The 103,280-nt window shown below is 32.6% G+C and overlaps 1 protein-coding gene and 1 long non-coding RNA gene across 2 annotated transcripts; both read right to left on the bottom strand.

Moving 5' to 3' along the window:
* Window positions 1-10,087: 10,087 nt before the first annotated feature.
* Window positions 10,088-12,774, bottom strand: LOC143074288 (uncharacterized). The gene is made up of 4 exons (XR_012977772.1): window positions 12,648-12,774; window positions 12,007-12,078; window positions 11,079-11,239; window positions 10,088-10,170 (listed from the first exon to the last, which is right to left on the bottom strand). It is a non-coding gene; the product is annotated as an uncharacterized LOC143074288 (long non-coding RNA).
* A 15,206-nt stretch (window positions 12,775-27,980) lies between these two features.
* On the bottom strand, window positions 27,981-98,149 carry LOC143075039 (uncharacterized). The gene is made up of 48 exons (XM_076250276.1): window positions 97,966-98,149; window positions 96,631-96,724; window positions 95,997-96,033; window positions 95,510-95,630; window positions 94,987-95,038; window positions 94,532-94,632; window positions 94,075-94,172; window positions 91,995-92,041; window positions 90,152-90,206; window positions 89,272-89,335; window positions 87,874-87,958; window positions 87,163-87,446; window positions 86,192-86,246; window positions 85,658-85,801; window positions 85,010-85,236; window positions 82,585-82,715; window positions 81,936-82,114; window positions 81,493-81,638; window positions 78,881-79,213; window positions 78,030-78,169; window positions 77,351-77,421; window positions 76,643-76,803; window positions 74,878-75,041; window positions 74,233-74,398; window positions 72,396-73,000; window positions 71,912-72,165; window positions 71,074-71,277; window positions 70,315-70,521; window positions 69,726-69,865; window positions 54,911-55,106; window positions 54,475-54,545; window positions 53,952-54,109; window positions 51,951-53,171; window positions 51,555-51,649; window positions 50,381-50,920; window positions 49,874-50,051; window positions 49,378-49,568; window positions 47,871-48,562; window positions 45,947-47,412; window positions 41,323-44,537; window positions 39,584-39,886; window positions 36,664-36,960; window positions 33,328-33,453; window positions 32,883-33,027; window positions 32,274-32,419; window positions 30,763-30,848; window positions 29,247-30,397; window positions 27,981-28,691 (listed from the first exon to the last, which is right to left on the bottom strand). Exons 1-48 carry the CDS (start codon window positions 98,095-98,097, stop codon window positions 28,097-28,099), a joined length of 15,369 nt encoding a protein of 5,122 aa, XP_076106391.1. The 5' UTR covers window positions 98,098-98,149; the 3' UTR covers window positions 27,981-28,096.
* Window positions 98,150-103,280: the final 5,131 nt, after the last annotated feature.

A 103,280-nucleotide genomic window follows, 5' to 3' on the forward strand; every position in this document is an offset into this window, starting at 1 on the left:
ATCCCGAATTCAGCTAGAGGCGTGCAATTACGTATACTTTGCTTTAGACAATTAACAGTTTCTATACGCAAAATAATTACCTTTCACTGTTACTTTTTCCAGCAGAACATCTGCATCTGTTATTCCAAAAAGTTCACGAGAAACGAAACTTGGTCGAAATAATGTACTGTCGATATTTACAACGAACTGGCAATTTAAATCCATAATAAATTGCCGTACTTGAAACCTGCCATACATATCGGTCTGTTCTGAACACTTGGAACTACCCATATTAGTTAAAGCTTGCGTTCCATCAGCAGCAATAGCTCTGGAAAGACAACTCTCTATTGATGGCTGTATAATTGCTGTAAAAAAGGCTTTTGTACTTTACTAGTTATTATGTGTATACCGTGTGCTGCATTAAGCACTTCCCTTGCAGAGTTTAGTAATTTGTCTACATATTTTACGAAGTAACAGCACATTCCTAATATAACAATAATATTTGATAAAAGCTTTAACTGAATAAAAATAAAATTGACGCACTTATTTACAAAAGTAAGAAGAGGGCTTCTGTTTGTTCATTTAGTTTTTTCGTGTTTTTATTTATTTAGTACTGACGTCAAAACAAAAACTTAAAGGTGTACATTAAATGAATGCAATAAACGAGTATTCAATAAATGTATGAAACAAATCCAAAGGAATGTGCAGTATTATAACGGCATAAAGATATGTATATTTCCACTAAAATATGACGATTACCAAATATATTTATTGAAAATATATATGAAGGTATATTGTTTAATAATTACAACTGTATATTACTACATTTGTTTATAATCTCATTCAACAAATTTCGATTTTCATGATTATAGAATTGAGAAAGGAAATGGGCAATGTGTTAAAGCGACAGCTACCCGACCATAAAGCAGACAACAGCGTTATGGTCACATAATGAAGGACTTGTAACAACTTGTAAACGACACATTATCAATGCAATCGAATGAAAATATAAGACAAATCTGCGTGTCTTGTGCTGAGTGTCGTCCATCCTCTATTCAAAGTGAGACAAATAAAAAAAGAAATAAAAACTATGCTCGATTACATGAATACCAATGGACCACATCGGAGAGTTTCAGCCTTAGTAGAAAATGTTAAAATGTCAAAACGTTACTTAATACATAAAAACTGCAGCACCTGCATTCCTACGAAGAACAATTATGTTTTCCACATTCGAACAACAAGCATTATGGTGTTTAAAAACTGACTAGTATATTGATCTTTGAAATCCGCATAAAGTTGTTAATCATGATTTACTGGAAATATATTACTTTTCAGTACAACTTCCCTAATTAAATGTATACTTACGCTGGCATGTTGTTTTTAGATTATTGTGAATTTGTGTAAATCCTCTCTGGCAACGACAATTTGATGTAAGCTTGTTTAAATCATTATCTGAACTACTGCAAGTACCTGGCCAACACCAGCGATTTTCCCATGAACACATCTCTTAAATGTAATTGAAATGGAATGCGATGAGGTGAAATTGACTTAACTTTATTTCATACAGTAGGGTTAATTGTTAAATATTTTTTGTGTAGATGTTTTCTTAATTACATACAAATATTAGAACAATTGAAACATCACCTGTTTTGATTCTGCAGCCAAAACCTCACAACCAATTATATAATATTGATGAAAATGATTTATATTTATCTAAGTTATTTGTTTGCTGATACAAAGATTACATATGTCTGAATAATTACCTTTGCATTGCTGACGAACAAGTCTGTAGAGGAGATCTTCATCTTTGCATTTAACGCACCAATAATTAGTCTCTGATGAGCAATCAACTTTGTTACAGTGTAATGGTCTGGGTAAGGTGTTGCAATTCAGAACTGATAAATGAATCCGTGAAAGTAAGAAAGAGAACATAAATTTCATTGACATCATCAATTATCAACTGTGCCTCATCAATTCTGACGACCCAAAAGACTAAAATTATATTATCTATTAGCGTTATGGCCTACACACATCATGTATCATAAACGATAAACAACATACATGCCAGGCAGCCAGTGACTGTTAGATATGATAAAGGTGATGCTGCACTTCTTAGGAGTTAATTGCTATGTTAACCTTATAACGAGGATCATATGCATTTGTATAAGTATGTAATAGGTTATCTTTGACCAATTGTGTTTCATGTTTGCAGACAGTCATTTCTCTGCAACTCAATTAAGATGCAAGTAGCAAAACATGGTAATCAAATGTGACATCCAGTTATCACCCGTATATAATGTTTTGAAGTAAGAATTACATTATGATCATGTCACTGAAATTAGCGCTGAAATGATAGTTCATGAGGTAAACCGACAACAGTAATAGGGAAAAATTACAAATATTATAGAATTAAAAGACACTTGAAATAAATGAATATAGCATTAACAACACAAGCGAGAAACCTACATTTACATTAGACACTTGTACTTCTTGATAATAAAGTCTAAACATATTGATGTTATTACTCAGATATAACTGTTTCGTACATTAATGTTTTGATAAACATACACTACTAAAATTGCAAGGTCCAACCTGTAACCTAGCATAACGTTGAAACGACGAATCAACGAATTCAACTTATTATATAACTAATATAGGACAATGGTGTAGGTTAACGTTTACAAGCCATTAATGATAAGTATATGATAGCTAACCATGCTAACATGGTTAAAGCTAATGCATGCGCAATTTTGATATACTCCACCTTGTACTTGTAAACATGATAAACCACAGAAGATGAAAATGTCTCGTATTTTGATTTAAAATGTTGATATTTTTATTTGAAGTCCTTCAGTTTTCGTTCGATACCATCATTTTTCAAAAAGTAATATATGCAATTTACAGCTATGTGTAGGAACAGTTTGTTTGATATGTACTTTACTGACTGATTGTATGTATGTTTTTTTCCGCCTTGATTAGTGGTTTTATGCAATCTAGAATTCACATTTGATATATAAAGAAAATGTCAGATAATAACGATTCCATTTGAAGCAAACATCGCTTTTTGTTAGACTATTTATATCATTTTTTGAGAAAGTATTTTTGTTCTTTCTAGTAGTTCAGTCCTTTTATTTTCTCTTAAATTGACGGAGTATATCGTAGTTTAGGTTTATGATCCGGATTTGTTTTATTAGTTACTATCGTATCAGTTCAAAGAAAACAAGAATGTGTTTATAGTACACGGATGCCCCACTCCCATTATCATTTTTCTATGTTCAGTGGACCGTGAAATTGGGATAAAAAAATATAATTTGGCATTGAAATTAGAAAAATCATAACATAAGGAACATGTGTACACAGTTTCAAGCTGATTGGATTTCAACTACAGCAAAAACTACCTTGACCAAAAACTTAAACCTGAAACTTGCACTATCATTTTCTATGTTCAGTATACCGTGAAATTGGGGTCAAAAGTCTAATTTGGCAATTACATTAGAGAGATCATATCATAGGGAACATGTGTACTAAGTTTGAAGTTGATTGGACTTCAACTTCATCAAAAACTACCCTGACCAAAAACTTTAACCTGAACGAACAGACGGACGGAAGGACGGACGGACGCACAGGCCAGAAAACATAATGCCCCTCTACTATCGTAGGTTGGGCATAAAAAGGTACTTATAAAAGCAGAGAAAAACTTAACCTAGACTACAGCGACACAGAACTCAGAGAACGCTACAGAATTAGGAAGGAGGGAATTTTGTTCTTATTTAACCTGGTTAGGGACAACTTAACATATAAGACAAACCGGAATCACGCTCTAAGTGTAAAACAACACATAACGGTGACATTGAGAGTTCTTGCAAGTAAAAGTTTCCATCAAGTAAAAGTTTCCATCAAGTAAAAGTTTCCATCAAGTCATAGGTGACACATTAGGTAAGACTATTTACTTTAAAATGCCTTAACTATTTACATATATTTTGTCATGTTTCCTTTCAATTTCAGCAGAATATAAGTGCCTATTCATATTGTACATGCATTGAATGTGTTGCATTGTTTCTTTCATACTCATTTAAAAAACCTAATGTTTTAATAAGGAATGTATCTTACTCCCTAATATTGAAAAGGATTGTAATATTTCAATACTAAAATAAAAAGCAGATTTATAGCCAAGTATCATCACATCAATTTTCATGATATCAATTGAGTTATTATTAACTTGAAATACACTGTCTCGTTAAATACAATTTTGTATATGCAAAGCAAAAACGCTGAATTAGCAGATTAGTATTATGTAATCGATGAAGAACTTCTTACCATAAGGGGTAGTTGGTGCATCTGCAAAATAAAATATCGGAATCTGACAGTTATACGTGATCGATAAAGTTAGAAATCATTATAACATAGTTAAGGCAAACTGTTGAGTTAACAAACGTATACAAACTGTTAAGAATAAAAGAAAAAGAATGGCCAACGTAGATACAAGCTTAAGTACTCATATGGTCATTATTATAAATGTCCTGTTACAAAACTTACAAAACTCGAAAAACTAAGGTTGTTCTTATCCCAGGAAGAGATTACCTTAACCGTATTATGCACAACGTTTTGGAACTTTTGGTCCTCAATGCTCTTCAACTTTTTACCTTTTTGGCTCTATAAATATTTGATCTGAGCGTCACTGATGAATCTTATGTAGACGAAACACGCGTCTGGCGTAATAAATTATAATCCTGGTACTTATAGAGAGATTATTCCTACTTGGTAAAAAATCACTCTGATTAAAAACTGACATTATCAAGATGATTGATTACTTGGTTGACAACATATTCGTTACGCTGTCTGTATGTGTGTGTGTGTGTGGGGGGGGGGGGGCTTTTTCAACAAGCTGTCGGCATTCCCATGTGAACCAATTGTGTTCCTCTACGTGCCGACATGTTCTTTTTTTCTAACGAGGCTTGCTACATATGAAGAAACAAAAAATTACGACAAAAGCAATAGCAACATTCCAACAACACCTGCATACAGAGTATATATATCCGAATTGTTACGATATTCCCGGTTTTGTATTTCTTATCATTATTTCATTTTTAGAGGGTTGTTGCTTTAGGCTATTAAACAAAGAGTTTCAAATAGTGAATTTGAAATCTTTCTTCGCGAGGTTTACGGACGCAATCACGAGTTGGTTGACCGTTATGAAATAACCGATTCACAGATAATATCGGATATATCCATTAAGACGTGACTACATCCCCGTTCCCTTTTCACGAATGTGATCCAGCAAGTTAGACGGGGTTGTAATAAAAGAGCAACACGACAGATGTCATATATGTGGAGAAGGATCTCCGAACCCTTCCGGAGCACTTGAGGTCACCTCCCGTTTTCGTTGTGTTCGTGTTGCTCAGTCTTTAGTTTTCTATGTTATGTTTTGATTATTTGTCTGTTTATTCTTTTTCTTTTTAAGTCATGGTGTTGTCAGTTTATTTTCGGTTGATGAGTGTGAATGTCCCCCTGGTATCGTTCGCACCATTAACCAATGACAAACAAAAAATTTCAAAGCAAAAGGTCAAGCAGTTTTACTCTATGCAGAAAACAAATTAACTTTCGCCTGGTTGTTCAAAAGGCTGGATAAAGTTATCTACTGGATAAATTCTGTATCCAATGGAAAACTTTTGTCCACTGGACAAATTCGGTTGTTCAAATATTGTCCAGTGAAAAAAATAGCTTAACCATGGACAACATTTGTCCTGTGTCTGGGGGTTCGGATTAGTTCTTATCCATATGATTAATATTGCTATCCATTTGTTGTATGATGTGTAGCAGACATATAAACAACGCATAAATAGTGAATTTCACAGTGAACCATATATAAGATGTCTGAATTTAAGGCTAGGTAAAGATTGTCTGAAGCTATCATAGAACTGTTAATAATTTTGCTTTATGATGATTTGAAAGGACCTACTTACAGAAGCTATGCTATTCAAGTTGCCACACCAATTGAAATTTGCCTTATATGTGTTTTGCAGTTGCATTGTTTGTTATTGCGTAACATTGAAGTGAAACAAATCAGTTCGGACAAATTTTATGAACGTCTTTTACTTTATCGTATAAATTTTCCAACTGCGATTTGGAAAGCACAATAAAAATGTTCAGAAATACTGGTTAGTTATCTTTCTAATCAAATTTGTTAGAAATGCATAGATAAAAGTGTTAAAAAAAACAGTAATATTAGCAAATGGTTAAAAACATTTTAATTTGGATAGTCCATATCTTTCTCTCATCAACAAATGGAGACCTAATGTAAGTAATAGTATGATAATATTTTGAAAATAATCACCACATTTTTCTTATGGTAAGTTCTGCACAAAAACATTTTACAACCGTAAACAAAAACTTTTAAATGAACACTTTTTCCGTGATTTAGAATAGTCAGTCGCAACCCTTTCGACGCAAAGCATATGTCTTACACACAGAAAAAAATCCAAATATTCTTAAAGAATGATAAAATAATATTTCAAATTGTATAAATTGTTATTTTCTGTGAGCTGCAACCATTCTGGCTTCAACAATTTCTAATAAACGCAAATTCATTTTTACCGTTTGAAAAAAATGCGTGATTTGCAATTTACAGACAATATTCGTTTGTTTTTGACGAGTGAATATCTGATTAAATGAATGAACTATTTTATTTATTTGAATATGTCAACAAGTCTTTATAATACTGAAATTTAAGAGAAGGTATTATTGATTGAATGTTGTCCAGTAGCACACACTTCATGAATATTTTTGACTAAAGCTGATATAGAGAATAATTTCAGACAAGAAATACGAAGTTTCCATTTAAAAAGAGCGGATTGAAGGCGAGAGACAATTGCAAATAATAATTAAAATATCACTATGACCATGACATACAATAAGTCTCACCGGGATATTTTTTAGCCCCATTTTTTTTTTTTTCATATCTTTATTCCTGTTTCACTTTCAAATTAGATAATTAAGAGAAGGTATTATTGATTTTAATTTGAACATTGTGTCTTAATTCTTAATTTTTTTGAACTAAGATGTAGGTAGTTATTATTATACAGTTTTGTAATCATGTTCGCCATCAATTATAATAATTGCCTTGAATGTTAACTAGGCACGCCATACTTGTTAGAAATGCGGACGTGATAGAAAGCACTTTTCTTAAAAGCGTCAATGGAGACGAATATCCTAGTTATATACAGGACGACGACTTCGTCATTTATAAAACAAAATACATGTTTCTGAGGGTAAAGATGTACTAAAATTTAATGTATTCCTGTTAGGAAACTACCATTCTGCGGAGATAACATGCTTAAAAAATGTTTGCAGTTATTACGCTACAAAAGACATGTTTATGCTTAGTCCAAATAATTATGACGTCTTGAAAGGCTATTGTATATGTTTTCGTTGACGCCTGAAATCGACGTAAGGCTTCAAATAAAAAAAAATATAATAGCCTCTCAAGATGTCATCATTATTTGGACTAGATCATGCTTTGACATGATTAACGTCTGTGTCACAGGGTTCTTAATATTGAAATTTAGTATAAAAAAAAATTTAAAAACTGTTTTAGTATGAACATCTTACCAAATAACTATATTTACATTCCCAAATTTCTTTGAAGTTTGTCACAGTTCTTTCTGATTTTTTGTCAACTTTCGACGGTCTGCTAAAATCTCATTTTTAATCTATGAATATTGAATTAAGATTATCGAATAAGTCTGTCGTCGGATCCCAGTAAAAACTGGAAATAATCTTCGGTCAACAGTTTGTTTAAAATTTCGATGATTCAATCAAAACGACGAGTAGATCCGAGTAGAACGATTTATTTTCATCTGTCTTTTTTTTTTATTTTTAACTATAAAACAGAGCATGAATAATATTATTAATGTTATCTGGTTACGGGCGTTGTCAGTGGATACCTGGACAACCTTTGACCAGGTTTTGTCTAATAATTAGTCCGTTTGTGTGTGTTACATTTTAATGTTGTGTCGTTGTTCTTCCCTTATATTTAATGCGCTGCTCTCAGTTTTAGTTTGTTACCCCGATTTTGTTTTTGTCCATAGATTTACGAGTATTGAACATGTTGAACAGCGGTATACTACTGCTGCCTTTATTTGAACAACACAATTTAACCACTGGATAGCAATCCACTGGATAAACATTTATCCAGTGGAGAGCTTATTCAGTGGATAACTTTATCAGAGTACATACAATCTAACTCTCTTTCATCTTGTAACAGTATTAAAACATTTGACTTTTCTACCCTGTACACAAGTATTCCACATTCCAAACTAAAAGACAAATTGAAAGAGTTGATATTACTTTGCTTCATAAAAAAGAATGGCCAACGTAGATACAAGTATCTTGTCTTAGGGAGGGATAAATCCTACTTTGTAAAGAATCACTCTGATTCAAACAAAAAATTCTCTGAAACTGATATTATCAAGATGCTTGATTTCTTGATTGACAACATATTTGTTACGTTCGGAGGACGTGTTTTTCAACAGACTGTCGGCATTCCAATGGGAACAAACTGTGCCCCTCTACTCGCCGACTTGTTTCTTTATTATTATGAGGCTGACTTCATGCAGGAACTTCTTAGGAAGAAAGATAAGAAGTTAGCAATATCCTTTAACTCTACTTTCCGCTATATAGATGATGTTCTTTCACTAAACAATTCAAAATTTGGTGACTATGTGGAACGCATCTATCCAATCGAACTAGAGATAAAGGATACTACAGATACAGTTAAGTCGGCTTCATATCTTGACTTACATCTAGAAATTGACAATGAGGGTCGGTTGAAAACAAAACTTTACGACAAAAGAGATGATTTCAGCTTTCCAATTGTGAACTTTCCATTTCTAAGTAGCAACATTCCAGCAGCACCTGCATACGGGGTATATATCTCCCAATTGATACGATATTCCCGTGCTTGCATTTCCTATCATGATTTTCTTGATAGAGGTTTGCTGCTCACAAGGAAGCTATTAAACCAAGAGTTCCAAATGGTGAAGTTGAAATCATCCCTTCGTAAATTTTACGGACGCCATCACGAGTTGGTTGACCGTTATGGAATAACCGTTTCACAAATGATATCGGATATGTTCCTTACGTCGTAACTACAACCCCCTTCCCTTTCATGAATATGACCTACCGAATTAGACTATTTACCGGATTTGTAATCACTTAAGCAACACGACGGGTGCCACATGTGGAGCAGGATCTGCTTACCCTTCCGGAGCACCTGAGATCACCCCTAGTTTTTGGTGGGGTTCGTGTTGTTTATTCTTTAGTTTTCTATGTTGTGTCGTGTGTACTATTGTTTTTCTGTTTGTCTTTTTTTATTTTTAGCCATGGCGTTGTCAGTTTGTTTTAGATTTATGAGTTTGACTGTCCCTTTGGTATCTTTCGTCCCTCTTTTATCCAGCCTGTTGAACAACCAGGCCATACATCACAATTTATAGACACATAATTAAATGATTGAACTATCAACCGGACATCTAGACAAAATTGTGCTGATCAAAACAGCTTAACTGTTGTTATAATACCAATCGGGATACTTATGCTAATTTATCTGATGTTCTGAATCATCCTTCTTTCTTCGATTGTGACCAGTTACCTGATTTGTACTTGCCTCACAAGTTTCGAAGGTGTCAATATTTGATTTGGCACCTCCTTTAATTTAGAACTATATGAACACATGATGAATTCACATCCCATCTTTTGATAGGATTTGTATTTTAATTAAGGTCTTGATTTTTAGTTCGTGTTTCTTCTCTCTTAAATTTCGTTAATGGATTATGTAAATATATCGATGAGTATGATTACAGAGTTTATGACTTGCAAGTATTGACAGGAAAATCAATAAAAAAACAAAACGAAATAAAATAGTATGAACACGTTCATCTAAAAATAAATTCACTGATAACATCCTTATAGAAATTGATCAAAAAACCAATTTATTTTTCAGCATGGTTAAGTGACAAGTTTAGTTCTTTGCCTTAATCAATAGTCCTTTTCTTTTATCAAATTTGTATATAAAAGGCACTCACCTTTACATGCAACGTTTAGCCGGTTGATATGACTAAAATCGTAGTTAGTATTATGACATCCGTGTGGACAAAACCAACGATGCTGACATTTGTATCGTGTCATGTATTCATTCTATATTTCAAACAAACATGTAAATTTATTATTCATCATTTGCATTACATCGTTTCAGTAATGACAACACTATTTCATATGAATTTCGAAAATGTTCCGATTGTGCGTCTAGCCGTTTGACCTGTTCATAAAACCGAGATGCCATGTGCTGTATTGATCAAGTTATTGTGTTTTCATGTTTAAAGTGTTTTTTGCAATGATAATGGTTGACATGACAAGTACGTCACCCACAACAAGACCATGATGTAAAACACTATATGTAACTATATAGCACTTAAGATTGAGATCATAAAATCAACATATGTATGCACTAATTGAATTTTGCTGCACTGAGGCCTAACAATTACCATTTAAATTCTAAACGATCACAACTTCCACTTTTTATAATATGTATAACGTGTTGAACAGACTTAATTGTATATGTAGTATTTTTCAAATTAAATGTGATAGATACGGTTAAAATTGAATTATATTTTGTGATACAACTTCATTCTTATTGCGAACGGTGTCGTTCATGTTAATAAGATAATATAATAGTGTGAAGGCTTTTTGGATCTCTTGGCTAACTTATATATGGATATGCAATAACATTGAAATATTATCTCATTTTTTAATTTTTTTTAGGTTCAAAATGAAAAATAAACACTTAAAAAACGTATTGCCAAAAAAGTCCTCAAAAGTAATTATGATATGAGTGATTTGTAAATAATTTATTTCATTATCAAGCAGTTTCCTAAAAGAATTATATTGACAAAGAATCCGCCGTCGATGATGAAGGCATACATTGTGGTAGACAACATTTTAACAAGAAACGAGTGTTAAATCATTATTTGTAACAGTTATATCATAACAAAAAGGATGGGGATGAATGTATCGGTACATCTGTATAAATGTATTTATAAACTTACGCCTCGTTCGCGGTTTCCAAATGTTTCGCGGGTTTCCTCTGAGTCGCATCCTTCCCTACATTCTTCAGACATACTCCTTTTGTGACGTCTTAAAAGACTAACAGCTTCTTTTTTGGCAAGTGTAAACGCCTTGAATGCATTTGCTGTGTGATCCTTTCCATCTTTACAAACATAAAACATGATTGAAGTGAAAACATTTACTGAATATTTATAACAAAACATCATTAACTTTAAATTTGTCGTCGAAATAACAAAAAAATATCTTTTTATTCAGCTCCTTGCAATTTACAAATATATAAAAACATAATAGCTGAGCTAATTGAGAAGTCATATAGTCAGTGGTTTTCGTTGTGCTTGTTTGTCGTACTTTTAGTATTTGTTTTTCGTTTATTGTTTCAATAGCCGTTGATTTTTCATTTATAATTTAATTATATTATTGCATAGCAATATAATATTTCCCACAGAATGTAACCAAAAGTTAGCGTGCAATAAATTCCAATGTTACACTAGTGCAATAAATCTTCAAAATTCATGACGTCATCAACGACAAAATCTTAGCTTAAACCAATTTTTACTTTCGAATATTATATTGCTATACAATAAAAGGGTTATTGCATGAATATTGGGGAATATTGTCCCTCGTAGAACATATATTGCACTCGCAAGCTCGTGCAATATAAAATTCTACTCGGGACAATAATCCCCAATATTCATGCAATAACCCTATATCATTATATATATCGCTGTCTTTATTAGCTTAATATTTCTCTGTACACAGTTTTATGCACTGTTACGAGTTTGTTTGGTTCATATCTATTCTGTAAATGTTTGGTGGTTCTTGACCCCATGCGTTGCGTTTAAATTTTAAGTTCTGTGACAAATCTTTATATACAATTGTCATTTATTAATAAAAAAAATTACATTCTACCTGAATTAATGGTGGAACTGGTAGTTAGACTTCGCCATGTACCATCCCCGTCTATGCTGTTCAAAACATTTGCTGAAAAGGAAGAAAGAAGTACACAAGAAATCAAATAAGGAAAACAACCTAATAACTATGCGATTTTCCACTTTCTACATTGACCTTCTAATTACAAGATATACTGATATTTAAACCGGTAGGCAGTATATTTTAAATATAGTTTTACTTGTGATAAAAACCAACCAGGCTTGTAATCAGTGACTTCGAGCATTATATGGTGTATTATAGCTCTTCTTATTTCTTTTTTGATTTAACCTGTGTCTGTGAGAACCTCATTATTGTTTTTTTTTATGACAGTTATTATTCACTTTTGTTGTTACCTTGAATATTCTAATGAGACAGTCAATGGTTTCCTAATCTTTAATGCCAATTTTTACCTTAAATTTGGTAAGCACAAAATGCCTAAATTTTAATGTACCAATCGTGGACAATTACATCATAACGCCTTTGATTAAAGACAAAAGTACTCGTTTGTATATTTCACGATACTTATTTCGTTTTATACTGCACGTTCGTAGAAACCCATATATTAATACACAAATAATCTTAGAATTACTTAACAACATAGAAACAAGTTCAAAACTTACCGAAAAGCAAAACGAAAAATGCACCATTCAAGAAATAAACCATAATGATGTCCAAAACCTAAACAGTTTTCAACATGTTCTAATTCTGCACAGGTATATCATTTGAAGCATTGAACAAACAGTTGTTTGATATATTACCTACAATAAATGTGAATTAACATTAAACTCGGCACAATCCATGCATACTTTATTCATAGGACTAAATTTACCAGGATTCTAGACTACTGATATCATTTTGTAGCCAAGTAAGAATGTCTGTTTTTACAACAATGTAATCTTTGACAAGGTCTGAATTGTATGTTTTTCAAAAAAGAAAATATTCATCATATAGACGAAAGGTGATAAACCGGGCTGTACCAACGTGAAGAATGTTTTTATGCTATTTTTATATTTTATCAGGTCTTTGAATAGATACATATACAATGTTTGATCTAAACCTCCATTGTGTGTGTGTTATATACAAAACATGGAAATATAATATGATTGTCAATGATACATGTATCCATCATAGTATAAATGAAATGAATGTTAACGATGATTATTTCTAGTTAAAGACGTTTTCATCATACAATCAATATTCCTATGGGAATAGACGTTGTTCTATACATGCAAATTCATATTTTTGATGTGCTAACAAGTTCTTTTGATTGACGTCCTTTCGTCGAAATATTTAAAAAAAATGTATGAAGTAATGGCTCCAGTTATGAGTCTTGTATTGTTGATCATGATGATTGAAGAAAACAAATCATGCATCTTTTCTGTCTTTAAGATTTACTATTTTGAAGAAGGAAAAACCTCAACAATAATATACATATATACTGAACAAAATACTCTATGACAAATCGGGGTATTACAGTTTAACTGCAACTTTACTTTACAGCAGTTTGTTCGTTTGTAGTAGTTGACCATGTTTGATATTAAAAGGTCAGCAGAACTGCTATTCTATGGTAGCTATTTAGTTTTGAGTTCTAATTTAAGTACATATCGAAAGGATACTCGAAGTTTGGTTTTTCGACATCAATATATCTGAAAATTTCATGGATGTTCCATTATGAAAAGGGGAAAGTTTTGTTCCCTTTCAGTTTTAAAGATATAATTTTAATTAAGCTTTGCTACAATATATGCTATATCTATTTTTATATCTTCGTTTGATAATCGCTATTGATGGGTTGCATCTTCAATTTGAAACTACTAGACTGAGGTGTTATAATAATAACTGGTTACGTTTTTTAATTGATAGCTAACTGTCCTCACGATATTACTATATGTCCTTTGTTAAACAAATAGCAAACAAAAACCAAACATGCGCAGTCTTTAATCATTAAACGGTTGACAAAACAATGCGTTACATATACATGTAATCAGTAATGATAAAATATCGATTGAGTATGTTTACGACATTATCCAATATAGCATTACCATGCCTAATCTTATCAGCTATTTTGATTTTAGTTTGGAAGGTAATTAATCTTTTACATTTACAGTTAACATCAATTTATTCTTATCAAACCGACTTCCTGGTTGTAATTTCATAACTGATCATTTACAAAACATTTAAAGTTCACATTGACAACTTTGGATTTTATTTATCTACAAAAATGTTACATTTTAAGGACACCATAACATCGGATTTAGCAATCAAATTTGAAAGTTGATTATCTGCCTTGAAGTTTTCCTTTCCATTCGACAATCCAACAGCAAATCATGTTTAAGGGAAAACTCGTTAACATCGATTCGACAGCAAAATATGTTGTCGACATTTCGTCTCAAAGTTTCAACAAATGATTTTGCATGTCTCTGTGGGTTGTTCAATGTTTTTATTATTTTTTATAATTTATTATGCAGAATAATTCATATTTTAATTGACCATCTTTAGGGAAACAAATGTAGTTTTTCATGTGCCAAAATATAAAAAAAATTGTGAATCAACAAAATGCGACCCATGTTCGCGGGCCTTAGACAATTTATACAAATATTCAAAGTCAATGAAACATGACTGAGTTATATGGCTAAACCATATCCATGTGAATGAAATATACCAATGCTAATACAACTGCATACCAAATACCATTGACGTATTATAAGTTGTTCCCAAATCTATATACAAACATTAACTTGTAAACTATGTAAAAGTTTCAAAGTCAATGAACCATGAAGAGGCTATATAATCTCTATAGAAACCATACTTGCAAATGCCAATAAATTTGCATACCAAATATCATTGTCTTAACATAAGCAGTTCATCTTTAACTGATCTCACCACAAACTAAAACATGTAAACTAAGATAAGTTTCAAAGTCATTAGACTGTGACTGTTGGACAAGGCCAAATATTCTCCATGGAAATTATATGTGCCAAAGCTTATACCACTGATTACCAATTAACGTGGGCCTACCACTAATGGTTTCCCTTGAACTGACCTAATCACAAACTAATACATGATAACTTAGAAAAGACCATGACTGAGGGGGCGGAGCCAAATCATCTCCATGGAAACGAGATATGCCAATGCATATAAAACTGCATACCAAATATCATTTACCTATCACTTGCGGTTTCCCATAAACTTACCTAATCACAAACTAATTCATGTGAAATAAGCAAAAGTTTGGAGTCAATAGACCATGACTGAGAGGCAGGCCAAAATAATCTCCATGAAAACTAGATGTGTCAATGCTTATACAATTGCATACCAAATATGATTGACCTACCACTTCACCATAAAGTAGACCTAATCACAAACTAATACGCCGTCGCCGCCGCCGGAAACAGCATACCTATGTCTCGCTTTTTTACTCCGTCAAGGCGAGACAATAAATCATCTCTAAACAAACACTGAATTAAAACTACTGTCAACCAAAGTTCTAATGGTAATCACTGGTACATTTTTATCTGATGTGAATACTTTTTTTTATAAAATCGTTAAATTCAACAATCATAAAACTTGTTAAAACCTTTCAGATAGAACTGCAACCTCCATCTGTTGTATACCTTACCTAAACAAAATGTGACGACGTTTAAATGTTGGTGTTTAATGCACTTCCAAATTCCTGTTTAATAAGCGTTGCTATCGGGTTTTATTTTTGTTCCATGGATAATAATGTGTGAAGACTTATCTAAAATACTGGTTAAAATTAAAGCACTATATATATAATGATAATATGCAAATGATTGGTTCATAGAATTATTAATTCAAGATGGTATTGCCACAAATTATGTTGAAGAGGAGGATCCTTTATCTTTATTTGTCTCAAATTTATTGTAAAAGCTTATCAAAGATATTTTGGAAAGCCTGTTTGAATTAAGAATTATTGTTTAATCAAATCATACGCTGGAAACGGAAAATATCAACCTTAAGGGTTGAATGATATGAAATATAATATTGAGAATGAAAATGGGGAATAACAACCTGACCAAAAAAAGAAAGTATTAATTAGTAAATGAATTCAAAATAAAAATTATAGAAAAAAAACCACCAAAAGCACCTAATTGTGGTCTCCAATCAAACTATTTGGATATTTCTTTTGTAGATTAAGTGTAAGGATTTATCTCAAATGAAATGTGTGAGACCTGAATTTTTATGATTCAACGTTGAATTTTGCTTAGTAGAAACTTATAGTAAATGATATGTAGGTATGAATTTAAAACATAAAAATTAATCAATAGAAAGCAAATTGAAGTAAGAACTTTAAACTTTTGGAAATAGAATAAACATCAAATTTTAATAAGACATCAAAAACACATTCAGCCAAAATAAATCGGATAAGAACAAAAAATACACATACACAAAGTAACCTTATGTTAAAAGAATTATTCCCTTGCCAACGTGTGATACAATATATGTTGAAAGTAAATAACATGTACTAGTCTTTTACAGTTACTAATGTCCCCTTAAACAGCAGTCAACTGATATATCATCTACCAATTACGTCCACGTAATGTTTTCATACCTTAAAGTGCTCTGCATAATTCAAGGGTACAGTTATTTTCTGCGTGAATGTAATTCGTGAAAATATTAAAGTTTGTATAATTTTATTTCATTTTCAATAAAACTTGAGAAGAACACGTACAATATATATTAATTAAATTTATTTTGGGCTATCCATTTTTCTGAAAAGTCGGCAATATTGTTTCATTATTGTCATGAATTATTGTATGTTCTTAATATCAATGGACATGAAAGTAGGCCACAAAATAAATCGACATCGTCATCAAAACTTATTCAAGCTTTTATATATCAAATCGTTGTAGAAGATGACTTTCAACATTTAATTCTTACATTTTTAACAGTATATTATGTGATAATTTGCGATAAAATTAATATGATTTCAAACGACAATTTATCATTATAGATTTAGAAAATATAAGATACTGATATGCTATTTACAGAAGTTTAATTTGCTCACCTTACTTATTATCTGTTTGTCTATACCCTTCGTAGGTAGTTGACATTTTATCATATCTTATTTTTCGATGTGGGTTTTCATTCAGCCAATGAATAACTTTTTTTCTCAAACAGGCGCAGATCATATAGACAAAACTTCCCGGGTTAACTATCGGGGTCCTTTACATATGAATTTTGACTATGATTTCGGAAATCGTTATGAGACAATTTTATTCTACGCGTAGTTTATTTCATACTGCAACTAGAACACACCCTGTTGGATATTTTCCAAAAATAAGTTACAAGAATATATATATATATATATATATATATATATATATATATATATATATATATATATATATATATATATATATATATATATATATATATATATATATATATTTGTATATATATATATATATATGAACAAGTCTAAATTGAAAACTACGTTCAAACCTATGATTGCGTTGGATAAAAACCGCAATTTTTATACGTGTGCATCGTTGTAGAAGGGTCTAAAAACAGCACAAACAACATTTTCCAAAAGACCAAAAAAGTGAGAGAGTATATTTAAACAAAACGCATTTGACTAACAGGTCTAACAACTGATGTTCTTTAACCCTGCTGACTGCCATTGGCGAATGCCAAATAAAATTGATCACAAGATGGAACAAAATGGATCTTAATATAAATTTAAAACTAAACAGAAAAAAATTAACTTGTAGCCACGATGTTATGCCACAAACATACGGTGTCAATATTTTTTTAGTACACCAGATCCGGATTTCGACAATAAATGTCTCTTCAGTGATGTTAGGGATCGAAACGGTATTTGGAAGGCCATATAAAAAGTACCCTCATTTTTAGAAAAAGTATCCCTTATTTAAGATAGACTCTTGAATTTTAAGAGTCAATATAGGATGAACGGATCATATAAACCGGAGGGAAAATATGATACAAGCCCAAACGAAAAAATATAAACGAGTCTAAATTGAAAACTACGTTCAAACCTATGATTGCGTTGGATAAAAACTACAATATAATCAAATAGTGTCATTTTTTATTTCATTTTTTTATTGTGGAAATATGTTGCAAATTTAGGCATGCAGGAGAAGTTTTACTTTAAAGTCACAAATTTCCCCTTTGATATGAAATCCCCTATACATAGATGCATATATTAATGTTATAAAGTATCAATGTGTTTGTATTCGCCATAAATCATGATTTAAAACCTCGTGCATTTTGACATTTCTTTACCACACAGATTTGATAATGTTAATAAAATTGAGAATGGAAATGGGGAATGTGTCAAAGAGACAACAACCCGACCAAATAAAAAACAACAGCAGAGGGTCACCAACAGGTCTTCAATGTAGCGAGAAATTCCCGCACCCGGAGGCGTCCTTCAGCTGGCCCCTAAACAAATATATACTAGTCCAGTGATAATGAACGCCATACTAATTTCCAAATTGTACACAAGAAACTAAAATTAAAATAATACAAGACTAACAAAGGCCAGAGGCTCCTGACTTGGGACAGGTGCAAAAATGCGGCGGGGTTAAACATGTTTGTGAGATCTCAACCCTCCCCTATACCTCTAACCAATGTAGAAAAGTAAACGCATAACAATACGCATATTAAAATTGCATTTTTGGTCCACTATTTTTATAGTTTTAATTAAGTTTGTATTACTCAGTCTTTATATATCTGTACGGTAAATTGTGAAGGTGTTTGCCTTTTTATAACTGTTTTCCATTTAGCATTGAATCATCAGTTTGTCAACGACGTGTGAGTTTCCAATGTCACTATGCTATCTTCCGTCTATCTTTTCTTATTGGTAGAAATAGATCTGTCTGCTGATGCATTTACTAATCTATGCTTTTTACATGTTTTAATAGAAATTATAAAAAGACCACTTTTTTATACTCCAGAATAGACTACCTTACATTGGTAGATATATTTGCTAATATTATAGGATTTTTTTGTCCTGAATGCTCTTCAACTTCGTACGTTATTTGGCGTTTTTTTTTATCTTTTTTATTCAAGCTTTGCTGATTTGTCTTTTGTAGACGAATCGCGCGTCTGGCGCTAATTCAAATTTTCAATCCTGGTTTCTATGATGAGTTTATTTTACTAGAAAGTCTTAAAAATAACACTTATTACTACTAAGGAATAGTTCCGTAGTTTGTTTTGCAAACAATTCGGGAATGTTTGGTCCTCAATACTCTTCACCTTTGTACTTTATTTGGCTTTTTTACCTTTTTTCGAGCGTCACTAATGTGTCTTTTGTAGTCTCGTGCAAATACAAAATTTCAATCCTGATATCTATGACGAGTTTATTTAATAGAAATCTGATGAATTTTCTGAACCTTTCCAACTAAGAATTCTTAATTAAGAAGAAAAAGTCATCGTTTGGACATTTGACAGTCGCGATATAATTTTGATTGTTACAAACTATGTCTAGATATTTTGAAATGTTGGTGGAAAATAAGAATTGGCAATTTTTACCTCGCATGATTCCAGTTTCATTGACAAAGGATGATATGGACTCGTTCAATGTTCAGTAAAAGCAACAGTAGTATACCGGTATTCGAAAGTCATAAATACGTCTATTTTAGGGTCATTTGAAATACTGATCACTTTAGTGCACGTTCTGATTTCATCACTAAACATGTATAACAAATTTACAGTTTGAAGGTAAACTAATAATTTCTTAATTTAATTAATTTGCCCAAGATTCATTAACAATAGCAGGTCCACATCATAATAAGTAATAACGGTAAACTGGGTATGGAGAAAATGACAGATATTTCATGTTTATTCTTTTTTTCATTAATGAATATTAATTTGCAAACCACATTTGCTATAATTTCAAAAACATGTCATTATGTACTAGTAATGTGTTCGGATCTTTTATTCGTGTTTTTCCGGCAATAGAATGTTTAAGCTTCAAAATTCCATATTATAATGGACGTTATATACAGACGTCTATTGTTTCAAAAATAATCATTTTTTTTTTTAAACATTTCAAAAACAATCATTTGATTTGTACATTGGTATTTTGATAAAGTGGGTTCACATAATTCGTACGCGTGGTATAGCAAACATCGCATTCCTTCACAAAATGATGTCACACTCTATAGCATCATTTATAATCCAGAGGTTTGATAAGATTCGTTTTAAGAATTGTACGCACACGAATGTACTGGATTGAACAACTCAAATCAGACAGAACTTTCGCCTCTCATCTATAAGTTAATATTTGTAAATGATAGCAAGCAAGAATAAAACTCTTAATGCTTACATTTGTTGATATAAACTAAAGAACGTATAGTTTTGTATACACCAAAAAACAACAACTTAAGCTTACGTTACATGAGGTATGACAGCTAGAAAAGTGTGTCAAATTATAAAGCATGTTTATGACAAAAAATGTTTGAATAAGATTAGGTAAACAATTTGATAGCAATAATACTTTAATCTTCTCGTCTTTAAATCACAAATACTTGACCTGAAAATGCACTAGATCAAACGAATCATTCTGAATTTTGATTGCACAAATACCAAACGATAAATAAATTATTGATAGGAACACAATGTACTTATTGTTAACGGTATCTTTCTTTTCAAATGAAAATGCTTTTCAATGTTGTTTTTATTAATCTATTAATGAGCTTTGAACATCGTTAAGTTACTGTCACTTTAATTTAAATCGTTTACATCACAAGTTTGAACGCGATTTTGGTAAACGTAAAAAGGAAAAATTCGTAAGGGTTCCACGGAACCCGGTGTCTCGCCTACTTTTTCTGTTAATCGCAGACTCAACAAAAATGAGGAAAAACATCAATAAAAATTTCCCTAACGATACTGTCTTTTGATTGAAAGAAGCTTCCAAGTTTGGTAAAAAAATCCAGGATAGTTTATGAATCTAATAAATGTTTTATAAACTTTAACTGCAGACTGTATGTAATGTTAACTGGAAGAAAAATTAAGTCCATTTATAAGTAAAATACGGAAAAAGTGAATTTTTTTTTTACAAAATTTACTTCTGAATAATATCTTATGATCAAAAATAAGCTTTTGTCGAAGTTTGGTAGAAATCCAGGATAGTTTAAGAACATTATAAAAATTTTAAAAACTTAAACCACAGAGTGAATGTTTTGTTTCTGGCAAAAAAACTAAGTCCATTTATAAGTAAAATACGGAAAAGTGGAAATTTATTTTTACAAAATTTTCTTCTTGATACTATCTTATGATCATAAACAAGCTTCTGTCCAAGTTTGGTACAAATCAAGGATAGTTTATGAAAGTTATTAAAATTTTAAAAACTTTAACCACAGAGTGAATGTAATGTTTCCTCGCAGAAAAACTAAGTCCATTTATAAGTAAAATACGGAAAAAATGGAATTTTATTTTTACAAAATTTACTTCTGGATACTTTCTTATGATCATAAACAAGCTTCTGTCCAAGTTTGGTAGAAATTCAGTATAGTTTAAGAAAGTTATTAAAATTTCAAAAACTTTAACCACAGAGTGAATATTTGTGGACGCCGCCGCCGACGACGACGCCGACGACGACGGAATGTAGGATCGCTTAGTCTCGCTTTTTCGACTAAAGTCGAAGGCTCGACAAAAACGACGCCAATATTTCTTGATTAGTTAATTGTAATACTGAAACCTTTTCAAGCATTTATGTCAACAGCAGAGACCATACGATGATTAAAATATTTTTTTAACAGTCTGTTTGTATTCTATACCTCTATCAACCTTTGCTTCTTTTCACCTTGTTTGCTACTTATGAATAAACTAAACCAAAGATATGAACCCCATAGTCGTGCACACGACACAGTTGTTTGGAATAATATAACGGATTGATTGGTGTTCAACGACACGTTGTATTGATGGAGACAGTCGGAGTGCCCAGAGAGATCCAGCGACTCCCGGTAGTAAAACTTAGAATCCCTGTCACTTAAAATTGGAGTCGAGTTCATCTGCCTCCCGCGAGCTACAAGGTCTACAGATTTAGCGATTAAATTCTTTTATAAACTTTTACACAATTTAATAGCTAGGGATCTATACATACAGAGAAATGTAAGAAGATATATGACGAATAGGGATCTTAAATGAAGACTTAATTTCATCTGAGGTCAATTTTGCTCTAGTTTTTCTCCTAGACAGTGAATTTCAGAAAATATGTTAAAAATTATTATTAAACTATTGACGGCTTAACTATCGATTGAACTGCTTGATAATTTCTAATCTCGGTCTGTTTCTGTAATTAATTCTAACACAACTTTTGATTTGATAACCCAGCATACCAACAGTATCCATGTGAAATTATAATTGTTTTGAATAGAAATTGAACGACAAAATTTCTTTTTTGTGACGCTTGCATATTCTGGTGCCCAACACGCGAAACAAGAAATGTGGTTTTTTTTTTAATTTGATAGATGCTTTTAGTGTTGTTTTTTTTTTGTGTGTATATGTTTGTTTGGCTTGAGATTGTTACACAGTGATGACTGTTGTAATCATATTTTGAATATTTTACCGATTATGTCTGTTTTGTTCACGCATCGTTGTAAAAATAACTGAATTTGATGCGACTGTCATCAAAGTGAGAGGTTTAGCGCTATAAAACCAGGTTCAATCCACCATTTTCTACATTTGAAAATGCATGTACCAAGTCAGGAATATGAGTTGTTGTCCATTCGTTCGATGTGTTTTATCCTTTGATTTTGCCATTTGATTAGGGAATTTTCTGTTTTGAATTTTCCTCGGAGTTCAGTATTTTTGTGATTTTACTTTTTGTCTCGGGGACTAACAGTTAACAATCAGTTTCATCGAGCCAATGATAGAAAATGAAAATAACACTGTGTTCGTAAATAATGAAATATTCTATGAATCAATCTTTATCAGAAACGAAAAAGCAAGAACACTTGAAGGCGGCTGGTTTAAAAACATATACAGACGATTGGGGCTTTATGTGGACCGGGGAACAGCCGAATTCACCTAAGGTCAGATTTGACTGATAGAGTTGTAACCTGAGTTTTTCGTCATTATGTCTTATTTCGACACAAATAGCTTATTTAGCTATGAGTGTATGAGTGTATCAACATTTCAGCAGCGCTTGCATACGAGTCTAAATTGAAAACTACGTTCAAAACTATGATTGCGTTGGATAAAATCCGCAATTTTTATCGACTCTTGAATTTTAAGAGTCAATATAGGATGAACGGATCATATAAACCGGAGGGAAAATATGATACTAGCCCAAACGAAATAATATAAACGAGTCTAAATTGAAAACTACGTTCAAACCTATGATTGCGTTGGATAAAAACCGCAATTTTTATACGTGTGCATGTAAAACAAATTTCGTTGTAGAAGGGTATAAAAACAGCACAAACAACATTTTCCAAAAGACCAAAAAAGTGAAAAAGTATATTTAAACAAAACGCATTTGACTAACAGGTCGAACAACTGATGTTCTTAAACCCTGCTGACTGCCATTGGCGATTGCCAAATAAAATTGAGCACGAGATGTAACAAAATGGATCTTAATATAAATTCAATACTAAACAGAAAACGATAAACTTGTGACCAAGATGTCATGCCACAAACACAAGGTGTCATTTTTTTTTTTATATATATATATTCGAGTTGATACGATATTCCAGGGCCTGTATTTCCTGGTTTCCTTGATTTAGATTTGGTGCTCACGGAAGCTTTTAAATCGTGAGTTTCAAGTGGTAAAGTTGAAATTATCCCGTCGTAAAAGAGGGACGAAAGATACCAAAGGGACAGTCAAACTCATAAATCTAAAACAAACTGACAACGCCATGGCTAAAAATGAAAAAGACAAACAGAAAAACTATAGTAAACATGACACAACATAGAAAACTAAAGAATAAACAACACGAACCCCAACAGGTTAAATGTTATTGACGCCATCATGATTTGGAAGACCGTTATGGAATATCCTTTCAGATCATAGCGGATAGGTTCCAAATGTCATAACTACACCCCACCATTTTGACTAAAAATAAGACCTACCGATTTAGACTTATTTCCGGATTTGTACTATCACAAACAACACGACAGGTGTCACATAAGGAGCAGGAGATGTCCTCCCAGAGCATCTGAGATCACCCCTAGCTATTGGTAGTACAAACGCTACATTTATTTATAGAACTCCAACCTTTGATACTTTAAAATCAATCGGGTCCAGGACCAATCCAGTATATCTTATTATAATCCTTCGTAATTCGTCCAATTTTTATGTGTATATACTTATAGTAATTTTGAGCTGGTATAACTCTGAATGATTCATATTTTTCTTGTGGAATACATTTTTAATAGTTCATACTTACATGCTTGTAGTATTATACTTATGTTTGTATTTTAAGAATAGAAATTCATATCTGGTATGTGTTTTTAATACTAACTAGAGGCTCTCAAGAGCCTGTGTCGCTCACCTTGGTCTATGTGCATATTAAACAAGGGACACAGATAAATTCATGACATAATTGTGTTTTGGTGATGGTGATGTGTTTGTAGATCTTACTTTACTGAACATTCTTGTTGGTACAATTATCTCAATCTATAATGAACTTGGCCCAGTAATTACAGTGGAAAATATTTTCTAAAAATTTACAAAAATTTATGAAAAATGCTAAAAATTAACTATAAAGGGCAATAACTCCTTAAGGGGTCAATTGACTATTTTGGTCATGAAAACTTATTTGTAGATCTTGTTTTGCTGAACATTATTGCTATTTACAGTTTATCTCTATCTATAATAATATTCAAGATAATAACAAAAAACGGCAAAATTTCCTTAAAATTACCAACTCAGGGCAGTAACCTAACAACAGGTTATCTGATCCATGTGAAAATATCAGGGCAAATAGATCTTGACCTGATAGACAATTTAACACGTCAGATTTTCTCTAAATGCTTCGGCTTTTGAGTTATAAGCCAAAAACTGCATTTTACCCCTATGTTCTATTTTTAGCCGTGGCAGCCATTTTGGTTGGATGGCCGGGTCACCGGACACATTTTTTTCAATTAAATACCCCAAAGATGATTGTGGCCAAGTTTGGTTTAATTTGGCCCAGTAGTTTCAGAGGAGAAGATTTTTGTAAAAGATTTCTAAGATTTACGAAAAATGGTTAAAAATTGACTATAAAGGTCAATAACTCCTATAGGGGTCAACTGACCAGTTTGGTCATGTTGACTTATTTGTAAATCTAACTTTGCTGAACATTATTGCTGTTTACAGTTTATCTCTATCTATAATAATATTCAAGATAATAACCAAAAACAGCAAAAATTCCCTTAAATTACCAATTCAGGGGCAGCAACCCTACAACGGGTTGTCGGATTCATCTGAAAATTTGAAGGCAGAAAGATCTTGACCTGATAAACAATTTTACCCCATGTCAGATTTGCTCTAAATGCTTTGGTTTTTGAGTTATAAGCCAAAAACTGCATTTTACCCCTATGTTCTATTTTTAGCCATGGCGGCCACCTTGGTTGGTTGGGCTGGTCACGCCACACATTTTTTAAACTAGATACCCCAATGATGATTGTGGCCAAGTTTGGTTTAATTTGGCCCAATAGTTTCAGAGGAGAAGATTTTTGTAAAAGATTACTAAGATTTACGAAAAAATGGTTAAAATTTGACTATAAAGGGCAATAACTCCTAAAGGGGTCAACTGACCATTTCATTCGTGTTGACATATTTGTAAATCTTACTTTGCTGAACATTATTGCTGTATACAGTTTATCTTTATCTATAATAATATTCAAGATAATAACCAAAAACAGCAAAATTTCCTTAAAAATACCAATTCAGGGGCAGCAACCCAACAACGGGTTGTCGGATTCATCTGAAAATTTCAGGACAGATAGATCTTGACCTGATTAACACTTTTACCCCTGTCAGATTTGCTCTAAATGCTTTGGTTTTTGAGTTATAAGCCAAAAACTGCATTTTACCCCTATGTTCTATTTTTAGCCATGGCGGCCATCTTGGTTGGTTGGCCGGGTCACGCCACACATTTTTTAAACTAGATACCTCAATGATGATTGTGGCCAAGTTTGGTTTGATTTGGCCCAGTAGTTTCAGAGGAGAAGATTTTTGTAAAAGTTAACGACGACGGACGACGACGACGACGACGACGACGGACGACGGACGCCAAGTGATGGGAAAAGCTCACTTGGCCCTTCGGGCCAGGTGAGCTAAAAAGAGGTGTTTCGGTTATGGTCATGTAGACTTAGGCCTATCCTCATCAGGTATCCCCTACTATATTTAACCTTTTTTGTAATATTTTAGAATGGTTCGAATTTTATTTCACTTATGGGGATAGATCTGTTCACCAACAACATGTACATGCATTATTGAGTTGAAAAGAGGGTCAGTAAACACAGATTAAACGATGCATTTGATTCATCTTTTGAAGTGTTTAGCAAACGCCACATAACGTTTACAAAATTTTGGTTAGAAAGAAATGAACTCTTAAGACTTTCAAATATTCGGCTTAAAGCGTTCCTGTTGAAGGTAAATCCAGAAAAGCACTTCGTACGCATGAAATTTACGTGTTGGCTTTTTTTTTAATTTTGGAAAAAACGGGTTTGCTCAAAATCTTGTCAGTTTTAACATGTCCAAATCCCCGACAACTGAGCTTATGATACTCTCGGGAACTAACAGTCTTCAAGTACTAATATGCGTTGAGAACACTTTTCAAAATGTACCTATATCAGAAACATAAATAGTTTTATGACCAAATAGGACCGAAAAAAACCTAGTTTATTCAAGGTAAACTTTGTGGTTATATTTTGTGAACAGTGACCAAAAAAGTAAAATATTCTTCACAGAAGAACAATTAAATGATCAGTATGCTGAAGTTTCTCATTGACAATATATTTTGTTGATTTTGTAAGGAGACATTTTTAACAAATTGTCGGCATTCCAATGGGAATAAACTGTGCCACTCCTTGTCCAAATCGGAGTTCCTTCAGACATTTGTCAAAAAGAAGATAAATTAAGCCAGATCCTTTAATTTACATTTTGATGTATTGGTGATATTCTTTCCATAAACAATCCAAACTCTTCTGATTGGGTTCCATTAATATATCCTCCAGAACTTGAAATTAAAAAAACCAGACACGGCTTCTTCTGTCTCATTTTTATACTTATACCTCATATTTGAAAAAAGCGGACATCTCAGTACCAAAATCTATGACGATCAAGACTATGTAAATTTTGAAATTATCAATTTGCCCCACCTAAGCACAATATACCAACTTCACCTGCATACATTTCCCCAACTCATTCTTTGTTCGTTAGACAGCTTCTAATAAGACTTTGTAAAACGTCACCAAGAGTCTGAGCAGAAAGATAATGAACCAGGGGTATTTTCACAAAAGATTTTATCAGAAGATACCAAGACCTTGTTGATAAATATTCCGTATCAAGTTCACATATAATACACAATGGTCATTCAGTATAGATTCTAGGTACATACATTGTTTATTATCTGAATAACGTGATATAGCATTATTTAATTTTCTTGGTAAATAATTACTTTAACTGTTTAGTCTATTTTTGGTAATATCCATTTGACCTGGCCCTGTCATTGTGTTATTGTGCTATGGTAAAAAAAAAATTCTGGTCTTTTGCTTTTGTTAATGTGTTTTGTCTGCAAGCCTTTTTGTTTTTCTTTGTTGACATATTTGGTTTTTTTTTATAGCGATTAAGATTATCACACAAAGTTTATTTTTGTTTACACATCATTGTCAATATAATGGAACTTTATGCAACTGTTATACAAGTGAGAGGTTTAGCTAGCTCTAAAACCAGGTTTAACACACCATTTTCTGCATAAAAAAGCCTATTTAAGTCAGGAATAAATGAATTAATGTCTCAATAAATGATATCTATGTAATGCATCTAAATCTACTTTATTTCTCTATGAAAATAATAAGTCAGACAAACATTACAAGTTTCTGTATCTTTCCTATTTGAAAAATCTTTAAGCTTTATGTCAGTTTTCAGTGATTAGATACCATCTGACGGTTTGTTGTCTCCCTTCCTGAAACTAGTTTCTGTAACTTGGTCACCTTTGGTTGGCATATTTGAAGGAACTTTAAGAGGCGGAAGCATCTCCATTTGCCCATTTTTCTCATGACTGCTGTCAACAAGATATCTTGAGAATCCATAGTTTGGTTGTGTGTCCCTATCATTTTCACCATTCTTCATCATTAACGGTTTGTGGTGTGGAGCCTTTTCACCAATTTTTGAAGTCAAGGCAGAGACAGGTTCCAGTGTTTTAGTAAATCTGTCCATGGTTTTCTCAGACATCAACATAATTCTGTCTGCAGTTTCAGGGCTGTTATTTGTCTGGCCGTCTGCTTTCTCATGAATTGATTCACCAATGCCAACATTAATTTCTCGAGCAGCACTTTGTGGGATATGATCTCTACCAATGCAAACATTAATCTCTCGAGCGGTACATGGAGGAATAAGATCTTTTCCAAAGCCACCATTAATATCTTTGACAGTTTGTGAGGGGACCAGGTCTTCAGTTGAACTTGCAGATGATGGTCTTATAAATCTCCCTTTCTTTTGACCAAGGACCTCACTACCAAAACTCCTGAAAATAAATTAGAATCATGAATAAACTGCGAAGTGATGTATCCCTTAGAAATTAAAAATACTCTGGTATAGAAACTAGAGGCTCTCAAGAGCCTGTATCGCTCACCTGACTCTACTTGGGTTTTTGAAATCATATAAAAACGGATAAAATTTGGCTACAAAGTAAAACACTTGGTCAGCACCTCATAAGGAACATTCATGCCATGTTTGGTTTCATTCCATTCAGTGGTTCTCTAGAAGAAGTTCAAAATGTAAAAAGTTAACGATGACGACGACGACGACATACGACGGACGCCAAGTGATGAGAAAAGCTCACTTGGCCCTTCAGGCCAGGTGAGCTAAAAAAGAGATGGCTGTGTGGTGGTTCATGATTATAATTTTAGGGATGATTAGAAATTTCCTCTCACAGCCACATTATTTTTGTCTCATGAAAATTACAATTATTATAACAGTTCTAACTCATGTGATGCCACAGTGATGGCACCTCATTTACCTGTCCCTTGGAACCTCCAGACCTAAACTCAATACCTCTTACCTACAGACTAAAACATACCATGTATTAGATCCAGGATCTATTTTGTTGGGTCGTTTCTTCTTGTAGTACCGTCTGATTAACATGAAACACATCACCAGAGTCAGTAAAACTGCAAAGGTCAACAAGATTGTCTTGACAACATTCAAGTTACATTTCTGGTACCCAATCAAATCCTCACAATCATAGAACACAGAACAGGGATTAGGATTACACTCATTTATATCTGTCTGACACCACTCATCAGTATAACCACGGTCACATTTACAGGAATATTTCTCAAAACTGGAAGCTCTTTCAACGTCATTACATTCAGTCGTGGTTCTGTTCAGGCAGTTGCCATGGACACAGGGTGCAATTAAGATGTAAACCTTGACCTCTAGGTTTTTGGTTGTGAATCTGGCTTGATCATATCCTCTGGCTGTAAAAACTGTTCTCCCATAAAATGTTTTGTCAACTGAAAGACTCAGTTTTAATTTCTTTTTAAGTATGCCATGAAACTGAACAGGTTCAAAGGTAAAGTTACTGAGCAAAGTATTGTTTATTCTCATTGTGTAGTTTATTTCATTAATTGAAGGGTCAACAAAGTCAACATCTAAGAAAGTCACATGTCCCAATTCATACTTCTTTGTAACATTTCCATCCAATAAAATTTGAACTGATTTCAAACCTTTGCCAGGAATTTCTATTTCTTCAAATTTTAAAGCTGATTCAAACGGCAAAAGCACTGGAGCATCATTTATAGGAGCAATGTTAATTGTTATATTTCTGGTAGCAGACAGTGGATGGAATGGGGGCAATAGTCCTGTTTCTACTACTTTAACAATGATAAAGTCAACTCCATTATAATTACTATCTGGAAGATAATAAATTGTCCCATCTGTTGTGATATTGGCTTGTCCATGGATTGGTTGCTGAAGAATCGTGAATTCTACATCATCTGATTCACTGTCTGCATACTGTATAACCCTCTGTCCATTGTTGTCCTGGAGGTCATCCATGTCTTCACTCACAAATAGTTCTGATGTAGTGATACGAGGTGGTGTGTTGGGTGCTTTCCTCGACATCACCATTAATGACCACATTCTGGGTAATGGTATACTGGTGTGGGAAGATCTTTTCTTTCTCATTGAAGGTTCAGTTGTTGTCTTTGAGAATACTTCTTTACATGCCTATATTAACAAAAAGAAAAAAAAAACAGGTTGTAATGAGAAGGCTATTCTTTCAATTCATTGCACTAAGGATTTTGAGATAACTGATGGATTTCATATATAAAGCATATATAGATATAAGAAGATGTGGCATGAGTGCCAATGAGACAACTCTCCATCCTAGTCATACTTTGTAAAAGTAAACCATTATAGGTCTTCAACACAGAGCCCTAAAATATGACCAGTGTAAAACCATTCAAACAGGAAAACCAATGGTCTATTAAATATATAATTTTTTTTTTAGGCCAATGCATTGGTATGTGAAATATAATGTGTGAGGAAATTAGTTTTCAAGATAGACAAAATAAAAAAGCACATCTTCTAACCTGTGTAGTGAAAACTTTGTTGACGAAGTCTGTTTTATCTTCTACATCATTACAAGTGTCAGTAGGGTGCTTCCATAATTGATCATCTATCAAATATACATACATGTAATATAAAGTCTTAAAAATGCTAATAATATTGTATTCTCCCAAATCATATGAAACATCTTTTAAGTACATCAAAAGATCTTAAAAATGGTTTGATATCCTAACTTTCATAAACGTATGTACCAGGGTTTCCCCTGGGTCAATTATTGTTTTCGCCACCTCTTTCGCCAAAACAATATATTTTTCGCCACTTTATTTTTTTTTCACCAGGTAACATAAATATATTTTTCGTTTAAAATGTACCTTTTTTCGACCCCCCCCCTTCCTTTACCTTAAATAAGGTAATTTTGCCCCATTGTGTTTATGATTATTCTCTCAAACTTATTTTAGAGTCTACATTGTACTGAGAAGTGGTTTTTCTATTTAAAAGCTTTTTATCACATACAATTGATCCCTCATTTCATATGTAGTCAATTACATGGAAGGGTTACTCTCATTCAAGGGGCTGTCCCCAACCTTTTGGATAGATTTCTTCATAACGACTTGAATATCAATAATGAAAAAGTTGAGACCAGTGGCGGATCCAAGGGGGGGGTTCCCGGGTTCAAACCCCCTTTTTTGGACGATCAATGCTTTGAATGGGATCATATAGTTGAAACCCCCCCTTTTACTCTGGGTTGGGACCCCCCTTTTTAAATGACTGGATCCGCCACTGGAGACGTATGCTTGAAACACGTGTTTCCCTCAACCGACTTAAAAGTAGTCTCCCTAATCAATTACCTATATTGAAGTCAAAGGATAATTAAAGTTTAAATCGGAGATTTTTCATGCTTTTGAACATTTTTGGTCACAACAGCTTTCTTTTATAAACTATCTTTAAAAGGAGAGGAGACGTCAAAAGTTTGCTTCAAACACATATGTTGCAAAGTCGTAAATAAATTCTTTATGTGACATTAAGCGGAGGCCATTTAACCATATCATTTTGTCAAACAATTCAATCAACACCTTTATTAATTAGTCCTTTGTTGTCGATAGGTATAAAATCCAATCAGCTGATTATTGTTTTTCTGTCCAAATCTTAATGAGGTCAAGGTGAATTCCGAGTATTGTCTGATTGGTTAAAGTCCGAGAAACTTGAAAAAAAGTAAATACCGGTAAGCAAGATGGAGGAAAATGAATTGTTATATATATTTCTTTCGCCAAATTCTTTCGCAAATGACGAATTTTTATCGCCACAATTATTATTTTTTCGCAAATTGCGAAAATGGCGACCGCCAGCGGAAACCCTGGTATGTACCAAGGAACAAATTTTCTATATTGAAAAAATGTACACAAGTGTTACTTGTTGTTGTTGTCAGTCATTTGATTACTTTATTGTTGTTTGCTTAAAGTCTAGTGGAAAGTATTTCATTAAGATCAAAACTCAAAACCATTAATTATATATACATGATATAATTGTGACTTACAGTTATCCCAATAAACAAGGACAGGAATCTCTGTATTTGTATCAAATAAACTGCTGTCAAACTTTACATTGATACTGATTTCTGTCAAGCTTTCGACTGAAGTTGATGGTGATAAGTAAAACATCAATCCAGCATACTGCTTCAGTCTGGAATTAAAAAAAGCCAGCTTTTATGTTAGTCTGTTTTTTATTCTGATAATACTAACCGACATTCTAATGCAAAATCGCTTCTAACATTTATTTTGAATGTATAATGTCACCTATTCTCATGGCATCAATTCACAGTTGATGTCATGAAAATTTTCAAGCAAGTGCAGACAAAGTATGACAGATTTTAAATATATTTGACATTGTTTTCTGTTAGTTTCATTAGACTTGAGATAACAATATTGGATTTTAAGCTACGACTCCATCAATTGGTTATTTGATGTTCGCAAATACCAGTTATTTGTACCAAGTCAGGAATATCAAAGCAATGTTTGCCTTCATTTTATTTGTTTGAACTCTGCATTCCATAAGGGATTTTCTGTTTTGAATTTTCCTTAGAGTTTGGTATTTTGGTCTTTTACTTTTTCAATAGTTTTTAGAAATAAACAAACACATAACTAACCTATTTCTAAGAAATCTAGATGTATCATTCTGTCTAGTAAGAGGGTCTATAAGATATCTAGTATATTTAGCTGAGGCTGCAGTTCCATAATCAGCTGTTACATCTGTCTGATTTAATATTCCTGCCAATATGGTCACATTTATACCTAAAACAATATACAATATATATTTTTTAATTCAATACTTCAAACATCATAAAGAATTGACTACAACACAATTATATTTAAATAGAGTCACATCCTACTTTCTTCTTGTTAAGAGAAGTGGTGGTATATGTGTTAACAAGTAAGACTTTGAAGGTCTTCATTAGTGTGATAGTTTAAGAATAAATGACAGAATCTGCCAAATTATAGTCAAATTATAAGGAGAATGTATGTTAGTCACTTTTTTTTGCCATGTTGAAAAGGTGTTAAACTAATATAATTCAATCAATATTTCTACCATACCTTTGATAATAATATCAGCAGATACCCTGGTTGTAGTATCTTGTAATTTTATTTCTCCATGAAGCTTGCTACTTTTACGTTTTCTTTTGTCAGGAGTTCCCAATTCCAGATCAGAATCTCCAGCACCTAAAAACAGCCAACGAAATCAGATTTAATTATAGATTAACCAATGTTAATCTAAAATTTCCTCGAAAAGACTTTCTCTTTTTACAAAGTTTTTCAAAATAATAGACAAAACTTGCATTTTAACCCATTGTTCTATTTTTAGCCATGTCAGCCATCTTGGTTGGCAGGAGGAGTCAGCCCGTACGAAAAACATGACACGTACTCCAGCTGGACAGCAGCCGTACTGAGAACCGTACTTATAATAATCATTTGGACTTTTCTTTGAATGTCTTTAAATGGATAACCCGGCTGGACTTTCAGCGAAATTAGCCGTAAACCGGCTCGAAATATTTAAATAAGCAGGAGTCCGGTTCAAAAAGTCCAGCTGAACTTTCATAAAAGTACGTCTGAAAAAATCCAACCGGCATTTCTGGCAAAAAATATGGCCTCTATAAAGTTCAGCTGGACATTACAAAGTCCGGCTGAACTTTAAGAAGTCCAGCTGAACTAATAAAAGTTCAGCTGGACTTTAAAAAGTTCAGTTTGACCTTTAAAGATGACCTCAGCAGGGGTTGATCCACAAAAAATGTGGGGGGGGGTCCACCCCTGCAGAACCCTCCCTCTCGATTACTACTGCTTAGTTTTTCTTCAGATGGTGGATTCTTCTGATTTGATATGCATCCCTTGTTATAATCTGAAAATTAAAAAAAAAACAGATGGCATTATGCATATACTGCTTATTTCTTTTTCTTTTTTCTACTGTCTTACTTTCAAAATCAAGAAAAGGGGAATTGTGAAGCTAAATGATTACTCCTAAAAATGTGTGGTTATAATTATCATGATTTATATATATTAAGACTAAATAAATCTAAAGTGCATAAAATAAAAGTAAAGCTTTGAAAATCACTCAAACTGAAATATTTTGCATACTTAAGTATTTAATGTAGTTTTTTTAATTCTTTTTACTCTTCAAAAATAAAAATTAAGCTATTTTTAATGCTGTAATCATTTCATCAATACGTTGAAGAAAAAAGAGCATAATTATCAGATTGTACTTACCAGAATATGCAATCCAAAAAACATGCAAACAGCAATCTTTGATACCAGTCAGAAGGATCCATCTTCTCTAATAGAATGTGAAAAGAACTACTTCCAAACATTTGCTTTAATCCAATGTAAATTTCTCATTTTGTTTAAGAAAGAAGACACATCTTCCTGTTTATTCCAAATTCAAATTTTGTTGTATTGCAATACATGAGGTTGATTGAGGAGCTGTGAAAATTTTTCTTCTTATGACTTCTTGCATATGTCTTAATTTTGAATATGTGATATATTAAAAAAAAAAAGAAAATCAATTATTAATTTGTTTAATTATGAAATGTTTAATAAAAGTGATAGTGATTGCAGATATATGTATTTAGAAATGTGTTATCCTTCAAATGGCCTCATGATCAACCTCTGTGTAGATGCTACTTCCTGTGACCTGTCCAGACTGAGGTTAATTGAAAACAGATGGCACTCTCTACAAGACTACTGTTATTAAATCACTGTTATCGCTCAAGTTTCTAACTGATATTAAAGAATGATGATAATTATTTATTTTATGCATTCATCTTATTAAATATAAATATACTAGAAAATGTATAAATTTATGGCAACACTCCTTTTGCGCCAACTACTGTTTTTCAGGGGTATCATTTGCGCCAATTTTTTTCCTTTCAAATGTATCAATTGCGCCAGTTTTCGGAACTCATTTGCGCCAATTTACCTGAACACATATTGATCGTACATATTAAAGATTAATATATATTTATTATCATTTTGTCTGCGTGGAAATCTTGCACATATACATGAGACAGACCCACAAAAGTTAGAGCGTCAAATACTACGAACAGCATGCAAAAGAAAAGCTACAGAAAATATATCCGAAAGACCAGCTAAGATCAATCTACAGAAAAATGACTTGAAGTGCATAAGACCATCTATGTACAGAGAGAGAAGATAACTGTACCCTGCCCAACCAAAATGTTCAGTAGAATTTCAAAAATTTTAAGTCACTGATGGAACATTTTTAAGTGTTGTCCGAAGTATTTCCAGCAATTGTATACAATACATGGATTCAGGAATGGACATTTAATTTATATTCCACTTTTAGATTGCCTTTTGCCTTCCAAATCAGGAAACTGTAATAGAAAAATGTTTTCTTTGTTTAAGGGATGTTCTTCTTTAAATTGGCGCAATCGTATATTTTATTTCTGGCGCAAATGATACCATGTGATTTTTAAACAGGTGGCGCAAACGTAGCATTAGAGAAAAAAAGTTGTGGCGCAAAAGGACGCATTTTTGGCGCAAACGGATCTCTCCCAAATTTAACCAATTAATAGATGTAATTTTGCTAGGGGTTTTATTTCATGAAAAAGTAAAAATGTTAAATAATATTAACTGGTATATAATTCAATCAAAATTATATCACCTATATTAAATTTCAACTTTCCATTTACAGTTTATTTTAAATATTTTATAATGGAATTGAAAATATTAAGGGAAAAGATCACATCTTATAGTTTGATCTTAAAGTATATTGTAAAAAAATATGATATCATTATTATAACTTGCAAATTTTCATTTATAACTCTTTTCCATTTTGAAAGAAATTGTTCCTTTCATAGAACAGAATCCTAGTGACAAACTTTTTATTTCTGTAAGGGCAGATTTGGCTGATGAAAATTTTCTAAGTCTTAATTCCTGCTCATAAAAGACTGTAAAATTTTCTAAGACAAAAATCCTGCTGATCATTCTACAGAAAGAATAATTTCCCTCAAAAGTCCAGTCGTGTTTATTTTCTTGTCAGAATTACAAAAAGTGCGGTTGGACTTTTAAGAAAATACCGGCTGGCAAATAACCAAAGTATAAGAAAAAGTACGTGTACGGCTCATGTCAGACTGGACTTTTCAAAGTCTGACTGGAATACGTCTCAAGTCCAGCTGAAGTCCAGTTGAACTCCTGTTGAAATTTTCGTACGGGAGTGGACACATTTCAAAACTAGATACACCAATGATGATTGTGGCCAAGTTTTGTTTAATTTGGCCTAGATTTTTCAGATGGGTAGATTTTTGTAAAAGTTACCAAACCATGATGACCCCGGACCCAAAGTGATGAGAAAAGCTCACTTGACCAGGTCAGATCCAAAAGCCAAGAAAAGTACATTTACACATGATATTCAATACTTACGTTTCACACATAATGGGTTAGAGTAAACAGTCGATGACAGATGAGATCTCCCTACAGCATACAATGTCACATAGACACATTTACCAGGTTCCAGGTTGAAGAAGGTGTTCATTTTAGCCGCCTTCATAGTCTCATTATTCCAGGTTGTGTTTGCAAATTCTCCAACTGAAGCATTGAGTGGCGTCTCATCAATCCAAAGTTTACCATCTCTGATGTAGGCTTTCTTAGATTCTGTGATACCAACCATAATTCTGGGGAAGACATCATCTGTACCTGGGGAAGATCCTATCTCCCATTCTGTAAAATAAAGCTTGTAGTTAATAGGAATCTAAATAATTCTGGGGAAGACATCATCTGTACCTGGGGAAGATCCTATCTCCCATTCTGTAAAATAAAGCTTGTAGTTAATAGGAATCTAAATAATTCTGGGGAAGACATCATCTGTACCTGGGGAAGATCCTATCTCCCATTCTGTAAAATAAAGCTTGTAGTTAATAGAAATCTAAATAATTCTGGGGAAAACATCATCTGTACCTGGGGAAGATCCTATCTCCCATTCTGTAAAATAAAGCTTGTAGTTAATAGGAATCTAAATAATTCTGGGGAAGACATCATCTGTACCTGGGGAAGATCCTATCTCCCATTCTAGAAAATAAAGCTTGTAGTTAATAGGAATCTAAATAATTCTGGGGAAGACATCATCTGTACCTGGGGAAGATCCTATCTCCCATTCTGTAAAATAAAGTTTGTAGTTAATAGGAATCTAAATAATTCTGGGGGAAGACATCATCTGTACCTGGGGAAGATCCTATCTCCCATTCTGTAAAATAAAGTTTGTAGTTAATAGGAATCTAAATAATTCTGGGGAAGACATCATCTGTACCTGGGGAAGATCCTATCTCCCATTCTGTAAAATAAAGCTTGTAGTTAATAGGAATCTAAATAATTCTGGGGAAGACATCATCTGTACCTGGGGAAGATCCTATCTCCCATTCTGTAAAATAAAGTTTGTAGTTAATAGGAATCTAAATAATTCTGGGGAAGACATCATCTGTACCTGGAGAAGATCTTATCTCCCATTCTGTAAAATAAAGCTGGTAGTTAATAGGTATCTTAATAATTCTGGGGAAAACATCATCTGTACCTGGGGAAGATCCTATCTCCCATTCTGAAAAATAAAGTTTGTAGTTAATAGGAATCTAAATAATTCTGGGGAAAACATCATCTGTACCTGGGGAAGATCCTATCTCCCATTCTGAAAAATAAAGTAAAAATAAGTTTGAATTGTTCCTCATTTTGCCATGATGGGCTTTTATATCCTTTCAGTATACCATATTTGACCATGGTCGTCAGTTTAAAATTATGTATAATACGCATTCTCTATTAGGCTTAAATTAAAATATTGTTTGTTTGCCCTTTACTGACCCACCCTATAAATTCGTTCCGCCTGAAAATCTTTTAAATTGTATTTACCAGCATGATTTGATTTTATTTTTTCGCTCCTACCAAAAATCTTATAGTTGCATTTCCCGCTCAAAACTTTTTTACCGGAATCCTTGGGTTTTATCTTTAGCGTATAAGGTCAAGTCCGTTTGGTATCACGTGAGCGTTTGACATGAACATTTGCATTTAGAGTTTCAAAGCATTTGTTTGAAATCGATGTTGGAACACTTTGAAATCATGATCTGACGTACGTTAACTCTGTATCTTTATACTTGAAGAGCAGGGTTCATTTACAAAAAAGTTCGTTAATACAAAATTATCAACGTGTCTACAAACTATTTGTGTAAAACGGACGTTGTATTCTATGATGGCCTTTTGTGATCCGTAGATCAGGATGATTATGTTAACGATGCCTTCGACCATTGCTATATTATTCATATCTGACATGAACCAAAGGTGACAAAAGCCTGTAAAGTGGAGAATATTTGGCAGTCAAATCGCCCAAGTTTTCCATTCAGATCATTTATAAATGCGATGTAAAATACGTGACAAGTCTTGTAGCATTTTTATTGGAAACATAGGTACACATGGAAATTTAAACACTCTAGGGACTTTTTCTTCTTTTTGTTATTTGATTTTGCCATGTGATTATGGACTTTCCGAATTGATTTTCCTCTAAGTTCAGTATTTTTGTGATTTTACTTTTTCTAGTAATGTATGTCTGCCCAGACATATTTTACCAGGACAAAGTTATCTTTTACAGAAAACCTTTAGGTAGAGGTAAACATACAAGGTACGTAGTACAGAATATTAGTGCAAGTTAAAACTCTTCAAAGTTCCAGCCAGGCATATATAGGCGTTGAAAATATGCGGCACAGCTCTATATTTTGATATTTGAAAACAAAATAGTAGTGCATATGAATTAAATTCACATTCTACATGATATTTTTTTTCAAAACGTAGTCCTAGGAACTTATTAGCAAAAGCAAAACAGACAAAAATGACATTATGCAGATTTTGTATCTATAAAATAAAATTTTATACCTACCTGCCTACCCATGAAAAAAAATATACTGAGCCAAGTTATTTTTTTTTGGGAAAAAAATAAAATATTTTACCTACCTACCTACCCTGTTTCAAAACATAGGGTCGGAAAAGGGCAAACAAACAATATTTTAATTTAGGCCTTACCATCTATATATCTTAGGTATAACGGTGTGCAGTATATGCAGCCAATGACGGTAATGTGAAATTTATAATCAATCAAATTGAGTAATGAATTTATGAAATTTTATTCATTTACCTGTCTTGTCGCAGCATGCTAACCTTAAGGATAAATTATCCTTCCATAGCAAACTTTGATGATAATTTTCCTGGTACAATGTGTAGTTAAATGTAGACAATTATACTTTTATCTACACAGTATTCATAAATAAGTTTTAATTCAGCACTCATAATAAAGTGATTTAATACTTACCATAAAAAGCAACATCCTCTTTGCCTCCCTCCCATTCCAAACCAATATCATGTTCTTCTGCTGTAAATATGGTATCATCTACAACATCATCACTGTACATGTATGACAAGGTGACATTACTGACATCTGGTGGCATGATCTCCACGGTAATGTTACAGGAATCCTGGGACGTCAGACCGGCTGAGTTAACAGCTGTCACAGTGAGGTAATAGATATGGTCATGCAGGAGTTTACCCTTTAGTCCATCTACCTTAATCTTCTTACTAAATCCAACAGAAACAGGTGGCTTGATGTCAGATTTACCTGATAAATAAGTGTAACATATTTTGTATCAATTTCAGACAAAATATAAGTTATTGACTCTATTATTTTTTTTGTATGGAGCGTGGTTGTCACTGCTTTTTCCTTAATTATCAACATAAAATACCTGACAGATCTTTATTGGAAATTCCATTTGTATAAAACAGATCAAATTTATTTGTTGAATGGCAAAGAATTAATGGAAACTGTATGCATATGCAGTGCTTTAACACTTGGTTCAGTAATTATTTAAGTCTTGATCTGAGTGCAGACAACAGGTTGACAGTCAGAATTGTGTAATTGCCAGTGCCCTGAAACTTTTCCAAGGGGAGATAACGTTAACATCCTACTTGCTTCTGTTTCAATTTGTATAATATAATCTATAATGTTTCAGGGGGAGATAACTTAAACATTTTACCTGATTCTGTTCTAATTTGTATGATATAATTCATAAAATTTAAGGGGAGGTAACTTAAACATTTTACCTGCTTCTGTTCCAATTTGTATGATATAGTCCACAATGTTTCAGGGGGAGATAACTTAAACATCCTACCTGCTTCTATTCCAATTTGTATGAGATAATCCACAATGGTTTAGGGAAGATACCTTAAACATCCTACCTGGTTCTGTTCCAATTTGTAAGATATAATCTACAATGTTTCAAGGGGAGATAACTTAAACATTTTACCTGCTTCTGTTCCAATTTGTATGATATAGTTCACAATGTTTCAGGGGGAGATAACTTAAACAACCTACCTGGTTCTGTTCCAATTTGTATGATATAATCCACACTATTTAAGGGGAGATAACTTAAACATCCTACCTGCTTCTGTTTCAATTTGTATGATATAATCCACAATTAATATTTTAGGGGGAGATAACTTAAACATCCTAGCTGGTTCTGTTTCAATTTGTATGATATAATCTACAATGTTTCAAGGGGAGATAACTTTAACATTTTACCTGCTTCTGTTCCAATTTGTATGATATAGTCCACAATGTTTCAGGGGGAGATAACTTAAACATCCTACCTGCTTCTATTCCAATTTGTATGAGATAATCCACAATGGTTTAGGGAAGATATCTTAAACATCCTACCTGGTTCTTTTTCAATTTGTATGATATAATCTACAATGTTTCAAGGGGAGATAACTTTAACATTTTACCTGCTTCTGTTGTAATTTGTATGATATAATCCACAATGTTTCAGGGGGAGATAACTAAAACATCCTACCTGCCTGTGTTCCAATTTGTATAATATAATCCACAATGTTTCAGGGGGAGATAACTTAAACATCATACCTGCTTCTGTTCCAATTTGTATGATATAATCCACAATTTTTAAGGGGCAGATAACTTAAACATCTTGCCTGCTTCTGTTCATATTTGTATGATATAATCCATAAATGTTTCAGGGGGAGATAACTTAAACATCTTACCTGCTTCTGTTCCAATTTGTATGATATAATCCACAATGTCTCCTACATCTTCACTACATTCCCAGTAAGCTCCCATACTACTGTTAGTACCCTGGTATGTAGTCGGTTCCTCCATGGAGTTGGAGGGATCCACACATCTCACATACTGTAAGTCTGGAGGAGTTGTATCTACCATAATTCCCTTTGATTGAACCACAGTTTTCTGTCCAGCAATGTTAACAGTTTTAACATTGTAATAGTATGTGGTGGCATTGAATTGATTACCGTCGGTAGAACTGTAGTTTGACTTTTCCACTGTAGCCGCTATAAGTGACAGGTTTCTAACAACAATATCGATTATCTGGAAATCTTCTGTGTGTTTTTCTGTACATATCTTTTCACATCCTATATTACAACCTGAGGAACACTGAATACAAAATGTACTATACAGAGTCATTGGAGAGATGGAATCAGTGCTGTTTGTAGAATCTGATATTCCTACCCATAATTCCTTCATTTGACTTTCTCCGTCATAAAAAGCTGTGCCATACACACATTTCATACTATCAACTTTAGGCAATGGTATTTTCAGACTTGTTATAATAGCTTCTCCAACGAAAGGATCCATAATATTTCCAATTGGTGGAAAATAATTATCTTTATTCCAAGTATAAAGTCCAGAGACAGCAAAGTCCTTAAACTGTATCCCATTAAACTGGACAATAGTTTCTCCATTGAGAAATACCTGTATACTCCAAGTTGTAGTAGTAGGAGTCTTGACCTTTTCAAGATTGACAATAAAGTTGTTATAAGTCACAGTCGGGTCAAATTTAAGTTCAATTTGTCGAGTGATTGTCTTATACTTGTCTCTTATCCATATAAAGCCATACCATTTCCCCTCAAACTGGTACCCAGGGATGTGGAAGCCAACACCATAATGATCTAGAAGTTCAGTACCAGGATCGTTTGAGCCATTCAGGTTTATATTAATACCATGACCTTTTGTTGTTTTTATTTGGTTAGCCATTACTGGATTCAATGTTGTAGTATAGAAACCTGTGACATTTTGAGAGTTTGCAGTTGTGCCACTTAATCCATCGTGAGTTGTACTCTCTGCCATCTGATCTTCAGCAATCAAACCTGTGGAGTCAGATGTCACTTCTGTAAACATCTTGCTTCTAGTTGTACTGGTCATTATTGGGACAGCTATGGAGTTTCCAATACCTTCCATTAACACATTGCTGTCATTATCTGGAGGACTGAAAACAAAATCTGAGAACACACTATCAAAATTAGAAGCCAGGAACCAGCTAGTTACCATCTGGTTCCCAGATGCAGCTTTCAGTGTGGTACTATAGTTACCCTCTAGGATATTCTGAGAGGATAATTTTACACCTCCTTTTATAATGTGCTGTAACTGATCATCATGGCGAATAAACAAGGATAATGTGTCGTCATTATGCACTACACATTCTGAATCAAAGTCTAATCCGATTGGTTCTATCTGTATTGGTGAATGGAATTTTGGGAAGACTTGAACTTGTCTTGGACATTCTGATGCCTTCTCTGTATGAGCTATCCCAATCATTCCCTCCATCTTGTCTGTAGAGGACTGGAAGGTTATGTCAGATTTCCAGTCAGTTCCCATTTTGACAGCCCCAGGAATAGGTGGTGTTATATCTAACCGTACTGGAGGTGACCTGACTGTCGTCTTCAGTCCAGCTCCATTTATAGCTGTAATAGTAATTACATAGGTAAACGCTTGGTTCAGTCTTAAATCGTAGAATTCAGTTTGAAGGTCACTAGTTACCTCAGTTGATCTTATAACAGAATAACTACTACCAACGCCATCTTCTGGGAGTTTTCCTTTATCATAACATGTAGTTCCAGAATACATTTTTACTTCATACTTGTGTACAGAACTTTCAGGGTCCCTAAATTCAGTCCAGGATATTTCCAGTCTCTTTGGATCAAAAACATATGCAACATTTGGACCAACTCCACCAGGCAGATATAATTCTCCAGCTGAAGGGGGCGTGGCATCTATCATTAAGGAGGGTCCATAAGATCCAATACATCTTTGTGTAGAATCAGTGGCTATTACTGCAACATAATACTGATGACCATGAATTAAGGTCAAATTCTTTATTTCAGTAAAAGTATCAACCCCAACATCATGTAGAGGAACCACATCAAAGTCAGGAATATATTGTTCATACTGTTTACAGTTAAGTGTTATATTTGGCAGTTGTATAGGTTTAAAGGTAGAAACACCGACTCTGAATTGATCAATGCCCATATCAGCTTGGAAGCCACTCCAGGAAACATATAGTTTATCAGTGTAAGATTGAACTGTATCATACTCTACTAATCCAGGGAATATCTCATCATGGTAGCCTACTTTGATTCCGTTAGAGCTTTCTTCCTGGTAACTGCCAGCATTACTGTAGCCTCTTACTGTCATATAATAGGTTACAGTTTTGGCGGTTAAGTTCATGTTTTGAAATGAATATGAGGTGTTCAGTCCAACATCAACAAAGTAGTGTACATTGCTCCTGGTTTTAGCATATCTTCTGTCAGTACCTATAGCTACTTCATACTTTCTGATTTTCTGTGTTGGATCACGAGACTTGGCATCTCCAAAAGGATCCCAGTTAACAAATAATTCATGTATAGATTCCTGATAAGTTAAATCATCTCTCTCCCCATCCCTAACTGTCCCTGGAACAGGTGGTTCTATCTTTACAGCTATCCCATCAGACCTAGCAATTCTTGTCCTATTTAGAGCATCAACTGTTCGGATGATATTAATATAAGTAAAGCCATTGGTCAGATTCATGACATCAGAGTAGAAATGAGAATTAGCTGCTGACAAGGGGAGGTAATCCTGTAATACATTTCCTTCAATGTCCGCGACAGACCATTCGGCAGATTTAATCTTACATCTGTCTGAATACTTCCAATAACCTTGAATGACATTCAATGACGTCTGGTAGTCCTCATCTTTAAGACTGGTTCCATCAATTACAGTAAGCTGAGGTACCAGACTTACAATAACAGGGTCAGAGGTCACCTGGTTATATAATCCAGCTTTGTTAAATGCCCTCACTGTAACTGTTACATCACTACCATCATCCATATTTAAGTAAGGGATCAAAACCTTGTCTTTAACATCTATTGACGAGAAATCTTGGATATTTGTTGTCCTTCCATATGCTCCAATGGCGGCTTCATACCTGAAATCAGACAATACAAGAGAGCACTATTTAGGCCAACATTAAAAATATCTTTGTTTACCCTCTCCCAACTGAGGTTGTTAGGGTATGGGTAGGTAGGTAGGCAAATTATTTTATTTTATTTCTTGATATGGTTTTCTATATTAAATTTGTACAAAATTCAACAGGTAAGGCTCAAGTCAAGAAAAGTGGGGTATTCCCTGTATTCTAATTCAGTGTACACCCCAGTTTTCTGGTTAAAAAAAAACAGTATACAGGGACCTCCTTTCTTTCCTATTCATTTAATGTAATGAAATCTGCAAAAGCACACATTCTACTGTTTTTTAGTTAAAAAATCAAGCTTATTTCAAGTCTAATTTGATGCATAACTCACAACAAAACAATTCCTTTGTTCACCAATTCATACCTTGATCACCAATTATGAGAGGAAAAAAAGATACATGTATGTTAATCCCTTGGGAATTAAAATTCAATGAATAAAAATTTTCAATAGAAGTGAACATAATTCAGTTATCAGGTTATGTTCAGTTATTCCTAGATCATGCAGCTTGGTCAATTGATTCCAAAACAAAGATTTGTATGTTTTTTCCAGTTCTAGAAGAAACAAGGCTGCACTTTATATTCATGTTTTGTATTTCCTAAAATACTTTTAATAAGTATTTACGAATTCTACCGATGCAGTTATAACGCGCCCTTTTGTAATTTTCATGCCATAAATTAAAAAAGGAAACCCCATTTAAACTGGGTTTGTTTTACACCAGAAAACAGGGACGTTCCCTGTAAGCAGAGAATACATGTATCCCACACTTCCTGACTTGTGCCCAACCCGTTCAAAGACAAAGTAGATAGATTTTAAAGCACGAGTCTGACCATTTTTAATCAAATTCTTTAAGATTTTATCCTTTAAACAGGAACAGAGGTTAGACACAAAGCAAATCAAGATGCACTCAGCGGGTTGAAAGATGCTTCAGTTTTTTTTTTATTTTCAAAAAAGATCACCCTTGTACACAAACAAATCGTGTGGCAAAGCATTTTGTTTGTTTTCCTTGATTCCGAATCATGTAGACGCTTCAATGCAAAAATACCTTGACTACAGCATCGGAAAGATATCACCAATAACCCACATATTAAAAAAAATTAATTGTGGACAAGAATGGCCAATAAAATTTTTAGGGTCGCGGTGATTTTACCGGGTCGGTCGGGTGAGGGGAAACAAACAATATTTTATTTTTGGCCTTATTTAAAAATAATTACTGTATGCTCAAGTCCTTGCAAACAGTTTTGATAACAAGTAATCATTTAAAATTTTGACAGATGAACATGACAAAATCAATCTGTAATCTACAGTCAGGACTGACTCTTATATAAACATATATTCTTTCAATTCTACAGTTGATAGTATAAATTACCTCTCAATGCCTGATTCCTCATCCTGCCATCCTTTCACTGTGAACTCAATAAAGCTAAGAGGGATCTGACAATACTGCTTCATGATTGGTTCATCCAAGTCAATACTGGTCACAATGTCAACTTTTCCATCAATGGGTATACTTCTATCCACTATGACCTTATATGGTAATGTTTTAGCCATTCCAAGTACATTTTCTAACTTGAAGATGATGTATATTTCCGTTAGATTATTGTTTTTAATTCTTGTCAATAAATCTCTGGTCCATGAACGTTTATTTGTATCCTGCTTGTGGAAGAGGGATATGTCTGTCTTTGTTTCTTCAGATCCAACTCCAACAGTAAAATTCCTTATGGTACTTTCAAATTCTCTGATCATGTCCCATTTACAGTCTACAAGAGACTGGAGAACTGATATATGTCGTGTACATCTCAAATCTAAGATCTCTGGTATGGTGGTATCTACAGTAATAGAGGGAGAGGAGACAACTCTCTGGTTCCCTGCTTTATCTACAGCACCAGTATTCAGGAAGAATGTCTGTCCATGTTTAAATGATACTGATCCTGCTGGTATATAAGTATCCTTAGTTACGGTTACTGGGTGAATGTCATGCTTCCCTGGTAGAGAACCAATAGACCACCAGTTTTCATTAATGCCGAAAGCATCCTTAGACTCCCATCTGAAATCAAGTGAATCTGTTCTATTTTGATACAAACTTGTTGTGATGGTTTCCGGATTGATCTTCTCTTTTCCAAAACTGATCATTTTTATCTCAGGAGGAGTAGTATCTAATGAGAAACCATCGGAGCATGACAGGATATATTCCTCTTTACAGCGATGTCCAGTCTGTGCCCTAACTGTTATATAATACGTTGATCCCTCATAAAGTTCTGTATGGATCTGACCTCGGCCATGGGTATCATTAACTAGAACTATTCCATATCTAGTGAACGGAAGGATATCATAATAGAATGGCTGGCTGCCAATGGCCCATTCATATTCAACAATGCTACATTGCTCACTTTCAAAACCAACAAAGGACATGCCCACTGAAGTTCTGTCAATGGTAAAGTCAGCATCTTCAAGGTCACTCCTGCCATCAAAAACTTTACCGGGAATGTTATCCTTCAGAACTATGATTGGTAATGATAAATTCTTTATTTCAGAGAACATTCCAGCACCATTTTCAACTTTGACCTGGACATAGTAATATACAGAATCATTTCCAGAAGCTGGTTTAAGATTGAGATCATTCAGGATAACCTTTGGTTCGGCTCCAAATTCCAGGAAACCATTGGTTACGGATGTGTCACCGTAATAGGAACCAATGGCTACATAACTTTTAATAATGCTACTTTGGAAATCATGTGACTTCCAGGTCAAGGTTATACTATGTTGATCATCATGTTCAATGAAGCGTTTATCATCACTAATTTCCTGAGGAGCTGTCTGAAGTCCAAGATGAATCTGGAAAGTAAGAAGAAAATGTTATAAAATTTAAAGCTTGTTAACTTGGCAGAAAATATTTTGAATGAACAAGAATATGTTTCTATATGTAGGATCTATCTAGTTTTATCCAATTTACAAGTTTTGGTAAACAGCAAAATAGATGGATTGAAACCCTAAATAGCTTTTATTTTCTAAAATGTTCCCTTCAGTCTAAAGAACATATATGTACTAAGTTTCAAGTCATTTTGATGCAACATGAAAACGTTTAATTTGGAAATTTGAGTTAACATTTTTGAAAATTTGTCTAAATTTCAACTTTATTATCCCATTGGGGTTAGTTCATATTCACTGCAGTATATGATTAATCTTGCAAGGAAAAATATTTGCCTCCACAAAAGATACTCATTTTCATTGGGAGTACAAATTTATCGCCATTTCTAATGGTTTTAATTGATTTTAATTTAAAATTGTATTACCTTATCCAGAACAGGAGGTGTAGTATCTATCATAACACCAGTTGATTCCTGAGAGGTCGGCATATCTGCATGGTTAATGGCCACTACCTTCACTGAATACTTGTGTCCACTTAGAAGATTTAAGTTAGAGAGAGTTACATTGGCTGTAACATTTTTCTTAATTATTGGAAGTGTGATGTAATCTTGACCTTTTGGATAAAACTTTTGTCCTTGACCTTGGTGAAAGTCTTCAATATAGTAACGATACTCCTTCATTCCAGATTCAGGATCGTCAAACTCCCATTTTAGATTGAGGCTTGTGCCATCACTTTGATAGTGTTTTCCATCTTCTGTGTCAGACAGGTATTTAACAATGGGTGGAGTTTGGTCAATAATGAAACCATCTGATCTGATGATGGTGGAAATGGCAGCTTCGTTTTTAGCTGTCAGTTTTACATAAATATGGTCACCATGTTTCATACTCAGTGAGTAATCCACAAATTCTGATTTTAGTCCATTGTGGAATGTTTGTGAGAGTTTATTGTTTATATAAACGTCTAGGTTGTAGGAGATAATTCCACTTTCTGGGTCACTAAATCCACCCCACATTGAGGAGACCTCAGCTGTCTCGGAAGAAAAGTTCATGTCATGTTCCTTTCCAATATTCCCATCCACAATCCATCCTTTTACAGGTGCTGTTGTGTCAATAAGTACTAAAATAAATAAACATGTTTGTTAGCTTAAGTTTAATGTTTGCAAATAAACTTATTAACTTTAATCTTATTTTGAAATTCATTTAGATAAAGGTTTTACTACAAACAGAACAAGAACACCTTTCAGTAATTCTATATACTGTAGAAACATTAATTTATGTTGGGTTGAATTTCGTGATTTTGTCTTCCTATAAGATTTCATGGGGATTTAATGTCGTGGTTTCCTTAAATGTAAGTGGTATTATATAGAGGTTAAACTTTCTTGGGGTTTTTTAATTTCGTGGATAAATTCTTTCCTTGAAATAAACGAAATTAAATCCTCCACGAACATTTCTGCTTTTACAGTACAACAAAATTGGTTAACTTTTTGCTTATAGACCAGACCTAACCACGAAAGGCAACATTGACCAATTCAATCACTAAATGATGTCAAGAATATATGATTGATCAATGAACCATTAAAATGAGGTCAAGGTGAGATACCAGACAGACATATACACTTAGCAATCATTTCATTCACCAAATATAGTTGCACCAACCTGCAAGGGCTGCTAGCCAGTCAAGGTCGTTTAAAACTCGAATCATCGACCTGAGAAATGGACCTAATCACAGGACTTTAACATTAATCACTGATTTATGAAATGAGGTCAAGGTCAGGTACACCCAAAATGTCAGTAAATAATTAACAGAACTAAGAGTTTGGCGTGAAAAAGATGGGAACAACTAAAAGTTCACAAACTGAGCAAACACCCAGATAACTAGTATAACATTTTCTTTCTATTTCTATATCATTCCCAAACAATTATATAAATTACCTCCATTAGAATATCCCTCCACAGTTTTAGGATTCAGTGCACTATTTTTAGCTATAACAGTGGAGTAATATGTCTTGTTGTGTTGTAGTTGTACGTCAGCACAGGAATCCTTCACATCACGGGAAAATGTTTTATTTTTAAATGGCACAATATCATCTCTTCCAACTTTTGTTCCTACACCCCATCTGTATCTACAATAAAAGAGAATTATCAAACTACAGATTCTGTTTAAGTTCTGACACCAAATTTATAAATACATTCTATTCAAAAATAAAACAAAAAACACTGAACATGCTGAAGAGGGAACCGTGATTCAGGGCTTGCATTGAGCATTGTGCAAATCTAAAAAAAATAGTATCTTCATTAAAGGGTATGATAAATGTCACTGAAAATAAAAGGAAATAGCAAATAAATGATTGTTTGCCAAAAAACAAATAAATTGATTTTGAATTATCCATGTTAACATAGAACTTCACTTATACTGCTAATTCCTTACTCGCTTAACCCTGATTCAGGATCATAGAATCCATTCCACTGAGAACACACTTTACTGCTATCAGACTGATACTTCATGTCTACATCCATAACTTCTCCATCTAAAACATGACCAGCTACTGGTTTCGTTCTGTCTATCAAGATAGGGTTGTCACTGTGTGCTGTTTTAAACAGGTCCACTGAAAATTTAAAAAACAGACATAAAACGTGAACAACTACTGCAAGGTCCAATAACACAGTGATATAAGATATAGGACAACTTTAACATGCTTTTGATTACATATGAAATAGGATTGCTGTCTCATAAACATAAAAGTTTCCACATCTCCATTTTTCATCAGCAATTGTGTTTGTGATTACCATGGATTGCTCAAGTTTCAAACAGACCTACAGAAATTACATCATACTTTATTGAACTTTTGTGTGATAATTTATACAATCAGCTAATTTCAGATAAAGTCACTGTATATTAATTTTATAAAAAAATGTATACCAAACATAAATTTACCATTGTTAACTGATCTTAGTCTTATCCAGACAGGTTCTCCTGAAGCAAGGTTTAAATCATCAATTACAATAAAAGTTTGGTTCTCTTTGTAATCAAACGTAGAGTACCCTCTCACATCTACATCATGTTTCGTTAGTCCTAAACCAAAATCTATGTTCTTTATCTTAGATCCTGTATCAAAAGTATCAAAATACATAGCCATCAAATTAAAATCCTCGTCAAAAACAATATCATCATCTGTCACGCCTCTGGAAAAGAAGGGCGGAGTTGTATCAACCGTGATGGGTGTGGAGTGACATACAGTTGTTACCATGGCACCACCATGGACCACATTGTTGATAGCTTGGACTGTGACATAGTATGGACCATCAGGTAGATGTAGGTTCCTGGCATATCCTGTGTTGGTCCAGAATTTAGGACTAGACAAGTGAGCATGTGGATCAGAGAATGAGGCAATATCTGTGCCACAAACTGTTGTACCAACGGACCAAGTATATCCAAAGATACCTGTTTCATTGTCATTGAAGCCATCCCAGTTAGCTGTAATATATAATGATAATAAAGGTATTAAACCATTTATTCAAAGATTTGAACTACATCCTTGAAAGAGCCTTTAAATCCATTTTATATAAAAAATATTTTTTTAACCTGCTCTGATAAAATGAAGTTATAGATGAAAGGACAGGTATTTTCTCATCCTGCTTCCTTTTAATATCACAATCATAATTTTATAAGAGTGGTTTTTTTTTAAATGATGACCATCTTTAATAGTGGATAGTGGAGAATCGAAAAACCAAAGTTTAAGTATATCATCTTACTGGCAAAAAGGATTCAGTAGTAACCATTTTTTAAAGCATTTTTTTTTTATTCACCTTCTAACTTATATTTTAAACTGTTAATTAAAACCAGAACTGTGAGTGAATTAAAAACAAAACTGACTTACCAGAGAATATAAGAACATATATATTATAGAAATATTCAAGAAAGTTTGGTTATCTCCCCTTTAACATATTTGAATGGGAAAATATTTTGTCAAACACATCCTCCATTAGTGTTTTTCTTCCGTGTACAGTTTCATCAAATTTTGTCTAACAAATATAAATTTAACACTGATTTTTCATCCACATGTATAACCTCTTTTTGTCAACTTTATCATGCTTATAACAATAATTACCCGACATAAAATGGTTGGCTAGAGTGTATAGAGTTTCTACTCCACCTTCATGTCCATTGAATACAGTGGAACCTTCAGATCCATCTATTATCTTTCTATAAAATAAATTTATGTTTAACTTACATACAATTGACATTAGTACATTGTGTATCATTTATAAAATTATTTCTGAAATGCGCCCACTATGAAAATTACACAAGTTCACATATGTGCTACATTATGTGCCAGAGCCGTTTTAGCTTTTTGCCATGGCATGGTCAGTTTGTTTTCGACTTATCTGTTTGGATATCCCTTTGGTATCTTTTGCCTATTTCTCATGGAAACTTTTTTAACATACAATTATTAAATTTTATAAAATAAGGACTTAATTCATTGACTATATTATTCATATGTTACCTGTGATTTTGTAGAGATGTTTGGTCAATACACCGTTGTGTGATTGCAGCCTTACATCCATCAAACTTTGTCTGATCAAAAGTAGCCTTGCCCACAGGTCCTGGCTCTGGAGGGGTGTGGTCTACCATGGTCCCACCTGACGACACATAACCCTTGTATCCCAGTTTATTAGTTATCCCAGCATTTAGTATGTATACCATACCATGTTGTAAATCTAAATTATGATGTATAAAAGAGCTATAGCCCACTCCGAGTCGTTCATAGTTTTTGTATGTGCCACTGATATGTAACTCTGCATTAGGCCCTTCAACAGTGGCATGGAGGTCACAGGTTTCTGAATGATGTTCGTAGTCAAAGGCAACACATTTTCTGCCAAAATTAACACATTTTTGGGCACATTCCTCAACATGATCTGTTTTACTACTTGAAATCTTCTCTGCAGTTAATTTCCCTTCTTTACCAATAGTGAAGAACTTGAGCGGGGAATTAGCCTTGGATACATTACGTTCTGTAGTTGATTTCAAAATAAGTGGTTGCCATGGAATGACCTCTGACCCTGATCCACCTTGACTTTTGGTAAATCCAAGGGCCTCTAAATGAGTGTCCACTAACTCAGAATCATCAAAAACCACCACATTACCACTAATCTTGTTGGTATGACTAGTGTAGGGATAGGATTCATCTATTCTACCATCAGGGAAGGTGTTATCAAATGTTTGTAGATTACACTCAGTTATACTGGTATCACCTTGGCTATTTTTAGCTTTGACTGTCCAGTAAAGGGGTATTCCATAATGTTCTTTATGTAGTTGGACAGGAGCAGTCAGGGAGTTTCCAGTCATCCCTGTCCAGTCTTGGACATTTCTGCCAGATCTGTGTGTTCCAATAGCATAAGATAATGTTATGTCACTGACATCAGACTTAGCTGATACTTCTAAAAGAAAGGCTGTATCTGTTATGTCACGACCTTCAAGTTGTTTGACCTCACAACCTCCAGGGCTTGACCTTCTCTGACGAGGATTGGTGGCTGCAGATGATATCCTTGGTTTGTTTGGATCTCTTTTCTCAAATGGTTTGTCAAAGATGTTTTTTTTAAAAGTTGGCAGCTTGAACTTCCAGATACAAGCATCAAACACAGTTGGATTAAAAAACAATAATCGTAACTTTGCAAATGCTTTTAGCCTCAGCTCAAGTGGTATAATTTCTAAATCAAGACGAAACCTAAAATAGAGTAATCTCTTGATTACCAGATCACGATAAACTTCTAGATTAAAATAGAGCCTTTAACACAGCTTGTAGATTAGAATGGAAACAAGTATAAGCACAATTTCCTCTCCAGTTATAAAGTTTTATATATGTTTTATTACAGCAATTAAATTCCTCTTATCTATAAAACTTAACAATAATAATAAAAAAAAAATAATCAAATTATCCTTTTTTTACTAAATTTTCAATGGTATTTTACTTTTCTAATGCTAAACATTGAGTGACTATTTTTTTAGCTGGTTTGATATGCATGTATTTGCAGTAAAGTCTTGTACTGAACTCCAAGCAAAATGGTAATTTTTGAAATCTCAAGAAGAGATTTTATATGAATTTTTAATCACCTAGTTAATCCGATGAGAACATGCTGTGAAAGCAAACATATTCTATATAATATAAATGTAATTTCATGGTAAGCATATTTAACCAAATTCATATAAAATTCAAAAGTTCAAAACACATCAAATGAATGGAAAACAAACTGTATTTGAGGAAAATACCAATCTTGGGACCAAATTCTCTACCCTTGCGGCCTCGGAAGTTACACAGTCACTTGACTGGTATTTTTTTACAAATACCCCTCCATAACATGATATATCTGTTCAATATTGTAAAGTTTAACCCAAGAAATAAAAGCTTTAAGCAGTATATACTCTCACAGAACATATGATAGCTTTTACAGTTAGTATGTAATACATTATGACTGAATTTCAAATATACTATTCTCTCCCAACATACCCTATTTTGATTGGAAATTTGTTAAATTTAAACTCTGCAGTAATTGGAAATCTAGTTTCTAACAGGTGTCCCTCAAGTCTGATTCCACCATAGGCTATACCAATATCTACAGCGAGTTCTCCCCATACACCAGCACCTATATAAGGTGTTACAACAGCCTAAAAAGTACAATCATTCTTAAATCTTTTATCATAGAAACTCTCGATTGCCTGCAACTTTTAATATAAACACCAATTACTGTAAATATAAGAAACACATATTGCAGTGCATTTCCTATTCCCATACAAAGTGGTCAGAATATTTCCTGCTCTCAAAATAGGTTTAATCCAGTTATTAAATAACATGTAATATGTAACATGACTTGTACAAAACAATTACTGTACCTTCAGAATTTTTTACAAGCCTTTCTCTAATTCTTACTCGATTTATCCCTTTCCAGACAAAGGGGGACAGACTGACAGAAAGCCAAGGAGATTCCTATATATCCCTCCAAACTTTCTTTGCAGGGGGTATAATAACTTACTTTAGCTTTCATACTCATGATACACATCTCTAGTTTTATATCAATTCCCATTCTAGCTGTCGCTCCAAAGGCTGAAAAATAGTTAACTAATGGTTTAAATTTAAATATTTTGATTTTTGTGTTATTTGTGGTGCTGTCTTATTACTGTTTCTTCTCTACAACTATTATATATATATATATGGTATTACTCCATATGTTTTGCCTTCTAATTCTCTAAGTGTGAGCATCAAAGCAATTTTAGATTTGCAATTTGTTTCTGGCCTTTCGACTGTTAATATTGGTTGTGTTTATATACCATTGAACAATGGATTTTAAAGTCAAAGTTCCATGTAAATTATAAAGTCAAACTTTTATGCAATAGTCATATTCTCTTGCCAGTTAGCTTCAATATTTCCCAATAACTCTTTTTTTATCCAATTTTTTTCCCATTTCTTACCTAAATGTAATGGTATTGGTCCAACCATGAAGAAGAATGTGATACCAGGAGGTGGACTAGGATATGTTGGTTTAGCTACAGGGTTAATAATCTGCATATCTAAGTCAGCCAATGGGAAACTTCCCTCAAAACAAAAATCTTCTTTCTCAGGAAATTCTCCTTCCCCATGGTCACCTTTTTCTCTCAATTCCATCAACTAAAATACAATATAGATTTGTTTTCTTTAAATATATCATAAATGCATGCTTTGGTAAGGATAATCCCAAAATGTATTCTGATAAAAAAAACAAAATAGTACACAAAAACATCTAACGTTAAGAAATTTTCAATAATATAATTTATATGGTTCTCTACTGACCCCTACAGATCAATAAATGGTTAGTAAAATCCATAGGGGGTGAGGCCGAAGGCCAAATCTCCTATGTATTTTACCCACCCTGCATGGTCTGTAGGGGGTCAATAGGGAACTTTATAACCAATTTATTTCACACAGGACTATTCCTGTCGCATTTTGTAGAAAAAGAAACAATGAAATACAAGAAAATCAATAGATGACGTCACCATTACTAGTAGACGTGATGTCATGAACCCCCTATGTAATTTACTAACCCCCTACAGATCCATAGAGGTCGGCATTAAACCAATCACAATGTGATAATTTACCTGTGGTGCGATAAATTGTAATAATGGGTAAGGGAGAACTTCCATAGTGAACAGGTATGACTAAGTTTATGATTATTAAGATTATTAAGATGGCCGCCAAATTTTTAAGCTGGATTGTGATGAAGAATTCTATTGAAAGTTATACCATTATAATCAGAATTGTTTGGACTTTATAGAAATCAAGTTATTTTGAAATTTCCTTGTTGGATGGACTTGTATTAGTGAAAACAACATTTTGGATTCAGTGGAATTTACTAATATTGTATTTTGAACTGTTGTTTAAAATATCGAAAGTATGCCTGGGGATAGTAATCAGAAAGGTGTTAAAACTGTACAAACAATGTTGGCAGCTAAAAAGCCTGGAGCTAAAGAATCTTCACAAGAAAAACCACCAAAGCAGAACAAACGAACTCATTCAGATGTAGCAGATGAAAGTTTGGAATGTACTGATAGTATTACTAGTATTCAAACTACTCTTAGTGAAATCAAAAAGGCCCTTCAGGTAACAGTTACTAAAGATGATTTAAGTAGTGCAATTAATTGTTTGGTTCAACAAAAAGACTTAAAAGATATTGTTATCAACATTGTTAAACAGTTATTATTAACTTTTGAAAAGAATTTGTCAGAGAAAATTGAAGCAAAAGTAAGGGAGACAACTGGAAAGTTACAAGATCAGATGGATTCTTTGATGATAGACAATGAAAACCTGAGAGAACGTGTGAGGGCAAAAGATAAATCTATAGAGAAATTAGAGGAACAAGTAAGTGATAACAACAATAGAGCAATTGATGCCATATAGCTTGGAAACTATAATGAACAGTATAGTAGAAAGCATAACATCAGAATGCTTAACTACCCAGAAAGGCCCCATGAGGTATTGAGAGATGAGTTTGTTAATATGGTGAACAAAGAGTTGAAGGTAGATATTAAACCTGATGATGTACAAGCAATACACAGAATTCCAGGGAAAGAGGGACACATAAAACCTATCATTGTTAAAGTGCGAAATACTGAACTGAAAATTAAAATTATGAGACAGAAGAGAGGACTAAAAAATGACATCAAGTTCCATGATGATATTACACAGCGTAACCTAGGACTTATGACAAGATTAAAAAATGGTGAACATTTTGAAAACGTCTGGTTTTATAATTGCAATGTCTATGCCAACCAACTTTATAATTGCAATGTCTATGCCAAGCAACAGGATGGAAGTAGAATTAGATTTGACTTATTTGACAATATTGAACAAAAACTGAAAAACAAAAATAAAAAAGGTCATTAGACATTCATTTCTTTATTTGATACATTGCTTAATGTTTCATCACTGTAAAAAATTTGAAAGATAGTAATATGATTAAAACAATCTGGGCTGTGCATTATTATCAATTTATTTACTTATAATGACTCTCTCGAGCTCTGAATTTGATTTAAATAATTTTGATTCATATTTGATTCAAAGTACTTTCTTTTATATAATTCGATTTATTTTGTTTGTGTGAATAGAACCCTCTTTAATTTGAAGATAAATGTATATTTATTAAAGGGAGATAACTCAAAATATTTTACAAATCAAAGGGAGATAACAAAAATCTTTTATTCTTTTTACTTGTCATGAACCTCTCAACTAAATATAATAATTAATACATTGTCTTTAGAATACAACTATCTTTATATCGTAAATGATTAAAATGCCATACTGTAAATGAATTTTTTTTTACAAAAATGACTTTACAGGTACCTATGCCAAAGTGTCATCTTATTGTTGAATGTGTGTATGATTGTATAAACTATGATTGTGTATTTGTTTTTAAGTTACAATGTATCTGCTCAATTTTGAAATGTTGTTTTGTTTTATATGATAATGGATAATATTGTAACAGTGTTGTCTATGAATGTAAGGGGTCTTTTTTCTAATTCAAAAAAGAGAACAGATGTTTTTGATTGGGCGAAGGGCAAAAATGCTTCAGTTATTTGCTTTCAAGAAACCCATAGTAATAAAGATATTGAAAAAAAATGGGAAGAGGAATGGGGAAATACATGTCTTTTCAGTCATCATAGTAACAAAAGTGCAGGTGTCAGTATTATGTTCAAATTAGGTATTGATTTTGAAGTGCATAATTCTATTATTGATATAGATGGTCGTTATATTATTTTAGATTTAACGATAGAAAATATACATGGTGTCAATGCTCACCCATAAAACAAAGTCGGCTTGATTTTTTTCTAGTCACAGAGGATCTGTTTTCACTCATGAAAAATACTAGCATTATTCCTGGGTATAAATCAGATCATTCTGCTATTACTTTCACCTTTTCTGCCAGTTTAGCAAAGCGGGGAAAGGGATATTGGAAATTTAACTCCCAATTGTTACGAGATTTAGGCTATATCAAAAAAAGTTAAAACATGTATAAATGAGAGTATTTTAGAATATTATGAATCAGGCAACATAGATGATCCTTTAAATGTTAAACTCTAATGCAATGATCAAGTATTTTTTGAGTTGATAAAAATGAAAATTAGATCTTTGACTATTGGTTACAGTATTCAAAAAGCGAGAGAGGAAAAAGCTGCAACCCTTTTACTTGAAAATGACATTCAAAATTTGGAAAATTGTATGAACATATCTCCTGATGGTCAAATTCATGCAGCTTTAAGAGTTGGCAACATAGAAAATTAACCCTAATGGGAAAGATTACTGTTATTAAGACTTTGGCACTTCCAAAAGTAATTCACCTGTTGACTGCACTACCCAACTTGCCAGAGTCAAAATTAAATGAATTGAATACTTTATTCTTTTAATTCATATGGAATGGAAAACCTGATCGAATTAGACGAAGTACTTTAATTGGAGGTATTCCACAAGGAGGTTTAAATATGATTAATATCCATTATTTTAATATATACCTTAAGATTGGCTGGATAAAGAGGTTTTCATCCTATTTATATGGTAGTTGGCAATCATTGTTATTAAAAAGCCTTGAACAGTATGGTGGAGAAAGAGTATTGCATTTTCAAAAGGAGAAACTCAGAGAAATCTCTGATAGTCTTAGTAATCCTTTTTGGAAGGATGTATTTTTTAGCTTTCATGTAGCAAGGCCTGCTACCAATATCTCTGTTCAAGATATTTTGTCTTTAGATATTTTAAATTTCGCACCTCTAGTAGATTTTCCGTACTTTATTCAGTGGCAGAGAAGGGGAGTGCAGTCTTTGTTTTTAAATGGAACAGTAACAAAGCTCAGTTGTGCAAAGATCTAATAGTCAATCCGACTTCCTTAGCAGGTTTAAATGATATTTTAGAATTAATAGACAGCAATACAAATGACGCTGCCAAGGCATTAATATCTCACTTGCAAAATATTTGTACAGAAGCAGGGCTATTATCATGTCATAATAAAAACAGTGAACGTGCTATTAACAATCAGGAATGGTTTGACTCAGAATGTGTGTCTATGAAAAGAAAAAAGTGTAAATTATTAAATGATTTTCGAGCAACTAGCAATGCTGACATACTACAAGAATATGTTAAAACGAAACAAAATTTTAACAAGTTGTGTGAAACTAAACAAAAACAACACAAAGAGAATAAGAAAACTGAATTATGTAATATTGCCAAAACTGGAGATTCTTGTAAATTTTGGAAATTGATCAAATCAGTTATTAGTAAATCTAATATACCTAGGTCAAATATTTCTAGCAAAGAATGGAAAACTTATTTTTCTGATCTTTTGAACCCTGAAATAATAGATAAAGATGTAAATTTTTCTGAATTTGTTGATAATTTTGTACAGGCTCATAATACTGAATGTGATTTATGTACTGATGAAAATTTTTCATATTTAGACAGTGATATTACTAGTGAAGAAATTTTAAGTGAATTAAAAAAGCTTAAAAATAATAAATCACCAGGTGAAGATGGTTTATCAGGGGAATTTTATATATGTTTATCTTCAACACTTCTGCCAGTGTTATTAAAATTATTTAATAAAATATTTCACACTGGAGATTTTCCAGAATGTTGGTCTACTGCTATTATTATTACATTGTTCAAAAAAGGCGATAGAAATGATTGTGGTAACTATCGTGGTATATCACTTTTATGTGTTATAAGTGAGTGTGTTATGAATGAGCATTTAATAGAAGAACAAGCTGGTTTTCGCAGTGGCTATTCCACAATAGATAATATTTTCATACTGTGTAGTATTATTATGAAATATTTATCAAGGAAAAAGGGTGTTCTGTACTGTGCATTCATTGATTTTAGCAAAGCCTTTGATGGCATAAATCGTTCAAAACTTTTTTATATATTGTTAAGTAAAAATTTACATGGTAGAATGATAAAGCTATTGCAAAATATTTATGGCAATGTCAAAGCAAAAGTTAAAACAACTGATGGATTATCAGAAACTTTTACATGTAATTCTGGTGGGAGACAAGGTTGTACTTTAAGTCCTTGGTTATTTGCAATGTATATAAATGAACTTGCAACTGAAATTGAGAACAGTGGTGGAAATGGCATCTTTATACATGAGAACTTTCATAACGTTATGCTACTACTCTTCGCAGACGATCTTGCACTTATAGCTGATACACCAATTGATCTACAGAGAAGATTAAACAATTTAGAAAAGTATTGCGAAAAGTGGAATATGACTATAAACATGGACAAATCAAATATTGTTGTATTTAAAAATGGAGGTAAATTATCTAAAAACGAGAAGTGGTACTTCAATAATGAACCTTTAAAAGTTGTCAGTTATTATAAGTATTTAGGAATATATTTTTCCAATAGACTGAAATGGACTTACTGTTGCAAAACATTACGAATGCAGTGTGAAAAGGCTCTGAACATGATAAAACATTGTATGTGTAAACTTGGAACTAGAGATATAAATCTTGGATTTAAGTTATTTGACTCTATGGTTGCTCCAATTCTTTATTATGGTGCAGAATTATGGGGAACAGAGAAAGTGAAAGACATTGAAACTGTTCAAAATAAATTTTGTAAATGGCTACTAGGAATGGGCCAAAAGACTAATAATCACATAGGAAGAGGTGAATGTGGCCGTCATGAACTATATATAAATTATGCGTGTAAACCTATTAAGTATTTTCTACACTTACAATGCATGGATGATAACAGACTTCCAAAACTATGCTATCGTATGATGTTTAAAATGAATGAACATGGACGTTTAAATTGGTGTTCTAAAGTGCAAAGACTATTATTTTCAAATGGATTTGGTGTTGTATGGGAAAGTCAAAGTGTTGGAGATGCAAAATTGTTTTTACATTTATTTAAACAGAGACTTACAGATATAAACTTACAATCATGGTCAGATTATATTGGCAACTCATCAAAGTGTGCTTTTTATTCAAAGGTTAAGGATTATATTTGTATAAATGAAAATATACAGAAACTGTCATATAATCTTAGATATGAAATTTTTTCAATTTTATGTTCAAACCATAAGCTAGCTATTGAACAAGGTAGACATGAAAACCAACCAAGGGAAAATAGGTTGTGTAAAATTTGTAATACAAATGAAATAGAAGATGAATTCCATTTTGTACTAGTTTGTCCAATTTTGGCTGATATAAGGAGAAATTTTTTACCATTATGGTGTCAAAGTAATTGTAACAGAGACACTTTAACTAGTCTTTTTAGAACAGAAAATTTAATTACTTTGAAAAATCTGGCTGTATTTTTGAAAAAAGCTAAATGCTGTAGAGAAGAAGTCTTGTCACTATGACTTGATCAAATGAATATACTTAATAAATAAATAAATAAATTTATTACAAATACAAGTTTATAAAACTTTTTGAAAATTAATAGATATATATATATATATATATATATATATATATATATATATATATATATATATATATATGTTGGTAATATGTGTGTATTGTATTGTTTAATATATGTTATTATTGAACTGTAGTTGATATTAAAATGTGAATTTATAAATGTACCGTGGGCTGGAGACCTGTTTTTGTACAATAAACTTGATTTGATTTGATTTGATTGCAGTCTTTGTTTGACCTTATTAACTTAGAGACTAAGGACTTTTGTAATTTTGATCAGATAGGACCAAGACTTCAAACAAATAATTTTTTAAAGTATTATGGTCTCATTGCAAAGATTCCAAAGTATATGAGAGAACATATTAAAGAAAACATTGCTCATGTAAATTTTGAAACTTTTAACTGTATTGATAATTTTTTGGAAAGATTATTGTGTAACAAAAAGGCAAAGTTTGTATACAAAGATCTTGTTGACAGAAATGTGCAACTGCCAACAGAAAATTTCTTACAATGGGAGGAATTACTAGGTTTTGAAATTACAGATTGGTCAGAATATTATATTATTTTAAGAAAATCATGTAAAGACACTTATTTAGGGACTTTTCAATACAAATTTTTACACAGAATAATTGCAACAAATACTTTCTTGTATAAAGTTAAACTTAAAGATTCAAAGCTTTGTACTTTTTGTAAGATTTCTGATGAAACCATGGAGCATTTATTCTATGAATGTCCAATAACACATTTTATATGGCAATCTTTTTCACAAAAATTGAAAAGATATTTTGTGAACTTTACATTATCTAAGAAGCACATTTTTCTTGGTTTTCAAAATGAGAGTTTACTGTTGAATTTGATTATTATTATTGCAAAGAACTATATATACAGATGTAGGTTGTATGAAAAGAAACCAAGTATTATAGGACTATTAGCAAAAATAAGAAAATATCAGGAAAATGAACAATATATAGCAAAGAAAAATGGTATCACACCTTATTTTCAAAAATTCTGGGCCCCAGTAGATTACATTTTTACTGATTAGTAATAATTACTTTTGATTCAAATCATATAAAATAATCAAAGCGCTGTAAGCGCTGAAGGCAGTTAACCAAAAACCAAGACAACCGTAATTATGAAAGCTGTGGCAAAGTTGACTCAACATTAAACATTCATATATAGTACATTTATGTTTATCTCATGATTTATTTATTAAGGCAAATAATTTATATGTTATCAAGGTTTCAAAAGCAATGCATATAGCAATGTATATTTTTTATGGTGAGTCTGCAGTGGTATAAGTTCCCAATGAGTGCAGTTGTTCTACTTGGTAGTTAACCTTGGTTTTATTTGAATGCTAGAATGCTAAAACAGGTAGGGGTAGGCAGAGGATTTAGGGGGGGGGGGGTGCCCCCCCCCCCCTTTTTGGGAAAAGAATTGGTTGCTTATATAGGGAATCACTGTTCAAAGTGTATCTGGGAGCGGGCCCATCTTAGGTCAGTCAGTGGGTCCCCACTTATGAAAATTTCTGGATCCCCCACTGGGGGGGGGGGGGGGGGGGGTAGGGTGATCCTAGGGACTTCCCCTAAATTTCATTTTATTTGTTATATTGTCCCATACATAAATATATATGGTTTAGGTGTGGGGATCTCATTGGTTTCTAAGTTCTCAAACAGGAGGGGAAGGGTGACCCCAGGGACTCCCCCTATATTTCATTTGATTTGTTATATTGTTCCATACATGAGTATATATGGTTTAGGGGTGAGGATCTTGATCTTCGGTCAGTCAGTGGGCTCCCACTTATGAAAATTTCTGGATCCCCCACTGGGGGTAGGGTTACCCTATGGACTTCCCCTACATTTCATTTAATTAGTTATATTGGCCAATATATGAATATATATTGTTTTGGTGTGGGGATCTCGACCGTTTCCAAGTTCTCAAACAGGAGGGTTGGGGTGACCACAGGGACTTCCCCTATATTTCATTTGATTTGTTATATTGTCCCATACATGAGTATATATGGTTTAGGGGTGAGGATCTTGATCTTCGGTCAGTCAGAGGGCTCCCACTTATGAAAATTTCTGGATCCCCCACTGGGGGTAGGGTGACCCTATGGACTTCCCCTACATTTCATTTAATTAGTTATATTGGCCAATATATGAATATATATTGTTTTGGTGTGGGGATCTCGACCGTTTCCAAGTTCTCAAACAGAAGGGTTGGGGTGACCACAGGGACTTCCCCTATATTTCATTTGATTTGTTATATTGTCCCATACATGAGTATATATGGTTTAGGGGTGGGGATCTTGACCATTTCTAAGTTCTCAAACAGGAGGGTGTACAGTGACCCAAGGGACTCCCCTATCTTTCATTTGAATTGTTATATTGTCCCGTACATGAATATATATGGTTAAGGGGTGGGATGTTATATTGTCCCATACATGAATATATATGGTTTAGGGTTTGGGATCTCAACCATTTTTAAATTCTAAAGCAGGAGGGTTGGGTGACCCCAAGCGACTCTTCCTATATTTCATTGATTTTTCATATTGTCACAAACATGAATATATATGGTTAAGTGGTGTGGATCTCCACCGTTTCCAAGTTCTCAAACAGGAGGGGGTGGGGTAACTCCAGGGACTCCCCCTATATTTCATTTTATTTATTATATTGTCCTATACTTGAATATATACAGGGGCGGATTCAGTCGAAGGGGGGCGGGCGTGCACCGCCCTTAAATTTGCAAAGCATGGGTTGTTCTCAGCTTAATAAAGAATATTCCGATAATTTTACCTCAAATTTTTTTAGCCTCGCTCAGCTCAGAAACAATTTATGTTTGCGCCCCTCCTAACCTAAAATCCTGGATCTGCCCCTCATATGGTTTAGGGGTGGGGAGCTTGACCGTTTCCAAGTTATTAAACAGGAGGGGGTAGAGTGGCCAAAGGATGCCACCTATATATCTTATGATTTACTTACATTCAGGTATATATAATATAGTTGCATTATTTGTGAAAATAAAGAAAGAAACTTTCAGCTACTTTAATTGACCCTTCAAAATTGAGATAAAAAAAAATAACCCTTCGAAATTGCAGTAATATGTTTACACTTTAAAAGCATCTCACATGCATTATCATCATTTATGACTGATTTAGACTGTGAACATGAACATGTAAACTATATTCTTAGATATACTATTCCCAGCTGTCACGTTGTACTGGATTTTTAAATTAAAATTTGTCAAAAAGAATTTTGAGTTTCTGTATAAAATATTTTTCTGCTTTTTCTTTCTTTTACATATATCTTTTGGTTTACAATTCTAGTGTTTATATTCATTTACCATGCATATATGTATTTATTCACCTGTTTGGATTTATTTTGTAATTGATCGCCAAACCAGGAATTACCCTTATCCGCTTCCGGAATCGGATCCGATATTGTAAAATTTTGTCTTCACGGCCGCCATTGTTATGTATTTACAATGTTGTTTTTGTCAATCAGATACGATTTTACTAGAATTTATACAATATTTGTCGGCGATTTTCTGTATAAAGCTAGCGGTTGAACAAAATGGACATCGCTGTCATGAATAATAATGATAAAAATAAGTTTTTAGCTCGTTCAATTGGAGACTTTGGTGAACATGGTGAAAAGGTTTGCAAAGTTAATTCTTATTTTCATTCAAGTGGAAGGTGACTACGTCGGGCGTAGCTAGAAAGCAACTATCCTAGTCGAAATTCCGCTTGCAAAAGTGGAAGGTCGCGGACCTCGGACCACCGCTAATTTGCACACCTGCCTTCAAATTGAAAAGATACGAAAATTTCTTTTTTTAATTTGAAATTGCCGCCAACAGCATGAACAGTTGAACTTATTATAATAATAGACTACTGACCTAGTTGTACTAGGTATTGATGACAAACAATATTCCTACGACTTTTGCCATTTGGGAAATCTAAACTGCTTGTCTTAAGAGATTTTCGGCGATTAAATATTTCATACAATTGTTCTTTGACATCTTGGCCAAAAGCACAAGTCATAATGAACTACACAAGGATTCTTAATAAGCACTATGTTCCTATGTGTAACTTCAAAACTTTTGGATAAATCGACGATCATTTAAGGTTTTTCTGGTCATATTTTTTGTAATCCAGAATAAAAAGTATTAAAAAAGTGTTCAATTAATTATATATAACATAGTAGCAAGCTAGATAATGACAATGGTAAGTATTTCAGCATTTATTGGGAGAACTCAAATCTAGGGTGCTCGCATAATGCAGCTTAACTGCATAAAAAAAAAATGAAACTTAATTTATAAAGAGCAGATCTTTACAAAGATAACATTTTTCTTTGCAATACACAAGTTGATATATATGTTTTGTTAATGCAATTGCGAGAGTGTGTGTGCGTATGTGTGTGTGTTTCTTTTCCCCTTTTTATTTTAATGTTAATATTCAAATAATATATATTCACAGTAGAAGAAAAAAAATGTAGTCAATTTTTTGTTGTATATATCAAACCCCTTAACACCATAGTCAAAGGGATTGTAAAAGCCTGACTACTGAAAAACAAATAAAAAAAAAAAAAAAAGTTTATGATATTGCATTTAAAATAAAAACCATTTACATCAATTCCATGCAGAAATGAAGTATAAAGTGCAAAAGTAACTTCGTATGATTACAAATCTGTGAGACACCATTCTGTTATGTGTTTTAAGAGGAGCAGTTGTGAATACGAGTGGGACATTCAGATAACCAGGAGAAAAGACAATCATATGGACAGCTGGCTTCCAAATCACTACATACTGCTGCTTGAGCATAATAAGATACTGTAAACCAACTTATTTTCGCGACTAGAAAAATAATGCAAATGAAAATTGTCATGTATTTGTAAAACTTGGCTCTTTCCCTTTTAAACAACACCATGTCAATTAATCAAAGAGCAGAATGCTCTGAGGGATACGATTGCCATAGTTTTCATTGACACATGTATAGCAGTTCTGCCAAATTTTCATTGAACAAATGCATGAGATTTGGCCAAAATTGAAAAGATCAAAGAGGAAAAAAATAGATCCAAGAATACTGCCGCAAAATAATATGAACATGCGGGAGTCTCAAGCATTTTTGGCCAGTAACCCTGGTACAGCTGGATAGTATTAATCTCTAAACTAATTCAACTGCACATGCAAAATGTAACAATCTGAACAGTCACTCAACTTAAAGAATAGCCAATCCCCGTTACAAGTGTATGAGCCATGTACTTATTGTGCTTTATCGAATTATAGTTATCCTGTACCATTGTAAACTCGTACCACTAAAAAAACTTGTACCAATGCAAACTCGTACCATTGCTAACTCGTACCAACTTATTTAAATGCATTCAAATGGTGTTAAATGATGAATATACATAATATACGTTACTTTCACCAAATACCTCTTAAGTCTGTAAAATGTATATAATTTGAAAGTACAACGACCAATTTGTAGCTAATGTTCCTTGTTTATTGGATAGAAAATACTGTGGCAGATGTAGATAATTAAAGTATTAACAGTTTCACCCGAAGAAAATTTTTCATGAATAATTAAATCTTAGCAGTTAGTCAAAATGATTGCCAAAATTATTTTTACTGTCTATAAATAACAATGAAATGTAACTGATTCCTGTTAAGGGGGTCCGCATTTTCCCCGCAAAAAAAGCACATGGCTTTCAACAATTGTAAACATAGCATTCAATTTGTGATCATGGATTACAGCTTTAATTAACTTAAATTGGATATATATATATTCAACATGTTCAATTTTAATAAAGTACAGTTAAAGCAATGTTTTAACTTTCCTCTGGATTAAGTTCTACAGTGGCGGATCCAGAACTTTTCCTAAGGGGGAGCCCGCTGACTGACCTAAGAGGGGGCTCGCTCCAGTCATGCTTCAATGATTCCCTTTATAATCAACCAATTTAAACCCATAAAACATATTTTTTAATATATTTTTCTGAATGGTACGACTTCCCAGTAGTACAAGTTAACTTTTTTGGTTCCAATGCCGCGGTACGAGTTAACCTGCTTCCGTATCTTATCACCGTAATTCTAGGAGGAACCCTAAACTGGACCCCTGTTGTGTTCACTTATCGTTACACTGACCTTCGGTGCGAAGCTATATATAGAACGGCGGACCAGTTTAGGAGGAACCCCATTTCTTACTCTTTAGTTATTGAAGTTCCTTTGGGTCAGATGGCATGACTCCTTTCCGTACACACTCCTCTGTTTACATTGAGATCGTTCTTAATATAATACGACGTTTATCGGCATTAACGAGTTAATTCTTCTTGACCAATACTTCGAAAAGGGAGACAACTCGAAACGATAATATGGAAGATTCCATTTCTGCTGAAGGGGTGTTATAGGAAATTTTTACGATGAAACATTTATTTTAATTTAAATTATGCATATGATTTAAAATTGTGCAACAACAATAGCCCTCCATATGCAGACAGACATAGAAAGAATCCCATGAGTTTCAAATTAATCAATGAAGCGGGGAATCACTCAATCTGATACCCCTTGAAATCAGGAAAACTACACGCATGTGGGGTCTCACTAATTAGCGACAAAAATCGTCAAGAAGCGACAAGAAGAAAAAAAAATAGTGACAAAAAGCAACAAGAAGCTATTTAGCGACAAGAATACATTTTGTTATCACATACATCAAAATATTTTTTTAGGATTATATTGAAAGATGAAGAAATAAAAAAAATTCGAAGAAGAGATTGTGTACTTTTTATATGAAGAAATTAAACATGTGTAAGAGCAAAGGAAATGTAAACGCTATAAAATGAAAATAAAAACAAAGATTTGTCACCTTCCTTTTGAAGGATTTAATAAAAAAAAAACATGAAATATTATTTCCTTCCTAACTGTACAATTAATTTTTCCTGATAGGACCAACATTAGCTGTGGCTTCACTCTAAGGTAATACACAATTCAGAGCATCAAATGAGATTAACTAGGTGCGTGTCCTTTGTTTAATTGCTACAATAACATCCATTAACACCTTCATCTATTACATGCACCAGAATATACAATTATTGTACCGAATAGTGAACACCTGACTGTTTAAAACTCAAGATTGTCATCAGTTTCCTTTAATCTTCAATCTATATGCATAAACATGATAAATATCGTTAAATGAGACAATACACTAAATAAAATGATGAAAAATATTCACGTTTTAGTTAAGTTTTCCTCTTGTTTGATTTCAGTTCTTAATTTGTATTTCACAATTTGTGTATGTATTTTCTGGACAATTATGCACAAATAATGCATTTTGCAAGTTAATTATATATTGTACAAAAATAGTTTTAAAAACAAATAAAAATCAAAATATATTATTGTTCTAAAACACAAGTAAAAGTAATACCTAAAACGACAGGGTAAAGGTAATACTTCCTGTGATACCTTATATAAAATATCATGTAAATAAATGTAGCAACTGAATTAGATTTACAAGTTTAATTTTTTTCCCTATCAAAATTAATTTTCCTGTCGTTGAAATTGTTTTCTTTTGCATATCTTTTTAATATTTATTTCGAATAAGTATAAATATAAATAAAAAAAAAATTTCTTGTCGCTAAATAGTTTCTTGTTGCTAATATTATTCTTCTTGTCGCTTCTTGACGCTTTTTGTCTCTACAATTCTTTTTGTCTCTAATTAGTGAGACCACGCATGGGCATTAATACATAAACAAACCGCGACTTGCGATTTGGAACAAGAACGTTTATTAAATGATATGATGAATGGCTCTCCATTTCTTTATGAGAGTACAGTATCAAATATCAGTTTCATAACGGTAAAATATAGAAATACTCCACTTCAGTTCTTGTGACAGAAATAGAATTATCGATCTGCTTTCAGAGAACTCTCGCAAGTTATCAAAATTTGGGAATTCCCTCTGACGTGTTTCTAAATTTATAAAAACACTAAATATAAATACTGTTTAATTCTGATTTTCCGTATTGTTAAAAACACGCATTTAAGTCAAGGAAAATATCACACATGAAGATTATGAGTAAAACATTACAGGAAAGTTGTTTATGTTCAATTGTTTTGCTTGTTTTTACCTTTTAAAGCAAGACAATCATAAGAATCTGAGATGTTGCTGAATGTTTAGAATAAAACGAATGACGTGAGGGAGTGTATCATAGGGTCAATGGTAAAAGTCTACAGATTGCTTGACAGCAATCGTATCCCAAAAAATCATGAAAGTAAATAGCAGAGAATCGATCTTGAAAGATGAAACGCGAAATAAAGTATCCACAAAATAATTTGGTATACAGCATGTAAATTACTCACTGCATACAAAGTGGCATTTCTAATCTCATTAATCAAAACTAGACACTTTGTCATATCCAAACCAAACTCAGATACTTCTTCTAGAAGGTCAGGTAAGGTCAAGGAATAAACTCGGTCTTCAAATGGATCTTGTGCTTGTTCTGAGGTTAAAAAAAAGTAAATAATTTTAAAAATAATTCGTTTACAGTAAGAAAATCATGTTGGTTTTTTTTTTTAAATATCTTCCAATCTTGAATATAATGGAGCCTGTAATTCTGACAGTGATTTTTGATATATATCATATTTGTTTTTCATTCATTATTTTGTAAATAAATCAGGCCGTTAGTTTTCTCTTTTGAATTGTTTTGCATTTTTCTTTGGAGCCTTTTATAGCTGACTAAGAATTATGGGTCTTACTCATTGTTGAAAGCCGTACATGGCACTATATTGTCATTTGGTCTGATAGAGTGTTATCTCATTTGCAATCATACCACTTATTTACTTAGATGTTTTAGTGGCTCCTACCAATCTTTTGAGTGAAATTGGTTACAACTGATATTTTCTTTTCAGGCAGATTGTATCAATTAATATTTCTTTCTCAATTACGTACTGTTGTAACACACTTTGTTGTCAGTATCAATGGGTAAATCTCTGAGGAGTTCTACATCTTCAAAGCAGGAGTAATGAGTTGTAGAACATACTGCTCCAGATAATGTAACATTTACTCTGCTGTCATTTGACGAGTCAATTCTAATATCAAATACTAACTCTCTGTCCTCTGTCTTAGGTAAATTAACCACCATGATATGTTTCTGAGCTGAAAATTAAGAAGACAAACATTGTATTGTGGATTCATTATTATTCATTGGATACCAATTTTCGTGTGATTCCTGGGTACAGGGGAACTCAAGTTTTCCTCAATGCATGAAAATCAATACCTATGAAAATAAATAAATCCACAGTATTAAAGAAAATGTTACGCCTTCGTATTTGATGGAACTACATAATACTATGCTAGGCCTTAGACAGTAGTTTAATTGTTTTCTAACTCTCTTAACTAAGGAACCTGATGTTTAGTTGTTTTTGTTTGTAAAGATGTGGTTCACAAATGTTTTTTTTTTTTTTTTATATAGATTGGATTGTTGGTTTTTTTATTTAAATTGTTTAACATTTGTCATCTTTGGGTCCTTAATAGCTTGCTGTTGGGTATAAGTCAAAGCCAAGGCTCCATGTCAAAGGACAAACAATTGATTGCTTTTCACACATAGTGACTTGGATGTAGAGTTGTCTCATTGGCACTCATATCACATCTTCTTATTTCTATAAAAAGATTTTTTCAAAAGACATCTAATAATTGTTTTCCACTTACAAGTGAGTGTAAAGTTTTTCATTTGATCCTTTATTGTGATGTGAAGCTGATTAGAACAGCTGTCAAGTCTAACGTCAACCTTGACCAAAGCCCTCTCAAATCCATCCCTGAACACCATTCCACATGTAATACCATGGCAATCTTCATGGGCTTCACAGTAATGGCCATACCCTCCTATTATGGACTTTTCAAAACTTCCACATTCTGAAAAAAATAAAGATATGTTTTGTTTTATTAATATGTACTTCCAAAAACTGCTTAATAGCAAATTTCAGATAACATTTTGAAACAGTCAAATTTGCAAATTTTCAAGTAGATTTATTTGTCTCCCCTGTTTTGGGGCTAGAGTTGTATCCCTTTAGTATGAAATAATTAACATTCATTTTGTTTTGGGCTAATATACTTTTTTTAGGTGGAACATAACACAACATGGAGATATCTCTGTAAAAAGCAGCTATATTTTTAAATCATGTTTTATTGTAAAGCCACTAAAGGTAACATTAAGCTTCTCAATGATTAAAAGTAGTATGTGTCAGACTGCTATATATCTAGTATATATTAATAAAATGAAATTTTTTCAATAAAGTGTGTGGTTCAATTTTTTTTTAAATTGTTAACATTTCTGCCAAAGGGTCTAAATAAACATTTTGTCAGAATTTCATGAAGATTAAAAGAGCCAAAAACTGTAAAATTGAGAAAGAAATATGCATATCCACAATTATTTTCAAATGTTCAGAATAAGGATGTGGTAGGACCGCCAATGAGACAACTATCCGCAAGTGACCACATGACATAGATGTTATCAAGCCTTCCACTATCCCATTGTAAAATTACAAACCCTCCACAGCCATTTCCAGTAACTTGTCAATCATAGAAAGTCTGTCTCCTGTCACTGTAGTATGAGCTTTCTTCAGTTTACGTCTGATCTGATGTAATGGCATTCCATCAGGGTACATTAATGGTTCTGTTCGTAGTTTGTCTGCCACTTCTTTAACTATGACATCTAATTGCTGTATCAATGGAGAGCCAGCTAACAGATTGCTGAGTTCTGTTAGGGGCTTGCCATTAATATCAAACTTAGGCAGAAATGACCTGAAAATAAAATACTAGGTTATCTAAGTTCCACTTAGTTTATTATCTATACCATTTCATGCCAGTACACAAGTACAGAAATTAACCGTATTGAAAAGCGAAAAATCTATCTTACATCTTAAATTTTATTTATAACTGGAAAGCTAAGAATTTGAGTAATTTTCATTTCAAAGATAAAAATTGAAAAAAATATTTATTGCTTTCAAACATTATATGTGTTTCAAACTTACTTAGCTGCTTTAGACAACATATTCTTGTATTTATCAAACTTTCCAGTCATATTGTGAAACCTCTCCTTGAAATGTTGCATCCACACAGGATGCTCTGGTTGGTTCTCCACGGATCTTCCATGACGATGGCCGCCAAATGGTGACTTAGATTTACTTCCGTCGTCATGACGATCAATCTCATCTTTGTCGTCTTCAGGTTCTCCAGTCATGTCCCCTTCCTCTGCATTCATACCAATGTAATAATAGGAGAAACCATTACACGTTGACTTGTGACCAGACCTTGGGAATCTCTTCTTCAGATAAGGAGCTGGATCAATATAAGAATAACCATCAGCTGGTACATCTGATATAGATTCAGTATTGTTCGGTCGTTTCCTCATTGATACAAACAGGAAGTTGTCTTCACAGTCAGACAATTTTTTGGACACTCCAATCTGTCTACCAGCCTTTTTGAAAATTCCTTTCTTATCTTCATCAATTCTGGTGTCTAGTTCAAAGCCACTAACCACTACTTCATACATAATTAGATCCGCTCTAGTTGGTCGTACTAATACCTCTGTGTCACTCACTCTATAGACAGTACCATGGAATGGAGCTACAACTTTCTATAGTATAAAAATAAACTTTTTGTCAAATTGAAAGATATAAAAGCAGTATAAATATAACTTGTATACATTTTCTATTGAATATATGAACTGGGTAGAATTGAAATCAACGGTATGCAAATGAATATCAATACTTTTCTTATCCTAATATGGGTTAAACAAAATCTCTATGCAAGGCCTGTAACTGTTTGAAAATTTAGTTTTTACAAAAGCTGTACAAAACAGACGAACATTCATTTCTCATTTCCTATTTGAATGTTCCAAACTCAATCAACATCTTATAATACATGTACATGTATATGTTCACTTGCTGAAGGTGGTACCAAACACCTTGACTAAAACTAATTTAGCTCTTTCAATTTTCCTAAAATTTGACAAAATATTTATTTTGACCCTTTGACAAAAATATAAAAATTTCAAAAAACTTTCTCGGATTTATAGCAGTTTGACAAACACTTAATTTGATGATTGAGAAGCTTAATATTTCCTTAACAATACAATGTGATGAAAAGATTTAGCTGATTTTACAGAGTTATCTCCCTGTAGTGTTATGTAACATCTTAAGGTCGATTTCTATCCGACTTAGCTCATAAAACATCAAAAAGATTCACACTGAAAAGATTTAAATGTGTTTAAACTTGATATGGTCTTTATAGTTATTTATAAGTGTATTAAGTTAACAGATATTGATACACTTTATAAATTCCTAAGCTTGACAGTTCACATTTTTTAACATCTATCGTCCCTAGGCTTCTAAAATGTTGTAAATTACAAATTTTTCAAGAAAAAAATATCTCACAAACAGGCTTTGAAAATTTTGACAAAATGCGTGCTTCCAAAATGTCGTATGTGAACTTGAACATTTTTGTAAATAGCAGTGAAATAAAAACTTTGACATCTCTGGATTATCTAAGAACTTAAATCATTTTCACAGAAATAAAGAAATGTACAATTATTTTTTTCCCAAAGCCATTCTATAACGATTTTCAAGTTTTCATACAACATTTTGGAAGCAAACTTTACAAACAACTGACATTGGCAAATTTGTAATATGTCTTATTACACACATTTTGATTGGTCTAACTGTATGCTATTTTGTAATACCAAAGATTTCCTCCCGCCCAGACCATTGGTGTCAAAAAGTATTTTTAGCCAAAAAAGTTGTATACGACATTTTAGAAGCCCAGCGACGCTATGACAGTTGTATCTACATCTTAATATTTATAACATACCTGATAATTTTTTTTGAAAGCTAGTTCTACACCATATCTTCCTTTGTTGTCACGGTGATACTCTCCACATCCACAGCTCGACTCGCAGGACGCAGGAATTCTGGGAAATTTACGATGAAACTTTGACCCAAATAGTTTCTGCATGTAATACTTTCCTTTATGAATTCTGCATTTAAAAGAAAGCGTAATTTATTATGTAAATGTTTAACTTTTCAATTATTAAATACGATGTGTTCCTCAAAGAAAGCTAAAAATATCTCTTTACCTGATTAGTGTATTGGTTTTTCATACACCATCAAAAACCATGAAGAATAAATTCAAATCCAAAAGATTAAGGCTTAATAAAGAATCATTTCAAAAATCACTACCTTTCAATATTTCTATTAATTTTTGTGTCATCTGATAAAATGGGAAAGAAAAATTACTGAACAGTATTTAATAACAGTTTCTTTATCTTTCTTATTCAAGTTCATTTCCTTCATGCAAACGAAAAGAGATTCAATATACATGAATAAAAGTGTCAAGCTCATATAAAATACAACAACAAAGAACAAAAGAGATAGCTGTTCTTTGGTATTTGCCATGCCGACAGTATAGGCCTTAAACAAAGCTACCTAAAATTGTAAAGAAATAAGTTTTACTTACACATCCCGTAGAAATGTATATGCATGTTTTATTTTCTTGAACATGTCCATGAGATGGGAGATCTTTTCCCAGAATGGTTTAGCTATGGTGATTACACCAGATAAAGTGGAATTAACTTCTTCTACAACTCCTTTGATAGTTTCGTGAATAAAGCTCTTGGATCCCTGAAAATATACATTGCAAAATTATTGAGTTATCTCCCCTTGAAAAGATGTACAGATCTGCAATGAAAATATTCAAAGCTTTGAAGAAGTAAATGAAATAAAATAAAATCATCCCATAACATGGTATATTTAATGTGTTTTACTCTGAGGTTTACTTATAACATTGATGTCCAAAATGAGCTAGCTACATTATAGTATTTTTTTCAATAAACTGTTATCACAGAGATATCTCGCCTTTTTGTAATTTTGATTATGCAAATGTTGAAATCAAAATAGCAATACTTTAACATCTTACACAAATTATGCAAGTATTCAAAGTCAATGAACCATGACGGAGTTACATGGCTAAACAATCTCCATGTAAATGAGATGTGCCAATTAATGCTAATACAACTGCATACCAAATACATGTATTTATCAAAGTTGTACAAAATCAAACATGAAAAATGTTGTTTGTTTATAGTTGACATGTGTTTGGTTAATTATAGTAAGGTCGGTTCGATTGAGATATTGAGTTCATGCACGAGTGAACTCAGGTGGTTTAAAGTCATTCGAGCCATTGCAGGGAAAGAGTACAGTAGCATTTTGCCAAATAAATAATATTATTAATTATATTATTTATTTTCAGATTTGTGGACCACAAGTATGGGTAAACCAGTACAAGCTGCTTTTAAATAGCTGTGAATTTACATGAATTTTCTACAATATTATACTCATATTTATAATAAAATGTGCGCTTGCCTCTGCAAGTGGCGTCTCCCATGTGAGAGTTTGTGGTTATTTGATAAATATTTTATGTTCGTTTGAGTTTACAAATTAGAATTTAACATTGACTTATTATAAGTCATTCCCAAACCTAAATACAAACATTAACTTGTAAACTATGTAAAAGTTTCAAAGTCAATGAACCATGAAGAGGGGGTGGGGCTATATAATCTCCATGGAAACAATACTTGCAAATGCCAATAAATTTGCATACCAAATATCATTGACTTGACATTAGCAGTGCATCTTAAAATGATATAATCAAAAACTAATACATTTAAGCTAAGATAAGTTTCAAAGTCAATAGACCATGCCTAAGGGAGCGGAGTCAAATTATCTCCATGAAAATGAGGTGTACCAATGCTTATACAACTGCATTCCAAATATGATTGACCTACCACTTGTGTTTCCCCATAAACTGACCTAATCACAAACTAATACATGTAAAAAAAAAAGCAAAAGTTTCAAAGTTACTAGACCATGACTGAGGGGGCAGGTTCAAATAAAATCCATGGAAATGAGATGTGGCAATGCTTATACAACTGCATACCAAATATGATTGACCTACCACTTGTGGTTCACCATAAACTAGACCTAATCACAAACTAATACATTGTTGACGCCGTTTCCGACCCCTGAAACTTTTTGACTCCGTCAAGACAAGACAAAAAATGATAATATTTGGAACTGTCCTGCTTGAGGCTCACATACATAGAAACTTATAAAACCAGTGAAACAAATATCAATTGTATAGTGAAAGCATACTATTCAGCAATCAGAAACAGTGAAATTGCTTGAATTGCAAATCTCCGCAAAAAAAACCCGCTTACACTGACCTTAAACCCATCAGTAATAACATCTGGAGACAGACTTGAACCAGCTGATGGATTAAGGTATATATCATGGATTTCATCTTGAGCCATTCTCAATACAACATTCAAGTCATCAAGGATACCTTTAACTTCTTCTCCTGGATGGAACCAGTATGGTGTTTGTCCTGTAAATATATGTCATTTACAATTTGATAAGATTAAAGTAAAAATGCCTTTAGATAAATAAAAACCAAATGTGTCAATAATGGAATACTAACAGTTGACCTTCCAATGAAACTGTTCACTACATTTTCTAGAAGGATTTGTGGTACTCTATAGCTAACTCTTGTTTTCTTTTCAATGTTTTATGTAATATCTTCCCCTTTATCCATAATGTCTGTCCTCAAGCTTATGATTTTAAAGTGTCTCTCTAGTAGTTTACTACATATAAACTTACTCTATCTGTCGTAGAGTTGTTACTTGTTTAGACGTTCTTATACTTTTTTTATATATATATCTAGATACATCTTAATGACAAAAAATGTCCAACCCGCTCTTTTAGTCAAATAACCTATATTTCAACACAAATTTTTATAGAGGCCATTGCATAGTATATTTATGCAAAATTTAAGAAAAATTCACTGGTGAAAAAAAATATTATTACTGTAGGGATCCACCTTAAAGTATCGATATATATTTTGTTCAGTTTAAGTATTTATAACTCAAACATACCTTTAGCAAAGAAACAGGAACCCATTATTGTATTCTTGGCTTCAATAAAGGTCGCAACAGCTAATTTAAACCTGAAAATTAATACATATTCAATTCTACATGAAACTGCAAATTAATAAGAGTGTTAAATTGGAATTTAATTTGCAACAAAACATGGTTTCTTTGATTCTCTTGACATTATTTTTTGTTATAACAGAAGAGCAAGAAAAGTTTTCTTAATCATTTGTAAACTGAACCATTATCACTGAACTTTGTTACGAGGCCAGCTGAAGCACAGCTCAAGTGCAGAATTTTCTTGCTATGTTGAAGATCCATTGGTGGCCTTCAGTAGTTTTTTTTGTTCAGGTTGTTGTCGATTTGGCACATTCCCCATTTCCATTCTCAATTTTATAAAAACTCATTTAATATCATTCTATATAGTACTACTGTGGATTCATTAATTTTCGTGGTTTGAGGAAAACTAATGCATATTCGTGGATATTTAATTTTGTGGTTTTGACAAAGTCAGCATACGTTCCTTTAGAAAATTTGCAATTTGTTGAATATTTAAATTGATGGTTCCCTTGTTCCCACGAAATCCACTTTTATGACATTTTGAACCAATTATGATGTGTTGGTGCACACTTTTGAAAATATTACTAAGAAATTTGATCATTGACTATGATATTTGTGTACTTACTTGAGAAGTGCCATTTCAATGCCATTAAATGATTGGACAGGATTTTCCCAGAACTTCCAGCTGTCTTTAATCAGAATAAATCCTTCCCCCATCTCGTGGGCCACAAATGGTAGAGTTACTGTCATTACATCTGCTATACTCTATAATGTACAATATCTATTGAAACAAATAAAACCAGACATCTTTAATTAAGTAAAATCCTTCTCCCATCTCATGGGCCACAAATGAGATAGAGTTACTGTCATTACATCTGCTATACTATATAATATACAATACTCATTGAATACTTAACATTGAAACAAACAAAACTTAAACTATCTTTACTACTTTATCATACACATAAAACATGCAAATTTTTGGTAAACAGTAGTCTCCAAAAACATATCTGTTCTTCTCACATCTACAAATAAAATATTTTAATAATTTTTGTTTTGATTATCTCCCCTTGACTACATTAAATTGAGAATAGAAATGGGGAATATGTAGAGACAACAACTTGACCAAAGAGCAAACAGCTGAAGGTCACCAATGAGCCGTCAATGCAAATCCCGCACACAGAGGTGCGCCTCAGCTGGCCCCTAAAACAAATGATGACATTCCATTACACTTTATGGTTTAAAAACATTTCAATGTACAGAATTAGATTCTGTTTATAATTAATCAAGTTTATATCAACAGTTTTATAACAAGATTGAAACATTTTGGGTTTTTTTTTCAATAAGAAAAGACTTCTTGGATCCTATAATTATTTGGAAAATTTATCTACAACTCCATAAATGTTTAACTTAAACTCTATTTTTCTCTGAATTTACTCAATGCTTGACAGACATGTTGTTAAACAGCAAACTTACATGGTAAAATCCTAACACATCAGATTTTACATCGGTGATGAAGTTCGTTACTCTGTTAATCACTTTCTTGAATCTGTCAATTAACGGAGAGCCATCAAAATCAATCAATTTATGATATGCTGTCTTTACTGATTCAACTATTTTGTGAATTATATCTGGAAGATTTTTGAAAATCTGTATAATTTCCTTGACAAGTTGAACAAAAGTCATTTCTTTCACCATCTCAATAAGTTCCTTTATAACATTAACAGCTTCTACGATCGGATCTATAATCTTGTGGAAAAGTCTGTCAAAGGCTGAAGCTATATTCTGGATGTCATCAAAACCAAAGTCCTAAAATTTTTTTAAAAATTAACACATGTACTTTATAGTCATTATTTTTGATTCAATAATTTTTCTAAATTGCCATTTTCTATGGGTAAGGGGCAGCAGCAAAGTAAAATATTTAAAGGAATACAAAAAGGGGTCTTGGGGCCAAGTGATGCAGGTAGTCCAACTGCTGTTTCACTAGCCTGATGACACCTAGGTTGTAAGTTAGAATCTTGCACATTGCAGTTGCCCTGCACTCCAATCTAAATTGACTATGATTATAAGTTTTCCTACCAAAGGTCAGTGGTTCTCTTAGGGGACTCAGGTTGCCTCAACCAATAAAAAGTGACCATCATGAGATAGTCTATAGTTAAATAAAGCCCCCCCCCCCCCCCCCCCCAAAAAAAAAAAGACACAACCAAAACTAGAGGCTCTAAAGAGCCTGTGTCGCTCACCTTGGTCTATGTGCATATTAAACAAAGGACACAAATGGATTCATGACAAAATTGTATTTTGGTGATGGTGATGTGTTTGAAGTTCTTACTTTACTGAACGATTTTGCTTCTTACAATTATATCTATAATGAACTTTGCCCATTAGTAACAGAGAACTATATTTGGTAAAAATTTACATAAATTTACCAAATTAATGAAAATTGTTAAAAATTGACTATAAAGGGCAATAACTCCTTAAGGGGTCAATTGACCATTTAGGTCATTTTGACTTATTTGTAGATCTTACTTTGCTGAACATTATTGCTGTTTACAGTTTATCGCTATCTATAATAGTATTCAAGATAACCAAAAACGGCAAAATTTCTTTAAAAATTACCAATTGGAGGGCAGCAACCCAACAACCAGTTGTCCAATTCATCTGAAAAATTCAGGGCAGATAGATATTGACTTGATTAACAATTTAACTTCTTGTCAGATTTGCTCTAGATGCTTTGGTTTCATAGTTATAAGCCAAAAACTGCATTTTACCCCTATGTTCTATTTTTAGCCGTGGCGGCCATCTTGGTTGAATGGCCAGGTCATCGGACACATTTTTCAAACTAGATACCCCAAAGATGATTGTGGCCTAGTAGTTTCAGTGGAGATTTTGTTAAAGATTACTTAGATTTATGAAAAATGGTTAAAGATTGACTATAAAGGGCAATAACTCCTAAAGGGGTCAACTGACCATTTTGGTCATGTTGACTTATTTGTAGATCTTACTTTGCTGAACATTATTGCTGTTTACAATTTATCTCTATCTATAAAAATATTCAAGATAATAACCAAAAACAGCAAAATTTCCTCAAAATTACCAACTCAGGGGCAGCAACCCAACAACCAATTGACCGATTCATCTGAAAATTTCAGGGCAGATAGATCTTGACCTGATAAACATTTTTATCCCATGTCAGATTTCCTCAAAATGCTTTGGTTTTTGAGTTATAAGCCAAAAACTGCATTTTACCCCTATGTTCTATTTTTAGCGGTGGCGGCCATCTTGGTTGGTTGACCAGGTCACGCCACACATTATTTAAACTAGATACCCCAAAAATGATTGTGGCCAAGTTTGGTTTAATTTGGCCCAGTAATTTCAGAGGAGAAGATTTTTGTAAAAGATTACTTTAATTTACGAAAAATGGTTAAAAATTGACTATAAAGGGCAATAACTCCTAAACGGGTCAACTGACCATTTTGGTCATGTTGACTTATTTGTAGATCTTACTTTGCTGAACATTATTGCTGTTTACAGTTTATCTCTATCTATAATAATATTCAAGATAATAACCAAAAACAGCAAAATTTCCTCAAAATTACCAATTCAGGGGCAGCAACCCAGCAACCGATTGACCAATTCATCTGAAAATTTCAGGGCAGATAGATCTTGACCTGATAAACATTTTTACCCCAGTCAGATTTGCTCTAAATGCTTTAGTTTTTGAGTTATAAGCCAAAAACTGCATTTTACCCCTATGTTCTATTTTTAGCCGTGGCGGCCATCTTGGTTGGTTGACCGGGTCACGCCACACATTTTTTAAACTAGATACCCCAATGATGATTGTGGCCAAGTTTGGCTTGATTTGGCCCAGAAGTTTCAGAGGAGAAGATTTTTGTAAAAGCTAACGCCGGACGACGACGGACGCCGGACGCAAAGTGAAGAGAAAAGCTCACTTGGCTCTTTGGGCCAGGTGAGCTAAAAAGGTACCCTTGACCCTTGAAGATAAGCAACTTTTATCCTAGTAGGAAATTGATACAATGGAAAATATATGAATCTATAGTCAGTTTTTCAGTTCTAAAAAAAATCTTTACCTTCAAAATATTGAGATTGTATTGGACTTTTTTCTTGTAACAAAGAGACACTCTAAAGATGTCAAACTTCATGCCAATGAGACCAACATTTACTTCAGCAAAAGCCAAGTTATCTACTTTTAATTCAAACTTCCCTTTGAATGGCTCTGAAAAATAAAGAAAATATTTTCCTAAAGTAGAATATATTTGTTTATTTGTTGCCTAGATGAAATTAAACATATCAAAGTAAAATATTGACCATAAAGATGAATAAAAAAGAAATTGAATAATTAATCATTTTACATCATTCTCCTAAATTTTAATAGATGAGAAAAATATAGGACGCATAATTATTTGGTTTCCCAAATCATCATTTCAATGTTGAAAATCCAACATTCAACTACCCCACTTGGAGAAATATTTTCACCTACTTTCAATTGCAGGAGAATCTATATGTACCATACCTAGATGTAAGTCTACAAAGTTTTCCTCTCTAAATCCAAAGGATGCTCCTAACTTCTTACTGCCAACTGTCTTACTCCAGTCAAACTTTGGCATGCCAAGATGGAAACTTAATGCCTTTAGAATGTCTGCTAGAGTTCCTCGTCTTACTCTCGTGATCATTGGGTATGTGTACTTTTGTCTGTAATGAAAAGATCAATAACAAGTGAAACTGTGAGCAGTAACTCACTGTCAGATGATACCTCAGTCCGCCCAGGAAGTTATTGAGTGATGAATCTGAAAATGCAACACACAGTATAGCTGACTTATATAAATTCTGAAACAAAATTTCAGTAACCCTTATAATCAGATGCTGTAGATTAGAGAATGATGTGACGTAAAAATATTCATGGGACGGATGGATGGACAAACAGACAGACAAGAAATAGTATACCCCAACTTTTTTGATGCAGGGGTATAATTACATTTTGTTAGATATCTATTGTCATTTAAATCCAGATCTTCAATAATTACAACATTTTGGTGTACACTTTTGAAATATGACAGGGAAAGCATAAATTCTATACAAATGCTTACAACTGAAAAGCAAACAAAAAGAGCATATATTGAGAATATAAAATAAAAGATGTTTGTCACGAAAAGTAAACTTACGCCAGCACAGCATCTTCTTGCTCTTTGGTCAGTTGTTTACTTTCAGGGTGTTCTACATAAATCTCATAGGCACTATGTCTGACTACATCTTCAGAGTCAAATAAGGTTGATCTTAATAGATGTGCAGCACTCTAAAATATATACATAAATAGTAAAATAGACTGAACATTGAGCTTTACACTAAGGATAAAAAATGCAGATACAAATAAAAATAAAATATGCTATTTAATAAAAGAGCAGCATTGCATAATATAAGCATACTATTGATATAACAAGAGGCTGTCAGAGCAACAGCAAACCAGATTTATTTGTGTCTTGGCATTTTTCAATATCACAAGGACCATAACTCAGGGCTTCCAAACAATATTTGAGCCAGCTGAACATTTCATATCTGATCCCGATTTTAATCCCTTAAGACTAAGTTATATAAGGCAATTATGGTAATCAGATGGCCATCCCAGTGATTAACATTAGATTAAAAGAAACGATATTAAACTTTACTTTGATATGAATTTGATGTTCTGACGTAAACTGTTAAATTGGCAGTGCATCATTCCAAGTGTGCACATCAGCGTGCTCATATCTGCTTTAGACTCTTTATTTGTGCAAAATGACGTTTTCAAAAACTTTACATCGTTTATAAATCACATTTTCTTATACCGGATGTTGACTTGACAATGGTAAAACCTGGACCAGAAACAGATACGGAAAATCTGTGTACATATAGAAAGCATGACTGATGGTGAAGAAGCTCTTTCCACGTTATTTCTTTAACAAAATACTTGAAATGAACGTTAGATACAGATATCAATGATAATTTTTGCATTTTTGAAGAAATGTAGGATGCATAATATAATAAATTTCCCACCTGCACACATATGTTCTAGTTCATACAACAGAGTTCTTACGATTTTTCTTTTAAAACCTTTTTTAATTTTTCATCAAATCATTTTTATAAACGTATTTCTTATAATTTTAATCTGTTGGACTAAAACAATGAGATACAAACCGCTGAAATGAAAGAAAATAACTTTGAATAGACCGATCAATTTATACGATGTCAGGTACCGAAAATAGTTTACCTGTCACCTGAACAGGTAGATTTCAGCTGTCCAACAACTAATTAGCCTTGATTAAAATTAAAAAGCATTGAAGTAGGGGTTGTTTTGATAGTAATTAATGATCATGACACTTTTATGACCAGAAATGTGTGGCTGATAAAGGCAAAATGTTGGGTCAAAAAGATTGAGAATTATGTTAAAATGACTGTCTCTTAAGAAAGCCTTGAAAACGGAAAAGTAGATGACCGTTTCATGCTTTGCCCAGCCGGACTTTTACCGGACATTATACAAATGTCCGGAGTATGTTTTGGAAGCCTTGCCATAAAAGCTTTGGTTAATTGGTTCATGAATTAATGTAACAACATGACTGGAAACACAATTTTTCCATCTTTCAAGAACCATTACTCCTGAACAGAAAAAGTGAAAATCGCCATTATTGAACTGGACCTCAATTTTGTCATCAGTAACAACATATTTAAATTTGAAAAGCTTTAGTTGAACGGTTCATGAGTAAATACACGGACACGACTTGAAACACCATATTTCAATCTTTCAAGAACCATAACTCCTGAACGGTAAAAGTCAAAATCGTCATTATTGAACTTGATCTCCATTTTGTCATCAGTAACATCATCTTAAAATTTTAAAAGCTTTGGTTGAATGGTTCATGAGTAAATGCAAGGACAGGTCTGGAAACACCATTTTTCAATCTTTCAAGAACCATAACTCCTGAATGGTAAAAGTCAAAATCATCATTATTAAACTTGACCTCAATTTTGTTATCAGTAACAACATATTAAAATTTTAAAAGCTTTGGTTGAACAGTTCATGAGTAAATGCACAGACAGGACTGGAAACACCATTTTTCAATCTTTTAAGAACCATAACTCCTGAACAGTAAAAGTCAAACTGTCATTATTGAACTTGACCTTCATTTTGTTGTTAGTAACAACATATTAAAATTTTAAAAGCCTTGGTTGAACGGTTCATGAGTAAATGCACAGACAACATATGGCTGCTGCCCACCCGCCGGCCGGCCAGCCAGCCACTGTACATCCCCAAATCAATAACTGACATTTTTGTCTCAAAAATCTGGTTAAAAACCTTTACTTCCATTTTATTATGACTGGATTGTTAAGGGAGATAACTCTTCCAAATAGTAGATTTTGGTACAGAAACACAAAGATTATTTCAAGTATTCAACTGTTTCATCAGCATCCCCAACATACCCTTTCTTTTACATTTGTAATCCATCAGCTGAAAAAAGAGTAGCGGCCAATCTACCAGTCAAGAATGTAAGTCTTGCGATATTTTTGTTTGATTGTCATATAAATAATCTCATATGTAAACCCTTGTAATATTACCTCGTTACAAGTAAAATGTCTAAGAGCCTGGGAAGCAGCCCTCCTTAACTCAGGATTGGCTTTATTCAGCTCCATATAAGATGTGATATGCTGGAGAGATCTAGGATGACCAGCATTCCCCAGAATATGTATAAGTGATCTCTTCAGAGCTACATGGTTGTCTCTGTCGTGGTACTTTCTACCTAGGGATCGTCTCTCTCTTGGTTTTACTATTTCTATAAACTCCGCTAAAATATTTATCAAATTCGTAATTAGATTAACAGAAAGTTTTTCAGACGTGATAAAAAACAATGAGGGACAAAATGAGAGACTTCCATGGATATTATGCAAGAAAACTTAATTTTTATAGAAGTTTTGCCTTTTACCCAATGATAGGGAAAGACTTGAATTTTACACTCATCCATAATTGTTGAAACATTTATTGATCTATACAAGTAAAACAGTGTCAAAAAGTAGATATTTTCTAAGTACACCAAATATAGCCAAGCCAACTAGATGCTTAAGGGGGTTTAAAAATGAAATATATGGCAATTAAATATTTGAATGTGAGAAATGAACCTCAAATGAATTGTACAGACAGTATTGATGATATATTATTCAATTAACATTTACTGTTAGAATGAAATATAACTGTAATTTCATCTGTACCTTCATTATGTATTCCAAGCCAGGTCTCAAACTTTTCTATTATTCTTTGAGCTTCTGTATCATTATTAATGTCTTTGAGGTTCTTAGCCAGAGCTCCTAGGGTAAGACAGGCTCTCTTTTGTGTCAAGGTCATATTGTTATTACCTGTTTAAAAGAGACAAAACATCTTGTTATAAGAATTATTGATTCTTTTTAAAACGTAAAAGTACTTTTAAAAAAATACACTTCATGATATGGTGTGGCAAGAATTTCAAATTGTCATGTTTTCATTTGTTTGTTGTTGTCATTCTGAAAAATTCCTAAAATATGTTTTTTCATAAATCTGGTTTTTTTAAGTAACATTTTGATCGTTTGTCTGAGCATATGTATAAAAGGGAAAATGAGTGATTCCTAAATGAAATGCTCATTTAGTAGTTGTCTTTATCCATATTTTAAAATTTGTTGTTTGGTTGATGACTAATTTAATTATACACCACACATCCTAATTCATATCTATTCATTTCGTTTAATTTACATCTTTTTAAACTACATTACCATGAAATGAGTGATTCTTTCCAAGACATAAATGTTCTACTGCTTGTACAAGGCTCTGCAAAAAATAAGATATAATGGTCAACAAACCCAATTTGTTTAACACATTAATCAACTGTTAATAAATACTTGATAGAAAGTGCAGGTTTCAGGAATTTGTCTTATTTATATTATAAAATGCTCATCACAATTCAATTTCATCATGTTTCACTAAACGCATGTTTCATCATGATACATTATTTTGATTGGCTAACAGCAATCTCACGTCATTTTCCAAATAAAATGTAACTTTCATGATGACATACATTTCCACAATTTTTAAAATGTACTTCGGTCTATGCCTTTACAACCCAATAAATTTACAAGAAGAAGCATTCAATTCTTAAATCAAGCCTTTTGAACTTGTTCACAATTCTGCGCTTACTTAAGTTGGTACCCAACACCTTGATTAATATTAATTTAAATTTGGCTCGTTTAATTTTCATAAAATTTTGACAAAATATTAACTTTGACCCCTTAAAAAAAATATAAAAATTTCAAAGCAAATGAACCAATCACTTTCTTGGAAAAAATTGGTTGGATACATAGCAGTTTGACAAACACTAATTTTGATCATTGAGAAGCTTTTTATTTCCTTAACAATAGAATGTGATTAAACATTTGGCTAATTTTAAAGAGTTATCTCCCTGTAGTGTTGTCAACGTATATTTGTTCCGCCTAACAGAAGTTCCAATGGAAACTTTGTTATAAACATTGTCATAATATCTATTCCTGTTGGAACAATTATTCTATACCATTTATTCCGTTAGGAACATATACTGTAATATTTAATCCTGTGGAAATAATATTCCAGAATATATTCTCCTTTTGGAACGTATTTTATGAAGGATCTTCTGTTCCGTGACAACGTTAGGTACCACCTTAACAAAGAGCTTCATATTGTAGCTTCAGACAATCTAATAATCATTACTTACAGGTATAGGTTGTTTGGTAGCTATACTGTGAATAAGACATCTCCTGACTTCCTCTACACTGGCATTCCTCTCTAAGACATAATCTACAAGAATCTGTTGTGATACATTGGATCTCATCTGAGATATCACATCTATCATGAGATATCTCTCCTCCAGACATTTGATATCAGAGATATCACATGATTTATTTAAGGCTGAGTAAGACAGTTGTAGAAAACTCTCCTGGTCCAGCTTACCCACCTCTTGTGTAAGGTTCCTGACACAATGTGTTCTGTTGGGTGCATCTGTAAAAAAAAAGAACTAAATTAAGTATTATCTGTTGACGCAAAGATATGTTTGGCCTTTACTAAGTTTTGCTAGTATGATGCAAGTGTTGATATTAAAATGTCAATATTTAAACATCTATAATCATGCAAAACATTGTATATCAAAGAACCAAGATGTAAAATCTATGTTTAAATTTCAATTTGTTATTTGCCTTATCTTCACATACATTATCAGACTTGATTGGTGTTTGCGTTACGCCGCATGAGCACAAAAGGCTATATCGCGGCGAGAGCTTTTTCAAATATTTTTACAATTTACAGTATAGTTTTAAAATAAGACAAAAGGTCCTTCAATAATTACATTATCATGATTATTGATGCATGTTTGTCAAATCAAAATTAAGACAATCTGACACAAATCATATTTATTCAAAAGTATACCTACATTTATTTTCATGTCTCTGCACACATGAGATTAAATCCTTGATTATTTCTCCTGTCTCCTTTAAAGTTGTTGGTTTTGGAGGTTTCTACAAAACAAGTGTATGTGATAAGAAAAGGTAAACCTTCAGATAAATATACTTTCTATCATTTCAGAAATGAGACAACTCTCCACAAGAGACAAAATGACACAGAAATAAACAGCTATAGGTTAATGTAAGGCCTTCAACAATGAGCAAAGGCTGTAACCCATAGTCAGCTATAAAAGGCCCTGAAATCACAAATGTAAAACAGCTCAAACGAGAAAACTAACAGCCTAATTAATGTACAAAAAAGTTAACAAAAAGTAAATATGTAACACGGCAACAAATGACAACCAATGCATAACAGGCTCCTGACTTGGGAAAGGCATATACATACAGAATGTGGGGGATTAAACATGTTTGCTACATAGAGTTATCAGGGGTTTATCTGGGTATTTTGGGAAAAAGGACCTTGGCCAGTTTTGGGAATTTTTTAGCGCAGTTTTCAATGAAATTCGGAAAAACAACCAATATACCAGATGTTAGTTTTAGTGTGTTTAGTTCATTAAATTTGTTTTTAAATATAACAACATGGTATTAAAGTTTATTTGAGTATCAAAATAATGAGTTCTAACTTTTTAAAGGATTGTTATTTTTTTTTATTTTGACATGAACGTTTGTGAACTAAAATATTTTGAGTTCTGTATAAAATATATCCTGTTTCTATTTTCTTTTATATATATCTTTTACTTTTCAATTTTAGTGTTGCTATGATAGCTGTCACATGTTTGGTTCTTTTCATTTTTTATTAACTGTATTTGATTGACAAACCCGGAATTATATACTTGTCCGTTTCCGGATTTGATCTGGTTTTAGTATTTTCCCACACTTCCTGTTTATATATGGCAGCCATTGTTTGTCAAATGTTGTTTGTCATTCAATGTTTCAACTTGGATTTACACATTACTTGTTGACGATTTTTGACATAAAGCTAGCTGTTGAATAAAATAAACATCTCTGTCATGAATAATAAAGATGAAAATAAATTTGATCATTTGGGAATTTTACTCCCAAAATTGGGAAAAATGTAGGGTTTTTGCCGTTGGGAATGGGTCCGAAAACCGGACCCTGTGGAATGCTAGAAAAATCCATGGTTATGTTGACTATTTGGCCTTTTTGTAATTTTTCACCATGGCGTTTTCAGTAACATCGTATTCTTCGAATTGTGAGTTTTTGATGTCTACTTGGTTTCTGCCATTTTTCATTTGTTTTGCTTAGATATATATTCTGCTGTGTTTGCTGTTTGTTTTGTTAAATTTTTTTTCAATGGAAGGAAAGGGTATGTAGAGGAGGATACTTAGATCAGAAATGGCATTTACCTTAATTACTACTATACTGTCTCTAACTAAACCATCACTGACTGAATCACTAGAATCAACTTTCCTGCAAAATCAAAAGAAATGTAAACCAATCAATTATTCTCCAGAAAAATTACCAACACACATATACAGTGAATAATCTGTATTGTTCCAACTGGAACAGACTAACAGTGCGACATCTTAACTTGCATGTTGATTTGTATGATATGTATTAAAATCTCTGATTCATATAGGTTATAAGGCTTACTCTTTTTTTATACTGTCAGATTAACAATTCTTCCATGATGCCATTAATGGTCTATTCCATCTGGCATCAATTCATACTTCTAACTGCAGATCAATAAAATATCTAACTTTGAAGTGAACAAAACATGAGTACATTGTAACATGTAAATTTAAAAGAAATGTTGGAATACTGTGTCTAGTTTCAGTAATAAGTTTTCTTTTCAGACAATTCCAAATTCTACAAATAAATGAATTGCACATGAAGTGTATGTTGTGTAAATAGCGTGAATTCAATCCTATGTTAATGTACTTTTGTTTGTCTACATGGGAACATCAATGACATCGGCCTGGGCGGAAGTAATTTTAGATGTTTTTAAATGGTAGACTTGAATGGCTGTATTTCTATATATCTCCTATTGCCACTACATTTTGGTGCCGTGACCAGGCTGTATTTCTATATATCTCCTATTGACACTACAGTGTATTGCAATTTCCAAATTCTGTATCCATGCCTATGAGTATAATCATGATAATATGATGTACTTTTGAAGTACACTAATTCATGTTTTTAATCTTTAATTTAATATAACATATCTATCTGTTCAGTAAAATATGCATTAAACATAACAGACATGATTTAAATGTATGTACAGACCTTTTCAGTGTTAGATGTACTCTTGTTTCAGCTGTGGCTGAGATACCTGGAAAATCTACAATACAAAATATATGAACTTAAGCATGTTAAGGTATCTTTAGTTTTTGTGCGTTGTTGAGTTGATATCTCACTCTGTTGTTATACATGTTATATATCTACATTTCATTTCATAATTTATGATATAAACATCAAATATATTAAGTGAGATTAACTAAAATGTAGTATCAAAATGAATCTCATCAGATGTTTACTATTTCAGTGATACTGGACGTATACTAAACTCTGTAATATATAAATGAACTACAATGAAAAATCCTACAAGACCAACATAACATAAGCTATTTATATAACATTTATAACTATCACTATTTATAGTCCTATAATATATGCCTTCACATAATATTTTCATTATCTAACAGTGTCATCCGGATATAATTTTTTTTAATTTAGGGCTAAGTGTTTGTCAAGTAAAGGTGTATCTAAAAGAATTGAAACATATGGTCGGGTTTACACCACAAAATCTACTCGACAAACCAATGCATCTAGGAAGGTTTCAAGGCCTGGCTTGACCTAGAAACATAAAAGTTGTATATATATACATGCATATCAGTATAGTTTATGTTTCAGATTTTTTTTTAAATTTAACTGGATTTTGATGTGCATTTTTTTCTGGTCTGCAGAAGATAGAGGAAAAAATTACACCGGAGTTTCATTTGATACAGTCCCCGGTAGACGAAATAATTACTATTGACATACTTGGGTAGGATTGCTACGGATGATTCCGACAACAAAAGTAGGCGTGTTATACACCATTGTGAAGATAAATCAATTTAGATTTATGACATAACAAGTTTTAGTGGGGTTGACAGCCGAGAAATCGACATATATTATAACAGAATTTCGCCACCAGCTAACATTTTTCTAAATCGCAATTTAAGTACCTTGTGTTAATTATTGATAAAGGTATATATAGGATTTTTTTTCTGAGAAGAGTGCCTGTGCATCATAATCAGAAACAAGATACATGTATAAGGTATTTCAAACATATATTATTGCCTATCTGAGTAGAGCCTAAAATGTTTCTACTGAGCCCTTAGAAAAAACTTTTGGGATCCAGGCATGCCTGTGCCTGTTCCTGACTCCCTCACTGTATTGCAGATTTTTGTGAAGTTTTAATTTGACATATATTTATATGCACAATTCATTTCACTAGTGTAATAAAAATAATTCTATAAATCAACGCTGCGCTCTGCATTGCAAATTCACCTTAGACCCACCATGCATTAAAAAATTTCTAGGGAAGACACTCAGTGACTGATGTAAGAATTACGGTTCCACAGCTATACTGCTCATGTCTTACATAATTTACCAACATGTCAGAGACATACCCTGTGTTACTATCAGTATTTAGACTGACTTCTTGCAGTACTGGCAGTAGTGATACATAGTTATAGTATAATTTATACATATAGAAAATTGAATATTTTATTCAACAACAAAATAAACAAAAAATATCTGTATCATACATATACCCAACATGTCTAAGTGACTGTGCCTTTTATTATCTAGAAACATGACTTTTTGTATAATATAATATATTTAAGATTAATAGCAAAATCGAGCCAAGTTTAGCAGGATGTTACTTAAAATGCATTTTTTTTGTCTATACTCACAGTGTACTAAGACTGAAATTTGTGGTGTAAATACGGCCATATTGATACATGTATTTCATGATATTTCAGAAAAGATTGTTTTAGATTTTTTTCTGAGTGTTTTAAACGCCATTATCATAATTAATGGGTTTTGAAAAGGGATAAAAAGAACACTTATATTACGATATTACCTCCTGAAGAATAGACTTTTATATCTCTGTCTACTGGTAAAGGTGTACTGTAAGAAACAAATAAAATCTTCAGCTCTCAATCTCCCCAACTTTAAAAATCCCGCCACAAAAGAGTTGTCTAACTTTGTATAAATTGGTACGTCTAAAAACCTATCAACATTTAATTATGATCATGGTCCGGTTTGGACCACTTTCCTAAGTGAGTTTATAAATTAAAATCATAGAACATATCAGAATTGAATGCTTCTTTTTGTAACTTCATTGGGGTGTAAAAGCGTTGACTGAAGTACATTTAGTATGAAGCGCTTCATTTTAAAAATGTGCGCCTGATCAACGCTTTTACAATCCTATGAAGTTTGTACAAAAACTTCACGCAAAATCAAGAAATCAAGAAATCGAAATCGATAAATTGAGCAATAGAAATCGAGAAATCGGGAAATTGAGAAATCGAGAAATCGAGAAATCGGGAAATTGAGAAATCGGGAAATTGAGAAATCGAGAAATCAAGAAAGCAAAAACGCGTAAACGCGAAGGCGAAAACGGGAAATAGATTTCTAGATGTCGCGTTTTCGCTTTCTCGCTTTCACGATTTTTCGATCTCCCGATTTCCCAATTTCCCAATTTTTCTTTTTCGCTTTCTCGAGTTTCCCGATCATGTTCCCGATTTCGTGATTTTGCGATTTTGCGTTTGCAAAGTGTTAGGAATAAACGCAAACACGCGAAAAGGTGAAAAGGCCGCATTCAGCTATTATCCATTGTTTAAGCATATATTATAAAATAACAGTACTGTAGTTGAAGAGTTGCCGCCGTCAATGGACGATGTCACGGTCGTAAATGCAGTTTTACTGGCGATGCTTGGGATCATTCAAAGTGATGAAGTATGAAAAAGACCACAATATAGATAAAAAGCGTAACGTTATCCCGATGTAAGCCGTGAAACGTCATTTTTTTTAACGTTTTTTTACTACCTACTTGCTACCCGTTGATTATGTTTCAATATGAACACGGAAATAATTGCATGAATACCAAAAACATAATTTTTTTTTATTGAATACACGGATTTGATGATTCTCGACAAATTAAGGAACATTTTTCGCCGATTTTATGTGTTTTCTTTACAAATTCTCATCTTTTTAATCAAATTCTATCAAAAGTGGCCATAGGAGGAATAGGGCAAGCCCTCTTTTAATTAGTAACATTTTCTTTTTAGACATTCACACGTTTACCCTTTCAACATGGTATTGAACAATTGAATCACAACATAATTAAAAAAAATCAAAAAATAGGTTACACCAAAGATATCAAACCAAGTCTGTAATGTAACGTTTCAATCAAAAGGCGGCTCCATCGTGCCGTTACGGTCATAAGCATCTCATTATTTATTTTGCTTAGGGGATTTTTTTTTTTGGTCCAACTTAAATCAAAGATCACAATGAAGAACATATATCATAATGTATTTGCGTTATAGAGTATGCTGATTATGTACCAATGATTTATTGGGTAAAATAAAATACATTTATTTATCCAATTGTACAGAAACTTATAAGAAACCGGAGCACATGAGGTCAACCCCGATTGTTGATGTAATAAGTGAGCATTTGTCGACTGCATGGTGTTTCTTTGCCTTTTTCTCTTAACCATAATCGCGATAATGATGTCTATCTTTCTTCAAATAATGGTTCTGATTGACTCCTGCATAGTATCTCTTTATGTTTTCTCCAGTTGACATTTGCCCTCAAAAAGGGACAACAATCTGAACTTGATTATCTCGCGGATCTTTTATATAATTAGAGTCCGTATGCAAAATTCCTATCCCTATCCAATATACCCTCATTTTCCAGTGACAGTCCAAATTTCCCCGACCATCTTCCCAAATGGCCTCTATTATGACAAGACCTACCTATTGTTTTTATTGTTAACTTGTTCTCGTCCTGAACATGCATGAAATATTTTCCACTGGACGTTAAGCAACCAACAATCAATCAATCAATCTTAATGTAATTACTGTATGAAGATGGATTTTTTTTAGAAGTTTGCGAAGTAGCCTATGCGTATGGCACCTACATATTACATTACATACCCGAGAGTGCGCTGTGAGGCAGGAGCATCACCATTCATTGTGATATTATCGAAAGCCTTTATTTCCTTGATATTATCAGAATGGTCAATATGCATCACCTGTAATTCAATAGACCATTGTAAACATAAGAATTCTACCGAAAAATAAATAATAAAAAGCAAAGGAAAGGTCACTATTTTGAATAAATGTTACAACACATTTAAACAAATTATAAAAAAAATACTTAAGTACAAAAAATTATGAAAAAGGAACTCCGTTAAACCTGACAAATAAAACGTTCCGCTAAACCTAGCAACGGAACGAATGAATAAAAAAACTACCAAAAACTGCCATATTCTGAAATGCTAGAAGTTTTATTTCTAAGACTAAAATGTTGAGTAAAACATGGGTTTATAGCTAACTGCATAAACCTTCCACTTGTATGACAATTGTCTATAGTCCAAGGAAGGGTACTTACTTTTGTATGTGTTCTGAGAACAGTCTTGGAACTGGTATGTTCACGTGTCAGAGTGTATCCAGTATCTGTCTTCTTCCCTTCATACTTATGGTCAAGATAGCCTAGAACGAGGTTGGAGTTTGTTTATGGTTATCTCAAAGTGTGCACCACATTTTTGATGTTATTTCAAATAGACAGATAAGATATTAATGTCATTCCTTTAAATTTAATTCTAAGCCGCGGTAAACCATGAAAAAACGTTGTTGGCGTCTCTGTCACATGATAAAATTATGTTTATGAGCTGATAGACAAAACACTGTCAGTCAATCAGAAGACACGTTATATCCAAAATTAAATGATATACTATATATGTTTGGGAAGGATATAGTTTGATGAAGTGTTACTAGTATACGAAATTGCAATACAAATATTTTGTTTAATATGATGAATAATATATTTTTCTAAAAGTGTATTACCGCCATGATCTCTTTCTCTTGATGAATACATCCATGTCTCGTGATCGCTTCTCTGTAATATAATTGTAATGTTTGTGCTAATATGATCTAATATGTATTGCCTTGAACAAAAGTGAATGTTTGTCACGCTTAAAAAATATTATTTCTAAAAACAGTCATCCAGAAATTCTATTCCAACGAAATATCCGACAAATGCAATATTACTAATAAATCAAGGTCTGCTTAACCTACCGGATAATTTTAAAGTTTTTTGTTGTTGGAAATAATCAAAGTAACTGTTTAGTTTCCGGTATAGTGTTTTGTTGACCACACATTTTTGTTTCTTCGTCTTTTTTCTTTGTGCCCTTGTTGTTTCCTTTGTTCTATACTTTAATTTTGTTTTGTTTTTTGGTCTCTTGGAAACAAATCCATGGTCTTAGACCCTGATAATAATGACATGATTTTAACTACAATTAGTCAATTTTAAATCATAATTTTCCAGAATTATTTTTCATTATTTTCATAGGTATATTAATTCTTTTACTTGGAATTTAGCTGACATTGTTCCAACCAAAGCTTTCTTTAAGGTGACCATTTCGTCCTTGTCTTCTTTGTGGTAATGGATAAAATGAACCAAACCATCAGGTTCCATTTCAAATAGAAAACTAAAAATATAACACGTTTGCACGCATTTAGTACTAAATGAATGCATACAAATGAACAATTTATGCAGTTTAAAAAAATGAAGATTTCTTAATAAACAAAGGAATAATTAAGGTCATTTGTCAATAAATCAATGCTCAAAAAATTATTTTCTATTAAAAACGCATTTTACATTTAAAGCAGAAATTTAGTTCACTGTTAGATATAAAAAAATAAATCTCAAAAAAACTTTCCGAAAAAAAAAAAAAAAAAATACAAACGAAACATAATATTAAAAAATACACATTATGCATAATAGACCGCTGCATTTTCACTAACACGACCACATATACATATAATTTTATGTAATAAACTAGTATACCATATACCTCCTAGAAAGATCCCATTTGAAAGGATTGTCAGCATCTACAAGATATAAATAATGGGATGTACATACATAAAAAGTTTGTCTGGTTTCCATGAATGTATATAGCTAATCTTACAAGAACAAAGACGAAATATTTATAAAATGTATCGTTATATTAACCTCATTAATTGTGCAAAATTTGGATTTGGATGAAAGAAACAATCAGGATATTGTGTGCAGGACATGTGTTTCTACAATATAAACTTCAACCAGTGTGCATGTAATGTTGAGATTTTGCCAGGCAACTTAAAACAATATTCAATTCTTAGCTACATGTAGTTCATTTTAATCATGATTAAAATGTACAATGTAATTGTATACTTTTTTTTATCAATATATCCAAACTCATATAGTATGAAATCAGAAATTAAAATTGCACCGATCCATGCTTAACTTTTAAGAGATGTCAAATAAAAATTATTACCCTGTTTCTCGAAAGCTAAATTTTGATAGTCTTTGAAAGACTATGAAGCAATTTCTTAAAGCTTGACAAGTATTTTATCAAACATTCTTTCATGTTGCCATGAATCACGAATACAAAAAAGTACCAACAACTCTCCTTGACTCAATATGAAGTAAAACAGACGAGTTCTTACATTCACCATTCTGTGCATGTTGAACAAAACTTTGTACAAACAACTGATGGAACTTTATACCAGTGTCTGATTCGTTGATCTTTTGTATTCGGAACTAAAAAGAAAAGAGAAAATACCCAAACTAAAGTGTATTATATGGAGTGACAATTTATATAAATACAAATAACGTTGCATATTCTTCTTAGAATAAGTCACCCAAACTCATTATCATGCATTTAATTTAGTTCGGCGTTAGTATTTTCACAGTATTTGCATTCATATGTATCCGTATGCGGGATTTTCTCGCTGTATTGAAGACCAATTGGTGGCATTCAGCTGTTTTCTGCTCTTTGGTCGGGTTGTTGTCTCTATGACACAATCCCAATTTCCATTCTCAATTTTATATGTAGTATGGGTGTATACAAATAGTCCTTAAAGATAGAAGGCTTATATTTTTTCACGTTATAAAAATGGAGTTTATATTATCTTTCTTTTTTCCAAAACAATGATAGATAAGTTTTTTTGAAAGCTACTGGTTTTGTCCCAAATATAAACATTTGTTTAATGATTACTTTTTAAAAAAGAACTGATATGCTTTCTCTAGTCAAAAATTGAAAAACAAAATTTAACCATTTCCGTTTTTTTTTTTTTTTTTTTTGGCTACATGAAAACAATAGGAACGTTTACTATACAGTCATTTTAAAACTATTATTTGATAAACTAAAAAAAGTTTTATTATCTCCAAAAATTGATTTTCACCCTTCGAAAAAAATCCAAAGATTGTCAGTAATTGTAAAAAAAGTAATTATGAAAATAATAATTGAAATTAATATGTTTTTATGGGATAAGAGCATATTAATTCAATTTATTTTTATTTCTATTATAGATATAATTAGCCTTTCTTCATCAGCTCATTCTAAATAATTTTGTTCGCATTTGTTTAGTACCTTATTATATGTCGAAAGCTCTCCATATATTTTGTAAGGTTTATTAGAAACTAGGAAAACACCCTTTAAAGGACATTTTACATGTACAAGATACTGATGGTGAAATAGCAATTGATATTGAATAACTGTACAGTGGTTTTTTCAATGATAAATGCTATTGTGTACTAGGCCTTGTCATCTATCTGTTGTTGAATCTGATTAAAAATGTTCAATATTTTAATAGACTGTGATTTAAAACAGGATACACGAGGTATAGAGTTTAAACAAACGAATCTTTTCACATAAAACTATTACAAATAGAGGCATAATAAGAAATCATTTCACCAGTATATTACTAGTTTATTTAATTTTTCTATCAAAAAAATACATTCAAAGAACTGGGTCTATATTTTATAAGACATAGGCCTACCTTTAGTACCGTGGTGACATTGTGCATCCCAAGTGTATCTGATGTTGAGGAATAAGTATAATGATGATCGTATCCTGCTTCATAATTGAAACCCTCCGCGGGATTCAAAAATAATAGTATGAGAAGCAACATTATTACTTTAGAAAATAATGATTAAATTGACATTTTGTTTCTCTAAATTATACTACTGACAAACACGCTGAATTTTCAAATCAATCTGTTTGTAATTTCAACAAGGTAAACTTATTTTTACTTGAAGATTAGATTTGGGTATAGAGAAGTAGTTAAGATAATACTGACAGGGTCGATATTGATTTTTATGTCATATCAGTTTTAACGCAAAGATTTGTTTTAAAAGACGATTCTATAACAATAAGATCACTGTATCTGATTTATATAGAGATTAATACATGGCCTTTTCCATATCAGCCTGGGTATCATCCCGAGACCCCCATATCAGCCCGAGACGGAGTCTATCATATACTTCCGACAATAGTTTTATGTAAGGCAAATAAACTAATGCAATAACTAAAACAGTCAAACATTTTATAAAGAAAATTAAAATTATGAATCAAATATACTATAGTTGTCCAACAACAGCATTATACTCCTTATATATTTATGGTAACATTTCCTATAGAGGCATTTTGAAACATTGAAAATTTGGAAGAGTTTTACGATCATTACTACTCCATGTTTGTTGTACTATAAAATGATTCATAATTGTCAATGGCATTTGTTTTTTACCTAATACATTTATATATCTATCGACGAATTATAAAAACAAATGAAACGACTAGGAACGTTTAGAATATGATAAATGATTTGGGTTTGAGCTGATTTCACGAAACACAGAGATATGAAGGCACGGTTACCTAGCGTACTTTACTATGGGAAAGTAGAATGTTTAAATCAGGAAGTACCCACACATGGTTCCAAAACAATGTTGTTCCTTATTTAACTTTATATAGATGCATTTCAAACTAGTATATAAACATAATCTGCAAAATAATTCAGTGCAGTTTGTATCTATGTTTATTTACCGAGGTGAATATTTACTTTGTTTGCACAGTTTTCTCTTTAAATGGTAAATGATATAATTTGTGTGTTGATTTATGATTATATCTAACAACATAGACATGTTGATTGAATGGTAAAGAAACTACCAAGATAACCAATTAGTGTGTATAAAAAATCATAAGTCTACATGTTTATTTTGGTCCTGTATATATCTCATTGGTATTTGTTAAATTCTAATACATAGATAGCAGCATCGCTCAATTTTACAAATCTTCCTGGTACACATAACATAGCTTTAGATTTAAACGAGATAATTTCCAGTTCATTCAAAGTAAACACTCATCTGTTCATGTCTGTAAGTCCTAGTCATACATATATTCTAAAATGACTTAGATGTTTAATCAAATAAATTGTAGTTAGATATCATAAAGTCCATTTAAATTAGGGACATTAGCTATCTTCTCAGTATCTTCAAGATGACAATAGACGAACTGGACAGGTTTTGTTGTAGTTTTGTTATGCTTAACAAAATGTCAAAGGTAAATTCATAAAGTGACCAATCAAATTTGAAGGGAGACTCACTTTTGATAAAGTAATGAGAGGTATTGATCATAATTTAGGACTTCCTATTGACCATATCACTTGACATTGTCTTTTAATAAAAAAAAAAAACCAATGTTTCAAAAGGGTTTAACTGGCCTCGAGGTTGTCACGAGTTATTATAGTCGTATTTTTATTTAATTAACGCAGACGTATATAATGAAATGACTCCAGTGAGCGATTTATACCAACCATGAATACGGCAGTTGTTATCAAATAGTCCGTTTCTATGTATGTTGGCGTTTGTTTTGAATCAGTTCAGTGTTTCTGTTGATCCGTTGTTCTCCTCTTATAGTTGATGTGATTCGTTGTAAACCATATATGTTTTCGCTCACTTGTAATCAATTTATTATTATAAAACTGCAGTATATTACTGTTGTCTTTATTTAAAACGACTGAATTATTCTATTCATGTTACTGATTACACAAATAAGCAGCATGCGATTTGCAAAGACAATTTCCTACATATTCAATGACAGAAAAGTATAATGTCTCATATAGACTGTAATATAATATCATGACAACTAATAAGCTGTTGAAAGATTGCCAATGAGGCAATTTTCCACCAGAGACAAGCTGACGCTAACGTTAACAACTATAGGTTACCTTTACGATGTAAGGCTTTTCCAAATGAACAAAATACATACCGCATATATAGCGAGCTATAACATCCCTAACATGTTGATATAAACAATCCAAAAGAGTAATCTAACGTTCATATATATGTACAAAACAATGTACGAAAACAAATATGAAATACAATAACACTAGATTAAACATTGAGTAACAAACTCCGAGTTTGGGACGGGCATATCATAAAAGTGTCGGGGTGAAGCATGTTTTGTACCGCTTTACCGCTCCCATTTCGTCGTAAATTGTATGATATATTTTCCCGTGTGAATCTGAAACTTCTTAATCTAATAAAGGTAATTTCTTTCTTTCTTACTGGTTATGTTTTATTTATCTAATGCAAATTATTTTTGATACATTTCGACAGTATATTTTTTATAATTATTGATTATTCAACGCACACTAATCGAATAAAGGTCAGTTTTTACTGTTTATTTTTTATTTATCTAATGCATGCTATTTTGGATACATTTCGGCAGTATATTTTTATAATTCGTCATGGTAACAGTGAATGTTTGTTTCTTGACCACTTAAATCTGGTAGCTAATACACTTGAATCTGGTATCTTTATCTTTTGAACAAGGAAGCTCTCTATACAATGAATGATTCGATGGTGCGATTTTATCTATTAAAAACAAACTAATAGAAAAACCATTTCACTGTCAATCTATCTGGATAACTGCGCATTTGATATTTCATAAATCGATCATTGTATTTATTTTACTAAGTGAAATTGGATTAGTAACTATACACCCATCTTAAAATATGTCACGGAAATTTAATCAACGATTTAGATATGCATTTTCTTATTTGATCGCACTGCTAAGTGTTTGACATCCTGAACTATGCTGATATATATTTATGGTGTAAGTTGATATGCAACCTTTGCAATACTGGAAATAAGAAAGACGAAAAAAGACAGGAAAAAATTGCCCGTAGCTTTCATTAAATTACAATGTGAATGTGTATAATGTATTAAAACTGAATATCAAGTCCAACATTCACAGTTGACAATGGAATGGTAAACCTGTTCTCTTAAGCTTCATTATATCTTCTTTCTGTCAGAAATGTACTGTATTTCATAGGAATCAGTCTCTTTGACCTTGGATTTGGTTGCGAAATTGCTACTCACATGATTCAAAATTTGCAAGACATTTTGCATCATAACTATATTCGATATCATCTAAAATACATTTGTAAAAATCTGATCATAATACAGACATGAGATGAAACCTTGTCCAAACGGTACTGTATGGTAGGGAATCGTCTGCAGAGGCAATACGTACTATATATTCATAAAGGAATTAACAAATTAGGGTATTTGTTTTATAACGTTACTTTAAGATGTGGAAAGTGACATCAGGTCATAACAGATTGCAAGTATTAATTTTGTCGACTTAAAGGGTATCAACATCGACACGAGCCCAAACGGCATGGTATTTGTTATAGTGTTTTGAATACCTGACAAGAAAGACATATATGGATCTTTGTAATGTTATTGAAGTGTTCGGATCACATCTGGTGAACATGACTCTTTTTAATTAGTTGCACTCGATATTGACATAATAATTTTAAGTCGAATATGTTCAAGGAACTAACAAATTTTGTTGATTTTATAAAACGAATGCAATTTTCACAGGTCATTTCACAGTTATTTTTTTCAGGATCTTATTGACATCGTTATTGTCAAAATTTGAGCAGCTAAGCTCTATACATTCTGATTTAAATCTAATACGCGTTGCTCTTTTTGTAGTGTTCTGTTTGTAGATATTTGATACACTTTATCCATGTGATAGTTTATCATTGTATTTGAAAATAGATTGAATTCATTATTGCAACTATTTTACTCTCAACCCCCGACCACCAGACAATTAAATGAATTTTCAGTTACATTAATAGCGTGTTAATGTGGTTATAATTCCGGTTATATGGTTTGATTTACCACCGATTATTAGATTTCAAAAATTTAATACTGTAAAATTCCATCATATATTCAAGGACAGCCCAAATTATTTGTAAACAAGGAAGTATGCGACTGTTGCCATCATAATGACCTGACACTTTAAACCGGGAAGTACCAATACTTAGTTTCCAAGATATGTTGTTCTCATTTCAATAAAAAATATCCTTAAAAGTCGTCCAATTGGCACTCATACCACATCTTCCTATATTTATTCATTAATTTTTCAGACAACTACAAATACGATTAGTCTATTTCCTTTGTCTTTATTTACTTAACCACAAGAGTTACTTTGTTTGCTAAGGTTTCACCCCAAGAAGTGTAAAAATAATCTATCCATTGTTTTGAGTTTGAGAAAAAAATGTGTCTGCCAACACTGACAAATTGATAAAACTATAACGAACATCAATAGATATACTATGTAACTAATTAAACAATTATACACACAAAGTGTTTTTTTACCAAAGAAGAAATTTATAATTGTAAATTATATTATAATTTGTAAATTTATTATACATGTTTCAGTTGTTTGGACTTGTTTGTTTGCTTTTTGGCCTTGAATGTTTGTCCCTAATATTTTATTAACTGTGCATTGGCATTCAGATATCGCAGATAAAATTTATTCCTGTAATGTATTAATGTACGTTTTTTGATTGAGTTAAGCCTGCCAATTGATATTTTATCGTGTTTTTTTTATGTTGTGATGTTATGCTATTAATTGTTTCAGAATAAGGGAGAAGGTTTGGATCCATCAAAACGTTTAATCTCGCTGCAAATGTTTGCACCTGTCCTAAGTCAGGAATCTGATGTACAGTAGTTGTCGTTTGTTTATGTAATTTATACGTGTTTCTCGTTTCTCGTTTTTTTAAAATTTTATATAGATTAGACCGTTGTTTTTCCCGTTTGAATGGTTTTACACTAGTAATTTTGGGGCCCTTTATAGCTTTTGTTCGGTGTGAGCCAAGGCTCCATGATGAATGCCGTACATTGACCTATAATGGTTTACCTTTTTTTAAATTGTTATTTGGATGGAGAGTTGTCTCATTGGCATTCACACCACATCTTACTATACCTATTTGCTGTAAAGGGAAACAGTACCTGTTGA

This window comes from Mytilus galloprovincialis, chromosome 5 (assembly GCF_965363235.1).
Source record: "Mytilus galloprovincialis chromosome 5, xbMytGall1.hap1.1, whole genome shotgun sequence".
In the NCBI taxonomy this organism is placed as follows: Eukaryota; Metazoa; Mollusca; class Bivalvia; order Mytilida; family Mytilidae; genus Mytilus; species Mytilus galloprovincialis.

Coding starts and splice junctions, on each gene's coding strand:
- LOC143075039 (XM_076250276.1), bottom strand. CDS start 98,097: ATGTTGCTTCTCATACTATTATTTTTGAATCCCGCGGAGGGTTTCAAT. Junction 71,278..71,911: donor ACTGGAAATGGCTGTGGAGG/GTTTGTAATTTT, acceptor TATTTTTTTCAG/AATGTGGAAGTTTTGAAAAG. Junction 53,172..53,951: donor AAATTTCCAATCAAAATAGG/GTATGTTGGGAG, acceptor ACTCTATTTTAG/GTTTCGTCTTGATTTAGAAA.